The 126725-nt window shown below is 35.0% G+C and overlaps 1 protein-coding gene across 5 annotated transcripts; it reads right to left on the minus strand.

The window, feature by feature from the left end:
• Window positions 1-2058: 2058 nt before the first annotated feature.
• On the minus strand, window positions 2059-101290 carry LOC132673369 (alpha-amylase 2B). 5 transcript variants are annotated; one of them, XR_009608027.3, is made up of 13 exons: window positions 100796-100920; window positions 93167-93380; window positions 92693-92839; window positions 91692-91889; window positions 91044-91274; window positions 89891-90024; window positions 88979-89101; window positions 88780-88879; window positions 87145-87263; window positions 86917-87042; window positions 68402-68517; window positions 67761-67829; window positions 2059-6327 (listed from the first exon to the last, which is right to left on the minus strand). XR_009608027.3 is itself a non-coding variant. In XM_060625964.3 (11 exons), exons 2-11 carry the CDS (start codon window positions 93332-93334, stop codon window positions 85131-85133), a joined length of 1536 nt encoding a protein of 511 aa, XP_060481947.2. In that variant the 5' UTR covers window positions 93335-93380; window positions 101021-101290; the 3' UTR covers window positions 84366-85130. The 5 variants fall into 5 exon arrangements, 2 of the variants coding, with proteins under 2 accessions (XP_060481947.2, XP_060481946.2); XR_009608026.3 differs by lacking the exon at window positions 67761-67829 and having other exon boundaries at window positions 6149-6327; XR_013557461.2 differs by lacking the exons at window positions 2059-6327; window positions 86917-87042 and having other exon boundaries at window positions 67815-67829.
• Window positions 101291-126725: the final 25435 nt, after the last annotated feature.

Below are 126725 nucleotides of genomic sequence, written 5' to 3' on the forward strand. Positions count from 1 at the left end.
CATGCTATAGGATACGTTAGGGCAATTCTACTTCTAGAACCAGCTAAATCCTCATAAAATCTGTTTTGGCAAATCTTATACTATAGATTTTCATAGCCCATTGCTAAGGTATAGCATCTGATATTTCACAGTGGTGACAGAACCTCTATTCAAAAATAAGGGCCCAAGGTTGTCAAAATGTAAGGCTGCTAGCGTTTACAATTTGGTAATCATGGTATTAGAAATACAATTTACTTAACCTGTGAAGCCTCCTAGGACATGTAAACTAAGTCCACAGAATTGTCTATCAGCTGGACCTCATGAGAGAACACTGCACTGTCTAGGGTGAAACAGTAACTGGCAAAAGGAAAGAAAAGAAACTATAACAGCACAATAACAAAGAGTAGCTTCTTAGTCTTTCTGAGAGAAAGATGATATAAATTTTTTACATTAGGTTTTATATTAGGTTACAAAGGATTGGAGTAGGGTCGATTTAAACCTAGGGAATCGGGGGTGGCTGGGTGGCTCTTTTAGTTAAGTGTCCAACTCTTGATTTAGACTCAGGTCATGATCTCATGGTTCGTGGGATTCAGACCCACGTCAAGCTTGAGTGGAGTACTCACTGACAGCATGGAGCCCGCTTAGGATTCTCTCTCTCCCTCTCTCTCTCTCTCTCTCTCAAAATAAATAAATAAACTTTAAACCTAGGCAATCTGATTCAATAATTCATAGGTTTTACAGTAAGTTTCTAACAATATGTCTTAATAGCTAATGGTTGTGGTGGTAATTTTTCCCCAGCCCAAATTTATTTTCCCATCTCATTACTTTTCCCTTAGGCATTAAAAGAAAGCTTGGAAACTTGGGTGTGAGAGGAGTATCTAGCAAGAGGAGTGACTTCAGAGATCACTTGGACAATAGAAACTTGAGTATTTGAGATTATGGACTCAGAAAATAAGCACACAATAAGGAAAACCAAGAAATGAGATTTAACCATAACTTTACACCTGTGTATATTTTTCAGGTATATTTCTAGATACACATAGAAAAATTTTTCATATTTCAAATGATATATATGCAATTAATTTTTCCCAGATTCTGTTTAAAGTAAAAGAAGGCAATGGATTAAATTCTTATCCCAGTTCTACCACCAAATAGCTGTGTAAATTTTGATAAGTAATTAAACCTCTCTGATCCTCAGGTTACTTAGGTTTGATTCGACTTGGTGAATATGGATTGTTCTCATATTAGCTGCCAGTCCTTATGTTCAATTCTGTGAGCCCAAAAGTAAGAATTACTTCTACTTGAGTTACTGTAATTCCCAATTCCAATCTCACCCCACACAATAACTTCTAAATTGTCCACATTGCTCCAAAGTGATCTCTTTATAATGGAAATATTCTCAAAGGATTTTAAATGCTTCAATAACACACTGTGGCCCTCATTAAAAAAAAAAAAATCTTTAATTCCTTAGAAATGTATACCTGACTCTTCATGGTCGGTCCTGCTTCGCCTCTCTTTGTCTATTTTTCACCCCTCTTCACTAAGCCTCATGATAATCCCCATGCTGTTTCAGCAACACTCTCTGTTTTCTCTTTTGTCCCTTTGTGGTATGTGTACTTCTTTCCGCATAAAACAGCATCCTTTATCACTTCTGCTTATCCCTAACTTGTGCTAATCCTTCGTACTTCAGTACTAAGTCTCTCTTTCTTCACATGTAAGCCTCTTCTGATCCTGCTGAGGTATTGTGGAATTTATCAAGTAATATCCTAACTCTCTTTATGAACCTGTTTGCTGCTATATTAGAGATCTCAGAATACTGACTAAAGAGTGTGAATTACTGAATCAGATTGCCTAGGTTTGAGTTTAACTTACTTCAGTACTGTTAAGTTGGGCAATTTATTTAACCTCTTCCATCTTCTGTTGCCTTGTGTGAAATGGGAAGAAATAATTGGTACCTAGCTCTTAAGAATGCTGTTAGAATTAGAAAACAAATGAACATAAAACCAAACAAGCCAAAAATGAATATCATATCAATGCATGTAAAATGCTGCACATAGAGCCTGACACATAAGCACTTAATAATGTAATTTATCATTTTATTGTTCCTAAGTATGTCTCATCTCTCTATCTTTAGTACCTTATACATTTCCTGACATAACACATTTACTAATTCATTAAGAGGGTATTTGCTGTGCTGCTCTGTGTCAAATATGTAATTGAAAAACATAGAAAAATAAGGAGTATATACTTGAAGTGAAATAAGGAATGAATTAAAGAATGAACAAAGACAAGTTCTATCCCTCCTTATCCATAAAGAGAGTTTGCTGTCTAGCAGAGGAAAAGACATGCAAGTGAAGACTATAACAAGTATGTATCAGTTCTGGATTAGTATAGGAAGCAAAATCTTTTCAAAGTATCTCCAGCAGAAAGTAATTCTAATTCAGGGAATTGTACCTTTGAAAATCGTTGACCAGGTAAGGAATGGAAGTCAGGATCAGCCACTGGATTCCTAAATGTAATGGTCCATCACTAAAGCTGTAATCCAGAGAACATCAGTCTGCCCTTATTGTCAAAACTGCCTCTCATCCACATAATGCTGGTAGCTAAAGTCTGGGAAACTGAATGTGGGGTTCCCAAAATGCCTTTATGCTCTCTGGTGTCCATGACTTTGCTTGCCATGACACCTAAGTTTCACTGTCCAAATCATATGACAATGCATCACCCTCTTGGGCAGGTCTGTGAAATGCAGTTTTTCACTTCCTAACCTCTCCAGAAACAAAGGGGTCACATAATTTGTAGGAAAATATTTTATTTTTAAAAGTCTCTACTTTAAAATCTATTTTGGGTATTCTCATAAAAAAATCCTACCATTCCAAAATCCATAGCAGTTACTTCATGGGCTCAGGTAGAAAAGTATTATTCTAGATCAACCTAGTGGTACAGTGATATAGTTACATTCTCAGTATTTTAGGAAGCAAGGGTAAGAGCATGTAAACCAGCTCAAGATAGAGGGTGTAGGTTCAGGAGAGCTTCCTGAAAGAAGAGCTCTATGGAGAAGAAAGCAAGGAAGCAGTTAAAATAATAAAAATGTGGGTTTCCATTCAAGAGGTCCCTTACCAGGAGATATTTCCCTGATTTCTTATCTGAAAAGGATGTATTTGCGAAATACCATTAACAAAATATCAATTTAAAAAGCTGGATGAAAATATAGAATATTTTAGTCTACTCTTACCCATAAATACTTGGGGGTTCTGATTGGATTTCTATGCATTGAGTCCACTAAACATTTACAAACAGATGGCTGTGTCTGCCACATTCACTGAGAACTGCCTTAAGGAATGATTTGGAATTTTATTAATGCAGCTTTTCTTAAATTATGCTGTTTAAACTATTCTCAGACAAAACCAGAACTAGAAATGAGAACTTGACAGTATTGTTGTTTTCTTTCATTTCTTATTACAAAATCAAAGCAAATATTCATCATGGGAAAATTAATTTTTCACCAGAGGCAATTTTGGGGAGATAAACCTGATTAAATTCATTTAATTTTTGTAACATATGTTGCTGTTGGTTTTACTAGGAAGGGGGACTATCACTTAAAAATGTTTCTTTCATTTATATTCCACATAATAATTATTAATTGCATTCCATAGTCTCCAAAGAACTGAGCAATCAGTTTTAAATTACCATAACTGTAGATCTTTTGTAGTAGAGCTATAGCTTAGCTATAGAAAACAGGTAGGTAATTCATTAAAACCACTGTACCACAGAAAGCAGCAAATGAATTTTCAAACAAATGCTTAGCATTATAGTCTATATAATAAATCTCACGAACAATCTTGGCCTTCTCAACCCTTGAATTTAAATTCTTTTTGAGTCGGGGCACCTGGGTGACTCAGTCAGTTAAGCGTCCAACTTCAACTCAGGTCATGATCTCACAGTTCATTGGTTCAAGCCCCACGTCGGGCTCTGTGCTGACAGCTAGGAGCCTGGAGCCTGATTCGGATTCTGTGTCTCCCTGTCTCTCTGCCCCTCCCCCACTCACATTCTGTCTCTCAAAAATAAATTAACATTAAAAAATTTTTTAAAAATTCTTTTTGAGTCAAAGATTTGTTTTGTTTTGTTTTGTTTTGTTTTTGGGGTTTGTTTTGTTGCTCCTCTTTGAACTTTAAGATTTACATAGCTGAGAAAAAACTTGTTACCTTACATTTCTTTCTTTTCTAGTTTTAAAAATGTCCCTTACTTATACTTTTAGAGGTAATAGTGTACCAGTGTCCTTTCACTATTTTTTAAAGCAAAGATAAACTATGAAAATAATACTACTTTATACAATACAAATGATAAATTATCTTCACTTTCATCATAAACTGTCATAAATATCTCTGCCTCCCCATTGTATTCACTTTTATAATCATCTAAAGAAATTTTAGAACTATTTTCTGGATTTAAATAAAATTTTAGCAGACTATTGGATGAAAGTTAAACATACAAGAATTATCTCTAAGTTTTGCATTATTTTTTATACTTTAAAAAGTAGTTCATCTTATCGTATAATAATTGCAGTAATTAGCAATATTATTGCAGACATGTTGGTTGAATAGCACCAATGCAGTTTAGGAAACTGACTTGAGCTTAAGGGGTGAGCCTGATTGGTTGAACTGCAATAGCATCTGCAATAGCATCTGCCTTGTCAGTAATTCACTGAGCAATCATTATGTGATTAAACTTTGGCTTTGGAACACAAAATAGGATTGTTGGAATCCTTGTTCTTCAGTGAGATGGAATTTCTACCATCCTTCAAAAAGTGTAGAGTCCCTTCTGTTATTGGCAATCATTCTACAGTCATGAGGGATGATGTGAATAGTAGATGACAGAAGAACAGTAAAACATGTGGTTCCTCAATAACATAATTGAGCCAGTGAGTCAATCAACCCAGAAGCCTCATTTCTTGCTAGCTTTCCTGTTAAAATGAGCTAATAAATTTCTTTATTGCATAAGCAAATATTTGTTCATTTTTTTGTCACTTGTACTTGAAAAGCCTGATGGATAAAAAACAGAAAGTGAAAGTCTCTACTTCCACGTCCCTAACATACACCCCTAAGGTAATCACTGTTACCTATTGTATATGAAATCTTGTCTCTATTCCTAGAAAAATTGATTTGCCTTTCTCACCACACACACACACACACACACACACACACACACACACACACACAGATCTCTCTTGATATTATTATAACAAATGGGATAATAGTGTGCACAACGATATATATCTAGCTTTTTTTTCACTTAATGTAAAGTGGGAAATTTTTATATCACTATACATACTATAAAACCCATTGTTTGTAACAGCTGCATAGTATATCATGGTATGAGTGACTTCTGACTCCCTTTAACAAATGCCCTAATAATAGAAGTTCAATTTGTCTTGAATTTTTTGCTACCATGAACAGCATAGTAAGTACTTTTATACATATGTCTTTGCATAAGTGTAAAAGTATTTCTTAGGATAGAATCATCACAATAAAAATGATGAAATTCTCCATTTTGATAGTCTTGTTTATTCTGCTCAATGGTGGTGACTATACTGAAGCACACAGAATTAAATAATTTTCTCTCTATCACAAAGCCAGTAAATGTTAGAGTCAGTAGGTTTCTCAGGCCATTTGACTTTAGAGCAAGTATTCTTATGCATTATATTATGCTATTTCCTCTTTTTGTTTTGGAATTACTCCAGATTCATTAATAAATTTGGGAAGATTTATCTCCCTATTTCATAACTTCATTTTGCTTTTTCAGAAAAAAAGTTTTAGTTTTTTTTTCCATGTAGGCAAGACATTTCTCATTAAAAATAATCCTGGGTATTTTGCATTTTATATTAGACATTTTTAATATAAGGATGTTTGAAAGCAGATGTTTTGACCAGGGCCCCCAAGGGGGAAAAAAAGGATAAAGAGGGCAATCTTCTTAAAACATCAGTCTAACTTATAGAGTGTAATCTGAAGCATTATTTTATATTAAAACTGAATATTACATAAAGACAGAATTCACATGATTTGTTTTCATAAAATATAAGGCAAAGATATTTCTATCCATATATTAGTTCGCTATTGGTACAAAACAAATTAAATCTTGAAACTTAAAGTGACAAGCATTTACTACCTCACACAGTTTCTGAGGGTCAAGATTCTGATGAAGCTTAACAGGAAAGTTCTATCTCAGGCATCTCATAGGCTGTAGTCAAGCTGTTGACGAGTATTGCAGTCATTTAGGGATAAAGGATCTGCTTTCCAGTTTACTCACTCACATAGATGTTGACAGGAGGCTTCAGTTCCCTACCATATAGACCTGTAGTGTGGTGAGAAAGAGAGAGTGAGTATGAGGGTGAGAATGAGAATGAGGGTGACTGTGGGAGAGGGAGAAGGGGGGAGAGAGAGAGAGAGAGAGAGAGAGAGAGAGAATGCTCAAGAAGGAAGTCATAATGTCTTTTAGAAAATAATCTCAGAAGGAATATTCCATCATTTCTGATGTATTCCATTGTTTATACAGAACAATGCTGGTATAATAGGGGTAAGAACTACACAAGAGTGTGAGGCAGGGATCACTGGATCTAGGAGATTGGAGGCACAAGCTCTGGGTTCTTGAGCACCCTCCACTACCATATGGATACCAAAAAACAAAAAGGTTGAGAAGCACTAAGCTATGAAATTTTATTTATATAGAATCTTAAGGTATCTAAGAAACTCTTATTTATAACTAGTTTAATAGTTTTTCAAAGAAATATATCTATCTATGTATCTATCTAGATAGATACATAGATATATATATCAGTCCAAACCTCCAGAAAGTAAACTTTAACTCCAATTATTAATTTGACCTAGGATCAAAAACTTATGAGAGAATAAGAAAAGATTCTAGCCACCTGTGCAGCTCAGTTGGTTAAGCATCTGACTCTTGATTTGGGTTCAAGTCATGATCTCACAGTTCATGAGATGGAGCCTTTGTGTCAGGCTCAGCACTGACAGTGTGGAGCCTGCTTGGGATTCACTCCCTCTCTCTCTACCCCTCCCCCGCGTGTGTGTGCTCCCCCCCTCTCTCTCTGTCTCTGTCTCAAAGGTAAATAAATAAACTTAAAAAAAAAGAATAACAAAAGTTTCCTTTTCAAAACAATGAATTCTAAAACTGAAGACATCAACCCAGGTAAGTGTATTTGAACTAACTCTTTTCCTTCAAAACTCTCTCTGGTGGCCTTTTGGTATATATAACAATATTGTATATAATATTGATAATTATTTATGTATTTTATGAATTATTTTAATCCTTGATATCTTTCAATTTTATAAAATTTGCAGTGATGTCAAAATTTTAATTATATAGGTTTATAAAATTATATAGATATTACTAAAGCTAATATTGTCCTATTCATTCTTACATCTTACATTCTTACATTATCAAGTTTATATATCTTGATATGAATAGATATATAATAAAATGAAATAACAAAAATACACTTTTCCAAGGAATTTCATTAACTAGTTAAATCTATATATTCACTCATGTGATGGACTATTATATTGTCGATCCCCCCTCAGTGAACCACAACTCCCAGTATTTATACACTTCTGTAGTCTCCTCCCCCTTGAGCTTAATGAAGATCTCTTAATAAGCTTGTGCACATTGCAGCTTGTTCTCTTGGAACACTTCCTGGACTAGACTAATTTGAAGGAGAAGACCGTTTTGTTGTGTTAGCCTTAGCCAAGTTCCCACTTACATAACCACCTAAGTGATATCAGTTATACCACATGAAGCACAACAACCAACCAACTGATCCCAGTCAATGCACAGAATCATAAGAAATAATACTTTCTCTTATAAGCCAAAAGTTTTTTAGGGTGTTTATTTCATAGCACTACATAACTTGAACAGAAAAGGATAATACATGAAAGCGGGGTGCTGTCATCATAAAAACATAAAATATGTGGCATTGGCTTTGGAGCTAAGCAGCAGACAAAGGTCTGGCTAGAAGACTACTGAGAAACTTGCTATTGGAAACTTGACAAGAGTGGACTTGATTTATTGACAAAAATTAATAAGAAGTGTGACCTTGGCAACTTGTAAGATAAAACATGTGCCAATGACTGTGATTCTCACTAAGGAGATTTCCAGACAGGATGCTGAAAGTACCATTTGGCTTCTTATAGTTGCCTAAGATATGGCTTCGCAGAAAAAAAAAAAAAAAAAAAAAGGTGGATAAAATAAGGAACTACTTAGTTTTCAAGCAAAGTTAATGAAATTATTTCCAAACCAAACTGGCTGAGCTAGAATATGAGTTCGTTTTCAATCCTCAGCTTCTCGAGTGCATAAAAGTTATCAAATTAAGAAAAGGTATCAGACGAAAACAAAATCCAGGGCACTGACAGTAAAATTGGCTTCAGCATAAACGTCAGATCAAAACTATGATTGCAAGTCTGTTAGGACATAAGAAAGATTCAAGGTAAGAAATAAAAAGAAAGAAAGAAAAAAGAAAGAAAGAAAGAAAGAAAGAAAGACTCAAGGTGTTTCTTCTCACTCTTAGCTAGGCTCCTAAGGATTTTAAGGGTATTGTCACATATTCCAAAACAGAAAGGGATCTGTCCTGAAAATATATGTCCCTATGACTTTAGTCTAATGGAATGGACTATAATCTAATATGTAGAAGGTCCGCAAAATTTTAAAAGGAATTTGAATATTAAAACTACTGTCAGCTTAGAATAAAAGAGACAGTTCAAAACTTTTTGGGCCTTCAGCTTTCTACAGCAGGAAATAGGCTAATAAAGCTGCTCAGCTACAAGAAAAGGCAAATATTTTTACTGAAAAAGCGAGCAGAAAGAAGACCCCAGCAAGCTGAGCCAAGGGTCATGGGGAACCACTCTCAAATCAAGAAATATTCTCTACCCTGGAGCATAGGAACTGGTGACATGAGCCTGAATGGATTTCAGAATTTCTGTCAGTCTCTTCTTCCTCTCCTCCTCTCTGAGTGGGAGTATCTAGCGTGATTATCTTCTTTCTATCTTACCACTGTATGAAATGTGTGTAAAGGGCTGGTAATTTAACTTTTCAGTTTATAGGCCTCTATAAACTGAGCCTGGGTGGCTCAGTCAGTTAAGCATCCAACTTTGGCTCGGGTCATGATCTCACCATCCATGGGTTCAACCCTGTGTCAGGCTCTGTGCTGACAGCTCAGAGCCTGGAGACTTCTTGGGATTCTGTGTCTCCCTCTCTCTCTTCCCCTCCCCCACTCATGCTTTCTCTCTCTCTCTCTCTCAAAAATAAATAAAAACATTAAAAAAGAAAATTTAAACACTTAAGTTGTACCTAGGGTAAACTTTGGGAAACTGTGGAGAGAAGATGTTTTGAATGGACAAGAAGCATATAATGGTATACAAACACTCTGAAAAATATTAGAGCCAGTGATTTACTTTGCTTAAGCTCCTGCAATGCCATTAGCTCTCTTCTCTGATCATTTGCAAAGGTGGAAAAAGCTCTTTTAAAACGCTTTTCCCTTGAGCCTAGAAAAGAAAGAGAGGTTCTGCTTTCTAAAAGAAAAGTTTTCCTTTTTGATTTTTTCAGTCAGCTCAAATAAGAGGGGCTCAAGGAGGAGCCAAGTTGGCAGAACAGTGTGGAAGCTTTTTATGTGTCTGGCGTCCATGAAATACAGTCAGACCAACACTAAACCATCCTACACACCTAGAAAATTGATTGGAAGATTAACACAACAATCTGCACAACCTGAACCACAGAATTCAGCAGGTACACGACACAAAGAGCTGAACCTGCGGAGCAAGAAGCCCCCAAAGGTGGGGAACCCCTTTTGTGGGCAAAGAGAGGATGGAGACTGGGGGTGGGGGAGCATACAGGAAAAGCACCCCTCCCCAAAAGCAGCTGGAAAGAAAGTGGAAAATTGGAAACAACCACAGGAACTAAACTAAAAAGGGAGAAAGGAGAAAGGAGAGGGTTTAAATTCCATTAAGACTGTAAACAAGAGGAGCACAAAGGCTGCAACTCCGCAGCTCGATACCTGGTGGAGCTCTGGTGGGAAAGGTGAATCCCCAGGAACACAGTGGGGTCCAGGAGGTTCTCAGGCCACACGAGGAAAAGCGGTTCCACTGCTGGAAGGACATTTGGTAGAGACTATTGAAGCCACCTGGTCCCAGCAGACCCTGGAAGGCAGCCACATTTGCTGGTGCTGGGGCAAGGTTGTTGAGCGTGAAGCCTGGTGCCAGATGTGTGTTGTGATTTTCCATGGTCCCTGAAACACTGAGGCTACACTGTCTTGCGATCTTTTTTGGGGGCGGGCTGGCACCTGGCCACAGTCTCAGGGCACCGGCAACAGCAGGGTCCAGCAGGCCCTACAGTCCTACTTCAATCTGTTACCAGGTTCATCTGTTCAATTATTTTTCTCTTTTTCCTTCTTTTCTTTTACAATACTTTCTTTTTCCTGAATATAGCAAGAGAAAAATTCATTTTTATTTTCAATTGTCATTAAAAATATCTGCCTTTAATTTTTATTACTATATTTTTTACTTTTGTGTAATTTTTTTCAAATTCTACTTTACTTCCATCATTTTATTTTAGTCTATTTCAGTGTACTCACATTTTCAAATTTTCAAACAATTTCCTTTTTATTCTTTCTTTTTTCTTTTTCATTTCTTTTCTTTTTCTTGAATGTAGAAAGATAAAAACTTCATTTTTACTTTCAATTTCTTTTAATTTTTTAAAATTTTTATTACTATATTTTTTGCTATTATGTAATTTTTTTCAAATTCTATCTTACTCCCATCATTTCATTTCCATCTACTACAGTGTATTCACTTTTTAAAATTTTCAAACGATTTCTTTTTTTGTCTTTTCTTTTTTTTAATCTTTTTCTCTTTTTTGTTTCTTTTTTCTTAAATACAGAAAATGAAAAAATTCATATTTCCTTTTAGTTTTTATTAAAAATATGTTTCTATAATTTTTCTACTATATTCTCTACTTTTGTATATTTTAGGCTACTTTAGCATATTCATTTTTTCAAATCCTCAAACAATTTCCTTTTTCATTTCTCTCCCCCCCTTTTTTTGTTTCTCTAAACTGTCAAACCAGTCTCGACACCCAGACCAAAACACACCTAGGATCTAGCATCATCTATTCAATTTTTGTGCGTGTGTTTTTAATTTTTAATTTTAATATTTTTTTCATTTTAATTTTTTTCATTTCAATATTTTCCACCTCATTAATTCCCTTTCTCCCTTCAAAATGACAAGATGAAGGAATTCACCCCAAAAGAAAGAGCACAAAGAAACGATACCTAGGGATTTAACTAACACAGACACAAGCAAGATGTCTGAACCAGAATTTAGAATCACGATAATAAGAATACTAGCTGGAGTCGAAAATAGATTAGAATCCCTTTCTGCAGAGATAAAAGAAGTAAATAAATACCCAGAATGAAATTAAAAATGCAATAACTGAGCTGCAATCACAGATGGATGCAGCGGCAGCAAGGATGGATGAGGCAGAACAGAGAATCAGCGATATAGAGGACAAACTTATAGAGAATAATGAAGCAGAAAAAAAGAGGGAGATTAAGGCAAAAGGGCACGATCTAAGAATTAGAGAAATCAGTGACTCATTAAAAAGGAAAGACATCAGAATCATAGGGGTCCCAGAGGAGGAAGAGAGAGAAATAGGGGTAGAAGGGTTATGTGAGCAAATCATGGCGGAAAAGTTTCCTAACCTGGGAAAAGACACAGACATCAAAATCCAGGAAGCACAGAGGACTCCCATTAGATTCAACAAAAACCAACCATCAACAAAGCTTATCATAGTCCAATTCATAAAATACTCAGGCAAGGAGAGAGTCATGAAAACATCAAGGGAAAAAAAGTCCCTACCCTACAAGGGAAGACAGATCAGGTTTGCAGCAGACCTATCCACAGAAACTTGGCAGGCCAGAAAGGAGTGGCAGGATATATTCAGTGTGCTGAATCAGAAAAATATGCAGCCAAGAATTCTTTATCCAGGAAGGCTGTCATTCAAAATAGAAGGAGAGACTAAAGGTTTCCCAGACAAACAAAAATTAAAGGAGTTTCTGACCACTAAACCAGCCATGTAAGAAATCTTAAGGGGACTCTCTGAGGGGAGAAAAGATGAAAAAATACATATATAAATAAACAAATACCAAAAGCAACAAAAGATTAGAGAGGACCAGAGAATACCACCAGAAACTCCAACTCTACAAGCATCATAATGGCAATAAATATATTGTTTTCAGTACTCATTCTAAACGTCAATGGACTCAATGCTCCAATCAAGACATAGGGTAACAGAATGGATAATAAAACAAGACCCATCTATATGCTGTTTACAAGAGACCCACTTTAGACCTAAAACACCTTCAGATTGAAAATGAGGGGATGGAGAACCATCTATCATGCTAATGGTCAACTAAAGAAAGCTGGAGTAGACATACTTATGTCAGACAATCTAGACTTTAAAAGAAAGACTGTATCAAGGGATGCAGAAGGGCATTATATCATAATCAAGGGGTCTATCCACCAAGAAAATCTAACAATTTTAAACATTTATGCGCCAAATGTGGCAGCACCCAAATATATAAATCAATTAATCACAAACATAAAGAAACTCATCGCTAGTAATACCATAATTGTAGAAGACTTCAACTCCACACTCACAGCAAGGGACAGATCATCTAATCAAAAAATCAATAAGGAAACAATGGCTTTGAATGACACATTGGACCAGATGGACTTAACAGATATATTCAGAACATTTCATCCTAAAGCAGCAGAATATACATTCTTCTCCAGTGCACATGGAACATTCTCCAAAATAGACCATATACTGGGACACAAATCAGCCCTAAGTAAGTACAAAAAGATTAAGATCATATCAGGCATATTTTCAGGTCACAATGCTATGAAACTCGAAATCAACCACAAGAAAAAATTTGGAAAGGTAACAAATACTTAGAGACTGAAGAACATCCTACTAAAGAATGAATGGGCTAACCAAGCAGTTAAAGAAGAAATTAAAAAGTATATGGAAGTCAATGAAAATGATAGTACCATAACCCAAAACCTCTGGGATGCAGCAAAGGCGGTCATAAGAGGAAAGTATATAGCAATCCAGGCGTTCCTAAAGAAGGAAGAAAGATCTCAGATACACTACCTAACCTTACACCTTAAGGAGCTGGAAAAAGAACTGCAAATAAAACCCAAAACCAGCAGAAAACAGGAAATAACAAAGATTAGAGCAGAAATTAATGCTATCAAAGCAACAACAACAAAAAGAAAAACAGTAGAACAGATCAATGAAACCAGAAGTTGGTTCTTTGAAAGAATTAACAAAATCGATAATTTGCCAGTTTGATCAAGAAGAGAAATGAAAGGACCCAAATTAGTAAAATCAAGAATGAAAGAGGAGAAATCACAACCAACACAACAGAAATAAAAAACAATAATAAGAGACTATTATGAGCAATTATATGCCAATAAAATGGGAAGAAATGTCCATATTCTGGAAGAAATGGACAAATTCCTAGAAGCATATACACTACCAAAACTGAAACAGGAAGAAATGGAATATTTGAACAGACCCATAACCAGTAAGGAAATCAAATTAGTAATCAAAAATCTGCCTAAAAACAAGAGTCCAGGGCCAGATGGCTTTCCAGAGGAATTCTACCAAACATTTAAGGAAGAGTTAACACCTATTCTCTTGAAGCTGTTCCAAAAATTAGAAACAAAAGGAAAACTTTCAAACTCTTTCTATGAAGCCAGCATTACCTTGATTCCAAAACCAGACAGAGACCCCACAAAAAAGGAGAACCATAGACCAATTTCCCTGATGAACATGGATGCAAAAATCCTCAACAAGATATTAGCCAACCGGCTCCAACAATACGTTAAAAAAATTATTCACCACGACCAAGTGGGATTTATACCTGGTCAGGAACAAGACAAGGAAGTCCACTCTTGCCACTGTTATTCAACATAGTATTGGAAGTCTTAGCCTCTGCAATCAGGCAACACAAAGACATAAAAGGCATCCAAATCGGCCAGGAGGTGTTCAAACTTTCACTCTTTGCAGATGACATGATACTCTATATGGAAAACCCAAAAGATTCCACCAAAAAACTGCTAGAATTGATTCATGAATTCAGCAAAGTTGCAGGATATAAAATCAACGCCCAGAAATTGGTTGCATTTTTATACACCAACAATGAAGCAACAGAAAGAAAAATCAAGGAATCAATCTCATTTACAGTTGTACCAAAAACCATAAAATACCTAGGAATAAATCTAACCAAAGAGGTGAAAAATCAACACACTGAAAATTATAGAAAGCTTATGAAAGGAATTGAAGAAGACACAAAGAAATGGAAAAAGATTCCATGCTCCTGGATAGGAAGAACAAATATTGTTAAAATGTCAATACTACCCAAAGCAATCTACATATTCAATGCAATCCCTATCAAAGCAACACAGCATTCTTCAGATAGCTAGAACAAATAATCCCAAAATTTGTATGGAACCAGAAAAGACTCTGAATAGCCAAAGCAATCTTGAAAAAGAAAACCAAAGCAGGAGGCATCACAATCCCAGACTTCAAGCTATACTACAAAGCTGTAATCATCAAGACAGTATGGTCCTGGCACAAGAACAGACACTCAGATCAGTGGAACAGAATAGAGAACCCAGAAATGGACCCACAAATGTATGGGCAGCTAATCTTTGACAAAGCAGAAAAGAATATCCAATGGAATAAAGACAGTTTCTTCAGCAAGTGGTGCTGGGAAAACTGGACAGCGACATGCAGAAGCATGAACCTGGACCACTTTCTTACACAAAAATAAACTCAAAGTGGATGAAAGACCTCAATGTAAGACAGGAAGCCATCAAAATCAGGCAAAAACCTCTTTGATCTTGCCCACAGCAACTTCTTACTCAACATGTCTCTGGAGGTAAGGGGAACAAAAGCAAAAATGTACTACTGGGACCTCATCAAAATAAAAAGCTTCTGCACAGAGAGGAAACAATCAGCAAAACTAAAAGGCAACCAACAGAATGGGAGAAGATATTTGCAAATGACATATCAGATAAAGTGTGAGCATCCAAAATCTACAAAGAACTTATCAAACTCAACACCCAAAAAATAAAGAATCCAGTGAAGAAATGGGCAAAAGACATGAATAGATATTTCTCCAAAGAAGACATCCAGATGGCCAACTGACATATGAAAAAATTCTCAACATCACTCATCATCAGGGAAATACAAATCAAAATACAATGAGATATCATCTTACACCTGTCAGAATGGCTAACATTAATAGCTCAGGCAACAACAGATGTTCACGAGGATGAGGAAAAAGAGGATCTCTTTTGCACTGTTGGTGGCAATGCAAGCTGGTGCAGCCACTCTGGAAAACAGTATGGTTTCTCAAAAAAACTAAAAATACAACTACCCTATGACCCAGCAATTGTACTACTAGGCATTCATCCAAGGGATACAGGTGTGCTGTTTCGAAGGGACACATGCACCCCCATGTTTATAGCAGCACTATCAACAATAGCCAAAGTATGGAAAGAGCCCAAATGTCCATCAATGGATGAATGGATAAAGAAAATGTGGTATATATATACATATATATACACACACAATGGAGTATTACTGGGAAATCAAAAAGAATGAAATCTTGCCATTTGCAACTACATGGATGGAACTGGAGGGTATTATGCTGAGTGAAATTAGTCAGTTAGAGAAAGACGAAAATCATATGAATACTCATATGAGGACTTTAAGAGACAAAACAGATGAACCTAAGGGAAGGGAAACAAAAATAATATAAAACAGGTAGGTGGACCAAACAAAAGAGACTAATAAATATGGAGAACAAACTGAGGGTTGCTGGAGGGGTTGTGGGAGGAGGGATGGGCTAAATGGGTAAGGGGCATTAAGGAATCTAGTCTGAAATTATTGCTTCACTATATACTAACTAATTTGGATGTAATTTTTAAAAAATAAAAAATAAAGTTAATTAAAAAATTAAAAAATTAAATAAGAGGGGCTCAAATAAGTCTTTCCTAAAGTAAATATTGAGCTCCACAGACCTCCTTACTTCCTTAGCATTGTCATCTGTGTTTTGCAGAGCTTCTCCACACTCTTCCTTGGCATTTTTTGAAAGTTTGTAGGCAATGGGATGAATGTGTAAGCGCTCTTGGGAGACTACCTTTTGTTTACTTTTTAGATTTTGCTTCTCTGGAACTGTTCCACCTTTTTAAAGTGTCCTTTCAGGATAGAATCTATAAACTCTGAACCAAATACCCACTTATTTTAACTTGAACTTCAGAGCAATCCTTCTTTATGATCTCATCACTATAAAATAAAATTTCATCTGAAAACAGAAAATAAACTAATAAGCATAGGAAAGTTATCAAGATAATCCCATTAAACCTTTTATAAATTCCCTGTTATTTGAAACCAGTAACAATCTCTGAAAGGCTAATTTATTCTATTGTTATTGTTTTATTCAAAATGTTGCTCAATTAACAGTAGTAAGACATAAGAAATTTATGGATAATTTTCAGATGTACATTACATTCTAAAAAGACAACAAAAAATATACAAACATGATTCTAAATTGCATAATACAAAGATCTGAGTCTAGAAAAAATTCTAAAATAGATAATAAAAGTACTGTGTGTGAGGACAGCCTCTGACATTGCTAACCATATGATGCTAGATAAATCATTTTGCCTTTGCGTTTCAAACATAAAATGAAGAAGTGAAAACAGATCTAATGCTTTGAATTAATTGTTCTAATTGTAATTTGAAGAGTCCTAAAACTTGAAAAAGCAATGGTCTAATCTTAATTTATATTTTTAAGTCTTCAAATACTTTAAACGATAAATTTCCAATAGATTTTATAAGCCCTTTTCCTGAGTTTTGCTATTTAAGGAATGACTCATTGTGAAATGCCTTATTTTAGTGACACAAATAGAATTTCATAATATGCTCCTCATATAAAATTAATAGAAAAAATGCAGATGACTTACAGTTCAATTCTGCAGGTACAGTATTCCCAGTGACCTATTTACTAAATAAAAACAGCTCCACTGTTATGCTCTGTACTGCACAGAAGACTATAAACACCCAGAAAAAATGTCCTTCATTTTTAATTCATTTGAATACCACCAATACCATAGAATCACCTTTTTTCTCACCTTTATTCAACAGGGAAAAGCAAAATCCAAACCTCTTCAGTAATAAAGTTATTCCTTTTTAGATGCAAAAATAGTTCTGACATTTTTACTCCATCAAGGACAAGAACAAATAAATGTTATAGAATGAAAGGAGATTGCCCATACCATATAGCTTCTCCCTGAAGTAAAACAACAAACCCATCAGGTTTCAGGAAGGAATTTCCTCTCTTTCTCAAGTGTTTTCTTTTTGTAAATTAAACTGTTATTTTGAGATAATTATAGATTCATATGTAGTTATAGAAATAATAAAAAGAGATCCCATGCATACTTCTCAAGTTTTGCCAAAGTGTAACCTCTTGCAAAAATACAATGCAACATCACAACCAGAATATCAACGTTCATATGTCAAAATACAGAACATTTCTATCCCTATTATCTCTCATAGTGTCCTTTTATAGCCATATTTGCTTCCCTTACTCCTTAATCTTTGTCAACTACTAATCTGTTCTTAGTTCTAATTTTTTCATTTCAAAAATGTCTCATAAATAATGTTCTCACTCAGCATAATTCTCTGTAGGTTTATTCATGTTGTTGCCGGTATCATGGCATGAGGGTATCACAGTTCATTCACTACCATCCACTAAAGAACAATCTCCATTGTTTCTCAGTTGGGGCTATTAGGAATAAAAATGATATAGAGGCACCTGGGTGGCTCAGTCGGTTCAGCGTCCCACTTCGGCTCAGGTCATGATCTCGCAGTTTGTGACTTCAGTTTGTGAGTTCAAGCCCTTTGTTGGGCTCTGTGCTGACAGCTCGGAGCCTGCAGCCTGCTTCGAATACTGTGTCTCCCTCTCTCTCTGTCCCTCCCCTGCTTACACTCTGTCTCTCTCTGTCTCTCAAAAATAAATAAATGTTTAAAAAAATTTTTAATGATATAAACATTTGTGTACAGATTTTGTATGAACATGTCTTCACTTCTCTATGTTAAATGCCTAGGAGTGTGTAATTGCTGGATTATACGGTAGTTGCAGTGTTTAATGTTATAAGAAACTATTAAGCTTTTAAAGAATGGCTGTACTATTTTATATTTTCATCAGTAATATATGAGCAGTCTGATTTTTCTGTATCATCAGCAGCATTTGGGGTTGTCACCATTTTTATTTTTGCCATTTTCATATGCATATAGTGATCTCTAATTGTGGTTTTAATGTGTATTTCTCTAATAGCTAATGGTATTGAACTCCTCCTCTGCTTATTTGCTCTTTGTGTATCCTTTTTAATGAAATTTCTCTCCATGTCTTTTGCCCATTTTCTAATTGGAGTTAGTTTTAACTCTTGAGTTCTTAGTGTTATTTATTTATTCTACATCATAATTCTGTAATGGATGTAGGGTTTATAAATATTTTCTCCCACTCTGTAGCTCATCATTTCATTTCCTTAATAAAGTCTTTCCAGAGCAAAATTTTTTAGTTTAAATGAAACCAATTTACCAAATTCTGTTTTCATGGATTGTGTTTTTGATGTTACATCTAAAGACTCTGTGTCCAGCTGTAGAGCCTTAAGATTTGCTCCTGATGTTTTTCTACAAGTTCTGTAGTTTTGCATTTTTACATTCATTCATTGATCTATATTGAGATAATTCTCTTTTTTTTCTTTTTTTATCTTTGTTTGTTTTTGCCTATGGATGTTCAAATTTTCCAGCACCATTTGTTGATGAATCTTTTCCATCCAATTGCCTTTTCACCTTCATGAAAAATCAGTTAAGCATGTTTATATAAGGTATGTCTGGATTCTCTATTCTGTTGGACATTAAATGTGTCTACCCTTCCACCAATACCATAGATTCTTCATTAATATAGTATATAAAAAAGTCTTAAAGTTAAATAGATAAGTTTCCCACTTTATTCTTATCAAGATAGTTTTGAGCTATTCTTTGCCTTTGTATATAAATTTTAGAATAATATAATCTATACCTGTGAAACGTATTGCTGGAATTTTGATAGGAATTACTTTAAGTCTGTTTATTAATTTGAAGAGATTGATATGTTTACCATTTTGAGTCTTGCAGATTCTGAATACAGTATGACTGTCCATTTTTTAAGATTTTTTTGTATTTATTTTATTATGACTCTCCATTTTTTTAAGATTTTTTTCTGTTTATTTTATTAGCACTGTGTAGTTTCCAGCATGCATGTTCTGGACATGTTTTGTTAGATTTACATTGTAAAATATGGTATTGTATTTTTAATTTTGTTGCCCACTTTCTCATTGTTAGTATATAGAAATAGAACTGATTTTTGTGTTTACCTATGTTTTCTATGCCTTGTTACCTTGCTGAACTCACTTATTAGTTCTCGAAGTTTTCTGGTATATTCCTTGGCATTTTCTATGTAGAAAATCATGTCATTTGCAAATACGGGCACTTATATTTCTTTCTTTCTGATCTGTACGGCTTCTTGCTTTCTAATCTGTATGGCTTTTCTTTTCTTGCCAGTTTGCACTGGCTAGAATGTTTAGTACCATGTTGGATAAGAGTAGTGAGAGTAGGCATCCTTGACTTGTATCTGATTTTAAGGGGGGAAACATTCCATCTTTCACCATTAAGTATGTTAGCTATGAATTTTTGTAGTTGCTTTTTATCAAATTGAAGTTCCACTCTATTCATATTTTCTGAGTTTTTTAAATCATGAATAGGTGCTGAATTTTGTCAAATGGCTTTTCTGCATTGATTCATACATGTTCATGTGATTTTTCTTCTTTTGCCTGTTTAATATAGTATAGTACAGTGATTGACTTTCAAATATTGCAGCCCCACAATTTTGGAATAAATCACATTTTGTCATAATGTATAATTATTTATATGTATTGCTGAATTCTATTATATAAGGGACATAGATCTATTTGTTTTTTTTTATTGTACTCCTTTTGTCTGGTTTTGATATCAGGTTAATATTACTTTAAAAAATGAATTAGAAAGTATGCCCTCTTTTTTTATTTTCTGGAAAAGATTGTGCAGAATCAATGTAAGTTCTTCTTTATATATTGTATAATTCTCAGTTAAATGACTTTGTCCTAAAGATTTCTTTCTGACTTATAAATTCAATTTTATTAGTAGTTATAGAGTCATTCATGGGGCACCTGGGTAGCTCAGTTGGTTAAGCATCCGACTTCGGCTCAGGTCATGATCTCACAGTTCATGGGTTTGAGCCCCGCGTCAGGCTCTGTGCTGACAGCTCAGAGCCTGGAGCCTGCTTTGCATTCTGTGTCTCCCTCTCTCTCTGCCCCCCACCTGCTTGTGCACTGTCTCTCTCTGTCTCTCAAAAATACATAAATGTAAAAACAAATTTTTAAAAATAGTTATAGAGCCATTCAAGTTATCTATTTCATATTTGGTGAGTTGCAAACTATTTTCAAAAACTAGTCTGTAACTGTCAAACTTGCTCAACTTGTAAGTGCAGAATTGTTTATTGTATTTTCCTATCCCTTGGATGCCTGCAGGATCTGTTCCATTCTCTATTTCATTCCTGATAATAGTAATTTGTCTTTTTCTCTTTTTTGTCAGTCTTGCTATAGTTTGTCAATTTTATTGATCTTTTCACAGAAGTAGCCCTTTAGTTCATTAATTTTCTCTATTGACATTGATTTCTGCTTTTATATTTATTATTCCCTTCCTTTTGCTGACTTTCCATTTATTTAATTTCCATTTCTTCTTTTTTCTAGGTACTTGAGATGGGACTTAGATTACTGAATTGAGAATTTTACCTGTCAGCACTGAATTAGCTTTTCCCATGAATTTTGATGCCACTTTATTTTCATTTGCATTTAGTTCCATGTATTTTTTTACACTTCCCATGAGATTTTCATTTTTAGACCCATAGATTATTGAGATATGCTTTGTTTCCAAATGATTACATATTTTCCTGTTACCTTTCTGTTATTAATTTCTAATTTGATACCACTATGTTCAGAGAACACACTCTGTGTGACTTCAAATGTTTTAAATATGTTGAGGTTTATTTTATGGATCTAGATATGGCCCAACTTTCATGGACATTTTGAAAATGTGAATTATTTTATCAGTTGGGTGTTCCACAAATATTGAGTAGAACATGTTGTTTGTTGGTGATGCTGAATTTTTCTCTATCCTTCCTGATTTTCTCTTTGTTTTATCAACTCTTGGGGGCATAAAGTCTCCAACTATAGTCACACATTTGTCTATTTCTCCTTCAATTATATCAGTTTTTTCTTCATATATTTTGTGGATACACAGTTGTTGTTGTTTAGTGCACACACAGTTAGAATTGCTATTTCCTCCTGGTGGACTGACACTATTATTAATGATGTCCCTCTCTGCCTCTGATCATTTTCTTTGCTGAGGTTTACTTTATCTGATATTAAATATAGGCATTCCTGCTTTCCTTTAATTCAGGTTTATGTGATATATCTTTTATCTATCTTATTTCTAAGACAGTCGGTAATTTTGTATTTGGTTGAGTATACATATACACACACATAACACTTCTTTATCCATTCATCAGACAATGGACACTTGGGATTTTTTTATGATTTAGCTACTGTAGATAATACTGCTATAAACATCATCGGGGACATGTATCCATTAAAAATAATATTTTTGTATCCTTTGGGAAAATTCCTAGTAGTGCCATTGCAAGATTGTAAGAAAGTTCTATTTTTAACTTTTTGAGGAACTTCCATACTTTTTCCAAAGTGGCTGTACCAGTTTGCATTCCCAAAGGTGAAAGAGAGTTCCCCTTTCTCCACATCCTCACCAATACCTGTTTTGTTCTTGTGTTATTGATTTTACCCATTCTGACAGGTGTGAAGTAATACGTCATTGTAGTTCTGATTTGTATTTAACTGATGATGAGTGAGGTTGAGTATCTTTTCATGTGTCTAATGGCCATCTGTATATCTTCTTTGGAAAACTGTCTAATCATGTCCTCTGCCAATTTTTTAACTGAATTATTTCATTTTTGGGTGTTGACTTGTATGTTCTTTGTATATTTTGGATAGTAACCCCTTCTCAGATGTGTCGCTTGCAAATATCTACTCCCATTCCACAGGTTGCCTTTTAGTTTTCTTGTTTCCCCTGCTGTATAGAAGCTTTTTATTTTGATGTCCTTCCAACAGTTTATTTTTACTTTTGTTTCCCTTGCCTCAGGAAACGTATCTAGAAAAACTATGCTATGGCTAATGTCAAAGAAGTTACTGCTGGTGCTCTCTTGTAGAATTTTTATGGTTTCAGGTCTCACATTTAGGTCTATCATCCATTTGAATTTATTTTTGTGTATGACGTAAGAAAGTGGTCCAGTTTCATTCTTTTGCATGTTGCTGTCCACTTTTACTGACATCATTTGTTGAAGAGACTGTCTTTTTCCCATTGGATATTCTTTCCAGCTTTGTCAAAGATTAGTTGGCCATAAAGTTATGGGTTTATTTCTGAATTTTCTATTCTGTTCCATTGATCTATGTGTCTATTTTTGTGCCAGTACCATGCTGCTTTGATTACTACAGCTTTGTAATATAATTAGAAATCTGGGATTCTGATGACTTTAACTTTTCTTTTTCTTTTTCAAGGTTGCTTTAGGTATTCAGGGTATTTTGTGGTCCCATACAAATTTTAGGATTATTTGTTCTAGCTCTGTGAAAAATGCTGCTAGTATTTTGACAAGGATTACATTAAATGTGTAGATTGGTTTTGATAATATAGACATTTTAACAATATTTATTCGTCCAATCAATGAGCATGGAATGTCTTTCCATTTCTTAGTGTCATCCTCAATTTCTTTAATCAGTGCTTTATAGTTTTCAGAGTACAGATCTCTCATCTCTTTGGTTACGTTTATTCCTAAGTATCTTGTTTTTGTGCAATTTTAAATGAGATTGATACCTTACTTTCTCTCTGCTACTTCATAATTGGTGTATATAAATGCAACAGATTTCTGTACATTGATTTTATATCCTATAACTTTACTGAATTAGTTTATCATTTCTAGTATGTTTTTTGGTGGATTCTTTACAGTTTTCTATATAGAGCATCATATAATCTGCAAATAGTGAAAATTTGACTTCTTTCTTGCTGATAGGATGCCCTGTCCCCTTTATTATAATACAGTGCCCCTTTTTGTTTCCTTATAGTATTTGTTTTATTTATTTTTATTTTTATTTTTTAATGTTTATTTTTGATACAGAGACAGAGCACAGCGGGGCAGGGGCAGAGACAGAGGGAGACACAGAATCTGAAGCAGGCTCCATGCTCTGAGCTGCCAGCACAGAGCCCTATATGGGGCTTGAAGTCATGAACTGTGAGATCATGATCTGAGCTAAAGTCAGACGCTTAAGTGACTGAGCCACCCAGGTGCCCCTCTTTACAGTCTTTGTTTTAAACTCTAATTGGTTTGATATAAGTACTGCTACTCTGGCTTTCTTCTAACATCCATTTGCATGTTAAATGTTTCTCCATCCCCTCACTTTCAATCTTTTCTGACATAAGGTCTAAAATGAGTCTATTATAGGCAGCATATAGATGGGTCTTGTTTTTTTATCCATTCTGACTCCCTATGTCTTTGATTGGAACATTTAGTCCACTTACTTTCAAAGTAATTATTGATAGATATGTATTTATTGCCATTTTATTACTTGTTTTGTTATTGTTCCTGGAGATTTTCTCTTATTCTTTCTTGTCTTTGTCACTTTGGTCTCTCCTTTGCACTCAAAGATTCCTCTTTAATATTTCTTGCAGGGTGGGTTTAGTGGTCATGAACTCCTTTAGTTTTTGTTTATCTGGGAAACTCTCTCTCTCTCTCTCTCTCTCTCTCTCTCTCTCTCTCTCTCTCTCTTCTGAATAATAGTTTACTTGGATAGAGTATTCTTGGCTGCAGATTTTTCCCTTTCAGCACTTTGAATATATCATGCCACTCCCTTCTAGCTTGCCAACTTTCTGTTGAGAAATATCCAGCTAGCCTTATGGGTTTTCACATATTTTATAAATTTAATTACAACATGTCTTCATGTTGACCTGCTTTTGTTGATTTTGATGGGAGTTCTCTGTGCTTCCTGGATCTGGATGTCTGTTTCCTTCCCCAGATCAGGGAAGTTTTCAGCTAAATTTCTTCCCATAAATTCTCTTCCCCCCTTCTCTCTGTCTTCTTTTGGAATTTCTATAATACATATGTTATTATGTTTGATGGAGTCATTGATTTCCCTAAGTATATTCTCATGTTGCATAATTCTTTCTCTCTTTTGTTCAGCTTCATTGTTTTCCATTACTTTGTCTTCCAGGTCATGAATTCATTCCTCTGTTTCTTCTAGCCTGCTGTTCATTGCATCAGGCATTTTGCCAATTTTGTTTATTGCACTCTTCCTCTCTGATTATTTTTTAACTCTTTTATCTCTGTGGTAAAGGTCTCCATGATATCTTCTATTTTTTTTCTCAAGACCAGTGAGTATTCTTATGATTGTTCCTTTAAATTCTCCATCAGGCACATTACTTATATCTGTTTTACTTAGATCTCTGGCCATGGCCTTATCTTGTTCTTTCATTTGTGATAAATCCCTCTGTCTTGGTTTTGTCTAACTCTATGCCTTCTTCTATGTGTTAGAAAAGCCAGTATGTCTCCTGCTCCTGAAAGTAACGGCCTTATGAAGAAGAGGTCGTATAGTGCCCAGGACTTCATGGAGTGTCGATGGTGTGTGATGCATGTGCTCTGCTGTTGTGTTCTGGCTGCTCTATCCTCAGGCCCGTCATCGTACAGAGGCTCTCTTTGCCTGCTGTGGATAGTGTTTGGTCCCTGGCCTGAATGTGGCAGATTTTAAGTAGGTGTCCTGGTCTACTTGTGAAATGATAAGTGACACCAACTCCACCAGAAATGGTGCCCTGCAGAACTCTCTGGTTGGGAGACACAGTGTGGGCAGGGGTTTGTGCTGGCCTTCTGGGAAGGAGCCCACTGTCCTGGGACTGAGGCAAGTGTGACTGAAGAGGACGTTTCCACTGGAGTTCAGGGGGTTGGGCTTGGTGTATGTATGTTAGGCAGCCATTGTTGACTGCACTGCTTCCAGCATGTAGCTCTGTGTTAAAGCTGAGTGCAGAGGAGGGAAATGGCACTAGCCATCTACTTTGTCCCCAGAGAGGTGTCTCCTTGAATGCCAGCTCTCAGAGATGTGCTCTAAGAAGAGCAAATAATCTCCCCACTGTGTGACCCAGGTGTTCATCAGGTTGCTGTTTACACACTTTCTGCCCCCAGGTTGTCTGCCTGCCTTCTCTCTAGGTTCAGCACAGTGCCTTCTGGGTTCTATCTCAGCCAAGTCTGCTGATCTTTAAAACTCAAGGCTTTAAGCTCTACTGGTTGCAAGAACTCATGAAATTCAGCCCCTCTCATTTTACAGGCCAATGGCTTTCTGAAAACATTCTTGTTCATTTCCATCTGTGCTCCTCTCTCTCACCTTTTTTTCAGACCATAGCTCCCTCCTCTCCGCACCTATGATCCATTTCTCCCCTAAACAGAGTTTCCACCCTTCCATCTTCTAAATGTGGCCTTTTCTCTCCCTTTAGTTCTGGAGTTTGTTCTGTCAGTCTTCAGGTCTATTTCTGGGAAATTATATAGGATGATTTGATAGGTATCTAGGTGTGTTTCTCAGACAAGGTGAGCCTAGAGTCCTCCTACTCTGCCACTATCTTCCTCTACCTGTATGTTTGTATTTGAAATGAGTTGCTTGTAGACAAAACAGAGTTGGTTCATGTTTTTAAATCCATTCTGCAAACTCTTTTAATTGATGTATTCAGACTACTTATGCTAAGTATTAATACATTAGAGTTTAAGTTAGCCATTATATTTCCATTTTCTGTTTTTTCTGTTTCTCATTGTTCTAGTTGTTTCAATTCAGAGACTCCAGAAATTGCCTCATAATTTTCTGCCTTCTTGTGGGTCACATGAACTTTTTAAAATTTCATTTTTATCATAATTTTTAAAAATCCATATCTTTACATAGTTTTTTTAATTGTTGCTGTAGGCATTAAATTTTACTAGTACAGTATTGAAATATTACTTCTTTTAATGTTCCTTTACCCTCCTCCATTTATAATATAATCATTTTAAATATTTTCCCTGTTCATATTTAAAACACATCAGATAAAATTTTTGCTAAAAGCATCAAATATACATTTTAAAATTCAAAGGGAGAAGAAAAGCCCAGGGTGTTTATCCTTATTTTTGGTTTACTGTGTTTTTCTTCTTCTGGATTGTCTGACTTACATTAGTTTATAATTTCCTTTCTGTTTAGAGAACTTCTTTGAGGTATTCTTTTAAGGAACATCTTCTGGTGACAAATTGTTTGTTTTCCTTTATCTGAGAATGTTTTCTTCATTTGTGAACGATACTTTTGCTGGATATAGAATTCTGGGTTGTCAATTCATTTTTCAGTACTTAACAATGTTGTGCCACTTCCTTTGATCTCCATGTTTTCTGATAAGAAATCCACTATTATTCTAATTATTTTTCCTTCTATCAGTAAAGTTTCATTTTTCTCTGGCTACTTTCAAGGTTTTTTTCTATTTTTTTCTTTAGTTTTCAGAAGTTTAATTATATTGTGACTTGGCATGAATTTCTTTGGGTTTATCCTGTTTTGAGAATCAGTCACCTGTTTGAATCTGTAGGTTTACATATCTTGCCAAATTTGGAAGTTTCTAGCAATTTTTTGAGTGTATTTTAGATTCTTTTTTTTTCTCCTTCAAAAACTACAATGACATAAATGTTAGATTTTTTTTGCTCCATAGTTTCCTAAGTCTCTGTTCATATTTTAAAAATGTTTATTTATTTTGAGAGAGAGGGGAGCAATGGAGAGAGTGAGCACAGAGCCAGATTCAAGGCTCAATCCCACAAACAGTGAGATCATGACCTGAGCCAAAATCGAGAGTCAGATGCTCAACCAAATGAGCCACCCAGGAGCCCCTTAATTTTTTATTCAGTTCATTTTCTATTTATTATTATTTTTTAAAAATAATTTATTGTCAAGTTAGCTAACACACAGTGTATACAGTGTGCTCTTGGATTCAGGAGTACATTCCCATGATTTATCATGTACATACAACACCCACTGCTCATCCCAACAAGTGCCTTCCTCAATGTCCATCACCCGTTTTCCCCTCCTTCCAGCAGCCCAATCAACCCTCACTTTGTTCTCTGTATTTAAGCATCTCTTATGGTTTGCCTTCCTCTCTGTCTGAAAGTACTTTTTCCCTTTCCCTTCCCCTGTAGTCTTCTATTAAGTTTCTCAAATTCAACATAGGAGTGAAAACATATTTATTATTAACATTGGGTAATTTCTATTATTAATTTCTCATTTCTTGATTATTTTCCCATTCCTTTTTTGAGCAAATCCACTGAGATTTTTATTTCAGTATTGTATTTTTCATTTCTAAAATTTTCTGTTGTCTTTTTTTAATATATGAAATTTACTGTCAAATTGGTTTCCATACAACACCCAGTGCTCATCCCAAAAGATGCCCTCTTCAATACCCATCACCCACCCTCCCCTCCCTCCCACCCCCCATCAGCCCTCAGTTTTTTCTCAGTTTTTAAGTGTCTCTTATGCTTTGGCTCTCTTCCACTCTAACCTCTTTATTTTTTCCTTCCCCTCCCCCATGGGTTCCTATTAAGTTTCTCAGGATCCACATAAGAGTGAAAACATATGGTATCTGTCTTTCTCTGTATGGCTTATTTCACTTACCATAACACTATCCAGTTCCATCCACGTTGCTACAAAAGGCCATGTTATATTCTTTCTCATTGCCCCACAGTACTCCATTGTGTATCTAAACCACAATTTCTTTAGCAATTCATCAGTTGATGGACATTAGGCTCTTTCCATATTTTGGCTATTGTTGAGAGTGCTGCTATAAACATTGGGGTACAAGTGCCCCTATGCATCAGTACTCCTGTATCCCTTGGGTAAATTGCTACTGTTGGGTCATAGGGGAGGTCTGTTTTTAATTTTTTGAGGAACCTCCACGCTGTTTTCCAGAGCGGCTGCACCAGTTTGCATTCCCACAAACAGTGCAAGAGGGTTCCCGTTTCTCCACATCCTCTCCAGCATCTACAGTCTCCTGATTTGTTCATTTTGGCCACTCTGACTGGCATGAGGTGATATCTGAGTGTGGTTTTGATTTGTATTTCCCTGATGAGGAGCGATGTTGAGCATCTTTTCATGTGCCTGTTGGCCATCCGGATATCTTCTTTAGAGAAGTGTCTATTCATGTTTTCTGCCCATTTCTTCACTGGGTTATTTGTTTTTCGGGTGTGGAGTTTGGTGAGCTCTTTATAGATTTTGGATACTAGCCCTTTGTCCGATATGTCATTTGCAAATATCTTTTCCCTATCCGTTAGTTGCCTTTTAGTTTTATTGATTGTTTCCTTTGCTGTGCAGAAGCTTTTTATCTTCATGAGGTCCCAATAGTTCATTTTTGCTTTTAATTCGCTTCCCTTTGGGGATGTGTCAAGTAAGAAATTGCTACAGCTGAGTCAGAGAGGCCTTTTCCTGTTTTCTCCTCTAGGGTTTTGATGGTTTCCTGTCTCACATTCAGGTCCTTTATCCATTTCGAGTTTATTTTTGTGAATGGTGTGAGAAAGTGGTCTAGTTTCAACCTTCTGCATGTTGCTGTCCAGTTCTCCCAGCACCATTTGTTAAAGAGACTGTCTTTTTTCCATTGGATGTTCTTTCCTGCTTTGTCAAAGATGAGTTGGCCATACGTTTGTGGGTCTAGTTCTGGGGTTTCTATTCTATTCCATTGGTCTATGTGTCTGTTTTTGTGCCAATACCATGCTGTCTTGATGATTACAGCTTTGTAGTAGAGGCTAAAGCCTGGGATTGTGATGCCTCCTGCTTTGGTCTTCTTCTTCAAAATTACTTTAGCTATTCGGGGCCATTGTGGTTCCATATGAATTTTAGGACTGCTTGTTCTAGCTTTGAGAAGAATGCTGGTGCAATTTTGATTGGGATTGCATTGAATGTGTAGATAGCTTTGAGTACTATTGACATATTGACAATATTTATTCTTCCAACCCATGAGCATGGAATGTTTTTCCATTTCTTTATATCTTCTTCAATTTCCTTCATAAGCTTTCTATAGTTTTCAGCATACAGATCTTTTACATCTTTGGTTAGATTTATTCCTAGGTATTTTATGCTTCTTGGTGCAATTGTGAATGGGATCAGTTTCTTTATTTGTCTTTACGTTGCTTCATTGTTAGTGTATAAGAATGCAACTGATTTCTGTACATTGATTTTGTATCCTGCAACTTTGCTGAATTCATGTATCAGTTCTAGCAGACTTTTGGTAGATTCTATCGGATTTTCCATGTATAATATCATGTCATCTGCAAAAAGTGAAAGCTTGACTTCATCTTTGCCAATTTTGATGCCTTTGATTTCCTTTGTTGTCTGATTGCTGATGTTAGCACTTCCAACACTATGTTAAACAACAGCGGTGAGAGTGGACATCCCTGTCGTGTTCCTGATCTCAGGGGAAAAGCTCTCAGTTTTTCCCCATTGAGGATGATGTTAGCTGTGGGCTTTTCATAAATGGCTTTTATGATGTTTAAGTATGTTCCTTCTATCCCGACGTTCTCGAGGGTTTTTATTAAGAACGGATGCTGAATTTTGTCAAATGCTTTTTCTGCATTGATCGACAGGATCATATGGTTCTTATCTTTTCTTTTATTAATGTGATGTATCACGTTGATTGATTTGCGAATGTTGACCCAGACCTGCATCCCAGGAATGAATCCCACTTGATCATGGTGAATAATTCTTTTTATATGCTGTTGAATTCGATTTGCTAGTATCTTATTGAGAATTTTTGCATCCATATTCATCAGGGATATTGGCCTGTAGTTCTCTTTTTTTACTGGATCTCTGTCTGGTTTAGGAATCAAAGCAATACTGGCTTCATAGAATGAGTCTGGAAGTTTTCCTTCCCTTTCTATTTCTTGGAATAGCTTGAGAAGGATAGGTATTATCTCTGCTTTAAACGTCTGGTAGAACTCCCCTGGGAAGCCATCTGGTCCTGGACTCTTATTTGTTGGGAGGTTTTTGATAACTAATTCAATTTCTCCACTGGTTATGGGCCTGTTCAAGCTTTCTATTTCCTCCAGTTTGAGTTTTGGAAGAGTGTGGGTGTTTAGGAATTTGTCCATTTCTTCCAGGTTGTCCAATTTGTTGGCATATAATTTTTCATAGTATTCCCTGATAATTGCTTGTATTTCTGAGGGATTGGTTGTAATAATTCCATTTTCATTCATGATTTTACCTAGTTGGGTCATCTCCCTTTTCTTTTTGAGAAGTCTGGCTAGAGGTTTATCAATTTTGTTTATTTTTTCAAAAAACCAACTCTTGGTTTCAATGAAACTCATTGGTTTCATTCTGCTCTACAGTTTTTTTAGATTCTATATTGTTTATTTCTGCTCTAATCTTTATTATTTCTCTTCTTCTGCTGGGTTTAGGGTGTCTTTGCTGTTCTGCTTCTATTTCTTTTAGGTGTGCTGTTAGATTTTGTATTTGGGATTTTTCTTCTTTCTTGAGATAGGCCTGGATTGCAATGTATATTCCTCTCAAGACTGCCTTTGCTGCATCCCAAAGCGTTTGGATTGTATTTTCCAAGAATTTGGATTGTATTTTCATTTTCGTTTGTTTCCATATATTTTTTAATTTCTTCTCTAATTGCCTGGTTGACCCATTCATTCTTTAGTAGGGTGTCCTTAACCTCCATGTTTTTGAAGGTTTTCCAGACTTTTTCCTGTGGTTGATTTCAAGCTTCATAGCATTGTGGTCTGAAAGTATGCATGGTATGATCTCAATTCTTGTATACTTATGAACGGCTGTTTTGTGACCCAGTATGTGATCTATCTTGGAGAATGTTCCATGTGCACTTGAGAAGAAAGTATATTCTGTTGCTTTGGGATGCAGAGTTCTAAATATATCTGTCAAGTCCATCTGATCCAATGTATCATTCAGGGCCCTTGTTTCTTTATTAACCGTGTGTCTAGATGATCTATCCATTGCTGTGAGTGGGCTGTTAAAGTCCCCTGCAATTACCACATTCTTGTCAATAAGGTGGCTTATGTTTGTGAGTAATTGTTTTATATATTTGGGGGCTCCTGTATTTGGCACATAGACATTTATAATTGTTAGCTCTTCCTGATGGATAGACCTTGTAATTATTATATAATGCCCTTCTTCATCTCTTCTTACCGCCTTTATTTTAAAGTCTAGTTCGTCTGATATAAGTATGGCTACTGCACCTCTCTTTTGACTTCCAGTAGCATGATAAATAATTCTCCATCCCCTCACTTTCAATCTGAAGGTGTCCTCAGGTCTAAAATGAGTCTCTTGTAGACAGCAAATAGATGGGTCTTGTTTTTTTATCCAATCTGATATCCTATGTCTTTTGGTGCATTTAGTCCATTTACATTCAGTGTTATTATAGAAAGATAAGGGTTTAGAGTCACTGTGATGTCTGTAGGTTTCATGCTTATAGCGATGTCTCTGGTACTTTGTCTCACAGGATCCCCCTTAGGATCTCTTGTAGGGCTGGTTCAGTGGTGATGAATTCCTTCAGTTTTGTTTGTTTGGGAAGACCTTTATCTCTCCTTATATTCTAAATGACAGATTTGCTGGATAAAGGATTCTCGATTGCATATTTTTTCTGTTCATCACATTGAAGATTTCCTGCCATTCTTTTCTAGCCTGCCAAGTTTCAGTACAGAGATCGGTCACGACTCTTATCAGTCTCTCTTTATATGTTAGAGCACGTTTATCCCTAGCTGCTTTCAGAATTTTCTCTTTATCCTTGTATTTTGCCAGTTTCACTATGATATGTTGTGCAGAAGATCGATTCAAGTTACATCTGAAGGGAGATCTCTGTGCCTCTTGGATTTCAATGTCTTTTTCCTTCCCCAGATCAGGGAAGTTCTCAGCCATTATTTCTTCAAGTACACCTTCAGCACCTTTCCCTCTCTCTTCCTCCTCTGGAATACCAATTATGCATAATTTATTTCTCTTTAGTGCATCACTTAGTTCTCTAATTTTCCCCTCATACTCCTGGATTATTTTATCTCTCTTTTTCTTAGCTTCCTCTTTTTCCATAATTTTATCTTCTAGTTCACCTATTCTCTCCTCTGTCTCTTCAATCCGAGCCGTGGTCGTCTCCATTTTATTTTGCAGCTCACTTATAGCATTTTTTAGCTCCTCCTGGCTGTTCCTTAGTCCCTTGATCTCTGTAGCAATAGATTCTCTGCTGTCCTTTATACTGTTTTCAAGCCCAGCGATTAATTTTATGACTATTATTCTAAATTCACTTTCTGTTTTATTGTTTAAATCCTTTTTGATCAGTTCGTTAGCTGTCATTATTTCCTGGAGGTTTTTTTGAGGGGAATTCTTCCGTTTTGTCATTTTGGATAGTCCCTGGAGTGGTGCGGAACTGCAGGGCACTTCCCCTGTGCTGTCTTGAATACCTTGCATTGGTGGGCAGGGCCGCAGTCAGACCTGATGTCTGCCCTTAGCCCACTGTTGGGGCCACCGTCAGACTGGTGTGTACCTTCTCTTCCCCTCTCCTAAGAGCGGGATTCACTGTGGGGTGGGGTGGCCCGTCTGGGCTACTTGCATACTATTAGGCTTGTGGTGCTGGGGATCTGGCGTATTAGCTGGGGTGTATCGGCAAGGTGCACAGGGGTGGGAGGGGCAGGCTCAGCTCGTTTTTCCTTTGGTGATCTGCTTCGGGAGGGGCTCTGCAGCCCTGGGAGGGATGGATTCGAAGAAGCACAGTGTTGGGTGTTTGCGTGGTGCAAGCAAGTTCCCTGGCAGGAACTGGTTCCCTTTGGGATTTTGGCTGTGGGATGGGTGAGAGAGATGGCGCTGGTGAGCGCCTTGTTCCCCGCCTAGCTGAGCTCTGTCGTCCGGGGCTCAACAACTCTCCCTCCCGTTGTCCTCCAGCCTTCCCGTTCTCCGAGCAGAGCTGTTAGCTTATAACCAACCTTCCAGATGTTAAGTCCTGCTTGCTGTCTGAACACACTCCGTCCGGCCCCTCAGCTTTTGCCAGCCAGACACTGGGGCTCTGCTTGGCCAGCAGGCTGCCCCTCTGCCCTGGCTCCTTCCCAACAGTTTGCATAGCTGCACCGCCTCTCCACCCTTCCTACCCTCTTCCGTGGGCATGTAGTCTACTTTTGGCTCCGGAGAATCCATTCTGCTAGTCTTCTGGTGGTTTTCTGGGTTATTTAGGCAGGTGTGGGTGGAATCTAAGTGATCAGCAGGACGCGGTGAGCCCATCATCCTCCTACGCCGCCCTCTTTCCCCTGTTGTCTTTTTTTGTATAACTTCTCATTCTTTGGTGAGCTGTTCTCTTTGTTGTTGTTGTTGTTTTAAGACTTTCTTTTTTTTTTTTTTTGAGAAGTGTTAGATTTGCAGCAAATCTTGACAGAATTTTTTCACATACCTACCGATCCCACACATGTGTAGCATTTTCATTAAAATTTCCACCAGAATGGAATTAATCTATACAGACATATCATAATCATTTAAAGACCATAGTTTGCATTACAGTTCACTGTTGGTGTTGTATATTCAATGGGTGTGGACAAATGTATAATGATATGTGTCCATCATTATAGCTGGATTTTCACTGCCTTAACATTTATCTGTGCTCCATCTATTCATATTCATAGCTGCCCCCGCCAAACCCTGGCAATCATTAATATTTTTCAAGATATTTTTAATAGCAGTTTTAGATTTGCAACAAAATTGAGAGGAAAATATAGAAATCTCCCATACACCCTTTCTCTTACACATGTATAGCCTCCCCCATTTTCAAAATCACTCACAAGAATGGTATTTTTTAATAAAGGATGAAACTATATTGGCACATCACAATCACCAAAAGTCCACAGTTTACCTAATGGTTCTCCCTTGACATTGTATATTTAATGGGTTTAGACAATATATAAGGGACATATTTTCATCACGATAAAAACATACAAAGTATTTTCACTGCCCTAAAAATTATCTGCCCTGCCTATTCATCTCTCTCCACCTCAAACCCAAGCAACCACTGATCTTTTCATTGTCTCCATAATTTTGCGTTTTCCAGGATGCCATGTAGTTGGAATCACACAATATGTAGTTTTATCAGATTGGTTTATTTCACTTAGTAATGTACATTTAAGGTTTCTCCATGTCTCTTCATGCACATAGTTCACTTCTTTTTAGTGCTGCATAGTATTCCATTGCCTGGATATATTTTGGTTTATCCATTCACCTGTTGAAGGACATGTTGGTTGTTTCCAAGTTTTGACAATCACGGATAAAGTTGCTGTAAACATCCATGTGCAGCACAGGTTTTGGGGTAGAAATAACTTTTCAAATTCTTTGGGTAAATACCAAGGAGCATAATCACTGGTTTAATAATATTTAGTTTTGTAAGAAACCAGCAAATTGGCTGCACCAGTTTTCTTTACAACAATGATAAATAAGAGTTCTTGTTCCATATCCCCAGCACTTTCTGATATCATCAGTGTTCTGGATTTTGACTATTTTAGTAAATGGTATCTACTATTTTAATTTGCAATCCATGTCACCATGGATTATGTTGTAGAATATCTTATCATAAGCTTACTTGCCATCTGTATATGTTCTTTGGTGAAGTATCTGTTAAGGTCTTTAGCCCATTTTTTAATGATGTTTTTCATTTTCTTGTTGAGTTTTAAGAGTTCTTTGTGTATTTTGAATAATAATTCTTTATCAGTGTGTAATTTACAAATATATTCTCTAGTCTGTGGCTTGTCTTATTCTCTTGACATTGTCTTTTCCAGAGCAGAAGTTTAAAATTTTTTTCATAATGCAGTTAACAAGGAAATCCAGTTATTTCTATGACATATAACATTTCAGTTATTAGAATATCAAGTGATGACTTTATATCAGGACATGCTAAACCTTCAGAGATTTCATATGATTTCTAGAACAATTATAGCATTGACTCATACAACATAACCTAAATCGTTTATTATCCTTTGTTTAGTATTGCTTCCCATGTAACACCATACCAAACATACAAGCCTAATTAGTCATAAAGCCTTCATTTAAGATTTGAATTTTTGGAAAGTCTGTTTAAAAAACAACAACAACAACACCCCAGAATGTTTAAAGCACATGCCTAAATGGGACCACAGATTACTATGAAACTTAAAACTTGGCTATCTATTTAATCAAAGTGGCAATAAGAGATTCTAAAGGCAAACACAGAAGGTTTTATAGTTGCTAGAAAAATTTAGCTCTTTAATATTGAGGAAACTTAACATTATTAAGTAATCTGAGAGCTGATAAAGACAAAGCATGGAAATTTTGTTTTCTGGGAATTTGTTTACAATTTTTTACCAAGAGCAGACCTACTACTCAAGAAAATTTTGTCTTTTTGACAGAGAGAAAAAGCCAGATTTCATTCTTAAACCACTGTATTTTTATTTTTTAGTTTTTTTAAATTCCAGTTACCTAACATACAGTGTTATATTAGTTTCAGGTGTACAGTACAGTAATTCAACACTTCCATACATCACCCTGTGCTCATTACAAGTGCACTCCTTAATCCCCACCACCTATTTACCCATCCCCTCATCCACCTCCCCTCCCCATAAATTTGTTCTCTATAATTAAGAATCTGTTTCTTCATTTCTCTATCTTATTTTTTTTCCTTTGCTTGTTTGTTTTGTTTCTTACATTCTATGTATGAGTGAAATCATATGGTATTTGTTTTTCTTTGACTGACTTATTTCACTTAGTATTATACTCCAGCTCCATCCATGTCATTGCAAATGGTAAGATTTGATTCGTTTTGTGGCTGAATAATATTCCATATTATATATTATTATTATATTATATATTATTATCCTGTATTATATATTCCATACACACACATACACACACACACACACACACACACACACACACACACATCATATCTTCTTTATCCATTCATCAATCGATGGACCCTGGGTTGCTTCCATATCTTGGCTATTGTAATAATGCTGCTATTAACATAAGGGTGCATGTATCCCTTTGAATTAGTGTTCTTGTATTCTTTGGGTAAACACTCAGTAGTGCTATTTTTAACTTTTTGAGGAGCCTCCATACTGTTTTCCACAGTGACTACACCAGGTTTTATTCTTACCAATGATACAAAAATCTTTTTTTTCTTCACATCCCAGAAGTTTTTAATTTTAATGAGCTTATCAATTATTTAATTCCTTGGGATCCTTCCTTTGATATGGTATCTAAAAAGGCATTGCCATGCCTAAGGTCATCTAGGTTTTCTACTATGTTATTTTCTAAGAGTTTTATAGTTTTGTGTTTTACACTTAGATCTATGATTCTTTTTAAGTTTATTTTTGTGAAGTGTATAAGATCTGTGTCTACATTCATTTTTTTGCATACGGATGTCCAGCTGTTCCAGCACCATTTGTTAAGGAGACAATCTTTATTCTATTATATTGTTGCCTTTGATCTTTTGTCAAAGATGAGTTGAGCACATGAGTGGGGGTCTATTCCTGGGCTTTCTATTTTATTCTCTTGATCTATTTGTCTATTCTTTACCCAATACCATCTGCTCCTGAATACTATAGCTTTATATTAAGTCTTGAACTCAGATAGTGTCATTCCTCCAATTTTGTTCTTCTCCTTCAATATTGTATCCTACTGGATACTCTGGGTATTTTGCACCTCTATATAAACTTTAGACTCAATTTGTCAATATCTAGAAGACAACTTTCTGGAATTTTGTTTGAGATTCCATTGAACTGATAGATCAAGTTCAGAAAAACAGACATCTTGATAATATTGAGTCATCATATCCATGAACATGGAATATATCCCATTTAGTTCTTTTATTTTGTTAGTCAGTTTTAAGGTTTTCCTTTTATGAACCTTGTGTATATTTTATAGAATTTATGCCCGAATATTGCATTTCAGGGATGCTAATGTAAATCGTACTGTGTTTTTACTTTCAAATTCCAACTGCTCATTGTTGTATAAAGAAAAGTTATTCACTTTTATATATTAACATTGTATCCTACAACCCTGTTATAATCATTTATTAGTTCCAGGAGTGTTTTGTTGTTGTTGATTCTACTGAACTTTCTATATAGACAGTCATGTTATATGCGAGCAAAGATAGCTTTGTTTCTTCTTTTCTAATCTGTATACCTTTTATTTCCTTATCTTCTTATATTAGATAGGATTTTTGGAACAGTGTTGAAAAGGTGTGGTGAAAGGGAACATCCTTGCCTTGTTCTGGGAAAACTATTAGTTTCTTATTGTTCAGTATATTAGTGGTAGGTTTGTTCTAGATATTCTTCATCATATTGAAGAAATTCTCCTTTATTGCTAATTTTCTGTGAGTTTTTATAAAGAATGAGTGTTCATTTTTTTCACTTTTTCTGCATTTATTAATATAATATAATAATTTATTAATATAATATAATATTTATTAATATTAATATAAATATAATTTATTATTTATATAATTGATATAATTATAATTTATGAATATAATTTATATTAATAACTGTATTATATTACAAATCCATTTGTGTAATGGATTACATTAATTAGTTTTTTATGTGGAATCAGCCTTGCATGCCAGGGATAAATCCCATTTGGTCATGGTGTATAATTCTTTTCATACATTGTTGGATTTAATTTTCTAATATTTTGTTTAGAATTTTTGCATCTGTATTCATGAGAGATACAGGTCTGCAGTTTTCTACTCTTTAAATTCTTTAAGATATGTCTTGTAACCCAAAAAGTCATCTATCTTGGTGAATGCTCCATATGAGCTTGATAAAAATGTGTATTCTGTTGTTGGATGAAGTAGTCTATACCCAACTGACTGGTGGTGTTGTTGAGCTCAACTATGTCCTTACTGATTTTCTGTCTGCTGGATCTGTTCATTTCTGATAGAGGGATACTGAAGATTCCAACTATGATAGTGGATTCATCTATTTTTCCTTGCAGTTTTATCAGTTTGGGCATTCATATAGTTTGGGCATTCTTTTTTTTTTTTTTTTAAATTTGGTTTAAGTGTGTTTTTAGTTGCTTGTTTAAGCATTTTTATCGAGGCTACCTTAAGATTTTGTCAGATAATTCTGCCATCTTTGTCATTTCATTGTTGACATTTATTGACATCTTTTTCTAAAACTTAGATCTTTCTCATTCTTGGTACAAAGAATGATTTTCTATTGAAATCTGGGCATCTTTGTATTATGTTATCAGACTCTGAATTTTATTTGAACTTTCTTTTGTTACTGGTTTTCCCTGATACCATTTTGACAGGAGAAATGGGATGTTTGTATTGTTTCTAGCAGATTAAAACAGTTTGGGTTATCACTGAAGCTGGGTGATGGCATATAAGAGCTCATTATATTAATTTCTCCACTGTTGTGTTAGTTTGAAATTTCCATACTAAAATTTAAAGAAATAAAGGTAAATACTATATAAAGTGAAGATATATTTTGTCTATCAGAGCCTAACATATTCAATGGACACTCAATACATAGTAACTGAATAAAGTAACATAAAATGTCTGAAGCAAAAAAAAAAAATCATATTGGGGCTTCACTGTGAAAACATAATAAATTTCTAAGCTATGTATGAGCCTTAAAAATATAAAAGTTTAGGTAAGTTTAAAAATAACCAAACATGAGACTTCAAAATATGAGAAAAAACTAGGAATGAGAAACAAACTCTTGTTTTTTTTTACATAAAAATTACCTCATTCTTTAATTTACTTTGCCATAATTTCTATGGGTGGGGAATGTCAGTATGACAGAACAGTTCAGATATATTTAGTGCAAAATGAAATTATCTGCTTTTGGTTTCTTCTCTTATTAAAGTTTCATATTAATAGCCTGTCACATTAAACTATATGCTTTAAAATGTCGCAATGTAGTCCTGAAATTTAGATAAACTCATATTACTAGACATTTTATTATTTATTTATAGTGTCTCCTGTCTTTCCAAAGTAACAAACTTCCTACAGATACTTTTAGGGACTTTGGAAGAGATATATATTTGGAACTAGATGGTACCTCAGCAATCATGTAATGCAAAGATTTCATTTACAGACAAAATCATTTAGTCCCCATAGAGAATGTGTATGTGATTGTTTGCACAACATCTTTTCTCTCAGCTTTCCTGAGAACTACATGTCACCTATTCTACCCACATGACTTCTATTTCTATATTCTTAAATCATTTCATTTTACCCCTGGCCACAGTTGATTGTTCCAGAAGTTGGTATCTTTATGAAGAGTGTTAGATTTTGATAAACTCCAAGTTATAAACCTGTTAACATCATGTTTTCTATCATATAAGAAAAAACTTGGCAACAAGAGAGAATGGTGAGACCAATAAAGAGGAACAAAGATGAGAACTCCATCAAGACTCAAGTCTCTGACTCCTGAACCTCTGTCCAGTGCTTGTTTATTTCCTTCAATACCCCAACATCCTTCAAATAAATTTCTTCTTTTGTTTTGGTGAATCTTAGTATAGGTCACTGCCACACAAAGAACCCTAAAACACAGTGCTATGAAGGTTAAGTAACTTACCCAAACCTTCAAAACCAGTTTAAAAGTTGTTTTGGAAGCCACATAATCTCCCAGCCCTGTAATAGGCACTAATAAATTTTTGTGAAGTCAAATATATTATAATATATTATGTTTTATATAATAGAATACTATAAAATGTAAAATGTTATAGAAATATTTTGTTGCATTTCATATATATTTATGACTTATCTTGCACTGTCTTCAGTAGAAGTTTGTCTCAAGTAATAAAATAATATATTATATTTATAACTTTTAATACAATTGGGTAGTTTTTTGAGTAAAAATAACATTATATCTCGAATTTGCTTTAAAATACTTCAGCACAGGGGCACCTGGGTAGCTCAGTCAGTTAAGCATCCAACTCTTAATTATTGCTCAGGTCATGATCTCACAGTTCATGAGTTTGAGCCCCACATGAGGCTCTGTGCTCACAAGTGTGGAGCTTGCTTGGTATTCTTTCTCTGCCCCTCCATTGCTCACTCTCTCTCCCTCTCTCTCTCACTCAAAATAAATAAATAAAATTAAAAAAAAATACTTCAGCACAAAAAGGTAAGGAGGCAGCAATACCTAAAACAAGATTAGTAAAATAATAATTGATAAAGCTGGGATATGGGTTAATTGGAGTCCATTATACTGTTCACCCTTCTCTTGTAGAGGTTGGAAATTTTTTATTACAAAAATATTTTAAAATTGTATGATGATACATGACATATGATAGATTCTCATTAAATACTGTCTATCTCTACCCCATAGCCCAATTTTGGGGAAAAAATAGAAAGAAATAAGAGTAGCTAAATGAGCTAAAGGCCATAATTACTAGCCTTGAGAACACTTGCTTTCTGAATTGTGAGTGTTAGAAGGAATATTAAGGTTCAGATTTCCTAATAGCTAGTCCGAAATTCTAGACAGTTTTCTCTTTCATTATTTGACCATTTCACCATCTGACAATTTCTGTGATACATTTTTATTGCATTTTATTGCAATTTCACTTTTTGACTCACACTTTTACAGGCATAGGAAATGAAAACATTTCATTTATAAAAATAGGATTTTTATCACTTGTACTTTGGTACATTTTAAGTACATGGGTTTTTCCCCTCAAGCTTCTTTGTTGTAGCTAAATTTAAATGAAACTGGAGATTTTCAATCTGTATTCACTGGGGAATATATGTACAAATGCATACATATACAGTATTTTTTTTCTTCAGTGTTTTGCTTTAAAAAAACTGAAGAAAAAAACCAATGCTAACAGTAGATAACAATCAAGGATACCAAATTATATAATTCAAGGAGCTTCCATTCAGACTGTGTGACTAGATTGTACAACTATGGTGATTTCTGTTTATTTCTATATTCTTTTCTATACCATACAGATGTTCTTAATTAAATAGGTATTGCTTTTATAGTCAGAAAAAATGTATAAAATTTTAAGTAAAAACTTCTGCAATGTATTTCTTAAATACATTTTACAGTCTGGACAGCAAGATCATTCTGGTTGGGATACAAAATAATCCAAGAAGATCAAGGATCATGGGATCCAGTCCTGCATGGGGCTCCGTACTGAGCATGGAGCCTGCTTAAGATTCTCTCTCTCCCTCTGTCCCTCTCCCTGACTCACTCTCTCTCTCTAAAAGAAGACAAGAGAAGAGAAGAGAAGAGAAAATATTAAAAGAAAAAAACAAAAAACCTGTTTGGAAAGTCCGTGGCAACTTCCATGAGACTGAGCAGACTAAGATGATAAGGCAAAGACTTGCTATTCTTATAATAACAACCAAATACTACTATTACTACTACTACTACTACTACTACTACTACTACTACTACTACTAAATAACAAAGTGGTTTCTGTCTTTTCACCAAAAAAAGAGCAGTTAAGATTCTGATAGAGTACTTTGCATTCAATGGGGAAAATACTAAATAATTCCTAGCAAGCAAGACTAAAATATTAATATTTCTAAAGAAAATAAATTGCCATTTAACAAGGTCACATTTGTAATTGAAATGGAAAACAATGGGGCAAGGAGACTTCAATGTTCATTTAAGCATTTTCCAGGAATATTCTGGTTCAAACTCTTGGTGTATCTATCATAGTAATATGCATACCACTATGAGGAGATGGATTTTGCAAATACACTTAATTTTTCTCTTCATGCCTCTTTTATTCCCCTTTACCTGCCTCTCTCCACTTGAATCCTACTCATCTAGGAAGCTTTTCACAATAAAATTTCTGCTAATTCAGACTGCATACTCCCTCCCCTCAATTTTCATACCAGCCTGTGTGCAACTCCATCATTGCAGTTATCACATTGTAATTTGTTTATTAGTCTCCCAAATTTGTCTTGCTTATCTTTTTTCCAAGCACATGATACAGTACTAGGCACATAAAAGGGGACTGAATACATAAATGGATGAATGATGGCTTAAGCCATATTTATCAAGCTGCATACTCTATTACAGGCTGTATATCAGTGTTAAATGAAGCCACAGGAGAGACCCGCAATCCAGAGCATCACCTTTTGACAGAAAATTATTTTTATTACAAAAGAAACATATATATGTTATGAAGTAAATTGTATAATCATATTTTATTATAGTCTTAGAATTCAAGGTAAATCATTTCAAGCTATAATCCCCAACTTCTGTCCACAGATACATACAGAGGAGATGTTTGGAAGCCACACTTATGCTTAGGCATAGTCTGAAGCACTCTGTTTCACTCTATCTAAACCCTTCTGCACTCACCGCCATGGGATTACTTTGGCTGTAGCACTCAGTTAGCTCTCCCCAGGGGCAAGTATGCCCATTTGAGAAGTTTCTGTAGGCTAAATTATTCTGAAAATAATACAATCTTCAGTAAGAAGATTGAATAACAAGATCGATTGTACAAGCCTGAAATCAGACCTAAAATATGCTAAAGTTACCAAGTTAATGCCCCTTGGTGAGTCCCCTTCATGGCCACAGCCCAGATATCTTGATTCCTCAAACTTCTATATATGTCCTTTATGTTCTATGTTATAGATTAGAGAAAAAAAAAAAGCACTGAGCATCCAAAAAGTTTTGGTCCTGTAAAGCCAGATTTTAGGCATTGTCTAATAACAGTACCCCCCCATTCATGTTTAGTAAATATCTACTATAAATTGCTTATTATTATTTTAAAAATCATATCTCTATGTACATAAAAATTCACTTACTAAACAAACATTCATCAAGATACCTATTACGTTCTGAATGATTGAGATGCTGAGGATGCAGCAGTGAACAAAACATTATTTCTACTCCCACATAGGGTATAGTCTAGTGAGAGAGAAAGGCAAAATACAAGTCCATATCTGCCATGTCAGGGCACTGGGGTAAAGAGTGAGTAGTCAAGGAAGGGGTTCTCTGATAAGGTAACATTACTGCTGTAATCTCCAATCTGAAGGGTTTGCCTTTTCATGTAGAACTATACAGTCTTCTCCTTTTCTTTTTCTTCTTCCTTCTTACTTCCAAGAAACTAATAAAAAGAATTTTCAGAGGACTGGCTCATCTCAGGTTAACTACAGAAGTTATACCTACAAGAATGGCATCTTGTCCACAAATGCTAGCATGACTGAATCATGTGTTAAATCCAAATTCAAGAACACAAGCTATTTATAAACGGCAAGCAGGTTCACTCAGAGTTTGAGATATAACTTAATTATTCCTTGAGAACATACAACGTGCTAAACTTAAAAGCTGTTGTGCTATCCTTTCTAAAACTGTATTTTTGAACTAATTCTAGGTCTCTTGGTAACTTCAGGCGGGAAGGTTGTTTGGGTATTGTTCTTTTCTCTTTAACACTTGCGAAGGTGACTATTTGCCTTTAGCAAACTTTTATCCTTATTCTCTTTCCAGCCTGCTTAATGAGCATCACCTCTCACCTTTTGGCTTCTGTAGCTCAGATACTTTATTCAGAGAGTACTGTTTTCATGTAAAAAATAATACATTGTAATTAAAGCTATAGCTATAGAAACCATGACCATATATTCAGTGAAAATAAGCCTAAATGAGTGTTTCCCAGAGAATATAACAACATTTGATGCTATTCTACTCAGTTTCATTTCAACTTTGTGCATATGAGATGTACTTTGATAATATGACACTTTTTTTTTTTACCAAAATACCAATTCAGAACCTTAAATATTCTTTTTCCTAAAATTAATAATAATTACTAACCCGATGGACAAAATCTGACTATCATGTCCTAATAATGACATTTAGTAAAATAGAATCAATTATTTTCTTAACAAGTCAATAAAAAAATGAAAGTAAAAAATAGAAGTGTTATGGTCTGGAATGCCCATCTGCTCATTTTTTCCCTAAGGGCATTAGATTACATTAGTATATCTAAATTTAATCAAAGCTGGATGTTTGAAACTAGGAACTTCAAAAGGCCTTCGTTGAAAAAACAAAAAACAAAACAAAACAAAATGCAAAAAATTGTAGCCAGTAGGCTACATTAACTGTGAATATTTCTCTTTAAAAGTTTATCTGAGATCTAAAATCCTTAAAGTAGTGTGAAGTATTTTTAAAATATTTTAAACATTTTAAAAGATCATCCAATAAAAGAAAAGTGCTAGATATAGCCTCATATTTGAAATAGCAGTGCCACCTTGTGACAAGATATTTCAGTATAATTCTATTCCATATTTCCTTATACTTAACCATTCTCTTGACCTATATAATATACAAAGATATGATGAGAAAAAGTACTTTGATTCCTTTAGGACATTTTAAAATCATTTATTAAAGAAAGAGTCAACTTTTCTTTATTTATTAACCATTAAAGTAACAGTCATCAACACTTTTAAGCAGCCATTATATTCAAAACATTTTCCCAGGCTTTACAAAATTTTGTAAAAGAAATAGTAATTGGTTCTAATTATTGCTCATAGAAGGAAATAGAAAGGCTGACAAAATAAGCTCAAGAAAAAAAATGGTGAATACATTAAATAGCAAAACATAGCATTTATCAGAGTGTTTCAAACAAGAAAGGTATCCTGGAGAGGACAGAAAAATTCTATTATCTCACAATCCTTTGTTTAGAATGGAACAAATATTTGAATAGAGCCTGGTTGGAAAGGGCATTTCATTTACCTTATCTTAATGTTTTTGTTTTGCTCCATATTTCTATTCCATTTTTCCAGCAATAAAAGATGCAAAATATTTTGAAAATTTAAATTTCTATATAAAAAAAAGCCAGGAACCCAATACAGTGGGATTTTGTGTGTTTATGTGTGTGTATGTGTATGTGCTGGAGGCTTAAACTAATGGAAACCTTAATAACTTTTTAATATTTTCCAATAATTTTTTTCTCCCAGCATGTATTTGTTATATTCGAAAGGAGATATTTAAAAAATATACAGAATAGTTAAATTATATAATATATCCTAAAGTGATCTGGAAACTACAGTGAGGTTTTGTGCATATGATTCAATCCAAATCAACAATTAGATTGAACATTTACTAGACAATAAAAGGAATAACAAGTACATTTATCTTCCTGTTGTGCAAGTTACTTTGACTAAATTCTAGCTAATAGCCAGGGAAATTGCTCATTCCTCTGCCTTAAGTTCCAACTCTATTTTTCTCCCTATCTGGGGGGCCAGACTAGACTATTAGCTGTGATGAGGAAGCATGAGACAGGCTGAGGTGTAAAGTAAAGCTAGCACACCCCCCCCTCCACCCCAGGTGGGATCTGTGTGATATTCCTTGGACATGCCTGGCTACAAGAACAAAGGAAAGGGGTTTAAGTGCTTGCCATAGTGATGGGGAAACTAAGGTAAATGAAAAATTAAATTCCCTTACTGCCTACAGCCCATTGACAAGTCCTTGAAACCAGCAGAGTGATTTCCTTCTGGGAGCTCAGCTCAATGATGACACTTTGCTAGGGGCAAAAGAAAACCTTCACTTAACATTACCCCAACCTCAAGGATCCTGTAAATCAACTCCCTTTATCTCAACTTCCCCAAGATATATGCTGGCAATCATACTCCAAGCTTATGGCCCCCTGATACACATCTGAAAGGTCTCATGAGTGAGGTTTTATTAAATGGTAATAAATTACATTTCCCTAGCAATAGCTAGCCCCTCAACGTCCTGGAAACCTTGCTTCCATAATTCCTTAAAGACTTACTCTATCCCTGATCCCCTCCCAACCTGAGGGTATGTAAGGAGTTACCCATCATGACCCAATGCAGCTCTTCCTGCCCACCGGTCCCGTCCCCATGCTCCTTTTTGCACTAAAGACATCTTCAAGAATTTTTTCTTGGTCATCAGCTCCAGACCCCATGAACCCCACCATCACCTCAAAACTTCATCAGCTTGACCAGAGAGCCCTAATTTTGGAACACTACAGGGAGAGGAAAAGGAAACAATACCAATGAAAACTATGTCTATTTCTCTGCTTCATCCCAGTCAATAGTATTATAATTTAATTTTTTTTCTACAATATCTAAGTTGGTAACCAAAATAGCAATCAACAAGAGTAAAAGGGTAGGTAAATTGGGCAAAAGCTGTTCCTTTCTTTAAATTTAAAGCTTCTTAAAAACAACATCTTGGTCTCTGTGACCCAGTGTAGGTTTAAACAATAATAAATATTCATTAAATTAAAATTTTTAATTATTTCATCAATGCTGTTAAGACAGTATATTTCGAAATTTTTGGAGTTGTTTTATTATGCTGGTGATAAGATATTTAGCTATCATTAGCCTTAAAAATAGTCTTATCCTCCAAACAATTTTTTATAGCAAATAGGTATTTTTCAGACACTGAGTTGCTTATAATTCATGTCCAATCATAATTTAAAAATAATCTAAAAGTGGGTTGTCTGTGTGGCTCAGTCAGTCAAGTGTCCGACTTTGGCTCAGGTCATGATCTCACAGTTTGTGGGTTCAAGATCAAACTCTGTACTGACAGCTCAGAACCTGGAGCCTGCTTCAGATTCTATGTCTCCCTCTCTCTCTCTCTGCCCCTTCCCTGCTCGCTCTCTCTTTCTCTCTCAAAAAATAAATAAACATTAAAAATTTTTTTTTAATAAACTAAGAGGATCTTTGCCTCCTAAAGACTGCTAAATATAAATCCCTTCCTAAATCCACTGATATTTTAATACAGAAAATTAAAGAGAAGTATGTTTTTCCCCTAGGCTAGATTAAGTGGAAATGAGAAAGATTAAAGAAGAAATTCCTCATTACATAGGTTGTGAGAAAATAGAACATTTTCCCTTGGAAATTTGTACATTGATGAGCCACTTTTCCTCTTGACAGTAAAAGACGTTTATAAGCCAGATGCAAGACAAAAAAAGAAACAGTATACAAACTAAGAAGACAAAGAACGAATCTAGAAGGTGAAGATTTAGGGCTGGTTCTAATTATTTCAATTTGGATTGCCTCTAAATTTGTTTCTTTTTATTAGTATTCACTTATACCAAAAAACATATTTATTTAATATCTAGTTCTATATCTGTCAAAATAAAAATTTAAATGCAGGGGCACCTGGGTGGATCAGTCAGTTACATGTCCAACTCTTGATTTTGACTCAGGTTATGATCTCACAGTTTGAGAGAACAAGCCTCATGCCCTGGCTCCATGCCAGGTGTGGAGCCTGCTTGGGATTCTCTCCCTCCCTCTCCTTCTGCCCCTCCCCTACTTATGCGCAAGCACGTGCACGTGTGTGCATGTGCGTTTGTGTACACTCTCTCTCTCTCTCAAAAAAAAATTAAAAATTCAAATAAAAAAGGACAATATATAAAAAATTAAAATTTAAAGTTAATATTAAACTAGAGCTTATTTTTCATATACCTTAAGGAAAAAAAAGTGGAGAAATATTTATTTAGTAGTTCAAAATTAACAAGGATTTTAGATTTCTATTTCAAAATTTAGCCGTGAGCAATCAGCTGTGTCACAAGTAATGCTTATTCATATTTTTAGGATTAAAATAATAACAAATTTAGCAACAAACTAAGAAAAAATTGAACAAAAACAATACAACAGTGTTTTTAGTTTTCAACTTTTTTCTTATGTGGCTACTTACAAACATAAAAGAATAATGTGTTATATATATATATATATCACATATGATTTGGTTATATAAACATATCCAGTGTAAGATTAAGTAAAATTAAAATTAATAATTCTGGACATATTTATGATGTCAAAAATATTAATATAAAAGTAGTATATAATAATGACTATAGCATCAATAATTTTTATTATTAAATTAGTTATTTTTCTATGAAATACATTATTATACAACATGGAATGGGATGTTTTGAAATTGGCAGAGTTAAATGAAATTGAGTCTCATATATGTCTGAACTATATACATGCTGGAATCTATCTGGTTAATTCAGTGCTCTATTTACACATTGCTGACCATCTGCTCTGTCACATGAAGTGATATTGTTATGAAAATGAAGTCAAAAGATATCTCCTGCTCCTTGTTATTTCTGAATGTCAACATAACTTTAACGAGCCGAAAAAGATAAATGTTCACTACCAGCTTAACCTCCTGTATATGTTAATGGAATTATATTTTAGAGTCATGGAAGCATATTAAATACCTTTTATGATTAAAAGTAGTCATTCATAAATTTTTTACATCTTCTGCCAGAAAATGAAAGCTACTTCTTGTGTAACATAGTAAAGATGCTGTTAAATAACAGTTAATAACTATATATTTATAATTTTCAGGTAGAAACGGTGAGGGTAAATTATTCAGAGAAAATATCTTTTGCAGTAGAGATGACATGTGCAAGAAGGTGTGACAAACCAAAGGAAGAGAATAAATCAACCCTCTATGCAAGAATCAGTATTTTTCGATATGGACAAAAAGTCTGTGCAACTTTTCACTAAATTTGCCTTTTTTAGGAAATAATTAACAAATTTTAACTTAAATTTTCAGAAATTAAGCAATGATTTTTAACCTAAATATTGAACCTTATTGTATTAGTCACATTGATATTATAATGACAAAACCTTGCATCAACCATTTTATGACAATATACCTTCTTATATGAATAGCCCAAATCTTACTTTTACTTAACATATTTAAAATATGTTAAGTTTAGTGTTAATAGGTGAGAAGAGGACCAAGAAAATTTGCTAAAATTTTAATTCCTCTTATATCACACTTTGGAACACTCTTTTCAACTTTTCATTTATTTATTTAGTTATTCCTTCAATTTGCAAATAATTACAAAGCACTTATGACTTATGAGACAAGGTGTCTAGGTTTGAATGGTGCTTCCAACTGACTGGGAAGGCAAAACCAAACAACTAATTATGTAAGCATTTACTACTGTCAAGAGAGGAGAGACGCAGGAATGGACTGGATGGAAGGGCATGTGAAGAACAAGCTCTGCAGAGGGAGAAGCAAGTATAAAGGTCCTGAACTGGAAAAAAATATATGATTTTTTAAAGTAAATACATTAAAGCCAATGGGACTGAAACATAAAAATTGACAGTGTGTCATGGAATGAAATTTGTGAGGTAATCTGGTCAAGATTATAAAGAGCTGAACTGTTGTGCTATAGATTTGCCTCTTTATCCTCATAGCCAGGAGAAACTGTTAAAGACTTTCAAGCAATGAATGATATGACAGATTTGCATTTTTGAAACACATTAATCCAGTGTTAATAAAGTTAACAGTCATCCACTGCTTAATCATTACACAGAGAATAGTCATGTCAATGTATGAATGTATGAGGCACCAATTTGACGTCTCTTCTAGACATTAACTCCAGATAATAGTTAAAACTGTGTAACTACAGGTTGTATGCATTAATTTTAAAATTATTAAAAATAAACCATAAGAATATAATTAAAAATGAGGTTTCTGGGGCATGTGGGTGGCTCAGTCAGTCATGTGTCCAACTCTTGGTTTTGGCTCAGGTCATGATCTCACAGTTAGTGAGTTCGAGCCCCATGTTAGGCTCTGTGCTGACAGTGCAAAGCCTGCTTGGGATTTGTCTCTCCCTCAACCTCTCTGCCCCTTCCTGGCTCGTTCGCTTGCTCTCTTTCAAAACAAAAAAAAAATTTAAATTTCTGTTTCCCACTTTCATATTGTCCATTTTTATTAAGAGCATACTAAATCACTTAAAACCAGAGGAGGAAGAAATGCCTTTCATTTTGCCTGCCCTCCTTCACCCAAGCAGCGAGTGTCTGGAAGTATGGTTCTCAGTGTTCCGTGAGGCAACAGGATGCTCTTGTGGTTCCCAAAGGTCTACAAAAAGTTTGTTCTTGGCAGCTTTCATGTTTCTAAAAGCAGCCTCCAACAAGTCTATTCTTCACTGCAGGGTGGGAAGTGGATGGGAAGTCACATCATCGCCTCAGAGGAATGAATCTCAGCTTTGGTGGGGCAGGGGTGGGGGAGGGAGGTGAAGGTCTCCCTAAATTCTGAGTTTATTTACAGTTCATATTTCCCTCAATCCTAGCGGTGGCAGCAGCCTTCTGCATTTGCTAACCCATTACACTTAGAGCTCCCTTTTACTTCTTTCAGTAGTTAACTATTTTTCACTTGGTTAACTATTCTTTATAGTATATACATCTTGTTGAAATTATTTGTGTGACTGAAACCTAAATGATACAAGTACAAAGCATAATAAAAGAAATAAATGGTCACTGTTTGAAAGAAGTTAAAACACACAAAACACAGCAAAATGGAAAACACAGCAAAATTAAAAGGAATAATAGCAAGTTATTAACTTTTCATTTTTTCTTTTTCTGTATCATCTTATAAACACATATATATTATATCAAACTATATTGTTTACATTATATCATATACATATTTAAACTTCTATTTCCTGCTTATTATCTTTTTCCAAAGTCATTATACATTATTTGAATCCATGCTTTTTAATGACTGCATAATGGGCCACTTATAAAGGTAGATTTTAATTTATTTAATCCATTTTCTCTTATTCTTTGATATTTAGACTGCTTTTAATTCTCCTAGAATTTAAGGTGACACTTTAGGGGGCACTTGGATGGCTCAGTCGGTTAAGCATCCGACTTCGGCTCAGGTCATGATCTCGAAGTTTGTGAGTTCGAGCCCCACATCAGGCTCTGTGCTCACAGCTCAGAGCCTGGAGCCTGTTCGGATTCTGTCTCCCTCTCTTTCTCTCCCCCTCCCCTCACTTGCACTCTGTTTCTCTCTCTATCTTTCAAAAATAAATAAAATTTAAAAAATAAAGCGATACTTTAAGAAACAACATAAATATTGTTACTCTTGAATAATTATTCTTCCTCTCTCTCACCCCTACTCTTTCCCCTAACCCCATGCATCTATCTATCTCTTAATTTGGCAACAAATCTTTTAGTGATTAATGTGAAAATTTACAAACTCATAAATTGTGACATCTATTTTTAGTAAGGAAAAATACCAAATACATTTTTCTTAATTATACAACCTGGAATGTAAAATCTGGTGGTTCTGGGATAAGAATTGGCATTCATCAAACTAGTACCTAATATGGTATCTTGTAGCTAATAGTTACCTTCTGCTACAGCTTTGCAATTTTTTCATGGTATTTGAGCTTTGTCTTTGCTTTCATTTCCTATCCCAACTCTCCTTATGGCTTATCAACTACATCCTGTAGTTACCCAGTGATGGGAAGCCAATACCTATTTGTTCCACATCTACTGCAGTGCTCTATTTAGACCCTCCTTCCCAGGCTCTTTGTTTCTCTTTAACTTTTTCAAGCTATAATTTCTTCACCTTGGGAGTTTGGGGCTAACAAGACGACAGTCAACATGTCTGCCTGATACAATATTACATGATCCTAGATTCTGCCCTCCCAAGTAATCAATTTCTTACCAAAATTAAAAATGAAATCATCTGAAATTCAATAGATAATATTGAGAACTCTAATTGACCTCCCTGACACTTAATAAAAGTATCTGACTCTGAAATAAAAAATCTAATCCTAAAAACTCAACTCTTTCTTTTTAATTAAGTTTTATCTGTAATAAATAGTTGCTGTAATTTTTCCTTTTTTGTGCAGAAGGTTATTTGCATATATCAAATCTTCAAATCTATATTAGCTTCCTATATCTAGGCAAACCACTTCCTCTACACTAACTTGTCCAGGTAATAGCAAAAAGTAATTTTGAAAGTTATATTTGTATAATTGGATGTATTCATAGCACAGCTGCAAATCTCTTAAAGTTGTTATAAACCATGCAACACCACTTCTTTGTGACAGTTTGTTGAGCATTTAAATGGAAATCAGAGAACCTAAGCTATCTATTTCAATTCAGCTAGCAATTCTGCAAAGCTTAAAAATCTAAATGCCACAGTACTGTGAAAACACAAACTATCAAAAATTTATACAATTAAATTATCTTCTATAAAAATAACTTTGTTTTCAAGCATTTGCTAATCTCCTTATAAACATACATTTCTTTTACAAAATCATTTAAGCTCCATAATGCCCATATTATGCATATTGTTTTCAAATTACTCTTTTGTTCTGACTGAATTTAAGCTTAAATTTCTAAACATGGTTATTTGAAATTGTTTCTCTTCCCCATAAGATTCTTAGTTAGGAGGCGTCCAGTTGCACCACCCCACTGTTACTCCCCAGGTGACCAGTGGCAAGGTAACCAGTTGTCTATTCAACCTTTCTGCTCCTATACCTCTTATGACTCTTTTTCCTTATTTTAGCTCCTTTGTTTTTATTACACAAATAAGCCCTAATTCTGACCTCCAAACCCATTTCTTATCTCCTTTATAAAGTCCTTTTCCTAACCTTTCACTATTTCATTCCCATATTTTCCACTTCCTTTTCTTCTCTTCCTTCCCCTTTTCTCCTCTTTTTACTCTCTATAAATATAAGTAAAACTCTACATAAGGCCTCAATTACTTTTATATATTGAAAACTCTGAAAGGCATATAGCAAGGACTTTTTTCATTAAGCCTTAATCTATATGTCCAGCTGTTCTCTGAACATCACTATCTGGAAACTCATGTGTTCAAAGCTGAATTAATTATTATCTTTATCCCATTTCATTCACCTCCAATTCTTCATCCTTTATTCAATTCTTTATCGACCACCACCAATTTTCCATTCATATTCATTGTTTCCCATTTTAGTGATTCCACCATTTATCTCCTAAACTAAATCAGAAATTTACAGATTATCCTTAAAGCATTCTTCTTCACCATCCATATTCCATTCCATTCTCTTAATTCCACTTCCTGAATGCTTCTAAGATCGTTTCCTTAATTTATATCCTCCTAACACTATCTATATTTAGGTTCTCCCCATTCTTCACTAGCAACATCCTGACTAGTTTCCCAGCTTCATCAAAATCATCATCCTCACTAATGATAACACTAACAACACATTTTTTTCTTTCTCTTCTTTTTTTATAATACTTCCTGGTTATCTCCTTTATCAAATCATAGGCATATTAAATATACAGAAAACATAGCAGTCTATGGAGAACTAACACAAATAAAATGGGTCTTCTCTTTTCCTACTCATGTGTTGCTAAACATTTGACACTGAATCTTCATACTACCTTCAGAGGTCATGCAATTGGTGACAGAAACACAAACACTGGTTTCTCAGGAAACACATGTTTCACAGGAAACATGCCTGATTTGTAATGCTGGGTCATATCAATCTTCTATGTTTATTCTTCACTTGCTATACTTCTCTCAGCATTCCACTTCGACACCATTTTGGTGGCATTTTTAAAAATATCTTGTTACTAGCTGCATGTATTCTGTCTTAGATTTTCAATGCTCAACTATATCATAGCTACAGAATATGGATAGAACATGATGGGGATTTTAAGGCATCAAACAAATCTGTTATGGACCACCTTTAAGCAAATCTCCAACCCTTTAAGAAAGCATGTATTACACATGAACTTTAGGATTGTCTTTCCATCTCTGTGAAGAATGCCATTGGAATTTTGATAGTGATAACACTGAAGTCTATAAATTGCTTCAAGGAGATGGACATTTTAACAATATTAATTCTTCCAATCCATGAACATGGGGTATCTTTCCATTTATTTATGTTTTCATTTCTTTCATCAATGTCCTGTAGTTCTCAATATACAGGTCTTTCATTTGCTTGGTTAAATTTATTCCTAAGTATTTTATTGGTTTTCATGCTATTATAAATGGGACTGCTTTCTTAACTTCTCTTTCAGATAGTTCATGTTAGTGTGTAGAAAATGCAACTGGTTCTTGTATACTGATTTTGTATATTGCAACTTTACTGAATTAGTTTATTAGTTCTAACAGTTTTCTGGTGGAACCACTATGATTTTCTATATATAAGATCATGTTATCAGCAAAAAGAGACAATATTACTTCCTCCTTTCCAGTTTGGATGCCCTGTATTTCTTTGTCATGCCTAATTATCCTGGCCAGGACTTTCAGTACTGTGTTGAAAAGAAGTGGCAAGAGCAGGCATCATTGTCTTCTCCTGGTCTTAGAGGAAAAGCTCACAGCTTTTCACCTTTGAATATGATGTTAGCTATTGGCTTGGCATATGTAGCATTTATTAGGTTGAGGTACTTTCTGTATTTAATGTGTTGTGATGTATTACCATAAAAGTATATTGAGTTTTGCCCAATGTATTCTTTTAATTTATTGAGATGACAATTTGTTTTTTACCCTTTGTTGTGTTAATGTAATATGTCACATTTATTGATTTAGTATATTGAACCATCTCTGCATCACGGATGTAAATCCCATTTGATCAGAGTGAATGATCTAAAAGGGTGTACTGTTAAATTCTGTTTGCTAGTATTTTGTTGAGGATTTTTGCATCTGTGTTCATCAGGGATAGTGGCCTGTAATTTTCATTTTTTGTGTGGTGTTATTGTCTGGCTTTGGTATCAGAGTAATGCTGGCCTCATAAAATGAGTCTGAAAGTGCTCCTTCCTGTTAGGTTTTTTTGGAAGAGCTTGATAGGGATTGATAGTAATTCTTTTTAAATATTAGTAGAATTCACCTGTAAAGTTATGTGCTCCTGAGCTTATCTGTGTTAGGAGATTTTTGATTACTGATTCAATCTCCTTACCTACAATTGGTCTCTTCAGATTTTCTATTTCTTCATGACCAAGTCTTGATAGGTTGTATGTGCCAAGGAATTTTTAAATTTCTTCTAGATTTTTAAATTTCTCCTAATTTGTTGGTATATAATTGTTAATAGTAGTGCTTTAATATCCTTTGTATTTTGTGGTATCAGTTATAATGTTTTCTGTTTCATTTCTGTTTTATTATCTCTTTTCTTAGTTACTCTAGTTAAGTTTGTTAGTTTTATCTTTAAAAAAAATGCTTTTATTTTCATTGATTTATTTTGTGTTGTTCTTCCAGTCTCTGTTTCACTTATTTTTGCTCTGATCTTTGTTATTTTCTTCCTTCTTCTCACTTTGGGCTTAGTTTTTTCCTCTTTTTCTAGTTCCTTAAAATGTAAAGTTAGATTGGTAATTTGAGATATTTTCCTTTTTCTTAAAGGAGGCAATTATTGATAATCTTTCCCCCCAGAATTGCTTTTGCTGCATCCTATAAGTTTTGGCATGTTGTATGTCCATTTTCATTTGTTTCAATATATTTTTTATATCCTTGTTGATTTCTTCCTTGACTCATTGGTATGGTATGGAACCACAAAGACCTTAAATAGCCAAACCAAACTTGAGAAAGACAAAACTGGAGGCATCACATTTTCTGATTTCAAACTATATTACAAAGCTACAGTAAATCAAAACAGTATGGTAGCAGTACAAAAACAGGCATATAGACCAATGAAATAGAATACAGAGCCCAGAAACAAACTCACACGTGTACGGTCAACCAATTTTTGACAAAATTGCCAAGAACATACAATGGAAAAAGGATAGTCTTCTCAATAAACTGCCTGAAAAACAATATCCACGTTCAAAAGAATGAAACTGGATCCCTATCTTACAGCACTCACAAAAATTAAGTGGAAATGAATTAAAGACTTAAGTGTAGAACCTGAAACCATAAAACACCTAAAAGAAATAATAAGGAAGAAACTTCATGACATTGGTTTTGGCAATAGTCATGGATATGACATCAAAACACAAGTACAAAAAGCAAAAATAAACAAGTAAAATTACATCAAATTAAACAGCTTCTGCGTAGCAAACAGTCAATAAAATGAAAAGGCAACCTACAGAATGTGAGAAAATATTTGCAAACCATATATCTGATAAAAGGTTACTATCCAAAACATATAAGGAACTCTTCTAACAAAATGACCAAAACAAAACACAAGTAACCTAATAAAAATGGCAAAAAATCTTTATAGACATTTTTTCCAAAAAAGATATATAAATGGCCAACAGGTACATGAAAAAGTGCTCAACAATACTAATCATCAGCAAAATTTAAATCAAAACCATAATGAGATATTACCTCACATCTGTTAGAATGTCTATTTTCAAAATGAGATAACAAATGTTGGAGAGAGTATGAAGAAAAAGGAACCATTATACATTGTTGTTGGAAATGCAAATTGGTACAGCCACTATGGGAAACAGTATGGAAACGGGGGTTCCTCAAAAAATTATAAAGAAAATTACCATGTGATTCAGCAATTCTACTCCTGGGTATCTATCCCAAAGAAACAAAGTTAGTATCATGAATTGATACAAGCTCTCATTTGATTGCCGCATTACTCACAGAAACCAAGATATGGAAACAACCTAAGTTTCCATTAATGGATGAATGGATTAAAAAACATTTATTGTCAAAAATATTTATTGTCATAAAAAAGAAAGAAATACTGCTATTTGTGATGATATGAATAAAACTGGAGGACATTATGGTAATTGAAATAAGCCAGAGAGAGAGAAATACTCGATTTTTCATATGTGGAATCTTAAAAAAATTAAACTCATAAGAAACTCATAATAGAGTAGAATGGTGGTTGTCAAGGACTGGGAAAATGGGGAGATGTCATTCATAGGGCACACACTTCAGACATAAAATGAGTAAGTTCTGGGGGTCTATGTTCAGCATGGTGTCTATAGTTAATATAGTATTTAAGTATTGTATGCTTGAAATTTGCTGAAAGTAAATCTTAAGCATTCTCATCTCACCAAAAAAAACCAAACTATATTAGGTTGATAAGTGTATTAATTAAGTTAATTATTCCATTTTTAAATATCAGCTCAAATCTTTTACTTTGTTCCATGTGTCTAACAATTTATTACTGCTGACTTAGTTTAAGAGTAGTGATTTAATTCAAAGCCTTCGTTCACATGATCCTGGATAAGCTCCCAAAATGTGGTCTAGATGTCAGTTAGGGTTTGCCTGCCCCTTGAGAGCTATATAAGCCTTGATAAAACTCCCAACCCATCTTTGGAAATCCAAAGCCATCAGGATTTCTGTTAAAGGATAATAGGGAGGGAATGAGTTCATGTCCTCATGGTTCCTAACTTTATTTCTTTTCATAGGAAAAAAATCCCCTCCTTTATAGCACAGACTAGAAAACCACATTTACTCTGAGGTCTTGTCTCAGAATCTCACTCACTATCTGCCAGTGGCTTTTCAAGATATCTTCATAAAGAGGAGCATTTTATCTATGAGAGAATTGAGATGCCAGATGCTAAAATAACACATTTCCAACTTCTCATAACTGCCTTGTTACTCAGGTTCTATAATTTGGGAAGTTATTTTTTTAGGTATAAAATTGGCTCCATGGAAAGTGGGCCCTATCAACTATCATCTTGCCCAACATCCTGAGACCTATAGAGGAAATTGTCTTTCCCAAGATCCTGCTATTAATATCAGAGTCAAACTGCATCTCGAGCCCCTGGATTGTCATTCCAGTGTTCTTCCTATTACTTCATACTGCACCGATACTCAAAATAAATGAAATTATTATTTAGGCAACTCACTGAAATAATTTTCTTTTACTTAATCAAATGATAAAAATTCAAAGTATTTGGGTGCCTGGGTAGCTCAGTCAGTTAAGTGTCTGACTTCGGCTCAGGTCACGATCTCACAGTAAGTCAGTGCAAGCTCTGCATTGGGCTCTGCTCTGACAGTGCAGAGTCTGCTTCAGATCCTCTGTCTCCCTCTCTCTCTGCCCCTCCCCCACTCTTGCTCTCAAAAATAAACATTTTTAAAAATTCAAAATACTTAATAAGATTCAAACTTATATTTTCCTTTGAATATTTAAATTAATAGTAACCACTCATGGACCAGATGTTCTTTGTGAGTTTACATTTAAAAAGTGATTATGTATGCCTATAATTTATTACTCTTTCAAATCATAGCTCAAAATTCCACAGACTAATACAATTGCTAAATTAAATTTATCAGTGTTGTGAAGTCAACTTTTATTTGTTTACATTTTTAGTTCACTATGTGTAAATTCAATTTAAAAACAATTTAAAAACAAGCTTAAGGGAAGAGAATACATTGAAGTAATTAAATTGGTTAGTATCTACTCAATTTATCAAATGTTTATTTTTTATTTTTGAGAGAGAGAGAGACAAAGAGAGCAAGTGAGGGAGGAGCAGAGAGAGAGGGGTACGGAGGATCCAAAGTGAGCTCTGCACTGACAGCAGAGAGCCCAATGTGGGGCTTGAACTTATGATCCAAAAGATCACAACCTGAGCTCAAGTCAGACGTTCAACCAACTGAGCCACCCAAATGCCCCAGTACTACTCAGTTTATATACATTATTTATTTATTCTTTCTAATCAAAATAAGAAAGTTTTATTACAATAATAACTATAATTTGTTGCACATTCATTGAGGCAGGCACTGTGGCCTATGTATTATCTGATTTCTGTAACTTCTCTGTAAGTTAGATATATTTTAGAATAATTAACTAAGAACACTAAGATGCAGAAAGGTTATAGAAAATGCCCACAGCCACACAATAAAGTGGCAGGTATTAAATTCAAACCCAATCCATTTTACCCAAAATCCACACTTTTACAAATGTGAAAATTGATTCTTTATTTATGATTATCAATATCCTTGTACTATCTATTTATATCTATTTGCATGTAGGTCATTTTTTAGAGGTCGCATGTGATGTGATAAAGATTTAGTATATCTGTAGATGTTAATAAATATTTGAATAATTATAAAGATTTGCCCTCTTTATAACATTTTATGAGCTATTCTTAAATTATAAATTTCCTAAAATAGATAACTTGAAATACTTAATGCAATAATAAATTTTGAAAATCTTTTTCTAAGCTTTCTGATATATTTTCCCCCTTATAAACCTTGCCAGTTCCTCATTTAAATTTTTTTGTCCAAAATTTCTGGAATAACGAGAATGCAGTTTTGCCTGACCTATACATGGACCCAGTCTCCCAATTATACTGAACCTATTTTCTTAGATTTTTTGACTGTCCCCTAACATATAGGTTCATCCTTGCACAGTATTAATCTTTAAGCAATAAAATCTGGGACGGGGTGACAGGAAGACTACCTAATTGGCAATATGTCAGCATTTTTCTGGATGACATGTGATGATGGACTTGGCAGCAATAAGATCATGGGCATATCTGACCTAGCAACATGTAAAGCACTCATGTAACACAGATGATTTAACTATATGAACAGCCAATATTCCCAGAATAAGTTTTTCCCTCAAAATAAAGCAGCCATTTTTTAAAGACTTAAATCCATGTATTAAAATACAGATTTGACTTTAATCATTTACCAAGGATGGGCTAAATGATATAAATTTGTTCCAAAATCTAATATGACTTCAACTAATTTGATGGGAGATAAAAGGTCAAGAGCAGGAAAAATCTTCTTGGACCTACCTGAATTTGTGCCAAAAATAGGAAATTTCAGAGAAACCTTTGTTTTTGAGAATTGTCTAGGACCAACACCAGGGCCTCCATATTAGTTTGTGCACATCAAATACAAAATGATATGAGGTATTATCTGAGATGTGACAAAAAGAATACAAAATCCTTATAAGGATAATTCTAATATACTTCCAAATATCAGTGTCACCATTTTATGGTATATACAGAAAAAGAACAGTTGTCTCACATATAACCTTGGATGGTGCACCATACAAATACTTATCCTTACTGCCTCAAACTTTCTTGTAGGCCACCATTCATGTCCCTGTTTATCTTTTCAGAATCCTTTTGAAGAATGCCACCCCATACACTCAAATGGCAAAAGTAGGGACTGGCCACACTTGCTTTTTACTGCCGTGAACTTTTATCCTCTCCTGTATAATTCAATCATTACTGAAGACTGGGAGAAAATAGACCAAACACTGGAAAGGAGGAGTTCAAGACAGTAAATTTTATTTTCCCCATAGTTCAAAGAAAAGGCACAGAACCAGATAAACACAGAATTTCTTCTCAGAAACAGCTCATTCTTAAAGACTAAGCCATTCATCAAGTTGACTCTTCACTAGGAGTGCCTATTTCTTTAAAGCGCCATTTTACAGTTCTATAACACTCATTAATAAAATCCAACTCTGTCTACCATGTTGGCCATACTGTAGAATACATGTTTTTTCCAAATCCCCAGAATGCAGTGGGACAAAGACAGGATTTTCCGAAGTCTGTTTAACACTCAGGATATTACAGCAGGACTGCCTACATTTTAACCTGAGATTGATCATGCAATGGATAAATTAGTCTATGCTTGTGGCTTTGGAAAAGCTGAAATAGGAAAAACATGCATAGTTTGGAAATATTTATATATATATATATATATATATATATATATATATATATGTATTTTTTTGTTTATTTATTTATTTTGAGAGAGACAGAGCAGGGGAGGGGCAGAGAGAGAGAAAGGGAGAGAGAGAATCCCAAGCAGGTTCTGTGCTGACAGCACGGAGCCTGATGCAGGGCTCAAACCCAGAAGCCATGAGATCATGACCTGAGCCAAAAGCAAGAGTCAGACATCTAACTTACTGCACCACACAGGCTCCCTTATATTTATATTTTTAAAAACAAAAAACATTGAAATAAAATAAAAAACTCAAAAATCTGTCCTTGTATTTATAAGCAATTTAGCATTTCATTTGTTTCTTTTTTAAAAAAATTATTATTACAAAGGAATGTGAGTCCAATGTGGTTTCGGTAGTTAGTGACTCTAAAAGTTTGAATCTACAAAATAATAATAATAATAATAATAATAATAATAATCCAGTGAAGAAAAGGGCAAAGAACATGAACACTTTCACAAAGAAGACATCCAGATGGCTAACAGACACATGAAAAGATGCTCAACTTCAGGGAAACATCACTCATAATCAGGGAAATACAAATCAAAACCACAATGAGATATCACCTCACCCCTGTCAGAATGGCTAAAATGAACAACAACTCAGGAAACAACAGATGTTGGCCAGGATGAGGAGAAAGGGGAACCCTCTTGTACTCCTGGTGGGAACGAAAACTGGGACTTTTTGTCATACTGAACATTCCCTTAGTTTCTTTTTGGTATTTAATTCTATCTCAAAACCTTATTTTCCTCTTTCTGGGTTGACTACCTTATTTTGGTGAAAAAAAGGTACATGGGAGTTATAATATTTCAAGTTTTCACATGTGAGAAATATCTATTCTCTGCCACAAATCATGACTGGTAGTTTGGCTAGCTACAAAATTCTAAGTTAGAAATAATCCTCCTGAAGATTTTAAAGATATTATTCTACTGTGCTCAAGCTTCCAGTGTTGCTGTAAGTTTTCTAATAATAGCTAACACTAATCTAGCACTTCCTATGCACCAAGTTTTATACTAGCCTACTAATTTCTTATAACAAACTTAAGAAGAAGTAGTATCCTTCATGACAGAGAAAGAAATTAAGATCCAAAGAAATTAAGTAGCTTGTCTCCTTCCCCCCTCTCAGTTTTCTGAAGTATTACAATATGCACTGCTCTCAATATTTCAATTTTTAATCTATATACAGTACTTGTGTGCTTGAACTCACAATTGCCTTTTTCCTGTTTTCCCTATAGTCTCTTCAAAAATCACTACAATTAAATGTTGAGATTCCTAGAATAATCCTCTAATATTCTTATCTATTCTATTTTCTATCTCTTGTCTTTTACCTCTATGTCCTAAGATATTTCCTTAATTTTACATTCCAAATTTTCTATTCAATTTTTATTTTAGTTAGCACATTTTTAATTTCAGAAATCCTATTCATATGTATAAATATATTACTGTTTCTTTTTGTGTGTCTTAAACATTCTAAAATTTTCTTTATAGTATCACTTTCTATTTTTGTTACATTTATTCTTATGTTCCTTATGGTTTTGTTTTTATTGTAAATTATATGTTTTTAAATTATCTTTTCCAAATTTGTTGGTGATTTTTAAGAATACCATTGATTTTGTACTGCTATCTTTTGTTTATCTTCCTTTCCTTCTTTATAATTACTTAACATGGGCCATATGTCATTTAGTATTTTTTTAGGTTTATTTATTTATTTTGAGAAAAAGAGAGAGACAGAGTAAGAGGGGAGGGGCAGAGAGAAGGAAAGAGAGAGAATCCCAAGCAGGCTCTGCAACATCAGTGCATAGCCTGATGCCAGGCTTGAACTCTTGAACCGTGAGATCATGCCCTAAGCCAAAATCAAGAGCCAGACACTTAACCGACTGAGCCACCTAGGCGCCCCTGTCATTTAGTTTTTGATTATTAACAATTTTTATTATGACTAGGTCTCAATTCAGCTAAAGCTCTGTATTTGTATGTTTGGGTTTAGGGGGCCCATGTGAGCTGGGACAGCATCATTTTGTATATATTGTCTCAGGACACTTTTTTATCAAACCTTCTGTGTAAGCTCAAAGATCATTTATTTTCCTCATAGTACTTTTGCCTGTGTCTAAATATGTTTTTAAAATGAACAGAAAATCTGTATAGCTCACTACCAAGCTTTTTATTTTATAGGATTCCTTTGTGGCATTAGTGCATTTTGTTCCCCCAGGTTAACATGTAGAACTGGATTATCAAATCTGAGATCTTATTTTAGCATCAAGCTTTACTAATAATTTCAAAGATAGAGTTAATTAGGAGGTTTAGACAAAACAGAGAAAAGCCTAAGAGATCAACAACAGCTCTTCAGGTCCCACTTCCTGCACTGCACATGAATATCTGGCTCAGAAAAATAGATTGGATCTCTAAATAAGGATTATAGAGTTATCTCACACATAGAAGCTTTTAAGATATAAAACATCTCCATTTTAAATCTAAGAGAGTTGCATAACTTATAAAATATCACCATGCTTCATAGATTCTAGATTCTAATTCTTATAGGTAACACTTAGCCAGGGACCCTCTACAAAGGGCATTTCAGAGATAAGGTTTCTTCCTCCCAACCAGATATCAGTAGAAAATTTCCCCAGAAATCCAGCTGACAGGAAAATTAGACCAGGTCACCTACCTCCTATTTTTCCTCCCGGGACATCTGACAGTCAAGAGAGTTAAGAGATTTCAAGTCAACTGCTTTAATTACTTCTAGATAGCCCTAAATGACTTTATACAATTATCTGGCTGATCATCAAACATATTCCTTGCTACTACTTCCAACTCTTATTAACTTGTGTGGAAAAAATATTTTTTCTTTGTGGCTTTTCTATTCTCACACTATGGAATAGGATTTGTGTATAGTTCCAAATCCCTGGTAGCTCACTGTTCAAAGAAAGAAATCTTTGATTAGATTTTTAAGGTCAGAGACCACCATATTTCTAAGAAGTTTGTGCCATGCACAAAATCTGTTGGTACTATTTCCTCTATAGATTATTCCAAATTCCACTTGATTGGCATTTCTATTCAGGTTCTTATTGTTTATTATTTCCTCTGGAAATCTCATAGTTTTATTAGAGATGAATGGAATTATAGTTTTGCTCTTTTTATTTTCTGTTTTCACCAAAGAGGGTGGTTGGAGTAGAAATACCTTTGTAATCTCCCAACATAAGAAAATGGAACATTGTTTTAAAGGCTTTCTACTGCTATAACTAAAATTTCTGTGATTTAAAGAAGTTTTGAAAAACAAGATTTTGCTTCAAACTCATGTATTTGATTTTTTTGTAAATAAGCTTTTAAAAATTTGGAATTAACAAAGGCCCTATGTTAACTTCAAAAATATGCAAAAAGCTTTTGAAAAGCAAATGTTTATATTTTTAAATAATTTTTGGATGCTATCTGTAAATAATTTATAGACAAATATAAGAGTGAATAAAGGACAAATAGGACTAAACTTTAGATTCACTTTTAACTATTTTAAATCAGTATCTACAGTGTGAAATTTTATATGCAGCAATAAGGAATTTATTTCATTTCAAAGATATAGTGAAAAATAACTGTATTTTACTATAAGCTCTTTTTTTACTATATATATATATAAGGTCTTTTTTACTGTATATTGAATTAACATATATATATGTTATAACATATATATATAACATATATATATATAAATAACTGTATTTCACTATAAGGTCTTTTTTTACTATATATGTATATAAGGTCTTTTTTACTGTGTATTGAATTAACCTTTATATATATATATATGAAAAATAACTATTTTACTATAAAGTCTTTTTTTACTATGTATATATAAGGTCTTTATTACTGTATATTGAACTAACCTTTATATATATACATATATATATAATCAACTATATATTGAATTGTTAATATTAACAATTGAAGGTTAATTCAATATATAGTTGATTATATATATATATATATGTATATATATAAAGGTTAGTTCAATATACAGTAATAAAGACTTACATATACATAGTAAAAAAAGACCTTATAGTAGAATAGTTATTTTTCATGTATGTATATAAAGGTTAATTACATATACATATACATATACATATACATATACATATACATATACATATATATGAAGGTTAATTCAACATATAGTATGTGTGTGTGTGTGTGTGTGTGTGTATGTGTGTATATATATATATATATATATATATATATATATATATATATATATTTGGGTTAACCAGGGAATAAGATGCAAAATTCTCTGATCTTCAGGTAAATGCTGGCCAGATTTCAGTAAATGACAGGCTCTTCAGAGCAAAGGCCACAAGTTCTTTATGTTTTTACCTTTCATACCTAGCATTTTATCTTGCTGGTAGTAGTCACTCTTCCAATATGTGTGCCTGGTACTGCTGTCAAAATGTGCTAGATATAGTTAAACAATATCTTTTTATTATCATTTTTCTAATAATTAGTATATTTTAATTATAATATTGGTACTTTTTCATATGTACCATCTCATTAATCTCTATGGACTCCAAATGTTATTTTCAATGAGTTAAAAGAAAACGATTTTTTCTTGGAAGGGGAATAGAAAATCTTCAGCAAAATAACACTTGTCAAAAAGGAGAGAAAGAGAAAAGGAAATATCCCAAATTAAATTACAGAGAGGACTGGCATTGATAGATTACAAGTGCTTAAGATAGAATAGTGCAGAATTCCTAAAGTAACACCCAATTCTTATAAAATGTACCACTTGGAAACAAAGGTTCTATTTTACATCTCATTGCATCTGAAAAAGCAATCTTTTAGCACAGTCCCAACATCCTTTTTCAATTTCAATATGACATTTTATTCTGAGGTTAATAGGTATTAATAATACGTACAACCACAGAATATCAGCTACAGCTGACGCTAAATATAGAGAAGGTAATTCTGTGGCTTCTCTTCCATTATGACACTATCACAGGGCCAAAATCTGACCAGATGTAAGATGTTTATACTTTAACTTATTCAGTCCACAACTGCACCATAGAGCATCTGAGAAAGCCCCTCAGGGACAGTATTTTACTGTCACATCTTTCCTGACTTAGTTTCCTCTCTCACAGAATTTCATAGGAACAAAAGTTTGGAAACTATTGGTGTATCATTGCAAAAGACTTAAATAAGATAAATTATTAAGTGTTAATAATTATCACAGTACTGAGTTAAAGTATATTTCAAAATATAAGGATTTATGCATTTAAATATTGTAACAACAGTACTGCTAACCTATAAATACATTAAAGTAAATAAGTGAAGCAAGAAGTCAATTCCCAGAATTATTTATATGTATGTGTTCAAGGGTAGGGGCTTGAAGCAGAGTTAGATGCTTAAGTGAGTCCAAAATAACCATCCCAGATAGTCAAAAAAGGAACCAAAGAATAAGTCTGATGATTTAAATAATTCTAATAGCTCTCTAATTTCTAACAGAGAATGATGGATCCACTGAGACTTCTGAAGTGTTCCTGCTTGCCTAAAGATATACCCCATTCAATTTTAGTGTTAAGCTTCTATAGTGTTAACCTGCATTGATCTAATCGTTTGTTGTTCTGAGGATAAGATGAGATAATGAAGCTGTATCTTAGAAGTTAGTTTATAAGTTTAATGCCTATAAGAATTCATGAACCCAATGTATCCAATCTTAAATGTTTTATTTTTTTGTGGTGGGATTCTCAACATGATCAGAAGCTGTAATAATTTAGAATTCCACCAATGAAGGACTGCAAGGGACAAGTCTCCTCTCCCTCCCAAGAAATCAAGAAACCTTGAGGCAAGTAGTCATAGAAAGAAAGGCAAAACCTGATCGAAGGTTTAAGGGATCAGAGTAATTCTGAGTACCATAATATTGCCTCCATCTTTCAAATTTTTTTTCACAAGTTCCCATAGATTAAACTATGCATATAAATTGATAATCATTGTGATATATCTGAATTAAAAGGCAACACTGATTTGAGACTCAAGCAACATATCATTGTTGGAGGAAAGGAATTCAAAACAAGGCTTTGGCATATCAAGAGCTTCCATTCATGTAAGTACATAAGCTCTATTAGTGGTCTTGGCATAGAAGTATGGCTTCAATACATCATGGCCTTTTTACAAAGAGGCTTAGCATCAGCAAGGAAGGGGTTGGCAATCTATATTGGTCAAAAGACAATTTAACATTGTAGCTTAACAGGTACTGATGAAGCCATAAATACAAAGGAGAAAAATGGCAGGTGTCACATGGTTTACAAGAATACATTCATCCATGAGATATGGCATTTGTTCTTCCAGACAGAGAATTTAGTATACTTTGAAGGAAAGTCTTCCTTCCTTTGAAGGAAACGAATGGCACAGTAATAGGTATAGTCAGAGTCTTAAGACATACGATGAAATATATAAAACTTGGGACACATTTTCACTGAGATTTGGGGGTTAATATGAATGCTTAAATGAGAAAACAGAAATGCTGGTTAAATAGCAACTTAATTCAGCAACTCTGCTCTTTCAGGAAAAATAACAAATGAATTATGCATCTAGGATATAGTGAAAAATTAAGATTATAAGAAAGTAGAGGATCCTTGAAAGATGTGGGGACATGTGTGTGCAAGCAAGGTGATATAAGTGAGTCCAGAAATGGGGCATTTTGGAGAAAGACTGCAGAAGAAAAACCCGCAACTGGTGTTAGTATGAATGGTATAGATTTCAAGTGACAAACACAATCAAAATGACTCAAGCACAATGAAAATGTGTTAGTTTTGTAACTGGGAAGTACACATACACAGATGACTTCAGACTGGAATTAGGAGCTCAAACATTATCTCTGTCCATCTCTTGGCTCCGCCTTCCTATGTCTTGGCTATATTCTCAGGCAGGCTTTTCTCATGCAGTAGCAAAGCTGTTCAAACACAGTGTCAAGCTTACATTCTACCAGGTCTGCAAACTCAGAGAAAAAAGTAAGCACTTTTTTCCTAATAGTTTAAGCCAAAGACCCAAGGATGAGTCTTAATTGATTTGGCTTCATTTGTAAGCCTTATCAGAACCCAAACATTGTGACAGGGGAATGGAATGTGATAACAATCAGCATAGATCACATTCTTACCCCTGGAGATGAGATATGAGGTCAGCTGTGCCTTCACAGAATGGGTGAAACATGGCCTCCAGGTGGTTTCTTAATAGGAAGGTGATGTACAGTTACCAAAAAAGGAGGAAAAGATGCTTGACAGCTATATACAATAAATATTCATCACATGCACATGTGGAAGATTTCTAGGTCAGGTGACCCCAGATTGTACTATCACTAAGAGTTATTACTAACTAAAATAATTAATTATAAAAGGAAATTATAAAATCTTAGAATTGCTGTAAAGTATGCATGTGTATGTAATGTCTAATATGTTGCTGATTCAGAATATCATATTTGTCCTGAAGTGTCCATGATAAAATTCAAGTTTAGTTTTTTTATTTTATTTGTCTTTGATATTTTTCATTTGGATTGTTATTCCAAACTCTTTAGCTGTTAATGTTAAAGAAATAAACACCCATGTCTTTTGCCATATGACTTTGCAATTCCTATTATAATATAGAGTACATTTTCCCACTCAGCCAATTGATATTGGGCTTGTCCATGTGTCTTGTTTTGACCAGTGGAATGCTTGCATATTGAGGCAAGCAAAGGTTTTAGATGACCTTTCAAAGACTTGTTCCCTTGTATTTCTGCCTTGCACCATGAAAAGAACATACCTTGAGTAGCCACTGATTGAAGAAAATGGATCAGATGTGACTTCACCCCCACAGCCAGGAGTCAAGCTCAGGTAAACCACAGCACGAAGGAGAGGATCCCCCAAATAACCTGCAGACTTGGGAACAAAAACCATAATCATTTGTTACTTTAAATTACTGAGATTTTGAAATTGTTGATTATGTGGCATTATTATAGCAGAAAACTAAATATTAAAGTATTTACACTACTTGTGGGTTATATTCCACTTATTTTCAATATTGTATATTTTATAAAAATGGTGCTATTAAAAAATGGTGCTGTTAAAAATAGTAAGAAAATGTTGACATGTAACAGTGGAAAATGAAATAGTAGGCAGTTACTGACAGTTAGTGGTTGGAAGACTTACCGAGAGCCTACTTACATATCTTCCCCATTATGATGTCAATAACTCACACCTCTGAGTTAAGACACCATACATATCTCCATATTTTTAAATAATTATTTAAATTCTTTTCATTAAAAAATTAATTCAGTTAATAAAAACTATATTAAGCCATTAACATCTACTAAATCTTTGGGGCAGTGAAAAGAGATAAATTCAATTTTCTTTGAAAACTCATTTCCTTTTCTCTTTTGGTTGCATACCAAGAAACTGACACCACAGGTCTCACTGACCTCAATGGGAGAAGAGTAGTATTAGAAGCTGGACTAGAAGCCATCTTTTCTTTTCTTTTTTAATGTTTTATTTATTTTTTGAGTGAGAGACGGACAAACAGAGAGAGACAGATCCCGAGTGGGGGAGGGGCAGAGAGAGAAACACAGAATCTGAAGTAGAGTCCAGACTCTGAGTTGTCAGCACAGAGCCCGATGCGGGGTTCGAACTCATGAACTGCGAGATCATGACCTGAGACCAAGTCGGATACTTAACTGACTGAGCCACTCAGGCGCCCCTAGAAGCCATCTTTTCCAACAAAGTCACTTCCTATTCCCTCTCCATATTTATATGACATTGTGGGAGTGGGGGCCGCTCCCTTTTTACTGCAGTACTTTCTGTGGCCACCCAGTCCAGATGTGCTAGTCAAAGCATAACTGCCTGTGGAATAATGAAATGTCTACAATATGTGTTTATAACATTCCTCAGTAAGCCTTTTTTTTTTATATATTTACTGTAGTGAAATTAGAATCTCCTTTGAATGACAAACATGTTATTTTTTAAGATTAGTTAACAACAGCAACAAAAAGTTTTAATGGAAGAATTGTGGACCCTAAAATTGTAAAATTACAGAATGCTCTTCTTAATGCATAATGGTAGGAGGAAAAGAAGACCAAAAATAATCATTAGGCAGGCAAAGGAATTCCAAAGCAAGCTAACCACTATAGAAAGTTCTGAAATTCTATTAAAATGTCACTAGCGAAGAATAATGAAAATATATAGATAGAAACTGTAATTAAGAAGCTATGTTTTCATATTCTTTTCCTTTTTATCTTTTTTCCTATAAACTTGTTGATTTTAATACAAAATACTTATTCCCCTTCTAAAATACCAAAAAGCATGCAGATGGTTTTTCTCTACTTGTTTCTTTTCCTGAGGAATAGCTACATTTACAGAACACTTTGGTTTCACATTTACAGAACACTACCACTTCACTCACTAGAGAAAGTGGATAACATCTTCTTGATGTTTGGAAAGAAATATTGGACATACTCCTCTCTCCCTTGTGAATGATTTATATGCTGATAAAATATTCTGTTTGTTTGTTTATTTGTTTGTTTGTTTTTGTTTTCCTAGAGAGGCTTTGCTCCTCTCTAGGGGAGAGCCCTGCCCCATTTCAGGCTGTTGAGTGGGAATGCCTATCTAATTCTTCAGTTCACCATTAGAAATGCCACTTGCCCGTTGATACAAATTGTGTTCTCCTGTATCAGCTTTTTACTAGAGGTGATGTTTTGGTTTTTATCTTCCTTATTCTTGTTTGCTTTTTCAATTAGTTTGACTCCAAGACCCAGAAAAATGTACTACACATTGGGAAGCATCTAAGCCTGCATACAGTACCTCTAAAATATGTCCATATAGTATATCCAAAATTAAATCTCTATAAAATAAAACTGTATTTTGCTGAGTGGAGTTAAGATGGTGGAGAAGTAGGGGAACCGGAATTCCCCTTGTCCCCACAGCTGTATTGAGGTCAGAATGCTTGGAATACCCAGGCATAGAGGCTGCATAGTGACAAAAAAATTTCCACAGGTGGAAAGAGACAACTTGGCAGGACAAGTTGCATGTTTGTGAATTGGGAGAGATAGAAAGAGCAGCATAGTCATGGAGTGGGGGAACGCTGTTGGTGGAGAAATAAAAGGAAGAGAAGGGAGGCTGTAGAAGTGTGGTATTGTATTTGCGTAAGAGAAAAACCTCTCTGGACCACAGACTGGGGAATGAAAAATACAAAGATACCAAGAAAGCCAGTTTCTACTTTGCAAACAGCCTTAGGAGCTACAGATTAGAGTTATCAGAGTTGGGTGACTTTCTTCACACTGGAGCCGACCATGTGCGAGTGCCTGCAGAGGAGAGGAGTCAGCCCAGGGACCTCTTCACCAAATGCCACCCCTCCATGCTGGTAACTGCTTATCTACTGGAGTGAGATGGACGCTGATGGAATCATACGGCCTCTTCTCCAGACGAGCACAGCCTCCGGTTCCAGGCGCCAACAGACAACTGTCCGGTTATTTTGTATGTTAGTCTGTTGTTGTTGTTGTTTTCTCTTTTCTTTTCTTTCCATCTCTTCTCTCTTCCCTTTTTTTTCCTACCCGCCCCCTCCTTTTTTTTTTCTTTCATTTGGAATCAAGCTCATAGTTTATGATTTGATTTTTGGTCAATTCCTATTATTATATATACTTTTTGTTCCCTTTCTCTGTTCTGGTTGTTTGTTTAATCATTTTTATTCTATTCTTTTTACACATTTTCTGTATCTCCTTCTTCTTTATTTTCCTCTCTCTCTCTATCTCTCTGGATTAAGACTTATAGTTTCCCTGATTCCCTGTCTTGTTTTTGTTTTTTCTTTCCCCCCTGCTCCTTTCATTTTTCTCTTTGTACCAGATAAGTCTTTCCCTCCAACATACACTTTTTTCCCTTTTTTCCAGGGTTACTGCAATGAAAAAATCAAAGCACACCTGGTGAAAGGTCCAAACAATCCCCCACTGTGAGCAGTGGGATAGAATAGCCAAAGACACAACAGAGTGCATGCAACACACTCCAAAAACACTTCTTGAAGTGCTAGGCCCTGGAGAGAGGATGACCCCTTTTTAATATAGTGGTACTCACAGGTGTGGGACATATAGCAAGCTATTAAAACACATAAAAGACAGAAATTGGAACACAGGGAGATTTGGGGAGAATGGAGTATCTCTAGATAGAAAGGAAGCTCCGCATTCCTTCCCTATACCACATCTTATGCATCTCTTCTATCTGGATGTCCTTATCATATCCTTTAATGAACTGGTGAACAGAAATAGTCTTGGAATATGAAAAAGAACACAACACTGAGAAACTTTTAGCATGACAAAAAGCGGTCATTGGACCATCAAGAACCCAAGTATTTTACCCATTTGAACCACTTTTGCTTTTGGAGCAACAGGACACTGAGGTAACTAAGACACAGTCTATCATAAATACAGTTGTGTCTGATTCCTCCTAAGCCATCCATAGCAATGTCAGAGTAAAGAACCTCCTTTTGGAGGCCAAGATGGCGGCACAGCATGGAAACTTTTTTTGTGTCTCTCAACCCTGAAACACAGCCAGATCAACAATGAACCATCTGGCACACCTAGAAAACTGATCTGAGGATTAACACAGCAATCTGTACAACCTGAACCACAGAACTTGGCAGGTACACAGCACGGAGAGGTGAACCAGCAGGGAGAGAAGCCACAGAGGGCAGGGAGCTGGTTTTGCTTGTGGAGAGAGGTTGGAGACAGGGGAGGGGAGAGTATGGGAAAAGCACCCCCCCCCAAAAGCATCTGGAGAGAAAGTGGAAAAGTGGAAACAGCCACAGGGACTCAACAAAAAAGGGATAAAGGAGAAAGGAGAGGGTTTAAATTTCATTAAGACTATAAACAGGAAGCACAGAGTCTGAAACTCCACAGGTTGATACCTGGCAGTGCTCTGGTGGGAAGGGCAAATCCCTAGGAGCAGAGAGCAAGCTCCAAGGGGTCCATGGGCCAGTGGGGAGTGGCACTTCCCCTGCAGGGAGGACATTTTGTAGAGGCTGTGAGGCCACCCCACAGGCAAAGGTTCCAGCAGACACCAGAGAACAATCACATTCACTGGTGTTGGAATAAGGAGGTTAATGAAGAAGCCTGGCACTAGATGGTGTTGTGATTTTCCATAACCCCTGAAATGCTGCTGTTACAAAATCACACGAACTTTTTCTGGGGTGGGCTGGCACCCAGTCGCATCTCTGGGTACCAGCAGCAGCGTAGTCTCACCAACGTTCCTGGGGGCAGGCTGGCACCTGGTCATTGCTCAGTTAGACCCTCCCCCAGAGGATCTGAGCAGCAGTTCCTCAGAAGTGAGGGGTTGAAGGAAGGGGCCAACATGGAGGAGAAGTAGGGGGATCCAAAGTTCCCATGTCTCTCAAACAAAGCCATGTTGACACCAAAGAATTTTGAAACCCAAGAGTCTGGGAGGAAAAGAGGCAGATTCTTTCCAGGGACCCACCTGGACAACCTAATGGGCTACAGGTGGGGAACCTTCAGGGAACGACAGCAGGCCCACAATAGAGGCAGGACCTGCCTACAACAAACCACGTCCCTCCGCACCTGGTAACTGTGTATCTATGAGAGTGGGATTGACACCGATGAACCAGACAGCCCCTCCTCCAGAACAGCATGGTTGCATTGTCTGGTTTAATTCTCAGACAATTCTTATTATATAGATATATTCTTCCTTCCTTTTCTTCTTATCTCTTCCCTCCTCTAGTCTGGTTTCTCTGGTTGTTGTTTGTTTAAGCAGACATATTTAATTTATTCTCTTGATACATTCTACATCTCCATATTTATTTTCCTTTCTCTCTCTCTGGATTAAACCATATAGTTTCTCTACCTGGTCAATTTTTATTTGTTCTTTTTCCTGTCCCTGTCATTTCTCTCTTTGTATGGGATAAAGCCTCTTCCATCAGCACCACTTCCACCCTGTTTGTACTTGTAGCTGGTGTTTCTGGTTTTTTGTTTTGGGGTTTTTTTTTGAGTGTTTGCATGTGTGTTTGTTTGGTTTTATTTTTTGTTTGTTTTTTTTTTGTTTTTGGTTTTTTTTGTTTGCCTGTTTTCCTTTCTAGGGCTACTTCAACGAACAAATCAAAGCACACCTGGTGGAGGGTCTAAAACATCACTACAAGTAGAGAGATGAAGTAACCCAAGTCACAACAATAGAGAGCAAATAACTCACTCCAAAAAACACCTCCTGAAGGGCCAGGCCCTGAACAGTGCATGACTCCTCTTTAATATAGTAGTGCTCGCAGGTGCAGGACACATAACAAGGTTTTAAAATGAATAAGGAACAGAAAACTAGCCAAAGTGATGAAACAGAAGATTTCTCCTCAAAAGAAAGTCCAGGAAGAAATGACAGCCAAATAATTGATCAAAACAGATATAAACAATGTAACTGTTGAACAGGAATTTAGAATAATAGTCTTAAGATTAATTGCTGGGCTTGAAAAAAGCATGGAAGACAGCAGAGAATCTATTGCCGCAGAGATCAAGTAACTAAAATAATAGTCATGATTAATTAAAAATGCTATAAATGAGATACAAAATAAATTAGAGGTGGTGACAGAGAGGATTGAAGAGGCAGAGGGGAGAATAGGTGAAATAGAAGATAAAATAATGGAAAAAGATGAAGCTGAGAAAAAGATAAAAATATTCTGGATCATGAGAGGAGAATTAGAGAACTAAGTGATTCAATGAAATGGAACAATATCTGTATCATAGGAGTTCCAGAAGAAGAAGAAAAAGAAGAGAGAGAGAAAGGGGCTGAAGGTGTACTTGAACAAATCATAGCTGAGAACTTCCCCAATCTGGGGAAGGAAACAGACATTGAAATTCAGGAGGCACAGACAACTCCCTTCAGATGTAACTTGAATCAATTTCTGCATGACATATGATAGTGAAACTGGCAAAATACAAAGATAAAGAGAGAATTCTGAAAGCAGCTAGGGATAAACAGGTCTTAACCTACAAGGGTAGATACATAAGGGTAGCAGCAGACATATCTACTGAAACTTGGCAGACCAGAAAGGAGTGGCAGGAAATTTTCAATGTGATAAAAAGGAAAAATATGCAGCCAAGAATCCTTTATCCAGCAAGCTTGTCATTCAGAATGGAAGGAGAGATTAAGGTTTTCCCAAACAAACAAAAACTGAAGGAATTCATCACCACTAAACCAGGCCTACAAAAGATCCTAAGGGGGACTCTGTGAGTGAAATGTTGCAAGGACCACAAAGTACCAGAGACATCACTACAAGCATGAAAGCTACAGATAACATAATGACTCTAAACTCATATCTTTAAATAATAACACTGAATGTAAATAGACTAAATGCTCCAATCAAAAGACATAGGGTATCAGAATGGATTAAAAAAGAAAAAAAAACAAGACCCATCTACTTGCTGTCTACAAGAGAACCGTTTTAGACCTGAGGACACCTTCAAATTGAAAGTGAGGGATGGAGAACTATTTATCATGCTGGAAGTCAAAAGAAAGCTGGAGTAGCCATACTTATATCAGACAAACTAGACTTTAAATTAAAGGCTGTAACAAGAGATGAAGAAGGGCATTATATAATAATTACAGGGTCTATCCATCGGGAAGAGCTAACAATTATAAATGTCTAAGCACCAAATTCGGTAGCACCCAAATATATGACAATTAATCACAAACATAAGCAATCTTATTGGTAAGACTGTCGTAATTACAGGGGACTTTAATACTCCATTTATAGCAATCAACAGATCATATAGACAGAAAATCAATAAAGAAACAATGGCCCTGATTGATACACTGGACCAGATGGACTTGACAGATCTATTTAGAACTTTTCATCCTAAAGCAGCAGAATACACATTCTTCTCGAGTGCACATGAACATTCTCCAAGATAGATCACATACTGGGTCACAAAACAGACCTTAATAAATATAAAAGAATTGACATCATATCACACACACTTTAAGATCACAATGCTATGAAACTTGAAATCAACCACAGGAAAAAGTCAGAAAACCTCCAAAAGCATGGAGGTTAAAGAACTTTCTACTAAAGAATGAATGGGTCAACCAGGCAATCAGAGAAGAAGTTTAAAAATATATGGAAACAAATGAAACTGAAAGTACAACAATCCAAACCCTTTGGGATGCAGCAAAGGCAGTCCTAAGAGTAAAATACATTACAATCCAAGCCTATCTCAAGAAACAAGAAAAGTCCCCAATACAAAATCTAACAGCACACCTAAAGGAATTAGAAGCAGAACGGCAAAGACACCCCAAACCCAGTAGAAGAAGAGAAATAATAAAGATCAGAGCAAAAATAAACAATATAGAATCCAAAAACAAAAAACAAAAACAAAAACAAAAAACAAAAAACAGTAGAACAGATCAATGAAATCAAGAGTTGGTTGTTTGAAAAAAATAAACATAATTGATAAACCTGTAGCCAGGCTTCTCAAAAAGAAAAGAGAGGACCCAAGTAGATAAAATCATGAATGAAAATGGATTTATTACAACCAATCCCTCAGAAATACAAGCAATTATCAGGGAATACTATGAAAAATTATATGCCAACAAACTGGACAACCTGAAAGAAATGGACAAATTCCTAAACACCCACACACTACCAAACTCAAATGGGAAGAAATAGAAAATTTGAACAGATCCATAACTAGTGAAGAAATTGAATCAGTTATCAAAAATCTCCCAACAAATAAGAGTCCTGGACCAGATGGCTTCCTTGGGTAATTCTACCAGATTTTTAAAGGGTTAACTCTTTAATACTTATACTTTTCAAGCTGTTCCAAAAAATAGAAATGGAAGGAAAACTTCCAGACTCATTCTATGAAGCCAGCATTACCTTGATTCCCAAACCAGACAGAGACCACACAAAAAAGAAGAATTACAGGCCAATGCCCTGATGAACATGGATGCAAAAATTCTCAACAAGATACTAGAAAATCGAATTCAACAGCACATAAAAAGAATTATTCACCACGATCAAGTGGGATTCATTCCTGGACTATAGGGCTGGTTCAATATTCACAAATCAATCAATGTGATACATCACATTAATAAAAGAAAGGATAAGAAACATATAATCCTGTCAATAGATGCAGAAAAAGTATTTGGCAAAATAAAGCATCCTTTATTAATAAAAACCCTCAAGAAAGTTGGGATAGAAGGAACATACCTTAACATCATAACAGCCATACATGAAAGTCCCACAGCTAATATCATCCTCAATAGAGAAAAACAGAGCTTTCCCACTGAGATCAGGAGAGCTTTCCACCTGAGAGGAATTGCCACTCTCACCACTTTGTTTAAGATAGTGTTGGAAATCCTAGCTTCAGCAATAAGACAACAAAACGAAATAAAAGGCATCCAAATTGGCAAAAAAGAAGTCAAAATTTCACTTTTTGCAGATGACATGATACTCTACATGGAAAACATGAAAGACTCCTCAACCCAAAAACTTCTAGATCTGATACAGGAATTCAGCAAAGTCGCAGGATATAAAATCAATATATAGAAACCAGTTGCATTTTTAGACACCAATAATGAAACAACACAAAGAGATATCAAGGAATTGATTCAATTTACAATTGCACCAAGAACCGTAAAATACTAGGAATAAACCTAATCAAAGATGTAAAAGACCGTATGCAGAAAACTATAGAAAGCTTATGAAAGAAACTAAAGAAGACACAAAGAAATGGAAAAACATTCCATGCTCATGGATTAGAACAACAAACATTATTAAAATGTCAATACTACCCAAAGCAATTTACACATTCAATGCAATCCCAATCAAAATAGCACCAGCATTCTTCACAGAACTAGAACGCACAATCCTAAATTGTGTATGGAACCACAATAGCGCCCAAATAGCCAAAGTAATGTTGAAAAAGAAAACCAAAGCTGAAGGCATAAAAATCCTGGACTTTAGACTGTATTACAAATCTGTAAGCATGAAGACAGTATGATATTGGCACAAAAGCAGACACATACATCAATCAAATAGAATAAAGAACCCAGAATTGGACCCACAAACATATGGCCAACCAATCTTTGACAAAGCAGGAAAGAATATGCAATGGGAAAAAGACAGTAACTTTAGCAAATTGTTGTGGGAAAACTGGACAGCAATAAGCAGAAGAATGAAACTAGACCACTTTCTTACACCATTCACAAAAATAAATTCAAAATGGATGAAAGATCTAAATGTGAGACAGGAAACCATCAAAACCCTAGAGGAGAAAGCAGGAAAAGACCTCTCTGACCTCAGCCATAGCAATTTCTTACTTGACACGTCTCCAAAGGCAAGGGAAATAAAAACAAAAATGAACTATTGGGAGCTCATCAAGATAAAAAGCTTCTGCACAGGAAAGGAAACAATCAACAAAACTAAAAGGCAACCAACAGAATGGGAGAAGATATTTGCAAATGACATGTCAGATAGAGTTAATGTCAAAAATCTGTAAAGAACTTACCAAATAAACTCAACACCCAAAAACAAATTCAGTGAAGAAATGGGCAGAGGACATGAATAGACACTTTTCCAAAGAAGACATCAAGATGGCAAACAGACATGTAAAAAGATGCTCAACATCACCCATCATCAGGGAAATACAAATCAAAACCATACTGAGATACTACCTCACACCTGTCAAGTGGAACAACTTAGGAAATGACAGATGTTGGCGAGGATGTGGAGAAAGGGGAACACTTTTGCACTGTTGGTGGGAATGCAAACTGGTGCAGCAGCTCTGGAAAACAGTGAGGAGGTTACTCAAAAAAGAATTATGCTATGACCCAGCAATAACACTAGTAGGAATTTATCCAAAGGATACAGGAGTGCTTGTTTGTAGAGGCACATGTACCCCAGTGTTTATATCAGTGCTATCAACGAAAGCTAAATTATGGAAACAGCCTAAATGTCCATCAACTGATGAATGGATAAAGAAGTGGTATATGTATACACAGTGGAATACTACTCAGCAATGAAAAAGAATGAAATCTTGCCATTTGCAACAACGTGAATGGAACTGGAGGGTATTTTGCTAAGTGAAATAGGTCAGTCAGAGAAAGACATACCATGTGTTTTCACTCACATGTGGAATTTGAGAAACTTAACAGAAGACCATAAGGGAAAAGAAGGAAAAATAAGTTACAGAGAGAGAGGCAAACCATTAAGAGACCCTAAATAGAGAACATACTGAGGGTTGATAGGGGTGGGGAAAATAGGTGATGGGCATTGTGGTGCTGTACATGTGATCAATCACAGGAGTCTACTCCTGAAGCCCAGACTACACTATATGTTAGCTAGCTTGAAAATAAATTATTAAAAAACATTAAAAATATTAAAAAACAAACAAAACAAAAAATACTGTATTTTCCTGAAACATTCTCTTTCTCAGAAAAAATACTGAAATATTAGTCCTTTTTCCCACCCTTTCTAGGCCTTTTTGTTAAATCCATACACATTTCTTTATTGATTTTTTTACTTTTAGAACAAAAAGCAGAAAATATAGCAATTGCTTTTGTTCTCAAATGAAAATTATAGAAGTTTATTTTCATTGAAGTGGGATTTTACTGGATAGAACTCCATTTTTTAATTTTAAAACATATTAATACTCATAACATAGGGAAGCATTTTTTTAATGAACTTTCTTCTACTAAGCCAGCAGTATTGTAAAAATCGTTAGTTCCTGGCAGATTGAGGGGCTTTGTGTAGTTTTATAGAATGCTTGAGGTGTCACTTGATTGACAGTTAAATCAAGGGATAGTTCTATTATTTCTATCCCCAATGACATAAAAATAGTAAGCAGGAAGCAGGTTGTCATTCAAAACCAATTATTTCAACATATGACAATAGAAGTCTGGAGTGACGACTGACAAATACAGGTTCATGAAAATCTTAAACCATTCAAAGACTGGCAGACCTATATGAAAGTGGACTGAAGAATTCAGTTTTGTTTAAACTGCATAGCTGGGAGCTGGTGTGAGGAGGGAAGCAAGCCAAAAAGGTAATATACAGTAAAACTTAATAAACTAATTCTGTATTAATATAAGGAATGATAGTTTCTACAATTTCATTATCTTGCATAGATAGTGATATCCTTTATATTCACAAATATCATTGCTGGTATCAATATATCAAATCTAACAGGAAAATCTTGACAGAAAATGCATCTTGTTGTTAGTCTTACTCTACCGTTCCTACCTATTTTCCATTAGTATCCCATGAATCCCCTGCTCTCCAGCACTAATCAACTGATATATTCACTGCCATACAGTCTTCAGTCCCTTGTGCTTCTGCCATACCTTTTTTATTCTTGATTTATCCCTCCCTCCTTTCTCTTTCTTACAAATCCTCTTTATCTGTATGAAGACCTTCCTTTTCCATCAAGCTTTCTCAGACCATTTCAGCACATGCATTATCGCCCTCCTTTGAAATCAAACAACCTACTATCCACACTTTATTATGCATAACTTTAACTATTTTTCTCTAGTTTCTTTAATGTATCATATATATTTTTTCCCAGTGATACTATATACTTAAACATGGATAATATATTTCAAAGTACCTAAAAGAGTGCTATGCACTTAACTAATATGTTACATTGATTGACGTGCATTTTGTTTATTACATAGAGATTTGTTGAATCTTTATTTGTAGCTCTTATAGCACATGTGAGATTATAATATACAAAGCTGAGGCTGAAGTTTCTCATAGAAGAATTCCTACAGAGAGAACCCAGAATTGAATTAGAAACACTATAGTCAAGATAAGAATTTTCTGTCAACTTTCAGCCAACGGCATATAGGTTGAACCTGGCAAAATTTCACATTAGTATAGATGTTACTTTCTGCTCCAATTCCAATGTTTTGTGGGTTCCCCCCTTTTTTGAGTTAGATTTTAGGCAAATATCAAGTTGCCAGCCCTCAGCATTAAGAGACATATCTTTACTGAAGAGATAAAGAAATGTGTATTTAACCAGAAATAGTGGTTAATATATTATACGTAATTTCTCATTCAATACACCAAACTAAAAAAGCAGATGCTAGTTTCATTTTACAGGTGAGGAAACTTGAGTTTCAGAGAGGTGTTTTTAAAATGTCCCTTGAATTGATTATGAAAATATAATGATTTCATGACTCCAAACAGATCCTTAAAAATATCAAAGAAAAAATAATGAGTTGGATTCGACAAATTTACAATTATAGAGAAATAATAAGTATCACCTTTTATTCTAGTGTAAGTGGTGCTGTATGAACCTAAACCCTTTCAACACACCTATTTTTACCTAAGTAGGTTATGTGAGTGGCTCTAAGCCACACTTCCCCCACCCCCACCCCCCGAGAGTTTAAATTCAGTTCAAGGACAAAAAAAAAAAAAAACAAAACAAAAACAAGCAGACTGTGTATTTGCTCATCTGTTCCATTTCTTGGGAAAGACCTTTAAAAGTCTTTTAATATATCACTTACCCTTCTGTTTTTGTTAAGCACTGTTTTTATTGGAGTTCTTAGATGATTTCTTCTAAAACCTTAGGATTTTCTGCAACAAACTATAAGCTACATCTGATATATCTAGATTTTTCTGCTTTATATTTACTCTTTTTTTGGAAACTTATAAAAAAAAAACAAGAGAAAAATTGAGATTCACTCAATAAAACTAGCCCTGAGTTAAACCCCTGAAATTTTTTTCCACTCACTTCCAAATTGGAAGAAAGAATTTATTTTAACATATCCATAAGAATAAAATACAAATGTTCAAAAACTTTGATTTAAATACTCAGATATTTTACTATCATTTGCAAAACCTGTCTCATTTATCTCTTACATCACAGAAAGTGATCTCTTTAGAGATCTGGTTTATTGAACGTAAGTGTCTTTTTGGAAGCTCTTATCATGTATTGGTCTAGCATCTAGATATACTTTATTTGGAAGTTTAATGATAATAATAATGATACTAACAATAATAATGTTGACATTACTCTGGAAAGTCACTGATCTTTTCTCAATCATTCTTTGTAATCATATTCTGTGATGATGTTTAGTGGTTCACTTTTAACGTGGAAGTGAAAGGCTAACCGTGAAAAATAATTTTTCAAGATAGTTATTTTCCCTTCCATGAAAAGAGAAATAACTCAATGTTCACATGAAGAATTGCCTCAATACATAAAATGAAACATCTAAAGGAAGAAACTGTTAACAAGTTTCTTGGTATGAGAAATCACTAAGTACATAACATAAGTGGATTTCAAATGTATTATATCCTGATCAGTGTGGCATCATTTTCCCTGTGTCAAGAAATTAGGTTGGAGACTTCTGGGTGCCTCAGTAGATTAAGCGTCTGACTCTTGATTTTGGCTGAGGTCATGATCTCACAGCTTTTGAGTTCAAGCCCTGTATTAGGCTCTGCACTAACAGTACAGAGCTTGCTTGGGATTCTCTCTCTCACCCTCTCTTTCTGCCCTTCCCCTGCTCTCACTTGCTCTCTCTCTCTCAAAATAAATAAATAAATTTTAAATAAAACTTTAAAAAGGAATACTAGGTTGATATAACAGGGGCATAGCTAACAAAAAAATTGACTGCTCTTATAACTTAAAGATCTTGAAAACATATGAATTTTAGGGTTTTTTTTTTCTATTTCTTGAAAAAATGCCATTGGAATTTTGATGGGAATCTTATTGAATCAATTGACCACTTTGAGTAGTATGGACATTTTTTTAGATGTTCATTTATTTATATTGAGAGAACAAGAGTGCAAGCAAGGGAGAAGCAGAGAGACACAGAGAATACCAACAGGCTCCACACTATCAGCACAAAGCCTGATGCAGAGCTCAATCTCACAAACTGTGAGAGCCAAAATCAAGAGACGACACTTAAGCAACTAAGCCATCCAGGTGCCCAGCTAGTATGGACATTTAACACTAATTTTTCCAAACCAAGAACACAGGATATCTTTCCATTTATTTGTGTCTTCTTCAATTTCTTTCTTTAATGTCTTATAGTTTTCAGCATATAGAATTCTTCCACCTACTTGGTTAAGTTTATTCCCAAGGATTTCATTGTTTTCCAGGCTATTACAAATGAGATTGCTTTCTTAATTTTTCTTTTTGAAAGTTCATGTTAGTGTATTGAAATGCAACTGATATTTGCATGCCTAATTTGTATCTTGCAACTTATTAAATTTATTAGTTCTAACAGTTTTTTTGGTGAAGTCTTCAGGAGTTTCCATATATAAGATTATGTCATTTGCAAACAGAGACAATTTACTTATTTTCTGATTTGGAAGCCTTTTATTTTTCTGTCTTGCCTTATTTCTCTGGCTAGTACTTCTAGTAGTATGTTGAATAGAAGTGGTAAGAATGGGCATCCTTGTGGGGAATAAGCTTAGAAATTCCCTGGGCTTACATCAATGGGTTAACAAGGCATAAAGAAGTACAAAGCCATAGGATGCTCACACCGGAGTTTGGGTAAACAAGATTGGCACCCCAGGAATAAGGAGGCTAAAGGCACCAAAAATAGGGAGGTGCAAAGGCATGCCAGAACAGAGACAGGGTGCAGAGCACCCAGAATAGAGAAGGAGGGGCAAGGGCCCCAGAAGCATGCAAAGGCACCCAATACAAAGGTATATGAGGTAAGCGAGATTAGACGTTCAGGGAAGAAGAGCCCCTCAATTTAGTACTATAGCAAAAAGCTGCTTTCACAGGAGGAAAGGACCAAGTTAGGTAAACAGGTAAGTTGCCCTATAGACTGCTGTGCTGCAGGGGAAGCAGCTCGGAGCAGAAATGATTAACAAAAGAAAAGGTGCCTTGTTAACTGTGAGGTTATTCCCCCTATCTTCCTTATCCCCTAGGCTAGCTACGATACACAGACATGGGGCCTCCTGCCTGCCGTTAACAACTGCCCATCTGCCCATCTGCCTGGCGCCAGGATTTTGTTTTATATTGACCCAAATCCTAAACACCGTATACCTTCAAAACCCCCCTTTTCCCTCACATCCCCAAGTTAATGTTCCCAGTTTTTTTTTGTTTCTTTGTGCATGCCCATCATGTTTGTAAGCCTTCTGATCTTAGTAAATACAGGGCAAGGACCCTTATTCAGGGCTGTTGTCTTTTCCCAGACATTAGCCATCTCTCGGTTTTCATTCTCTTGTCTTGCTAGACAAGAAAGAACTTTAGACCCATAGTCTATGACACATCCTTTTCTTGTTCCAGATTTTAGAGGAAAAGCTTTCAGCTTTTCACGATTGAGCATGATGTTTGCTGTAGGCTTGTCATATATGGCTTTTATAATGCTGTGGTGCATTCCTTCTATACCTAATTATTGAGAGATTTTATCATAAAAAGATGTTGAATTTTGTCACATACTTTTTTGCTTCTATTGAAATTCAATGACATTTATGACCTAACAAATCAGGGTTAACCAGGAATTAATTTAATTTGGGAAGAACTGGGGAGGGAGTCATTGATTTGTTAGTTGGAAGACATGTAACCTGAGGGGAGTAATCTAAGCAGAAAGGGAAATATTACTAAATCAGAAGAGAAAGAATAATGAAAGAAACAAATTTCCCCACAAGATAAAAAAGGAAATGGTATTATTAACACAAGTGAGAAGAATGGCCTTTGGTAGAATGAAGTACACTTTCTTCATTATGACAGGCAGGAAAAAGAAAATAACAGGGGCAAGTACAGATAAATTTACAGGTAAAAAGAAGAGACAGATTCACAATTATGGTTTTATTTTATCACTCAAGCATAAGGAAAACAACTGAGAGTTATAAGACCCAGATGAGATCCTTACCAAATTACACATTTAAAGTCAAGGTGAAGGAAAATGAATAGCTAGAGGATCAGGAAAAACATCCAGAGCATATGGTGTAATGAAAGTCCTAAATAAATAAATAAACTCATACTGGGGGTTAGGAGATGAAAGAAAACACACACACAAAAACATCAAGTTAAAGACATTACAAAGAAAAAGAGAAAAAAATACAGAAAGAATATTCCTGGGAGCTCCATATAATTAAGAATGATACCTTGCATAATTTAAGTTTTTAACTTATTAACTGTAAAAGGGCTTTCATACTGTTAAAACCATTCAAGTGCTCTAATTCTGTATGGGAATCATCATTAAATCAACTATCCCTAACTAATTCTTAGAAATACTTGATGGAAGAAATACAGAAATACATACTGGGCAAATGGTGTTAATGGCAACAAACATATTTATCAAGATGCCTCTCTGAATTCTTAGAAATTCTTTTGACAAATAAGTCATCATAAGTCTTCTAAAATATAACATGATGTTGATTGTGGCTACCTTATAATTATATATGATTTGTATGCTTTTCTGAGTTTTTCAAGTTGGTTACTTACAGCTTTTACCAAAAATTAATGAATTATAAGAATACAAACGCGCACACACACACACATACACAAAGAAATACACTTGGTTTTTTCTCTGATTATGTGTATTTGCTTCAAATTTTATAATTTAGATTCAGCATGAATTGCAATAAATGGATCTTCAGCAGAGTTACTAACAGAAAAATGAGCATTGCCATCCCCAGAAACATAAATTTTAATTCCTGTACAATTGTCATCAATTTTATCTCCAGAAATAACATCACAATATGTGCCAGCAGGAAGACCAGTTTGCAAAGTTAAAGATAATGGCCTGCAAAATAAAATTTAAGATTTAACTTGAATTCAACAGAATGAAAAGCAAGAATTCAGACTATCTCTAAAAGGTTAACTTTGTGCTGTAGAACTCTAAGCAAAGTCTCAGTGAGAAGAAAATCCAAATACAAAAACCTCTCCAGTATATGTGAACAGTTTTCCAGGACTAAAAGTAATCTTACAGAAGATTTACTAATTCCCTAGTCAATAGTGAATATTACCACAAAATTAAAGTTGAGGAATATCAGTGAAGATTTGAGTGAATTATCACCCTTCGATAAAAGCAATTCTTGTGGTTAACACAAATCTTTTAAATTTGTTCTCATCTAAACTTAAGAAAATACTAATTACTTTCAAAAATTTAAATTTGATTATTTCTTCAAAACTATTTTTCACAAGAGGCTAAAATGAATTTGGGCTGGAGATAAAAATAATCTTGGATTTTGTGAAGTATATGGTTTTAAATATAAAGCTGTCTCATAAATTTATGGGGCACCTGAGTGGCTTAGCCAGTTAAGTGAATCTTGATTTTGGCTTAGGTCATAAAAGACTCTTGACTTTAGCTCAGGTCGTGATCTCACTGTTTGTAAGATTAAGCCACAAGTCCAGCTCCTCACTGACAGAGTGGAGCCTATTTGGCTGTCTTCTCTCTCTTTGTCCTTCATCCCATTCACATGTACTCACTCTCTCTCTCTCTCTCTCTCTCTCTCAAAAATAAACATTAAAAAAAAAGAGGTCTCATAAATTTATTTTGCTTCTCCCATCCAGAAAAGACAGAAATGAAAGGACTAGCCATGGCTTCTTTTGGTAAGAAAGAGATATATTCAATTTATTTTTTTGTCAGCAAAATATAATTTAAGCTAGAATGAGCTAAGCATGAGTGAAAGGTGGCCTTGGACTGAGACATTTCAATTGCTTAAAAGATGTCTTCTAAGCTATAGTTCTATATATTAGGGAATCAATATACTAGAGGCAGAGGATATAAGTATGACCAATGAAAGCCAATAAGAAGTCTCAGAGTTAAAACTCAAAAATCTCCTGAGGCGGGTCACTGACGGACCATAAGATACATGCTCTTTATACATATGCTTTAAAAAACATATTATTTGTCAGAGAGAGACAAGGAAATGAAAAAAAGAAGACCAAAAATTAGATAAAAGAGTACTTGAAAAAAAGAGCTAAAAAAAGATACTGAAGCAATATTTTTCCATTATTTAAAAAAGGGGAGGAAAGAGGAAAGGGGCTATGACATGTTCTTTTAGTGATTTCACAACCTTTATATCAACTACTCTGTGTATTTTGTGTGGGGTATATGTGTGGAAACATACATGTGCAGAATATCTGCACATGATATGCAAGGGTGCACATAGAATAATTCCACTTAGAACAGAAAGTCCTAATAAGGAAGAGATCAGAAGAATAAGAGCCATTATTTTTCTTCTGGTTCTTTTCAGATTCCTGTGTTTTCTTAATCTGCTGACTAAAAAATTTTTTCAGATATAAAAAAAGTAAATGTGTAATAAGAGAAAGTAGTAAACCAAGAAACTAGTATAAATGTTATTTAAAATGTTACTTCTAATTGATATCTACTTACCAGTCATCATTGTTAAAAACAATAAATCCTCTGTTTCCTCTTCCAAAAGCTACTTGATTGCTACCATTATCCCACCAGTTTGTAAAAGGTTGGCCATCAACTACATTACGGAACATAACCATGTTCCTAAAGATAAAATACCACATAAAATGCTGATGAATACATTTAACAGTTTAAAATAAAATTTTAAGAATGTTTAATATTAGAGGTCATCTCTAAATAAGATACCTTATTTGACGCCACCGATGTTCACAGACCCAATCATTGCCACAAGTGGTGTCTGGATTAATAGTAACTTCTTTAATTACTCCATTATTATTTGGTGGCCCAATCCAATCATTAACATCCTTAATTAAAGGAAAAAAAGCTTAGATTTTTTAACATTTCATGTATTTGTTTCTTTCTTCTTTATTACACAAAACCCAATCTGTCTTACTTGTGTCTACAGCATCTTCATTTAGTAATACTAACTCCTTCAGTATTTTTATAGCCCTTTACCAGGTCCTCACCATTTTCTTCCCAATTGCTAATTCTCTTAGTGCCATATATTAAAGGTCAGATTTTTTTTTTTTTTTTTTTTTTTACCTCTTCACTTTCTTTCCAAGGAATTGTTATGGCTAAGCTCTGGGAAAAAAGTGAATGACATTGAAATGACAAGAACTTTAGTGTCAGAGACAGCAGAATTAAAACACAGATTCTATTACTATTAGATAAAAAATCTTAGATAACATTGGGGTGACTGGGTGTCTCAGTCAGTTGAGCACTATACTCTTGATTTTGGCTCAAGTCATTATCTCATGGTTTATAAGGTCAAGCCCATCTGGCTCTGTGCTGGACAGTGCAGAGCCAGCTTGGGATTCTGTCTCCCTCTTTCTCTGCCCCTCCCCTGCTCATACTCTCTTTCTCTCAAAATAAGTAAATAAACATTAAAAAAAAAAAGAAAACTTAGTTAACATACATACCTTCTCTGTGCCTAATTAAATAATTATGTGAAAAATGCCTTGAATATGATAATTGCTGAATAAATATTCATTTCTTTCATTCTTCCTTTTGGATAAATGTGCTAGTCAATACATCACAATATTCTTTACTAAATTGATCAAATTTTTAATCTTGTGATTTTCGGATTGGTAATTTTAAAGATAGAGAAAAAAAATGGAAGAAATCAGTCTGGTTTGACGTGAAAAAGATTTTTAGTTTAGGTATGAAGTTGCTGTACAATGCTGCATCTGAAATCTTCAGTTTAAAAAAAAAATTCCAATAACTTTACCAATACATTCATAATTATATTTCTCAGTTCGTTTTTCAAATTGCTACTCAATACCCCATATATTACCCCAAATATTTTTCTCATCTTTACCTTTTCCAAAATAGTCTGTAAATTTCCCTTCCTTAATACATATATTTTCCTTCCACTTATAAGATATTTTCCCTATTTAACAAAAGTTCAACTGAACAACTTCTTTTCATTCCATACAACTTTTTAAAAAAAAGTATTTAACAAATATTTATATTGATCATACTATGGGCAGGTACTGTTTTAAGTTCTTTACCAGTGTTAACTTGTAATCCTCATATCAACTCTATGAAGTAGGTACGTATGAGAAGTACATATTTTACTTACTATATCCTTATTTTAAAGTGTTTCTTTGGGGAGGGGATGTTTGTCATACTTCTGATATAGCCTACAATACTCTTTGACGACAGAGACCATAATATTAATTGAATTGCTAAAAGCATCCTGCATCAGGTTTACACTTAAATACTTGATAAATAGTAAATATAATAGTGTCATGTACAATTAAAACAAAACTGCCTTTCCTTTCTTGAGAAAAATATATATTGGACAGCACAAAAACTTACTTTTCCATTTTCAAAATGTCTTGGCCAACGGAAGCTTGACATTACTCGTGTAAATCCATACGGATGAGCAAGCATAAATCCAACTGCCATTTTGTACAGTCTGAAGGTTACAAAATGATATCATCATAGAAGAAAACAATACTTTTAATGTCATTAAAACAAATGTAAAAAAATGGGGCGGGGGGGGTTTATTTCCTACCTGGAGTCCCAGAATGTTAGAATAGATGCTCCTCCAGCTCCATGTCCTCGCTGATTGTCATGATTGTCCACAAAGACAAGTGCTCTGTCAGAACGCATGAAACCCCATCCTTCTCCCCAGTTCCTATTAAAACACATATACACAAAAATACATGTATTCTTTTCCAATAGTTTTAGGGTAACCTAAATGTGTATTTCTTTTGGTATAGCATCCCCTAATGAAATTCTGTCTCTAATTAAATGATTATTCTATAGGAGTGTTTTTAAAATAAAAAAATAAATATATAGAGAGATAGATAAATATACTATATATATAGATATACTATACATTCAATGTATGTATATATGTATGGATTACTTGTATTATATTCATGTTACAGGTATGAGATTTTTGTTATAAAAAGTCCTTTTAGAGGTTTCAGTATAATTTAGATGAGACTTCAGAAGGATCAACATCCATATCACATCATACAGAATGGAAAACTGGGTTAAAATCAGGTTTTAATATTGTATTGTTATAATATAAACATTCTAATATTTGAAATTAATTAATTGATATAATATATGTAAAATCCATAATGTAGCCACATTTTAGGTACTTTATAAATGATACAATCATTTTAATAATAGCATGGCCTTCACATATTGTATACAAACACTAGTCAAATATAGTAGAGTTATATAAGACATAGATTAAAGTCTCTAGGTTATATTTGAGGTTTTGAGATATCCTCATGATTGACATTCTAAATAATAAAGATGATACATTGGAATTTGGGAAACTATAACCCTTATTATTCGTAATTGAATCCTTAAAAATTCTAAATAAGTTCCAAAGAAGATAACTCAGATTGGGATAATAAGACTAATACATCTGTGAAATAATTTAAAAGACAAATCGTATTTCATTTACTTTAAGTAAGCCATCTTCTCTCCATCCCACTTGCGCAGAACTGTGCCTAATTTTGCACCATACTTGAATTCTGTCACACAGCCATTTCCAAAGTACTCACTGCTTTTCATTGGCTCACCACCCAGATCAATTACCTAGTAGAAATACAAGAAAAATATTACTTTAATAAGAACTTTAAAGAATTTTAACCAAAAGGTTAACATTATGTAGAAAATGACTTGAAACTAGTTATGTTATTTGAAATACCCAAAATGGTTTTCTTTATATCAAGATTCTTGCTTTTTTGCTAAATTATATGCTATAATATTAAAAATAACATGATACAAGGTGATCTGTTGTCCTGTGAGAATGTTGACCTAATTTAGTATTGTACATAAATGATAACAATAGGTCATACTTATATAGCACTTGATATCTGGATGACAACATTTCTAAGTGGTTAATAAATATTAACTCATTTAACTGTTGGACAAAGACAAAGACATAACTATTATCACCATCCCTTTTCTTCACTTGAAAATAAAATGTTGCATACAGAGGTTAATCAACTTGCCTAAGTGAACACAGCTACTAGTGCTATAGCCAAGATTTAAACTCAGACTGGCTCAAGATAGCAACTATGTTATTATCTGTCTTTTCTAATGGTCTCTGGGGAGACCGTAAATGACACAGATGTTTGCAGCCTAAATGAATTCTCTGCACTTCCATAAAACCTCTTGTGATAAAGAGTTAGATGTTTGGGGCGCCTGGGTGGCTCAGTCGGTTAAGCATCCGACTTCGGCTCAGGTCATGATCTCACGGTCCGTGAGTTCGAGCCCCACATCGGGCTCTCTGCTGACAGCTCAGAGCCTGGAGCCTGTTTCAGATTCTGTGTCTCCCTCTCTCTCTGGCCCTCCCCTGTTCATGCTCTGTCTCTCTCTATCTCAAAAATAAATAAGTATTAAAAAAAAAAAAAAAAAAAAAAAAAAAAGAGTTAGATGTTAGATGCTGTTCCAATGAAAGAAAGTTAAAGAACACTCTTCTATACAAATGATACAGCCATTAAACTACAGAAATTGTATCTTTAATTAAATCTACCATTTATTTTCTAATTAATTAAATTATATTTTTTCATATACCTATGAAATACATATACATATATGTACTGATGTACCTCCTGGTAAATGAAGGGTTTACTTCCTTCGGGGAACCAGTTTGTACTTAGATTATGCAGTTTATCCAAAATTGCCTTCATGTCTCCAGGCCACATGTGCTTAGAAGCATCAATTCTGAACCCTGCTACACCAATGTCAATGAGGCGGTTCAGATATTCAGCAATCTTAGAACGCACATAATCTTTCTCCAGTGCAAGATCAAGAAGACCGACCAGACGACAATCTCTGACCTATTGAGGTAAAAATTTTGTGATTGATACACAAAACACCACCTTAACCTGACAATCCATTTGATTATTCATTCATTTATTCATTAACAGGTGTTTCTATAGTGTCTTTTTTGCATTGGGAACTGAACATACTGACATTCTAGTATGGACATATCTTTGATGTATTAGAAAAAATGGAGTCTGTAGGAAATAAAGCAGATGAGTTTTTTTTTTTTTTTTATTGGGACAAATTTAATTGGGAAAAATATTTTAAATACTGATTTGAGTTTCTAATTTTTAAAGAGTCAGACTTGGAATCCTTATTTTCATAAGGAATCTAAACCAGTATTTAAAATGAAGATCAATAAGCTACATGTAGATAATTAAAGGCACGGATAGCTCTTTATTCCAATCACTGTGGTTTTTTTCTTTAATTACCTGATAAGGATCATTATAGTTCTCAATGTCTCCACTTCCAGTTCTACATTTACCATCATTAAAATCCCAATGAGAGAATGGGACTGCTGGAAAATCTCTATTTCCAGGGTTGAAGTAACTTCCACAAGTACTGCTTGTTCCTGCACCCACACCATTCCCACTCATATGATTAATTACAGCATCCACATAAATATGGACCTGAAAAACAAAGTTTCTATTTCAGTTTGTCTTTAGAGAGGTAGAAATCTATAGTATTATCGACTAAAGTTTACAGCATGGTAATCACACTCCAAAACTGGTATTTGTTATTTTTTAACTTATCTTCCTAGTAAACCAAAAGTTAAGTGTGAAGGGAAATCCATGTGAACTGAATACCTATCTGCATTTTACCCTCTTGGTAAAATATTTACATAAGTGACAAACTGGTAACTAAAACTACCATAACTATGAAAAAATGCAAATAGCCTTTTGGGGGGACAGATCAGAATCATAAAAGACAGGAGAGAACGTTGGTTTTTGAAATTTCCATGCATCATCCTAAGAAAGAAGCAGCTAGCCTCTATTATCTACTTAGCATCTAAAGAGAGGAAGGTAAATCTCTCATAATATAACTATTTACCATCAAAAAACCTATGGGGAAGAAGACCCAGAAATTATAGGTGCATATACAAGCCACATAAAAATTATAACAAATATTGCAACTGGAATTTCCAATTCCGAACTAGAAAGTATTCCCCAGAAATGTGTACAGTTATATTTGCTTTATAAATAATTTTGGCTTTAAACTTTGATTGAAATTTTCTTTAGTAGACAAATGATACATATACAAAGATTTACAAAAGTTAAACATAGGTAACAATTAAGTTCTAGTTATAGCTTAAGTGTAAAGTAAAATAAAATAAAATAAAAAACTATGGAATATATTCTGCTCATAAGGAACAGGAGACAAGAGAGAGAATTTTCCTAAATAATGTTTTTAAAGGAAATTTTAATTCACTTACACCAACGTTGTTACATCTAGTCACCATGTCTTTGAATTCATTTTCATTTCCTGATCTTGTGCATAACTTGTAGCTAACTGGTTGGTATCTTTCCCACCAAGGTCTTAAAGGGCTATTAATCACAACATTTTCATTGGGTGGAGAGATCTACAAATAAACAATAAGTATCATATTATGGGTTACTTTATATCATCAGATACTCTATAACATAATCAATGATCTAAACTTATTTCTGAATCTTTGCATATACAGCTACATTTTTAACTACCACATTGGAAATGTCCTCCTGAAGAAGGTTTATATCAGAAACAAAACATAAAGTTGTCAATAATACTAACTTTTTTTCTTCCTCAGTAAACCGTTTTAGAGTACCTATTTGTGCAGTAAAATCTTCCAGCTTCACAGATACAGATCATAATACCATTTACTATAAGCACAGCAAACTTTGCAATTTATACTAAGAATAATACCCACCTGAACCCCTCCAAATCCTTTGGGAGCTAAGTATCGCTCACATTCAAGAGCAATGTCAGCCCAGCGCCACTCAAACAGATGGACAATAGATGTCCGTCCAGGTTTGGTATTTGGGGCATACTGAGCCCAGCAGAACCCAATGACTGAAAGCAACAGAAAGAACTTCATTTTGCTTTGAAGTTGTCAGTGTTCTTTGCAGCAACTATTTATCTTCCTGTAAGAAAAATATTTTACTAGGTAAATATTAACATGAATAAATACATAGAGCATAAAGTGTTCATGATCTGAAAAGAATTATCAATAATAATAATATTAACAGGTGAAGAATATCTGTAAACAATATACCAGGCAAACAATCTAAATGACCTTTTAGAACTTAATGCTTTCTTTACTGAGGGAATATTAACCTTTTTCAACATCTGGAATTTTATATAGAGAGAATCCTCAATCATGGATTATTTAATTAGAATTAGATTTCTTTCTGAAGTCCTTCACAAATAGAAGGAAAATCACAATCAAAGCCAGTTGAATTTATAATCAAAACATTGCCTTAACTATCTATTTGCAAACATTATAATGTTTCAATTTCAAAAAGAAACAGGATATTTAATTCAGTTCTTTTCTTATACCACCAACCCTAATTTTTAGTTATTTAACTTTCTACATTAAGATTTAAGAAACTATTTGGAAGTTGAAATAAAGATAGAGACACTTTTCCCCACTCCATCAAATCATATGCTTAATGCAGTGGCTGTAGCAGCAGAGCGTTTTGTTTTTTTCCCCTTATAGCCAAATATTTCATACCTGATAGGACACTAAATTAATAAATTCACACCTCATTTTCTTCTTAACATAAGTAAAAACCTATGAAAGAGAATAATAGTACAGGTGGAAAACACTTAATCCTTTAATCCAACAAGCATTAACTGAATATTGTTTTTTGTTTAAGCATGTGGATGATATTTGGGATACAGTAATAAATAAGATAGATAGGATTCTTGTTCTTGTTACATTCTAGTGTGGAAAGAAATATAGGATTAAATGATGATGATGATACATTGAAGATATCAATAAGAACTAGTATGAATTAATAGTAATAAAATAGAAAGTGACTTTGCCATTAAGGTATTTTAAACTAAATATTCAGGAAAGATTTCTTTGTGGAAATGATTTTCAGCTAGTATTTGAAGGATTAGAAGCACCCAGTGATTTGAAGATCAGAGAAAGAGCAATCTAGAGGAAAGTACAACAGAAAAAACCCAAGGAAAGAAAAACTTCAAGCAATATTAAATAAATAAATAAATAAATAAATAAATAAATAAATAAATAAATAGAAGTCAGTGTAGCTAAACAATATGTAATAAAGGGAAGGGCAAATTTATATGAGGTCTGAGAATTAGGCCAGATCATGTAGGATCTTGTAGAATATAATGAAAGAGAGAGGCATTGTGTCTGTAAGAAAGGGAGCTAAGAAACTCTGGTGTACTTTAAAAGAAAATCACTCTTGGGGTGCCTGGGTGGCGCAGTCGGTTGAGCGTCCGACTTCAGCCAGGTCACGATCTCGCGGTCCGTGAGTTCGAGCCCCGCGTCAGGCTCTGGGCTGATGGCTCGGAGCCTGGAGCCTGTTTCCGATTCTGTGTCTCCCTCTCTCTCTGCCCCTCCCCCGTTCATGCTCTGTCTCTCTCTGTCCCAAAAATAAATAAAAAACGTTGAAAAAAAAAATAAAAAGAAAATCACTCTTGTTACTCTGAAGAAATTGGATTATAGGAAAACAAGAGTAGGGGTAAGGAGATCTGTTAGACTTTTTTAGTGGTTTAGGAAAGAGGTGAGTGGCTTAGACTAAGGGCATTGACAGGATATATTTCATAGACAGAGAGGTAATAGGTTTATGGATAGATTAGAGCTGAAGAATGAGGGAAAGAGAGGGGCGCCTGGGTGGCTCAGCAGGTTAAACGGCCGACTTTGGCTCAGGTCATGATCTCTCAGTTCATGAGTCTGGCTCAGGTCATGGTCTCTCAGTTCATGAGTTTGAGCCCCACGCTGGGCTCTGTGCCAACAGCTCAGAGCCTGGATCCTGCTTAGGATTCTGTGTCTCTCTCTGTCTCTGCCCCTCCCCTGCTTGGACTCTGTCTCTCCAAAATAAATAAGCATTAAAAAAAAATTTTTTTTTTTTTAAAGAATGAGGGAAAGAGAAAAACTAAAGAACTAGGTATCTGGTAATGATACCATTCATTAAGATAAGGAAAAATAAGGAAGTACCAGCTTTGGGGAAGGGTTACATAGAGCACTATGGTCCATAATTATTTCTCTAGCAACCCTAATGCTCTCCTTTGGTCCTTCTTCCAACTCACCATGTAAACACTATGTGTCCTACTTTCTTAGTCAGTTCAAGTTACTACAACAAGATTATCACAGACTGGGTGATAATCAACAAATATTTATTTCTCATAGTTCTGGAGGCTAGGAAGCCTGAAATCAAAATGTCAGTAGGTTCAGTGTCTGGTGAGAGCCCCCTTCCAGGTTCATAGATGGCCATCTTCTCCCTGTATCTTTATATGATGGAGAACAGAGTATAGCTCTAGTCTCTCTTCTTACAAGGACACTAATGCCATCATGGGGCTCACTCTCATGACTTCATCTAAACCTAATTACTTCCCAAAGACCCCACAACCTTATACCACCCACGGGGAGCTAGGGTTTCAATATGTAAAGTTGGTGGGGGGGAGACACAAACATTTAGTCCCTAATGCTTACCCATTGCAAAACTAAAATTTCCTCATATTTCACAAGTAATTTCATTGCTCCGTAATTTTCGAAGTGTTTTCCTTTCTATAATCACTTTCCATCATCCTTGTATACTTCATAAGCAACATCTTTTAAAGCCTATCCTGTTATTCCCAGGCATAGTTAATAACTGATCTATATGATAGCTTTTTAACATATATCACAATATTAAGCTGTATTTGATTTATATTGTAAATATATTATAAATAATTAAGTACTTATGTGTCCATCATTCTGGACAAAACTTCTTAAAGGTAGACTTCCTATCTAAATTCCTAGAAACTAGCAAAACAAATAGCTAGTAATGGCTTATGTAATCAACAAATTGTAACATAAGATTCTAAATTCTAGGCACTGTGCAAAGCATTGGCATAACTTGGGTTATGTCTTCAATGATTTTTAAAAATAAACAAACACTGTCAGAAATTATGTGATATAATTTAATCTTTGCAAAAAACTTTTTACACATAAAGGAACTATAGCCCAGATAAAAAGTAAACTGTCCAGGCTCAGACAGTATATAACAAGACAGAATTTGTTAATAGGTCCTACCACAAATCCACATTCCTCATAGTATTCTAGAGGTGTGATATTCAACATGGTAGCTACAACATTTGGCTACTGATAACTTAAAATATTAGTCTGTACAGAAATGTGCTATAAGTGGAAAATATACTCCACATTTTGAAGAAATAGTGTGAAAAATTAATGTAAAAAATTAATAATTTTATGTCATTTATATGCTGAAATGATATTTTGTGATGCATTAGGTTAAATAAAATTTATTATTAACCTTAATTTCCCCAATTTCTTTTGGCATCTTTTAATATTTGGCTATCAAAAATTTTTAAATTATATATGTAGTTTTCATTAAATTTCTAATGGGCAGTACCATTCTAGAGATAATATTAAATCAGAGAAAGGACACATCTGTACACAAACATAAGTAACAATAATAAAATAAAGAATATGATTACTACTTTAAGAAAGATACAAGTAAAGTGTTTCATGATTTCATTGATAGAAAAAATAATTTGTGCTGGATGAGAACAGAGGAAGATACAGTCAATTCAAAGAACAGGTTTGACTTTAACCTTTAAATAAAACAGAGAAGGTGAAATAGCTCTGACTAAAAAAAATAAATAAAAACAAAAACAAAAATGAAAACAAATTTAGGAAATGAGAAAGAAGAATATCAAGAAACCAATATAGTTTTGTAGAACACTAAGTAAGGTGCAGGGGAGCCATAGGAATTAAGGTAGGAGAGTCATATTGAGATATCTTAAAGTCAAGGAGGAGAAAGTAGAATTTCTTCCTAAAGCTATAAGAAGCTATATAAAAGGGTGTTGTTCATTTGTTTGTTTGTTTGTTTGTTTGTTTTGAAAAAGAACAGTAACTTGATTAGAGCTTTTACAGTATATCAGATGGATTGGGAAGCAAAGAGAACTGAGATAGAAACAATTGAAAATAGCAGTAGGAGTGAAATTGAGTGTATAATAAATTGTTACAATCAGTGTCACCCAGTGAATGACACTTGCTTGTATCCAATTTGGGGTCTCTTCCTTCATAGGCTATGGAATTGGCTTATAAGTCGTTTTGCCCAGTGGGATGTCAGCAAATAAGACACAAACAGAAGTTTGACTAGCATTTACCCAATGGATCTTGATCTCTTGAAAAATCTAAGACCATTGTGTTGTTTGGATAACTAGGATAAATTACCACATGAAGAGATCTAATTGTTTCTACCCATTCCAACCATCTGAGTTGATCTACCAACTAACTGTAGTCGAATGGTTATTCCAGGACAAAAGCAGCAGAAGAACCACCTAGCCAACCCATAAAATTGTGAGGCATAATACATTATTATTGTTATTCGGCAATAATTCACTAATACAGAAAGGAAAGATAAAATAGATTTGGTGGAGACCAAGTCTACATGAAATGGTAAGTAACTGGATGTAGGAAAATAAAGAAAAGGAAGAGTCAAAGGGGACTCTGATTTAAAGGTTAATGAATCGAAGAATGACAATGCAATTACCATTCTTGAGCAATCTAGAAGCAGACTTGGTTAGGGAAACTGAAGAACTAATACTGGGATATACTGAGATTGAAGTATAAAAAAGTATTAGATATGAAGAAAGAAGCAGATAGATTTGGGAACTTTCAACAAAGCAATGATAGTTTCAGAAATGGCATACAAAATATTTAACAACTGGATTTGGTCACAGACACTGACCAATCAGAATAGATAACATCTATAAACAACTAGTATATATAAGTCAATGAACATGGATGAATTATCAGGCCTGGAGAGCTGGACCTTTGAGAGTAGACAAAGAGAGTTGACAAGACAGCTGTTGAGTCCAAATTTACAACTTTGTTCGGGTAAAGCCCAGCAGTGTATATGATAAGGGAGATTGGAGGGAGCATATAAAGAGGTGCCTTCATAATAGGGAAAGGACTTTTATTACCAGAGAAAGGCTTTCAAAAACAAATAGGAAGGAAAATTTGCAAGGAGGACAAGAGACCAACTGGATGTAGATGAGTATTAGAATAAGAATAGGAGAGAAGACTGATGAGACTGTGGATGATATAGGGCTGATGGTGATAAAGAGGCGGGAATTAGATAAGAGCAGCATGGTTTGAACTTTATACATGACTTAAGGTTCCAAATGTTAAAATGTAATGGTTAAGAACATGACCTTAGGAGTTAGACAAACTACAGTTTAAATTCTGACCCTGTCATTTATCATCTGTGTGACTGTGGAAAATAATCTCTTTAAGTTTATCTATGAACTAGAAAAAGCAATATGTACCTCATAAAGCTGTCATGATGATTAAGTGAATTAACACCAATAAAGCTGTTATCCTGGTGCATGAATACAATAAAAACTCAATATATTTGGCTGCTGTGATGTTATTATTGTTTTGTTATTTTTACTGCTGGTACTGTTCAAACTGCTCTAAACTCATGTTCTCTTTCTACTTCTAGTTATTATCACTTGGACATTCTCTCTTTCCATTCCACTCTTGCCAAATTCTAATAATACTTTCTATTTCTCAGAACTATTTGCACACCCCCCCCCCCCACACACACACAAACACACGAAAGAATAGATAGTGATAAGAAGGAACTGGCAATGTTTTCTACCTATTTTTTCCACTCTTCTTTTTCTCTCTTTTAGTTTTAACCACTTTAGAACTTCTAGCAGACACACATTGATTTTGACATAACTTCTCATCACTGCCTCATTAGTTAATTCTGAACTGTTCTTTTAATAACAAGTGTTTTTCACACGTATGTTAAGATGTTATTAAAATAAGGGATAACATATTAAAATTATACAGACATAATTCAAGAAATTTTACCAGCTACCAGCACCCCAGCATAGGTGGATATATACAATCATACAATAATCTTTATCAAGTGTCAGTCACTGTCCTATATTTTCTCATTTAATCTTAATTTTCCTCTCAATCTAAAGAGCTATAAACTCCATAAGCATTAAAACAACTAAAGCATATTTTTATATCTTGTGAAGTAAAATCTGCAAACAAATCCTTGACATCTTTGACATCAATAACAAATTAAAAAAATAAGAACTTGAGATAGTTATTATGGCTACTTCTCATTATAGATTTCCTAAAATTGTTCCCCTCAGAGAAGCTATTCACAGTTATTAATACTAATATCAATGCTCTGCTGCCCACATCTCATATTTCTTCTTTAAAAGAAGAAATTTCCTTTTCAAGTTTTAAGGGTTACTATAATAAGTCATATGAGATGTCTTGGGAGTTCCTTAAAAATATGAGCTAGAACATTTGATAATATCCTACCAATAAAGCAATACTCCTTAAGAAGTATTTATATTTGAAGTGCCAATAAAACATATCCGATGTTAAAAAGAAAAAAAAAATCTATTAACTCAGACGCCTCCATAAGTTTTCTAGTTTCTGATGTTCTCAAGTATTTTTTTTTCTCAATCAGTATTATATAAAAGATACTTGTTATTTTATTTAATGTCTACAATATAAATGACATCATAAGGGAAAGGCTCTAGAAAAAATTCAGGACTTCTCTTAACACATGAAATACCATAAATTTGGTCATTTAGCTTAAATCTACCTAAATCATACCATGGCTTAAATAGCATAAAGGAGCTCTATTAAAATGTTAAGCAAAAAGTAATAGTCAAAAAACCAGTATCTATTTCTATAGCTTCCTTTCTACCTATATAAATGTCAGTTACCTATATAAGTATTAGTTATTTATAATGTTCTTTTCCCCTTTCCAAAACAACCTCTCATCTCAGGCATATACTAATATATTTTTTAACACGTAAATAAATTAACATTAACCTAAAATAAACAAGTTATCTACTCTTGTCATTTGTAGTTATTAGCCTAGATACTTCATATCTATATAAATATCTTTAGAGTAAGTTGTTTAAAGTATTATTAAAAATTTTAACAGAAATACCTTAAATGTCACATCTATGCTTGTTATTTCGTCACTTTTATTTATCTCCAAGTGTTTTCTTTTTCTATTTTTCTAGTTTTCAATATTCTAGAACTTTCATTAGTATTATCAATACAGTAGTTGTTCAAGTTAGTGGTTTCTCTTACTGAAAAAAAGTCTTAATTCCTCTAAATTTTACACTGAATCATGTACAATTTTCTCAAAACAGTATCCTGTCTCCTATGAGCTACCTACCTCCATAAAACAAAAAGAAAAACAAAAACAAAAAACTTAAAGGAAAAACAGGAAAATGAACCCTGAGCTCAGGATAATAAATCACCTGTGAAGTTAGAGAAAAGAAGGCAAATATAATCAAGTTTACCTACCAGATTCTTTAAATGAGAGAAACGTTTTCAGCCAAGACTCAGACACACTTCAAACAGAAACAGTACATTTTGTGCTGCTGGAAACTGAAACTTGAGTTGTCAACAAACCTAAAATAGCTTGTAAAACTTTGACCTGTATCAAATCATATGACAGAAACCACTTATTTCAAGACAAAAAACGGGGGGTAGGGACTACAATACTCACAAAACATTAAGATAACTTACCACATCAACTTCTTTACATCAGCAAACTCTCAAGTAGACAGGTCAGTCTTTTCAATCATACAATAACAAAAATCATATAGTTCTTGTTTTGCTTTCTCTTCAATGAGGAAAAAAATGCTGAATTTAAAGCTTTATAGATTTTCTATAATCCTCTTCTTCTCCATAGGTGCTCTTACAATGCTGTTCCAACTCTCCAAACCAAATCTGTGAAAAAAAGTGTAATGTGAGCTCCACAATGATACTTGATTAGCTACTATCACTCCCAATTCCGAAAACCAACTGTCTTCCCTCAGCTCAATTGCTTCCCTGACACTTCTAATTACACTGTACCTTTTCAGTTGTTTGCTTTCTCTTTTGGTCTTCCTTTCTCTTTTTCAGTATTATCTCCCAATCTCAATTAGTCTTTTTATTTCCTAAATCATTTATATCAATCTATGAATTTTTTTTTATAAAATAACCTTTAAAGACACAGATTAAAATGATTGTGTTACATCATACAAAAAAGTGTGAGTAGGATGTAAACAAAGTCTCTAAACCAAAATCTAATTTTGCATCTGAGTTTGCGACCTACTATGTGAACCTTAAGGAAAAGAGAAGCCTATAGATTGCATTTAGATCTTAGTTGGAAAATGGGGATAATAGTATTGTTGATAAATATGATAAAAGTACAAAAATAAGTAAAACCAACTAACAATATGCATTGAATGTTACTATTACCACTTTGATTCCTTACACAAACATAAATGCAAGCTAGAACTATGATTATACCCAGTTTTAAAAAAGGAAACTGAAGCACTAATATTAAGTAAGACAACTATTCCATGGTCAAATTTCCATAAACACTGCAACTGAAATTCAAAACCAAGCAGTTTAACTCCATAGTGAGCTCTTAGCCATTACTCAGTCTTATCAGTCCCCATCACTGAGTCAAGTGATAAAAGTCAAGTAAAATACTTTATGTGAAGATATTTTAGAATCTGGAAATTTCTGTTTAGCTAACATTAATAAGTTTATAAAATTGCAAAAGTAGTAAGGGTTATTAGTCTCATATTTCCTGTTTTTCAAATTTTCACACTAAACAAAATTAATCTTTCTCTGTTACAGGTTTTATACCTGATTTCATACCCACAGAAGGTATTACTATTCATAAATATTCAGTGCTCCTTCCTGCAGGTTACATATACCTTGTCCTGTTGAATTTGGGAATTTTCATTTCATTTGCTTCGGCAATAAAATACAAGCAGAAGTAATATGTTTTGTTCTGGGGCCTCTGTATTAAAATAAAGTTTCAGTGGCAGATTGTAAAGTGACTCATATGAAGAGTCCCCTTGTTGATCTAAGATAAACACAAGAAATAAATTTGGCTACTGTAAGCTACTGAGTATTCAGCTTTTTGTTACTGCAGCATAACCTAGTCTATCCTGATTGATACAACCATTAAGTTCCTGTAAGCTCTTTGATTCCTAATACATTCTATATGCCGTTTCATTTTTCTTGGGATGTAGGAAGAAAAAATAAATAAGATCAGAGAATATTTATATTGAAAGAGACTACTGGAATAGTCCAATGGTTTCTAGATTTTGAGCTCTAAATAATCAATAGAATTTTAAAAGAAATTGTATAAAAAATATATTTTCAGACAAAAGTCATGAAATTCAGTTTTACAAAAATATCTACCATTAATGTATTGTTCTTATCTTTCTCTTCTTAAATTTGAAACCACTTATCTAAATCTAATATTATTTTATTGATATAAAAAACAAGACCTAGGATTAAGACAAGTGGCATTTATATTAAACCAATAACAATTTTAAAAAATTGACATGTGATGTCAGCATCATGGTGGTATGAGTCGTTCCTCTTTCATCTCCTCTTTGATTACAATTAGTCACCTATACATGAATAAAAGTGCCTCTGTACATTACAACAGGACACCTGTGAAATTTCTATCTACTTGTGCACCCGAGAGAAAGTGGATAGATCTCAGAGTGAACTGTGGATTCAGCAGAATTGGTGAACCTGCTCCACCCACATTGCCCTGATTAGATAAGGGGAAGCTGGAGGGTATACCACTGGACAGATACACATGGAAGCATCAGCCTGATAGGAGAGCCTGGCACACCATCAGACTGGTACAGAGGGGAGTTTGGAGGCAGAGGTAAGAGAGGAACCCACTGAGGCAGGCTCCCTCTCCAGGACATCAGTGCAACACTCTGGGCTTTTGGCAACAGAAGGAGTTACCTCTCTGGCAGAGGATGTGAAAAGCACAAGAAGTGACAGACTGCCCAGCTGCACGTGGGCTGCAGCTGGAGAGCTTGTTTCTCTCCTGCAGCACCAGAGTTCTAAGGAATGACCTCCCTGACTTGGAGGAGGGAAGGGAAATGGAAGGAGGTAGACAAGGAATATCAAATGGCGTTTAAGGAACTCATTTCCTTCTGTATGCTTCAGGGTTTCAGCTGTAGATCCACTCATGGACCTTTTGAAGTTCCCTACACTAAGATTCACCTAATGGGCTGTAGGCACGCCCAAAGTCCCAGGTGCTAAACCCACATCTCTCCCAAATCTGCTGCCAGCTCTTTTTGCACACTTCATCCTAACAGCCATCTCCCACAGGAGAAACCAAAAACTTGAGGTATAGTGCCATCTTCTGGACTACAAAAGAAAATTTTCTAACTGCTAACCTGTTGAACTGTAACAAGCCAAATTACGCAAATCCTTAAGTAGGAAAAGTGTTTGCTGCTTCAAATGTAAAATCAGAGGCATATATTGTTAAGCACAATGAAAAATCAAGATAATATTATATAATGGAAATAAGATAATTCTCCATATACTGAACTCAAAGGCACAAAATATTGAGACACAACTGTTAAAGAATTCAAAATAAATTTTATGAAGAAATTCAGTGAGCTACAAGAAAACTGAGAAAGGCAATTCAATGAACCTGGGAATAAAATTAATGAACAGAAGGAGTTCCCTACCAAAGAGACTGAAATTTTAAAAAAAGAACCAAACAAGCACCTGGGTGGCTCAGTCAGTAGACTCTTGCTTTCTGCTCAGGTCATTATCCCAGGGTCACAGAATCGAGCCCCGCATCAGGCTCCATGCAGAACACACAGCCTGCTTAAGATTCTCTTTCTCTCTTCCTCTGCCCCTCTCCCTAGCTTGTGCTCTCTCTCTCTCTCTAAAATAAATAAAGTGAAAAAAGTAAAAATAAACAAATTCTAGAGCTGAAGAAGTAAAACAATGAAATGAAGAATGCATTAAAAAACTTAACAGAAGACCATGGGGGAGGGGAAGGAAAAAAACAGAGAGGGAGGGAGCCAAACCATAAGAGACTCTTGAAAACTGAGAATAAACTGAGGGTTGATGAGGGGGTGGGAGGGAGGGGAAGGTGGGTGATGGGCATTGAGGAGGGCACCTGTTGGGATAAGCATTGGGTGTTGTATGGAAACTAATTTGACAATAAATTTCATATTAAAAAAAAAGCACAGATAACAGGGCAGATAGAATGGAAGAAAGGCTAAGTGACTTGAAGGACAGGAATTTAGAAATGAATCAGTGAGAAGGGAGAGAAAATTAAGATTTTATATTAAAAGCAAAGAGGGGTGCCTGGGTGGCTTAGTCGGTTAAGCATCCGACTTCAGCTCAGATCATGATCTCATGGTTTACAAGCTGGAGCCCCATGTCAGATTCTGTGGTGACAGATAAGAGCCTGGAGCCTGCTTTGGATTCTGTGTCTCCCTCTCTCTGCCATCCCTTCCTTGCACTGTGTCTCTTGCTCTCTCAAAATAAATAAACATTTAAACAGTGAAAAAACCCTATGAGTACTATAAGATTCTATCAGAAAAGCAAATAGAATAATTAATTTACCAGAAAAAGAGAAAGGGAAGGGGGCAAAGAGTTATTTAAAAATACAATAGGGGCACCTGGGTGGCTCAGCTGGTTAAGCTTCTGACTTCAGTTCAGGTAATGATCTCATGGTTCACGAATTCAAGCCCTGCATTGGGCTCTGCGCTGAAAGTGTGGAGCCTGCTTGGGGTTCATTCTCTCTACCTCACTCTCTGCAAACTACCCCCCCCCCCGACTCATGCTTTATCTCTCTCTCTCAAAAATAAATAAATAAAACTTTATCTCTCTCTCTCAAAAATAAATAAATATATACATTTATCATATATAGATAGATATAGATATATAGATATAGATATAGATATAGATATAGATATAGATATAAAATAGCTGAGAACTGCCCAAACCTGAGGAAGAAACCGAATGTACAAGTCCACAAAGCTAGAATACCCTATTATTTCAATGGAAAAAGACCATGTCCAAGACACTTTATTAAAAGCTGTTAAAAATCAGTTATAAAGAATCTTAAAGGCAGCCAGGGATATCAAAGAAAGCAGTCTACAAAAATACTCCCATTAAACTATCTGTGGACTTTTAACCTGAAACTCTATAGGGCAGGTGAGAATGTAATGAAATATTCAAAACGTTAAAAGATAAAAACTGACATCATTTGTTTAATGAAAAAACAATCTAATTTAAAAATGGGCATAACTAAATAGATATTTTCCCAAAGAAGACATCCAAAATGTCAACAGGCACATAAAAAAATGGTCAAAATCATGAACCAACATGGAAATGTAAATCAAAACCACAATGAGATGTTACCTCACAATTGTTAGAATAGTTATCATCAAGAAGGCAAAAGATAGTAAGTGTTGGCAAAAATGTGCAGAAAAGGGTACCCTTGATTCAACCACTGTGGAAAACAATATGGAGCTTTCTCAAAGTTAAAAATAGATCTACAATATGACCCATCAATTCCATTTCTGGGTATATACCCAAAGGAAATAAAACCAGGATTTCCAAGATACATATCTGTACTCCTATGTTTACTGTAAGCATTATTCACAATAGCCAAAATATGGAAATGAGCTAAGAGTCCCTCAATGAATGAATGGAGAAGGTGATGTATAAATGTTATGGAGTATTAGTCAGCCAAAATGTCTTTGTTTTATCTTTATTCCTCAAAACTACTTTCTCCGGGTAAAATTATAGAAGCTATTTTCTTTCACTACTTTGAGTATATTCTACAGACATCTGGCTTCCTTTGATGCTATAGAGAAGTCAGATGTCAGTCTAATTGATATTCCATGGAGGAAATCCTTTTTTTCTCCTTCTTAAAAATTTTTCTGCTTTAAAAATATTGTCTCTGTGTTATGTCTAAATATGGGTTTTAAAAAATTTTTCGTGGGAAGATGGCGGCGTAGGAGGACGCGGAGCTCACAGCGCGTCCTGCCGATCACTTAGATTCCACCTACACCTGCCTAAAGAACCCAGAAAACCGCCAGAGGATTAGCAGAAGGGAGTCTCCGGAGTCAAGCGCAGACGAGAGGCCCACGGAAGAGGGTAGGAAGGGCGGCGAGGCGGTGCGCGCTCCACGGACTGGCGGGATGGAGCCGGGGCGGAGGGGCGGCTCGCCGGCCAAGCAGAGCCCCCGAGTCTGGCTGGCAAAAGCGGAGGGGCCGGACGGACTGTGTTCCGACAGCAAGCGCGACTTAGCGTCTGGGAGGTCAGAAGTTAACAGCTCTGCTCGGAAAGCGGGAAGGCTGGAGGACAAAGGGAGGGAGAGCTGCTGAGCCCCCGGACAGCAGAGCTCAGCTTGGCGGGGAACAAAGGCGCCAGCGCCATCTCCCCCGCCCATCCCCCAGCCAAAATCCCAAAGGGAACCAGTTCCTGCCAGGGAACTTGCTCGCTCCGCGCAAACACCCAACTCTGTGCTTCTGCGGAGCCAAACCTCCGGCAGCGGATCTGACTCCCTCCCGCTGCCACAGGGCTCCTCCTGAAGTGGATCACCTAAGGAGAAGCGAGCTAAGCCTGCCCCTCCAGCCCCCGTGCACCTTGCCTACCCACCCCAGCTAATACGCCAGATCCCCAGCAACACAAGCCTGGCAGTGTGCAAGTAGCCCAGACGGGACACGCCACCCCACAGTGAATCCCGCCCCTAGGAGAGGGGAAGAGAAGGCACACACCAGTCTGACGGTGGCCCCAGCAGTGGGCTGGGGGCAGACATCGGGTCGGACTGCGGCCCCGCCCACTAACTCCAGTTATACACCACAGCACAGGGGAAGTGCACTGCAGGTCCTCACCACGCCAGGGACTCTCCAAAATGACCAAACGGAAGAATTCCCCTCAGAAGAATCTCCAGGAAATAACAACAGCTAATGAACTGATCAAAAAGGATTTAAATAATATAACAGAAAGTGAATTTAGAATAATAGTCATAAAATTAATCGCTGGGCTTGAAAACAGTATACAGGACAGCAGAGAATCTCTTGCCACAAAGATCGAGGGACTAAGGAACAGTCACGAGGAGTTGAAAAACGCTTTAAACGAATTGCAAAACAAAATGGAATCCACGATGGCTCGGCTTGAAGAGGCAGAGGAGAGAATAGGTGAACTAGAAGATAAAGTTATGGAGAAAGAGGAAGCTGAAAGAAAGAGAGATAAAAAAATCCAGGAGTATGAGGGGAAAATTAGAGAACTAAGTGATACACTAAAAAAAAATAATATACGCATAATTGGTATCCCAGAGGAGGAAGAGAGAGGGAAGGGTGCTGAAGGGGTACTTGAACAAATTATAGCTGAGAACTTCCCTGAACTGGGGAAGGAAAAAGGCATTGAAATCCAAGAGGCACAGAGAACTCCCTTCAGACGTAACTTGAATCGATCTTCTGCACGACATATCATAGTGAAACTGGCAAAATACAAGGATAAAGAGAAAATTCTGAAAGCAGCAAGGGATAAACGTGCCCTCACATATAAAGGGAGACCTATAAGACTCGTGACTGATCTCTCCTTTGAAACTTGGCAGGCCAGAAAGGCTTGGCACGATATCTACAGTGTGCTAAACAGAAAAAATATGCAGCCGAGAATCCTTTATCCAGCAAGTCTGTCATTTAGAATAGAAGGAGAGATAAAGGTCTTCCCAAACAAACAAAAACTGAAGGAATTTGTCACCACGAAACCAGCCCTACAAGAGATCCTAAGGGGGATCCTGTGAGACAAAGTACCAGAGACATCACTACAAGCATAAAACATACAGACATCACAATGACTCTAAACCCATATCTTTCTATAATAACACTGAATGTAAATGGATTAAATGCGCCAACTAAAAGACATAGGGTATCAGAATGGATAAAAAAACAAGACCCATCTATTTGCTGTCTACAAGAGACTCATTTTAGATCTGAGGACACCTTTAGATTGAGAGTGAGGGGATGGAGAACTATTTATCATGCTCCTGGAAGCCAAAAGAAAGCTGGAGTAGCCATACTTATATCAGACAAACTAGACTTTAAATTAAAGGCTGTAACAAGAGATGAAGAAGGGCATTATATAATAATCACAGGGTCTATCCACCAGGAAGAGCTAACTATTATAAATGTCTATGCGCCAAATACCCGAGCCCCCAGATATATCAAACAATTACTCATAAACATAAGCAACCTCATTGATAAGAATGTGGTCATTGCAGGGGACTTTAACACCCCACTTACAGAAATGGATAGATCATCTAGACACACAGTCAATAAAGAAACAAGGGCCCTGAATGATACATTGGATCAGATGGACTTGACAGATATATTTAGAACTCTGCATCCCAAAGCAACAGAATATACTTTCTTCTCGAGTGCACATGGAACATTCTCCAAGATAGATCATATACTGGGTCACAAAACAGCCCTTCATAAGTTTACAAGAATTGAAATTATACCATGCATACTTTCAGACCACAATGCTATGAAGCTTGAAATCAACCACAGGAAAAAGTCTGGAAAACCTCCAAAAGCATGGAGGCTAAAGAACACCCTACTAACGAATGAGTGGGTCAACCAGGCAATTAGAGAAGAAATTAAAACATATATGGAAACAAACGAAAATGAAAATACAACAATCCAAACGCTTTGGGATGCAGCGAAGGCAGTCCTGAGAGGAAAATACATTGCAATCCAGGCCTATCTCAAGAAACAAGAAAAATCCCAAATACAAAATCTAACAGCACACCTAAAGGAAATAGAAGCAGAACAGCAAAGGCAGCCTAAACCCAGCAGAAGAAGAGAAATCATAAAGATCAGAGCAGAAATAAACAATATAGAATCTAAAAAAACTGTAGAGCAGATCAACGAAACCAAGAGTTGGTTTTTTGAAAAAATAAACAAAATTGACAAACCTCTAGCCAGGCTTCTCAAAAAGAAAAGGGAGATGACCCAAATAGATAAAATCATGAATGAAAATGGAATGATTACAACCAATCCCTCAGAGATACAAACAATTATCAGGGAATACTATGAAAAATTATATGCCAGCAAATTGGACAACCTGGAAGAAATGGACAAATTTCTAAACACCCACACTCTTCCAAAACTCAATCAGGAGGAAATAGAAAGCTTGAACAGACCCATAACCAGCAAAGAAATTGAATCGGTTATCAAAAATCTCCCAACAAATAAGAGTCCAGGACCAGATGGCTTCCCAGGGGAGTTCTACCAGACATTTAAAGCAGAGATAATACCTATCCTTCTCAAGCTATTCCAAGAAATAGAAAGGGAAGGAAAACTTCCAGACTCATTCTATGAAGCCAGTATTACTTTGATTCCTAAACCAGACAGAGACCCAGTAAAAAAAGAGAACTACAGGCCAATATCCCTGATGAATATGGATGCAAAAATTCTCAATAAGATACTAGCAAATCGAATTCGACGGCATATAAAAAGAATTATTCACCATGATCAAGTGGGATTCATTCCTGGGATGCAGGGCTGGTTCAACATTCGCAAATCGATCAACGTGATACATCACATTAACAAAAAAAAAGAGAAGAACCATATGATCCTGTCAATCGATGCAGAAAAGGCCTTTGACAAAATCCAGCACCCTTTCTTAATAAAAACCCTTGAGAAAGTCGGGATAGAAGGAACATACTTAAAGATCATAAAGGCCATTTATGAAAAGCCCACAGCTAACATCATCCTCAACGGGGAAAAACTGAGAGCTTTTTCCCTGAGATCAGGAACACGACAGGGATGCCCACTGTCACCGCTGCTGTTTAATATAGTGCTGGAAGTTCTAGCATCAGCAATCAGACAACAAAAGGAAATCAAAGGCATCAAAATTGGCAAAGATGAAGTCAAGCTTTCGCTTTTTGCAGATGACATGATATTATACATGGAAAATCCGATAGACTCCACCAAAAGTCTGCTAGAACTGATACATGAATTCAGCAAAGTTGCAGGATACAAAATCAATGTGCAGAAATCAGTTGCATTCTTATACACTAACAATGAAGCAACAGAAAGACAAATGAAGAAACTGATCCCATTCACAATTGCACCAAGAAGCATAAAATACCTAGGAATAAATCTAACCAAAGATGTAAAAGATCTGTATGCTGAAAACTATAGAAAGCTTATGCAGGTAATTGAAGAAGATATAAAGAAATGGAAAGACATTCCCTGCTCATGGATTGGAAGAATAAATATTGTCAAAATGTCAATACTACCCAAAGCTATCTACACATTCAATGCAATCCCAATCAAAATTGCACCAGCATGCTTCTCGAAACTAGAACAAGCAATCCTAAAATTCATATGGAACCACAAAAGGCCCCGAATAGCCAAAGTAATTTTGAAGAAGAAGACCAAAGCAGGAGGCATCACAATCCCAGACTTTAGCCTCTACTACAAAGCTGTCATCATCAAGACAGCATGGTATTGGCATAAAAACAGACACATAGGCCAATGGAATAGAATAGAAACCCCAGAACTAGACCCACAAACGTATGGCCAACTCATCTTTGACAAAGCAGGAAAGAACATCCAATGGAAAAAAGACAGTCTCTTTAACAAATGGTGCTGGGAGAACTGGACAGCAACATGCAGAAGGTTGAAACTAGACCACTTTCTCACACCATTCACAAAAATAAACTCGAAATGGATAAAGGACCTGAATGTGAGACAGGAAACCATCAAAACCTTAGAGGAGAAAGCAGGAAAAGACCTCTCTGACCTCAGCCGTAGCAATCTCTTACTCGGCACATCCCCAAAGGCAAGGGAATTAAAAGCAAAAGTGAATTACTGGGACCTTATGAAGATAAAAAGCTTCTGCACAGCAAAGGAAACAACCAACAAAACTAAAAGGCAACCAACGGAATGGGAAAAGATATTTGCAAATGACACATCGGACAAAGGGCTAGTATCCAAAATCTATAAAGAGCTCATCAAACTCCACACCCGAAAAACAAATAACCCAGTGAAGAAATGGGCAGAAAACATGAATAGACACTTCTCTAAAGAAGACATCCGGATGGCCAACAGGCACATGAAAAGATGTTCAATGTCGCTCCTTATCAGGGAAATACAAATCAAAACCACACTCAGATACCACCTCACGCCAGTCAGAGTGGCCAAAATGAAGAAATCAGGAGACTATAGATGCTGGAGAGGATGTGGAGAAACAGGAACCCTCTTGCACTGTTGGTGGGAATGCAAATTGGTGCAGCCGCTCTGGAAAGCAGTGTGGAGGTTCCTCAGAAAATTAAAAATAGACCTACCCTATGACCCAGCAATAGCACTGCTAGGAATTTATCCAAGGGATACAGGAGTACTGATGCATAGGGGCACCTGTACCCCAATGTTTATAGCGGCACTCTCAACAATAGCCAAATTATGGAAAGAGCCTAAATGTCCATCAACTGATGAATGGATAAAGAAATTGTGGTTTATATACACAATGGAATACTACGTGGCAATGAGAAAAAATGAAATATGGCCTTTTGTAGCAACATGGATGGAACTGGAGAGTGTGATGCTAAGTGAAATAAGCCATACAGAGAAAGACAGATACCATATGGTTTCACTCTTATGTGGATCCTGAGAAACATAACAGAAACCCATGGGGGAGGGGAAGGAAAAAAAAAAAAAAAAAAAAAAAAAAGAGGTTAGAGTGGGAGAGAGCCAAAGCATTAGAGACTGTTAAAAACTGAGAACAAACTGAGGGTTGATGGGGGGTGGGAGGGAGGGCAGGGTGGGAGGGAGGGCAGGGTGGGTGATGGGTATTGAGGAGGGCACCTTTTGGGATGAGCACTGGGTGTTGTATGGAAACCAATTTGACAGTAAATTTCATATATTAAAAAAAAAAAATAAAAAAAAAAAATAAAAAAAAAAAAAATTTTTTGTGTATTCTTGGAAGTGTGTGTGTGTGTGTGTGTGTGTGTGTGTATCTTACCAGATCTAGGAAATTCTAAAGGCATACTTTATATAGCCATGCTCTCCACAATCCATTTATTTATTTTGCTTCTTTTGGACTACAAGTGAATATATGATAGTTTTCATTCTATCCATTCTGTCTCTTAGTCTTCTATATTGTTCATATCTTATTATTAGCAGCCCCCCAAAATGAAATACTTAGGTAAAAATCTAACAAGATATATGCAATATCTATATGAAGAAAATTACAAAACTCTGATGAACAAAATCAAGGAAGAACTACATAAATGAAGAGATATTCCATATCCATAGGTAAAAAGACTCAGTATTGTCAAGATACTAGTTCTTCCCAATTTGATTTATAGATTCAATACAATCCCACTAAAAATACTAACAAGTTATTTTGTGGATATCTACAGATTCTAACATTTATATGGAGATTAAAGAGACAGAAAAACACAATATTTAAGAACAACAGTCAGAAGATTGACATTACCTGACTTTAAGACACTATGAATCTATAGTATTCAGGAGAACAGTATTGGCAAAAAATAAAATAAAATAAAATAAAAAAATAAAAATGAAAAAAAAGACAAATCAATGGAACAGAATAAAGATCCTAAAAATAGAGCCACAGCTATAGTCAACTGATCTTTAACAAAATAGTAAAGGCAATACAATGGACAAAAGACCATCTTTTCAACAATAAAGGGGGCAGGGGCGGGTTTCTGGACACAGACTTTACATACTTCTACAAAAATTAACTCAAAATTAACTATAGACATACATTTAAAATGCATACTATAAAACTTCCAAAAGATAATATAGGAGAAAATCTAGATAGTCTTGGATTTGATGATCACTTTTTAGATACAACACCAAAGGCACAATGGATGGATGAAATAATTGATAAGCTTGATTTCATTAAAATTTAAAACTTCTATGTCAAGAGGATCAGAAGAAAAGCCACAGACTGGGAGAAAATATATACATGAGACATATCTGATAAGGATTATCACACAAAATATACAAAGAACTTTCAAAAATCAACAAAAAAATGAACAATGCAATTAAAGAATGAGCAAAATATCTAAACAAACACCAAAGAAGATATACAGATGGCAAGCAAGCATATGAAAAGATGCTCAATATCATATGTCATTAGGGAATTGCATATTAAAACAATAAGATATCATTACACACTGATTAGAGTGACAAAAATCCAGAACACCTACAACAACAACTGTGAAGAAGGATGTGCAGCAATAGGAATTCTCATTCATTGCTGGAGCAAATGCAAAATGGTACAAACACCTTGGGAGGCAATTTGGCAGTTTCTTACAAAACTAAACACACTCTCACCATATAATCCAGCAATCATGCTCCTTGGTATTTACCCAAATGAGTGGAAAACTTATATCCACAAAAAAGCATACATACAGATGCTTATAGCAGCTTTATTTATAATTGCCAAAACTTCAAAGCAACAACATGTCCTTCAGTAGGTGAGTGGATAAATAAACCATGTTACATCCAGACAAGGCAAATTTATTCTGTGCTAAAAAGAAATGAGCTATCAGGCCATGAAAAGATATGGAGGAGCCTGTATGCATATTACAAAGTGAAAAAAAAAAAAACAATATGAAAAAGCTACATTTGACAAATATAACTTGACATTCAGGAAAAGGCAACAGTTTGGAAACAGTAAAAAAGATTAGTAGTTGTCAGAAGTTAGGGGGAAGGAGGAATAAATAGGTGGAACTCAGAGAATTTTCAGAGCAGTGGATTTATCCTGTATAATGGCGGATATATATTATGCATTTGTAAAACCACATAAAATGTACAATGCCAAGAATAACCCTTAATGTAAACTTTGAGTGATAATAATGTGTCAATGTAGGTACATTAATTACAATTAATGTACCATTCTAATGCAGGATGTTGATAGTAGGGGAAGTTTTACATGTGTGAGGGCAGGGATTATATGTGAACTCTGTAGTTTCTCTCAATTTTGCTTTGAAGCTAAAACTGCTTTTAAAAAAATAAAGACTATTAAAACTTTTTAAATAAATAAACACTTTTTAAAAAGGTACCAGGCCCTATTCCCTAGAACCTATAAATGTTTCCTTGTTTGGAAAAAGTCTTTGCAGATGTAATTAAGTTAAGGATCTTGAGATGAATAGAGTAACCTGAATTATCCCAGTGGGTTCTGAAAACCATATGTATCTTATAAGAAAGAGGAAGAAAGAGAGTCAATACCATGGAGGCATAGATTGGAGTGATGCAGTCACAAGTCAGGGAATGCTGGCAGCCACCAAAGCTGGAAGAAAGAAGGCTTGCTTTTTCCTTAGAGCCTCTAGAGGTTGCATGGCCCTGCCAACACCTTGATCAGTGAAAAGATTTTGGATTTCTGGCGCCCAGAACTGTAAAAGTGTAAATTTCTGTTGTTTTAAGCCATGAAGATTATGGTAATTTGTTATAATAGCCATAGGAAACGAATACAAGTATGTGCTCTTTTGTGTATCAGTAGTTGTTTATATATATTATTGTGGATTTGGTATAGTGAGGTCCGACTCAGATCAAGAGAGAGAAACCAGGAGGTTTTACAGTTTGTTATGCTCACAGTACCCTGAGGAGAAACAGGACATCACACAGGGCCACTCAGGGGAAGCACCAGAGTTGGTCACCAAGCAGAAGAAGGAAAGGAAACTATGAGCAAGTTCCTTTTTTATGGTTTCTACAGGAAGAAATGGGTGAAGGAGGGTAGGCAAGCTTAGGATGTCTACTTTTAATAATTTCAGTGGGTTCCAGGGTAGAAAGATACTCCTGGTTGTCTAGTACCTGGCCCTTGGGTGATTAGGGAAGGTATACAGTGACGTGACCCAGAGTGTGAAAGTCTGATAAGGGAAGTTGTTTGGGATGTGGACTTAATCAGATGCCCAAGAAAGTCTGATTGACCTGTAGTCAGGGCCTCAAAATTGGATCAGACAGCATTTATAAAAAATATATTACAGTAGTCCGTTTCTTTATATTGCTGGGTGGTAGTCTATTATATACATGTACCATCATTTGTTTATCTAATGTGTTGATGGCCATTTAGATTTACATGTTTTGGCAATGATGTATAAAGCTGCTGTGAACAAGGATAAACAAGACTTTTTATAGACATGTATTTTCATATCACATGGATTAATACCTAAATGTAAAAGTGTTCATTCTTATTATAAGTATATGTAAAGTGGGGGCACCTGGGTGGCTCAGTCAGTTGAGCATCCGGCTTCGGTTCAGGTCATGATCTCACAGTTTGTGGGTTCGAGCCCCACATTGGGCTCTGTGCTGACAGCTCAGAGCCTGGAGCCTGCTTCGAATTCTGTCTCCCTCTCTCCCTGCTCCTCCCCCACTCATGCTCTGTCTCTCTCTCTCTCTCTCCTTCAAAAATAAAAACATTTAAAAAAATTTAAAAACTAAGTATATGTAAAGTTTATAAAGATAGTCAAACTATTTCCAAAATGATTGTATCACTTTATACTCCCACTAGCAACCTATAAGTAATCCAGTAAAGTTCTTTTTTTTTTCTAATGTATAAATCTGAGTTTTAATAAATGTGTACATATATCTATCTCAACCACAATATGCAATATTCCATCATACCCCAAAATACCTTCATCCCTTTGTAGTCAATTCATCCACCCACACCTAGCCTCTGGCTCATCAGGTCTCTGTACTATAGTTTTATCTTTATATGATTTCATGAAAATGGAGCCACACACTGTGTGACTTTCTGAGTCTGGCTTCTTTTACTGAACATGATGCACTTGAGATATATCCATACCGTCACATGTATCAGTCATTAGTATTTCATATAGAGGTACGATAATTGAAGAACATTTTGGGTTGTTTTCACTTTGGAGAATGATGAATAAGGCCACTCTAAATGTTCACATACAGGTTATTTTTTTTATTAAAATTTTTATATTGTGGTAAAATATATATAAAAAGTTTACCATCTTAATTTTTGTTAAATGTACAGTTCAGTGTAGTATATTCACAATGTTGTGCAAACATCACCACCATCAATCTCTATAGCTCTTTTCATTTTGAAGAACTGAAACCCTTTACCCATTAAACAGAAACTTGAGGGGCACTTGGGTGGCTCAGGCTGTTAAGGGTCCACGTCTTGATTTTAGCTCAGGTCATGGTCTCATGCTTTGTGAGATCAAGCCCTGCATTGTCAGTGCAGAGCCTGCTTGGGATTCTCTTTCTCTGCCCCTCCTTGGCTCATGCTCTCTCAAAATAAATAAACACTTGAAACACACAAACAAACAAACAAACAAACAAACAAACTGCTAGAAACTCTCCACTGCTCCTTCTCTCCAGCCCCTGGCAACTTCTATTCAGCTTTCTCTGTGATTTTGACTACTCCAAGTACCCCATATTGTGAAATCATACAACATTTGTCTTTTTGTGAGTGGCTTAGTTTATTTATTACAATTTCACCAAAGTTTATCTCCACTATAGCATATGGCAAAATTTCATTCTTATTAAAGACTGAATAATATTCCCTTGTATGGATAGACCACATGCAACTTATCCATTCATCTACTGATGTACTCTTGTGTTGCTTCCACCTTTTTGGCTATTATAAATAATGCTGTTATGAACATGGGTGCACAAATATCACTTTGAGAACTTGCTTTCAATTCTCTTGGGTATATATTCCAGAAGTGGAACGGCTGAATCATATGGTAATTCTATTTTAAATTTACTAAAAACTGCCACACCATTTTCCACAGCAGCTATACCATTTTACATTCCCACCAACAATGCACAGGGTTCAATTTTGCCACATCCTCATAAACATTTGTTTCCTGTTTTTGTTTTGATAGACATCCTGAATGTGAGGTGGTACCTATGTGCATATTAAACATTTATACATATTCTTTGGAGAAAACTCTATTCAAATTATTTGTCCATTTTTTAAATAATTTTTTAAATGTGTTTATTTAATTTTTGAGAGAGAGACAGAGCATAAGTAGGGGAGGAACACAGAGAGAGGGAGACACAGAATCTGAAGTAGGCTCCAGGCTCTGAGCTGTCAGCACAGAGCCTGACGCGGGGCTCTAAGTCATGAACCGCAAGATCATGACCTGAGCTGTAGTCAGATGCTTAACCGACTGAGCCACCCAGGCACCCCAAATTCTTTGCCCATTTTAAAATTAGGTTGACTTTTTTGTTGTTGAATTTTAGGTGTTCTCTATGTTTTCTGGATATGAATCCTGTATCAGATTTATGATTTGCAAATATTTTCTCTCATTCTGTGTACATCTTTTGATATACACATTTTTAAAAATTTTGTGAAGTCCAATTTGTCTATTTTTTCTTGTTACCTATGCCTTTGGCATTGTATCTAATGCATCACTGTCAAATCAAATGTTGTGAGCTTTTGCTTTATTTTAGGAGGTTTTTTAGTTCTTAAATTTTTGTATTTTGATCCATTTTGATTTAATTTTTATATACAGTCTTAGGTAAAGGTCCATATTCAATCTTTCGCATGTGGATACCCAGTTCTCTCACCACCATTTGTTGAAAAGACAGAGCTTTCCCACTGAATGGTCTTGGCATCACCCTTGTCAAGACCATTTGAACATGTATGTAAGGATACATTTCTGGATTTTATTCTATTCCATGGGTTTATATGTCTGCCTTTATGCCAGTACCACAATGTTTTGATTACTATAGGCTTGTAGTAGATTTTTTAAAAAATGTTTATTTATTTTGAGAGAGAGAGAGAGCATGAACACACAAGTGAGAAGGCACAGAGAGACAGACAGAATCCCAAGGAGGCCCCATGCTGTCAGCACAGAGCCTGATGTGGGCTCAATCCCATGAACTGTAAGATCATGACCTGAGCCGAAATCAAGAGTTGGAAACTTAACTGACTGAGCCACTCAGGTACTCCTTGTTGTAGGTTTTGAAACCAGAAGTGAGTCCTCCAGTTTTGTTCTACTTTCTCAAGATTGTTTTGGCTACTCAGGGTCCCTTAAGATATGAATTTTAGGATAGGATTTTCTATTAAAAATGAAAAGCCAGTGGGATTTTTATAGAGATTGTATTGAATTTGTAGATCACATTTGGGTGTATTAACATTTTAATACTATTAAGTATTCCATTCCATGAAAATAAGAAGTGTTTCAATTTATGTCTTCTTTAACTTTTTTCAGCAATGTTTTATAGTTTCCATCATATGAGTTTTCACCTCTTTGGTTAATTCCTAAGTATTTTATTCTTTTTCATGCTATTACAAATGTAATTTTTTCCATAATTTCCTTTTCAGATTGTTCATTAGTATACAGAAATGCAACTGATTTTTTTTAAGTTTAGTTGTTTATTTGCCTATTTATTTATTTGTTTACCTATTATTTATTTATTTATTTATTTAGAGAACATGTGGGAGGGACGGTGGTGGGGGGGCAGGGAGAGAGAAAAAATCCCAAGCAGGGCTTGGATTGGGCTTGGAAAAAATCCCAATACAGGGCTCAAACTAATGAACTGTGGGATCATGACATGAGTTAAAATTAAGAGTCAGATGTTTGAGCCATCCAGGCACCCCAAAATGCAACTGATTTTTGCATGTTGATTTTGTATCCTACTACTTTACTGAATTTATTAATTCTGACAAGTTTTGTAATGGAATCTTTATGATTTTCTAATATAAGATATTTACAACTTGATAAAATAAAACTCAATAAAACAAAAAGTGGAAATAGGGCCTAAATAGACATTTTTCCAAAAAAGACATACAAAAAGGAAACTGGTACGTGAAAAGATGCTCAACATCATTAATCATCAGGAAAATGCAAATCAAAACCACAGAGAACTAATACCTCACACCTGTTAGAATGATTATCATAAAATAGATAAGAGATAATAAATGCTGGCAAGGATGTGAAAAAAAGAGAACCCCTCTACATTGTAGATGACAGTGTAAAGGAGTACAACCACTATGGAAAACATAGTGGAAAACATAGTTTTGAGGTTCCTCAAAAAACTAAAAATAGAATTACTATATGATCCACCAATCCCAGTAATTTGTGACAACATGGATGAACGTGAAGGGCATTATGCTAAGTGAACTAAGCCAGACACAGAAAGAAAAATATGGCACAGTATCACTTGTAAGTGGAATCTAAAAAAAAGGAAAAAAAAAAAAAAAGTCAAAACTATAGTCAGAGAGTAGAAAAGTGGTTAACAGGAACTGGAGGATGGCAGAAATACAAAAACAGTTGGTAGAGTATAAACTTGCAGTTATAAAATGAATAAATAAAGTCTGAGGACCTAATGTATAACATGGTGACTATACTTGGTAACACACTCTGTAATTGAAATTTGTGGACAGAACTTAAAGGTAAATATGTCAGATGATGGATATATTAATTAACTCAACTGGGGGGGGGCAGATTCTTTCCACAATGTATATGTATATTAAATCATCACACTGTACACTTTAACTATCTTAAAAATTTATTTCTCAATTATAACTCAATAATGCTGAAGACCATACCATCTGTGAACAGAGATAATTTCACTTCTTCCTTTTCAATTTGAATGCTTTCCCTGCCTCCATCCCCACACCCCTGGCTAGAATTTCCAGCACTATGTTGAAGAGAAATGGTGAAAGTGGGAATCCTTAACTTGTTCCTGATTGTAGAGGAAAATTTTTCCCTGCTTTTCAGCATGGAGTATGATGTTCACTGTGGGTTTTTCATATATGGCTTTCATTATGCTGAGGCAGTTTCCTTCTATTCCCAGTTTGTTGAATGTTTTTATCATGAGAAAGTATTAAAGTTTGTGAAATGCTTTTTCTATATAATTTGAGATGACCATGTGGTTTCTGTCCTTTATTGATTGATTGATTGATTGATTGAGAGAGTACACACATGCCTGCAAGCAGGGGAGGGGCAGAAAGAAAGGGTGAGAGAATCCCAAAAAGGCTCCACCCTGACTGCATGGAGCCTGACGTGGGGCTTGAACTCATGAACTACGAGATCATGGCCTGAGCAGAAATCAAGAGTTAAATGCTTAGACTACTGAACCACTCAGGCACCCTAGTCCTTCATTTTTTTAATGAGCTGTATTTAATGAACATTGATAAATTTTCATATGTGGAACCATCCTTGCACTCCAGGAATAGATCCCACTTGGTCATGATGTGTAATTCTTTTAATATGCTGCTGAATTTAGTTTGCTAGTATTTGGATGAAAAAAAAATTTTTTCACATCAATGTACATAAGGGATAGTGGTTTGTGTTTTTTCTCTTGTAGTGAGTAAGCTTTGCTATTAGGGTAATTTTAGTCTCATAGCATGAGGCAAGAAGTGTTCTCTCCTCTTCAATTTTTGGGAAAAGGTCAGGAAGGACTGGCATTCTCTCTCCTTTATGTTTGCTAGAACTCAAAAGTAAAGCCATCAGTTCCACAGTGTTTCATTGTCAGATTTTGGTTACCAGTGCAATCTCCTTACTAGCTATAGGTCTATTTTTGTGCATAATTTAGTCTTAGTAAGTTTTGTATTTCTAGGAGTTTGTCAATTTTGCCTAGTTATCCAGTGTGAGTAGAATTGTTCATCATACTCTTATAATCCTTTTTATTTCTGTAGAATCTGGAGTAATGTACCCACTTTCATTTCTGATTTTAGTAAGTCTTTATTAGTCTACCCATTGTAAGTGTGTCAAGTTTGTTGATGTTTTTCAACAATTAACTTTTGGTTTCATTGATTTCTATTACTTTTTTATCCTCTATTTCATTTATCTCTATTATTTCCTTCCTTCTACTAGCTTTGGATTCTTTTTCTAGTTCCTTAAGTTGTAAAGTTAGCTTGTTGACTTGAGATATTTCTTTTTTAGTGTGATTTATAACAATAAATTCTTCCTTTAGCACCACTTCTGCTGCATCCCCTAGTTTTGGTACATTATTTGGGTTTTCAATTGTCTCAACTAGTTTCTAATTTCCCATGTGACTTCTTCTTTGACCCACTGGTTGTTCAAGAATTTCATTTAATGTCAGTGGTAAAGTGAATTTTCCAACTTTTCTTCCATTATTGATTTCTAATTTAATCCTGCTGTAGTCAGACAACATACTTTGTACATCTATTTTTATAGATCTATTGAAACTTAATTTGTAGCTTGATACATGGTCTACCCTAGAAAATGTCCCATGTGCATTTGAGAAGAATGTGTATGCTGTTGTTGTTAGGTAGAGTGTTCCGTATAGGTTAGTTCTAGTTAGTTTATTGTGTGAGTCCTCTATATCCTTATCTTCTGTCACATTCTATCCATTGTCATAAGGGGAGTACTAAAGTTTTGAACTATTAGTGTAAAATTGAATATTTTACCCTTCAATTCTGTCAGTTTTACTTCATATATTTTTTGATTGTCATTAGGTGCATAAAAGTTTACAGTTGCTATATCCTTTTGCTCTTTTATTAAAATTTAATGTTCTTGTCTCTTGCAATCTTTCTGATTTAAAGTCTATCTTGTCTGATATTAGTAAAGCCAGCCCTGCTCTTTTGATTACTATTTGTATGCAGTATCTTTTCCCATCCTTTCATTTTAAATATTTTTGTGTCTTTGGATCTAAAGTGTGTCTCTTGTAGACATAATATAGTTGAATTGTGTTTTCATATATTCTTGCAACTGTTGAGTTTTGAAGAGTTGAATTCATTTATACTTAAGGTACTTACTAAAAAGAGGGACTTCTGTCATTTTGTCTATTTTCTATATGCGCTATGGCTTTTTTGGTGTCATTTCCTGCCTTATTAATGTCTTACGTTGATTTTTTGTAGTGACGTTTACTTTCTCATTTCCTTTTGAGTTTATTCTGTAGCTTTTGTAATTACCATGGGGTTTACATTTAACATTCTAAAGTTTTAACACTTACTAAATTCAATAACATACAAAACCTCTGCCTTTACAGTTCTGTCGTCACTTTTCATTGTTGAAGTCCTCCAAATTACATTTTCATACATGTGTACCCCAAAACATAATTATTTTAAATATCATTCGTCTCAAAGTATGTAGAAAACAAACTGTGGTTACTAACCACAGTTACAATGCTGGTTTATAAATTAATAATTGTTTAAAAAATGTATTCGTCTCTTAAATTGTGTAGAAAACAGGTGTATAGACCACTATTATAATATTGGCTTTTATAATTGCCCATATATTTTCCTTTATTGAGATATGTATTTCTCCAAACAGCTTTGAATTACTGTCTAGTGTCTTTTAAGTTGACTCTGCAAGACTCCCTTGAGTATTTCTTGCAGGGCAGGTCCAATGGTAACAAATTCTCTCAACTTTATTTGGGATTGTCTTAATTTCTCCCTTTTTTTCAAATTTGTTAAACATGTATTTATTCTTGAGAGACAGAGCATGAGTAGAGAAGTGGCAGAAAGAGACAGACACAGAATCCATAGCAGGTTGAGCTGTCAGCACGGACATGAACCACAAACCACAAGATCATGATCTGAGCCGAAGTTGGGATGCTTAACCAACGGAGCAACCCAGGAGCCCTCTCCCTCACTTTTGAAGAATGGTTTTGCTAGATATAGGATATCTGGTTGAGAGGGTTTTTTTTTTCTTCTTTTTTTAGCACTTTGTATCTATCAGCCTATTGCCTACTGTTTTCCAAAGTTTCTGAGAAAAAAAAATCTGCTGATAATCTCATTGAGGATCTCCTGCATTTAACAATTCACTTCTTTCTTGCTGTTTTCAACACTCTGTCTTTGTCTTGAAAGTCTGATTATGGTGTGTCTTGATATGGGTCTCTGAGTTCATCTTACTGGAAATTTGTTGAGCTCTTGGATCTCTATATTCATAATTTTCATCGGATTTAGGAAGTTTTCAGCCATTATTTTTCAAATATTCTGTCATTTTCTCTCCTTTTCTGGGACTCCCATAGTGTATATACATCTGTTTGCTGGTGTTCCACAGATCCCTTATGCTCCGTTCATTTTTCTTCAATCTTTTTTGCTTCTGTTCTTCAGACTTAATCATTGTCCTCTCATCTGGGTTGTTGATTCTTCCTTCTGCCTACTCACATCTTCCTTGGAATTCCTCTAGAGACTTTTTCATTCCATTTATTGTCCTTTTCAGTCAGGTTTGTTTTTTTCCTAGCTTTCTGTGCATCTTCCTTTAATCTTTTGAGCATCGTTACAGGTTGTTTTAAAGTCTTTCTCTTGTAAATGCCATCAGGTCTACTTCAGGGACAGTTTCTGTTTTTTGTTTCCCTTTTGAATAGGTCATACTTTCCTGATTTTTATTCTGTCTTCTGGTTTTCTGTTGAAAACGACATTTTAACCTAACAATATCTTAATTCTGAAAATCAGATTCTTTTCTTTCCCTAGGATTTACTGAGGAGTTTTTTGGTTGTTGTTGTTGTTGTTACTGTTTTAGTTTTTTATTGTTTTTTGCTGTCTCTGTGCTAAGGATCAGCCTGAGGTATAAAACCTAAGGTCTTCTCAGATATTGTTTGAGTCTTTCCTTGGGTATTTGTGGTCAATTTCTAATTTTTCCCATATATGCATTTTTTTCTTAATTTTTTTAACATTTATTCATTTTTGAGAGACAGAGACAGAGTGTCAGCAGGGGAGGGGCAGAGAGAGAGCGAGACACAGAATCCAAAGCAGGCTCCAGGCTCTGAGCTGTTAGCACAGAGCCTGAGGCGGGCTCAAACTCACAAACCACAAGATCATGACCTGAAGTCAGACACTTAACCGACTGAGCCATTCAGGCGCCCCGATATATGCGGTTTTTGAATATCTAGTCTTTAATGTCTAGCTCTCTAAAGGGAAAAAAAAAAAAAAGACAAACAGAAAGAAAAAGAAAAAAGAAAGGAAAAGAAACAGAAACAGAAAGGAAAACAAAGAAAAACAGGGGGAATATAGGAGGATCAGTCCTTTTATACCCTTGGAAGTCACTTCATAAGGGGTTGGGGGGTTGCTTACAATGGAAAGAGGTAGAACAAACATGGTTTCTCAATTCTTTACCTCCATGATCAAAAAAAGAAATCAGCCATCAGCACTGATACCCAATATTTGGAGGTGAAGGTTCTTTTTGTCTACTCTGGCTCCCACTAGCTGTGCACAAGCTGCTCCAGGAATACATGCAGAGCTGCCGGCTATATGGCTGGGGTTGGTTAATAGGTAACTGCTACTCTGTTAAGAGCTAAATTTGAATCGAATTAACTTGTTATTTACTGTGAGAGCTTTCCCATGTTAAGTTGCAAGGCTTCAATAGACTCCAGAGTTCCAAAATAGTTACATCAAATAAATACTTACCAGTGCAATTGTCATCTAGTTGGGGAGACGGATTCCTGGTGCTTCCTACTCTACCATGTTTCCAGAATCCTTTCACATACAAGTTTTTTGTGTGAGAACACAGTTTTTTGTTCCTTTTAAATAGTCTGAAGTGTGAAAGCTAGATCACATATAAGTGTACATTTAACTTTATAACAAACTTCTTCAAACTGTGGCAAAGCAGCTGTACCATCTTGTACTTCCATCAGCAATGTACAAAAGCTATAGTGCTCCATTCTTGGCAATTGTTGCTACTGTCGGAATTCGTTTTAAGCCATTCTAATAGGTGTACGGTGCTATATTACTGCGGCTGTTTTACATTTATCTAAGGACTAATGATGTGCATCTTTTCACGTGCTTATTTGCCATCTGTCTTTGGTAAAGGATCTTCAGATTTATTATCCTTTGGGGGGGCTGTTTTTTTCTTATTTAGTTTTGAAAGTCCTTTATATATTCTGGATAAAACTCAAATATATGTTTTGCAAAACTTTTTCAGTCTGTGGCTTGCCTTTTCATTTTCTTAGCAGTGTCTTCTGAAAAATACAAGATTTTTATTTAACAGAAACCAATTCTTTCTTCCTTTCCTTCCTTCCTTCTTAGCATGTTGTACTTAAGAACTTGTCTAAGCAAGGTCATACAGACTTCATCCTATTGTTTTCCCCCTAGGAGTTCTATAGTTTTACACTTTATGTTTAGGACTATGATTCATTTTTGAAGAGATTTTTGTGTAAAGTGAAAGCAATGTACAGAGGTTTTTATTTTTTAGCTTATGGATGTCCAATTATTCTAGCAGCATGTTGAAATGACCATACTTTCTCCACTGAATTGTTTTCTCACCTTTGTAAAAAATTACTGTACATGTGTGAGTCTATTTCTGGACTTTTCTGTTCCAATGATATGTGTGTCCATCTTTTTGCCAATACCACACTAACTTGTTTGTAATAAGTCTTAGAATTAGGTAGTCTAAGTTATGCAATTTAAAAGATTTTTTTTTTTTTTTTCAAAATTGCCCTGGCTATTCTAGTTCTATTCCTTTTCTAAAGAAATTTAAATCATGTTGGAAATATCACAAAATATACTGCTAGGATTTTTGAGTAGTAATGAATCAACTGGGGAAGAGTTGATAACCTTAAGAATCATGAGTCTTTTGACTCATGTACACAGTATCTCTCTCTCCCCATTTATTTAGTCACTTTTCATTATCAAAACTGGTGAAGGGTTGTAGGTTTAGTACATATTATGTAGATTTATTATTTGATACTATTGCAAATGGTATTTTTAGAAAAAAAATTCAATATCCAGTTGTTCATTGACTTTTAACCCTGCAACCTTGCTTACCTCACTTATTAGTTGTAGGCTTTTTAAGTCTTTGGGATTTTCTATAATCAAGTCATCTCTGAATGGGGACTTTATATATTTCCAATTTGTATGGTTTTTGTTTTATGCACTGGCTATCAGTAGATATTGAAGTGGGGAGATTAGTGTGCACTTTCTCATTTTGTTCTCAATCTTGGGGGAAAGAATTAGTTTTTAGCCACCATCAGGACATCTGTAGGTTTTGTAAACACTATTTACCAGATTTAGGAAGCTCTTTTCTAGTCCTATTATTACTAAGATTTTATTAAGAATGAATGTCTATCAAATGCTTTCCTTTCATTTATTAAGATGATCATGTTTTGTTTTTTTTCCACCTTAGCCTCTTGATATGGATTACTTTTACTGATTTTCAAAGGTTGGGCTAGCCTGTATTTCCCAAGAAAAACTGCATTTGGTCATGATTTATAAAACTCTTTACACATTACTTGATTCAACTTAATATTTTGAATCTACACTCATGTGAAATATTGATATGTAGTTTTCTTGTATCCTGTCTTGTTTTAGCATCAGGGTAATACAGGACTCATAAAATGAATTTGGAAGTATTCTCTTGTATAGAATTGTTGGTTTCCTCATTAATGTTTAGCAAATTTCACCAGTGAAGCTATCTATCTAGGCCTTTAGTTTTCTTTGCAGAAAGATTTTTAACTACAAAGTAAATTTATTAAGTAGCTACAGGATTGTTCAGGTTACCTACTTCTTGAAC

Source organism: Panthera onca, chromosome C1 (genome assembly GCF_046562875.1).
Source record: "Panthera onca isolate mPanOnc1 chromosome C1, mPanOnc1 haplotype 2, whole genome shotgun sequence".
In the NCBI taxonomy this organism is placed as follows: domain Eukaryota; kingdom Metazoa; phylum Chordata; class Mammalia; order Carnivora; family Felidae; genus Panthera; species Panthera onca.

What these genes read in the sequence shown, in the direction of transcription:
- LOC132673369 (XM_060625964.3), bottom strand. Translation starts at nt 93,334, where the DNA reads ATGAAGTTCTTTCTGTTGCTTTCAGTCATTGGGTTCTGCTGGGCTCAG. An exon ending in GAGAAGATGGCTTACTTAAA is followed by an intron (nt 89,102 to 89,890) that starts GTAAATGAAATA and finishes GTGTTTTAATAG; the next exon opens with GAACTGGGGAGAAGGATGGG. An exon ending in GTTTTTAACAATGATGACTG is followed by an intron (nt 85,321 to 86,916) that starts GTAAGTAGATAT and finishes TTTATTTTGCAG; the next exon opens with GCCATTATCTTTAACTTTGC.